Below are 144,179 nucleotides of genomic sequence, written 5' to 3' on the forward strand. Positions count from 1 at the left end.
TCTTCCCCGCCCCCGTCTGCCTTCTCTCCTGCTCTGGCCTCGTCCTGAAGCCAGCCAGGAGGGAGAGGGGGAGCTTTGAGAGGGACAAGGAGGGACCCCGAGTGTGTGGATGGTCATGAGACAGGTGGCTCATACTCAGTCCTCACGAGTGGACTCTGGGGTGTGTCCTGAGTCTGAGCCTGCAGTGACTAACAATGTCTGGGGGTAAAAGCTGCCTCTTTCTCCCGGTGACTCCCGTGGAAGGTCTAGCTGGAAAAAGTCACTGCGCCCTACCCTGTACCACCTGCTACGTGTGGTCATGAGGCCTGGATACCTGCCCCCTTGCTCTGTTGGGAGGTGTTGCTCAGCTCTGCACAGCACATTCCAGGTCCTTGTGCTCTCTGGGGCTACCCTTCTAATTCCTACATCAGACACTAGGGTACGGGGCCAGGGCCCCCTTCCTAACCAGGCCCCGAGGCTCTCCCACCTAATCTTCTCTGTGCCTTCCGCTTCTTGCCCACCAAGGAGGAGGTAGCGGGGGGTCCCGGGGAAGAACTGGGTACCAAGTAGCTCATGGCCTTAGAGCAGAGTTAGGACCCACCGCCCTGAGACATAGAGTGTGTGCAGGTGTGCGGAGCCTGGACCCCAGCCCCCGCCTAAGCTGTGCTCCCTCAGCCAGATCTAGACACCTTTTAGGGTGATGCCTGGAATATGGCCCCAGAAGAACTTGGTCCATTCGCTCATCCTCCATGTACTGAGCTTCAAGTAAATCCAGTCCCTGCCGTAATGGAGTCTCTATTCCAGCGTAGGGAGGTGAGCAGTAAACCAATGACTCGTGAAGTCCGAGCGTGGTAATTGCTCCGGAGAATGGCGCATGTCACAGCGAATACCGGCAATGCCATTTTTAGAACATTTGTTATTGAAGTAGAGTTGACATGCAATGTTCTAATCATTTCTCGTGTACAGTCGACTCCACAATTCTAGACATTATGCAGTGTTCAACAGCGTAAGGTGCCATCTGTCCCTATAAAACATGGTTGCGATATTGTTGACTGTATTCCTAGGCAGTACTTTATATCACTGTGTCGGACTTATTTTAGAACTAGAAGTATGTACCTCTTAATCCCCTTCCCCTATTTTGCTAGTCCCACCATAACCCCCCCAGCCTGGCATTCCTGGTTTGGCCTCGGTGTTTATAAGTCTATTTGTGTTGGTTTGTTATTCAGATCCCACATATAAGTGATACCCTCTGGCATTTATCTATTTCTGGATGACAAATTTCACTTAGCCTAGTACCCTGGAGGTGCATGCCTGTTGTCAACAAAGGCAAGAACTTAACCTTCTTTACTGCTGAGTAATGTTCCATGATACATATACTAATGCTTTTTAATCATTTATCAATGGTCACAGGTTGCTTCCCTAATTGGCTAACGTAAATAATGATGCAATAAACATATAGGGATGTACATGATTTTGAATTAATATTTTCGTTGTGTTTGGTAAATACACAGTAGTAAAATTACTGGATGGTATGGGATTTCTGTTTTTAATTTTTGGAGGGACCTCCATACTGTTTTCCATGGTGTCTGCACCACTTGATGTTCCCACCCACCGTGCACGAGGATTCCCTTTTCTCCACATTCTGGCCAACTCGTGTTAATTTCACACTTTTGATACCAGCCACTCTGACAGGGGGAAGGTGGTATCTCGTTGTACTTTTCAATTGCATTTCCCTGATGATGAGTGATGTTGAGTATCTTTTCATGTACCTGTTGGCCACTGGCATGTCTTCTTTAGAAAATGTCTATTTGGGTCCTCTGCTTGATTTTCCATCAGATCATTTATTGGTTGGTTGGTTGGTATTGAACTGTATCAGTTCTTGATAAATGTTTTAGATATTAGGCCCTCATGGGATATATCACTGGCAAACATCTCTCATTCATTGAGTTGATGGTTTCCTTCACTGTGCAAAAGCTTTTTATTTTGGTGTAGTCCCTAGCATTTATTTTTGCTTGAGGGTTTTTTAATTTTTATTTTGCCTGAGGAGGCTTGTCTAGGAAAATGTTGCGGGGCCGAAGTCTAAGAGATCACTGAGTATGTCTTGTAGGAGTTTTATGGTCTCAGGTCTGACATTCAGGTCTTTAGCCCATGGCGAGTTTATTGTTGTGTATGGTGTGAGAGTGTTTCCTTCTTTTGCGGGTGGCTGTCCAGTTTCCAATACCATTTATTGAAGAGCCTGTCTTTTCCCTGGTGTATGTTCTCACCCCCTTTGTCATAGGTTCACTGACCATGAGTGTGGGTTTAATTCTGGGCTCTGTTCTGTTCCATTGACGTATGCCTCTCCTTTTGTGCCAGTGGCATACTGTTTTGACTATGTTAGTTTTGCAGTAAACCTTGAAATCTGGGACTGTGACATGTCCAGCTTTCTTCTTCTTCTTCCTCCAAGTTACTCTGGCTCTTCGGGGTCCCTTGTGTTTCCATAGACATTTTAGGATTACTTATTCTGTAAGGAATGCTCTTGCTGTTGTGATACAGATGACTCGGAATCTGTAGGTCACTTTTGGTAGGATGGACCTTGGAACAGTATTCTTCCATTCTGTGAGCATGGAATATCTTTCCATTTGTTTGTGTCCTCTTCAGTTTCCTTTGTGTTTGTTTCATAGGCTTCAGAGTACATGTCTTTCACCTTCCTGGTTGAGTTGATGCCTAGGTATTTTATTCTCTTTGATGTGATGGACCTGGAATCATTTCCTTTATTTGTCTTTCTGCTACTTGGTGATTAGTATATAGAAATGCAGGAGATTTCTGTGTATGAATCTTGCATTTTGCCACTTTCTTGAATTCACATCTTCTAATGGTTCTTTGGAGGTGTCCTTAGGGTTTTCAAGGTATAGTATCATGTCACCTGCAAAAAGTGACCGTTTTCTTCCTCAGCAATCTGGAATCCTTTTAGTTCTTCTCCTTGCAGGATCGCTGTGGCTAGGACTTGTGATACTACCTTGGATCAAAGTGGTGAAAGTGAACATTGTCCTCTTGTTCTCAGTTTTTCACCACTGGGTATGATGTCCCTCTGTGTTTGTCACACATGCTTTTATTATGCTGGGGTATGGTTTTTTTTTTTTTTTTTTTAGTTTTTTTGAGTCTTCCTGATCAACTCACTTGGAGTGTTGGCATTGCTGTTTTGCATCTATTGAGATATTCACCTTATTGTTATCCTTCATTTTGTTAAAGTGGTATATTTATTAATTTTCTAATATCATCCTTGTATTTCTTGGAATAAACATGAATTGTTGGTGTTGAATGATTATTTAAGTATATTTCTGAATGTAGTTGGCTACTATTTTATGGAGGTACTTTATGTATGTTTATCTGGCTTATTTGCCTGTAGTTTCTTTTATTGTAATGACTGTGGTTTTGGTCTTGGGTAATTTCTCTTTTTAAGGATGTGTATGGAATATTTATTTTTTGGAAGCTTGAGAATAGAAAATAATGCTTCTTGAATTTCTCATTGCATTTGCTTTTTAACCCTTGTGTCCCTGGACTTTTATTTGTTGAGTTTTTTTGATTACCTATTCAATTTCATTATTAACATTTCTGTTCAAATTTTCCATTTATTTTTGGAAGGTATTTTTATAATCCTATAATCTCTTTTTATAATCATTTGTTTCCTTTTGTTATTGGATATTTTGGCATATATACATATTAATAGTCTCTTCTAATGGTTTCTATTTCTGTGGTGTCAAGTATTACTTTTGCTCTTTTGTTTCTGATTTAGTTCCTTTTTTTTTTTTTCTTCATGAATCTGGCTTAAAGTTTATCAGTTTATTTACCTTTTCAAATATCTAGCTTTGGTTTCATTGATTTTTTTTTTCCTTTTGTTTCTTTAGTTTCTTTCATTTATTTCAACTCGGAGCTTTATTATTTTTTTTCTACTAATGTGATTTATTCTTTTTCTGGTTCATTTAGTTGTAATATTAATTTTTTTGCGATTTTTGTTGATGTGTTCTTGTATTGCTTTTAATTTCCCTCTTAGAACCTCTTTTTGGTGTGACTGCAAAATTTTGGACCATTGTGTTTTCATTTTCATTTCTTTTTATGTGTTTCTGATTTCTGATGAATTTGTCATTGTCCTATTGGTTTGCTTAATAGCTTGTCATTTGCCCTTGACATGTTTGGTTTTTATTTTTTTCCTTGTAATTGACTACTAGCTTCATATTTAAGGTTTGAAAAGATGCATGCTACGGTTTTAGGCTTCTTACATTTCTTGAGGCTTGTGTTATGACTTCACATGTGATCTGTCTTGGAGAATGTTCCATGGGTACTTGAAAAGAATGTGTATTCTGTTTGGTGTTTTGATAGAATATTCTGTACATATCTGTTAATTTCATCTTTTTTTTGCCTCATGTTTTCATCCCATTTTACTTTTTATTATTATTATGTTATGTTAATTACCATACATTACATCATTAGTTTTTGATGTAGCATTGCATGATTCATTATTTGCATATAACACCCAGTGCTCCATGCAGAACGTGCCCTCTTTAATACCCATCACCATGCTAACCCATCCTCCGACCCCCCCTCCCCTCTGGAACCCTCAGTTTGTTTTTCAGAGTCCATAGTCTCTCAAGGTTCGTCTCCCCGTCTGATTTCCTCCCCTTCATTCTTCTCCTCCTGCTATCTTCTTCTTCTTCTTCTTCTTTTTAATATATAATGTATTATTTGTTTCAGAGGTACAGGTCTGTGATTCAACAGACTTACACAATTCACAGCGCTCGCCATAGCACATACCCTCCCCAATGTCTATCACCCAGTCACCTCATCCCTCCCACCCCCCCACTCCAGCAACCCTCAGTTTGTTTCCTGAGATAAAGAATTCCTCATATCAGTGAGGTCATATGATACATGTCTTTCTCTGATTGACTTGTTTTGCTCAGCATAACACCCTCCAGTTCCATCCATGTTGTTGCAAATGGCAAGATCTCATTCCTTTTGATGGCTGCATAATATTCCATTGTATATATATATATATATATATATATATATATATATATATATATATACCACATCTTCTTTATCCATTCATCTGTCAGTGGACATCTTGGCTCTTTCCACAGTTCGGCTATTGTGGACATTGCTGCTATAAACATCAGGGTGCACGTACCCCTTCGGATCCCTACTTTTGTATCTTTGGGGTAAATACCCAGTAGTGCAATTGCTGGATTGTATAAAACCATGAATTATTCCCCTAGCGCTGGAGTTCTGCCGTTCTCATTGATCGGTAAACTTGGTCTCGGCTGGCTGTTCTCGCGGATCTTCTGGGGAGGGGCCTGTTGCCGTGGTTTCCAAATGTCTCTGCCGGAGGCGGAAGTGCCCCGCCCTTGCCCCCTCCCGGCTACGTCATCTGCTCGGGTTTGCTCTCCGGGGCTTTTGTTCCCTGCGAGCTTCCCGTCCAGCTTTGGAGGCGGAGAGTGAAAATGGCGGCCTCCCAATCTCCGCCCCGGAGGAGCCGAGAACTCGGGGCCCGCTCCTCAGGGAGCCCCCAGAGAAAAGCCGCCAGTCACTCCCGTCTCCCCGGTCTCCGGCCGCACTCCGTGCTCACCCGGCCTGTGACCGAGCGTTTCTGTCTCTGTCACCCGACCCCGTGTGGAGTCTCCAAACCCAGCAGATCCCTGCGGTGCCCTCCCGCGCGGCTCCTCCCGGGGGAGGAAGGGGAGTCTCCCCGGATCTGCCGCTTGTGGGGTCCCTGCTGGAGGAGCAGTGGCCCGGCTGTGCCGCGGATCACGGTTTATGACAACCCCGAGCTGAGAGCCCGCGCCTGGGCTCCGCCTCTGCAGCCGGCTTCCCTGCTCCTTACCTGGGAGCCCTGCCACACTCAGGCACCCCCGGTCTTCCTGTGACCCCGAGGGTCCTGAGACCACAGTGTCCCGGAGGGTTCCACCCCCCGCTTAGCCACCGGAGTGACGTCCCTCGGCGGAGCAGACTTCTAAAAGTTCCGATTTTGTGCCCCGCGGCTCTATCACTTGCCAGAAGCGGCCGACGGAGGCCCCTCCCCCGCCGTCTATCCTCCCGAATATCGCCTCGGACTCACTTCTCCGCACGTCCTACCTTCCGGAAAGTGGTCGCTTTTTTGTTCAGAGTTGTCGCTCTTCTTTTCTTCGATCTCCTGTTGAGTTCGTAGGTGTTCAGAATGGTTTGATCCTTATCCAGCCGACTTCCTGGGACCAGACGAAATCCAGGTCTCCTACTCCTCCGCCATCTTGCTCTGCCCCCCCCACCCCCGTTAATTTCATCTTAATGTGTCTTTCAAAGATACTGTTTTATTTTTTTTTAATCTTAATATTTAATTCAGTGGCCCAAATATTCTGTCATGTCCATATACAATCAAGACAAATGTATCAATTAAAAAGATTTCCCATGTTCTCTTTGAGTCTATTTTTGAACTTTCTAACCCTACTCCATTAATCTATGTGTGGACTCTCTCCACAGTACCACACTCATGATTATTGTAGATTTATACTATATCTTGAAGTGAGGTAGTGACTATTTTTAATTATCAAACTTCCAAGGAAAGGTTAATATGAAAAAACAAAGTTAAAAGAAATTCCTAAACTATAGTATCTTTTCTCTTGTGAGTTAAATTTAAGAGAAATGTGGGCAGTATGGACACACGTACCTTTAAATACCATTGTGGCACTGCTTAGTACAGATTGAAGTTTTGTATCCTATATGTCAATCTTGAATGTTTGGTGTTTCTTAAAATTCTAGTATAGTTAACATATAGCATTTTATTAGTTTCAAGTGTACAACATAGTGCTTCAGCACTTCCATCACCTGATGCTCATCACAAGGGCCCTCCTTCATCCCCATCACCTGTTTCACCCATTCCCCCACCCGTCTCCCCTCTGGACTTAAGAGTCTGTTTCTTGGTTTGCCTCTCTCTTTCTCTTTTTTTCTCCCTTTGCTCATTTGTGTTATTAAATTCCACATATGAATGAAATCATACGGTATTTGTCTTTCTCTGACTTATTTTGCTTCGCTTAAATATTCTCTAGCTCCATCCAAGATATCATTTTTCTGGCTGAATAATATTCCATTTGTGTGTGTGTGTGTGTGTGTGTGTATACACTTACATCTTCTTTATTCATCTTTCAAGAGATACTTAGGCTACTTTCATAGTTTGGCTATTGCAAATAATGCTGCAATAGACGTAGAGGTGCATGTATCTCTTTGAAATAGTCTTTTTGTATTTTGGGGCTAAATACCCTGTAGTAGGATTACTGGGTCATAGGGTAGGTCTATTTTTAACTTTTTGAGGAATCTCCATACTGTTTTCCACACTGGCTTCACCAATTTGCATTCCCACCCACAGTGCAAGAGGGTTCTTTTTTCTGCACATCCTCACCAACACTTCTCGTTTCCCGTGTAACTGAGTTTAGCCATTTGGACAGGTGTGAGGTGATATCTCATTATGGTTTCAATTTGCATTTCCCCGATGATGAGTGATGTTGAGCATCTCTTCATGTGTCTGTTGGCCATCTGGATGTCTTCTTTGGAGAAATCTCTGTTCATGTCTTCTACCCACTTTTAAATTGGATTACTTGTTTTTTGCGTGTTGAGTTGTGTAAGTTCTTTCTATATTTTGGATACTAACCCTTTACTGGATATGTCATTAGCACATATCTTCTCCCATTCCGTAGGTTGTCTTTTAGTTTTCTTGGTGGTTTCCTTTGCTGTGCAGAAGCTTTTTATTTTGATGTAGTCTCAATAGTTTATTTTTGCTTTTATTTCCCTTGCTTTAGGAGACATACCTGGGAAAATGTTGCTATGGCCGATATCAGAGACATTACTGCCTGAGCTCTGTTCTAGGATTTTTATGGTCTCAGGTCTCACATTTAGGACTTTAATCCATTTTGAGTTTATTTTTGTGCATGGTGTAATAAAGTCCAGTTTCTTTTCTTTTCTTTTTTTTTTTTGCAGGTAGATGTCCAGTTTTTTCAACACCATTTATTGAAAAAAGTGTCTTTTTTTCCATTGGATATTCTTTCCTTCTTTGTTGAATATTAATTGGCTCTATAATTGTGGGTTTATTTCTGGGTTTTCTCCTCTGTTGCATTGACCTAATGGGTCTCTTTTAGTGCCAGTATCCTACTGTTTTGATTACTATGGCTTTGTAATAGAGCTCCAAGTCTGGAATTGTGATACTTCCAGCTTTGCTATTCTTTTTCAAAATTGCTTTGGCCATGTGGAGTCACTCATGGTTCCATATAAATTTTAGGATTGTAGGTTTTAGTTCTATGAAGAATGCTGTTGGTATTTTTTAGGGATTACGTTAAATGTGTAGATTGCTTTGGTTGTATGGATATTTTAACAATCTTTGTTCTTCCAATCCATGAGCATGAAATGTCTTTCCATTTGCTTGTGTCTTCAGTTTCCTTCATCAATGTTTATTGTTTTCAGAGTACAGGTCTTTCACCTCCTTGGTTAAATTTATTCCTAGATATTTTATTATTTTTGGTGTAATTGTAAATGGCATTATTAATTTCCATTTCTGTTGCTTCATTATTAGTGTATAGAAATGCAACAGATTTCTGTACATTGATTTTGTACCCCGTGACTTTACTGCATTCATTTATCAGTTCTCATAGCTTTTTGGTGGAGTCTTTAGGGTTTTCTGTATTTGCATCATGTCATCTGCAAATAGTGGCAGTTTTACTTCTTTCTTACCAGTCTGGACGCCTTCTATTTCTTTTTCTTGTGTGATTTTTGTGGCTAAGACTTCCATTACTAGGTTGAATAAAAGTGATGAGAATGGACATCCTTGTCTTGTTCCTGACCTTTGGGGAAAGCTCTGTGTTCCCCCACTGAATATAATGTTAGCTGTGGGTCTTTCCTATATGGACTTTATTATGTTGAGGTATATTCCCTCTAACCCTATTTTATTGAGGGCATTTTATCATGAATGGATGCTGTACTTTGTCAAATTCTTGTTTGGCATCTATTAATATGATCATATGGTTTTTATCCTTTGTCTTATTGGTGTGATGTATCACACTGATTGCTTCACAAATATTGAACCGCCCTTGCATCCCAGGAACAAATCCCACTTGATCTTGGTGAATGATTTCTTTAAATGCATTGTTGCATGCAGCTGGCTAGTATTTTGTTGAGGATTTTTACATATATGTTCATTGGAAATATTGGCCTGTAGTTTATTCTTTCTCACTCGTGCACTCTCTTTTTCTCTCTCTCTGTGGTGTTTTTATCTGGTTTTGGCATCAAGGTGATGCAGGTCTCCTAGAATGGATTTGGAATTTTTCCTTCTATATTTCAGAATAGTTTGAGAAGAATAGGTATTAATTCTTCTTTGAATGTTTGGTAGAATTCGCCTATGAAGTTTTCTGGTCCTGGAATGTTGTTCACTGGGAGTTATTTTATTACTTATTGAATCTCCTTGGTGATAATTTGTTCAAATTCTCTATTTCTTCCTGGTTCAGTTTTGTAGGTTATATGTTTCTAGGAATTTATCCATTTCTTCTTGGCTGTCTAATTTGTTGGCATCTAGTTTTTCATAATATTCCCTGAAAATTGTATTTCTGTGGTGTTGGTTATTCTTTCATTTGTGAATTTGTTTGAATTCTTTTTCTTTCTCTTTTTGATGAGTCTGGCTAGTAGTTTATCAATTTTATTAATCTTTTCCAAGAACCAGTTCCTGGTTTCATTGACGTGTTCTATTGTTTTTTAGTTTCTATGTCATTTATTTCTGCCTTAGTCTTTATCATTTCCTTCCTTCTGCTAGTTTTAGGTTTTGTTCTTTTTCTAGCTCTTTTAGATGTAAGTTAGGTTGTTCGAGATTTTTCCTGCTTCTTGAGATAGGTCTTAGAACTGTTTTTGCTATATCCCAAAGGTTTAGGACTGTTGTGTTTACATTTTTGTTTCTTTCCATGTACTTTTTTATTTCTTCTTTGATTTCTTGGTTGACCTACTCATTATTCCTATTCATTATTTAGTAGCATGTCATTTAACCATGTATTTGTGGTCTTTCTATATTTTTTTCTTGTGGATGATTTCTAGTTTCATAGCATTACAGTCAGAAAAGATGCATGGTATGACTTTGATCTTTTTGGTGAGGCTTGGTGAGGCACAAATATGTGATCTATTCTGGAGAATGTTCCATGTGCACTTGAAATGAATGTGTATTCCACTGTTTGAAGATGGAATGTTCTGAATATATCTGTTAAATCCATCTGGTCCAATGTGTCATTCAAAGCCAGTGTTTCCTTATTGATTTTCTGTTTGGATGATCTGCCAATTGATGTAAGTGGGGTGTTAAAGTCCTCTGCTGTTACTGAATCACTATTGATTAGTTCCTTTATGTTTATTATTAACTGTCTTATGTATTTGGGTGTTCCCATGGTGCATGCATAAATGTTTACAAGTGTTATATCTTCTTGTTGGATTATCCCCTTTATTCTTACCTCATGCCTATTTCTCTTGTTACAGTCTGTTTTAAGGTCTGTTTTGTCTGATATAAGTATTGCTACTCTGGGTTTCTCTTGACATCCAGTTGCATGATAGATGTTTCTCCATCCCCTCACTTTCAATCTGTTAAGTGTCTATAGGTCTGAGATGAGTCTCTTGTAGGCAGCATATGGAAGGGTCTTGTTTTTTTATCCACTCTGTCATTCTAGGTCTTTTGATTGGAGCATGTAGTCCATTTCCATTCAAAGTCATTATTGATAGGTATTTATTGTCTCTTTGTTACTTGTTTTGGTGGTGTTTTGTAGTTTTACTCTGATCCTTCTCTTGCTCTCTTTCATGGTTTGCTAGTTTTCTTTAGTGATATACTTGGATTCCTTTCTCTTTATTCTTTGCATGCCTATTAGTAGTTTGAGATTTGTGGTTACCATTAGGTTTGTATATGTCATCTGCATAGAGCAGTCCATATGAAGTTGATGGTTGCTTAACTTTGAACCCATTCTCTTTCCCACCCTCCCCCCCCAACATGTTAGGTATATAGTGTCATATTTTACATCTTTTTATTTTGTGAATCCCTTGACTAATTTTTTACAGAAATAATTATTTTTATTGCTTTTGTGTTTCCTACTTTTCGTACTGTCACTTACGGTCTTTTCTTTCCACTCGAGTTTCCTTTAATATTTCTTGCAGGGCTGGTTTAGTGGTCAAGAGTTTTTGTCTAGGAAACTCTTTATCTCTCCATCTATTCTGAATGACACCTTGCTGGATAGAGTTCTTGGCTGCAGAGTTTTTCCTTTTAGCACAGATACTCTTTGCTAATTGATTTTCTTCCTGAATGTTTTATCTATTAATGCAAATGGGCTGTAAGTTCCCCTACTTTTATTGTATTACCATCAATTTCTCCCTTTTTGTCTGTTAATATTTCCTTACGCATGCATTTGCTTTAATACTGAGTGAACTTCTAACTGTTATGCACTATTGTTAGATTGATTATTATTGTGTAATGCTCTTCTTTGTCTCTTGTTACACTTTGTGTTTTAAAGTCTGTTTTGTCTGATGTAAGTATTCCTACCCCAGCCTTTTTTTCCTTTCCTTTACATGGAAGATCTTATTCTATCTGCTTACTTTCAATCTGTATGTTTCTTGAGGTCTGAAGTGAGTCTCTTCTAGGCAGTATGTAGATGGGTCTTTTAGAAATCTATTCTGTCACCCTGTGTCTTTTGATTGGAGCATTTAAACCACTTAAATTTAAAGTTATTGCTCTGAGGGTCACTGGAGGGGAGGTGGGGGGATGGCGTAACTGTGGAGGGCGTTAAGGAGGGCACATGATGTCATGAGCACTGGGGGTGTTGTATACAACTAACTGAACTCTACCTTTGCAACTAATGATGCATCAAGTTAATTGAATTTAAATAAAAATAAAATTTTTAAAAAGTTATTGCTGATAGGTATGTACTTATTGCCATTTTGTTAATTGTTTTCTGGTTGTTTTTGTTACCCTTTGTTTCTGTTTCTTGCTCTCTTGTGATTTATGAGTTTCTTTAGTGTTATGCTTGAGTTTCTTTTTGTATTTTTTTCTTTAAGATTTTATTTATTTATTTGACAGAAAGAGACACAGTGAGAGAGGAACACAAGCAGGGGGAGTGGGAGAGGGAGAAGCAGGCTTCCCGCAGAGCAGGGAGCCCGATGTGGGGCTCGATCCCAGGACCCTGGGATCATGACCTGAGCCGCAGACAGATGCTTAATGACTGAGCGACCCAGGTGCCCCTCTTCTTGTATTTTATATACCTTTGGTTTTTGGTTTGGTTTGACGTCACCATGAGGTTCGTAGACAACATCCTAAGTCTGTAGTAGTCTATATGAAATTGATAATTACTGAAGTTCAAAAACATTCTAACAGAATTCCATTTTTATGCCCCTCTACATTTTATGTGTATGTTGTCATATTTTGCATCTTTTTATTTTGTAAGTCCCTTAACTAATTTTTTAGATATAATTGATTTTACCACTTTTGTCTTTTAGCCTTCATCTTAGCTTCATAAGTGATTGACCTACTACATTTACTATGTTTTTACTCATGAAATTTTTTCTTTTATAATTCTAATTAAGGCCTTTTCTTTCCACTTGAAGTCCTTTAACAGTTTTTTGTTAAAGGCTGGTTTGTTTGTTTGTTTGTTTATTTTTTGGTGTAAAAAGATGGTTTTATTAAAGCACGGGACAGGACCTGTGGGCAGAAAGAGCTACCTATGTAAGGCTGGTTTAATGGTGATAAACTCCTTTAACTTTTTGTTTGTCTGGGAAACTCTATCTCTCCTTCAATTCTGAATATAACTTTGCTCGGGATCATGTTTTTGGTTGTAGGTTTTTTCCTTTACGTTGGCTATATCATGCCATTCCTTTCTGGTCGTTGCTTTTTCTGCTGGAAAATCAGTTGATAGTGTAGCAGTTGATAGGGTTTCCTTTATACATAACTAATTGCTTTTCTCTTGCTGCTTTTAAAATTCTCCATCTTTAATCTTTGACATTTTAATTATTATACATTGTGGCCTAAACCTCTTTGCATTCATGTTGATTGGATCCCTCTGTGCTTCCTGAAGCTGGATGTCCGTTTCCTTCTCCACATTAGGGAAATTTTTGGCTCTTATTCCTTCAGATAGATTTTCTGTCCCCTTATTTCTCTCTTTCTTTTCCTTCTGGGACCCCAAAACATGCATATTCTCTTGATATTATCCACGAGATCCATTCATTTATCCTCATTTTTAAAATTCTTTTTTTTCTTTTTGCTGTATAACATGGGTGCTTTCCATTACCCTGTCTTCCAGATCACTGATTCTTTCTTCCACATTCTCTAATCTGTTGATTCCCTCTTGTGTATTTTTCATTTCAGTTATTCTTTGGTTCTGATTGTTTCTTGTTTCCATTTGCTGTCTCTTTGTTGAAGCTGTCACTGAGTTCATCCACCTTTGAGTCCAGTTGGGTGAGCATCTTTATGACTACTTCTTTGAATTCTTTATTGGGTAGGTTGCTTTTCTCTGTTGCATTTATTCCTTTCTGAGGTTTTATCTTGTTTTATTTGAAGCATATTCCTCGTTCTCCTTACTTGCTTGACTTTCTGTGTTTGTTCCTATGAATTATGTGGAATAGCTACTATTGCTAAAATTGAAGGAATGATTTGTGGATGGTTGTTCCGTTTGTAGATTTTGTATGTTTGGTGATTTTGACTGGCTGGCTGGAGCTGTGGTTGGCATTGGATGGGGGTGCCGGGGCATTCTGTGCTAGAGCCTACATGGTGTGATGGCTGGAGCTGACCTGGCAGTGGGCTGGGGTGATCTCTGGGCTCTCCACACAGAGTTCCTGGTTGGACAGCTGAAGCCAATTTGAATATGTTTTGGGCAGTCCCATGGCTCTCAGAAATCTGAAGCCTGAGTGGGTGCAACGTGGGTAGTCCCAGGGCTATCTCACAGAGGGCACCCTTTCAGGATCTATGAAGCTAAAGTGGGTGCCGGCCAGGGAGGTCCTGGCACCCTCTGTGCCGAGGATGCCCTGGGTGTACAGTTGAAGCAGAGTGGGTGCAAGCTTCGGTGTCCTGGGGTGCTCTGTGCAGGGGACACCCTTGTGGGGTGGCTGGGGTTGATGCAGGTACAGGCCGGGGTGTTGTGGTATGCTACATAAAGGGGGTGCCCTGGCAGGGTGATGTAGCCAAGGTGGGTGTGGGTGAGGGAATCCTGGTACAATCCTGGCCAGATTGCTGAAACTGAAGTGGGTGCAAGCTTGGGGGGTTCTGGAATGCTCTGTGAGTCATCTGAAGCCGAGCTGGCATGGGCTTGGGTGTTCCGGATTCCTTTGTGCCTCTGTCACTTGGGCGAGATGGCGGGAGCTGTAGTTAGTACTGACCACGGACATCCCGCTGTGGATCACTCTGGGGTGGTCTCGGTGGGATGGCTAGGGCTGGCGTGCCTAGAGGCCTGGGTCTCACTGAACTGATAGATCAGCTCCGGTGCCCAGACCTGCTCCAGCTCATGCTATCAAGGTGAAGGGGTAATGTAAACAGTGGTGCTTGCCAGTGCCTCTGGCCCACAGAGAGCGCCAGTAGCTTCCCTGCCATCTGGCAGAGTTCTAGAGCTGCATCTTTTCTAGTCTTTTTTTAAACCACATCTTCTTTCTGTGCCCCAGGGCATCTGGGGCTGATATGGCTAAGGGCCTGGGGCTTGCTGGCTGGGGCGTCTGGACCCGTTCCCATCTGCACTATCAAGGTGGAAGGGGTACATACACAGTGCTGCTCACTGGGGTCTTGGGGCCTGCCTTGGGGAAACAGCCGGGGCTGGTGTGGGCTAGGGTCCTGGGCTGGCCGGGGTGGCAGGCGGGGCGTGGGGGGTGGGGGGGGGCGGGAGGGTGCTAGAGCTCTGCTCCTGTCTGGGCCACCAGAGTGGAGGGGGGATGCAAGCTGTTGTACTCTCCAGCACCTCTGACCCCGGAGAGAGTCCCAGCAGCCCCCTTGCCATTTAGCAGATGCCCTAGGGCTGGTTCCTTTATATTCTGGTCATCCTTTTCAACTACAGCTTTTTTTTTTTTTGTCCCCAGGGCAGACAGATCTGCTCCGGGTCCCTGAGTCCTCCTCCCCACTGTGTTGGCAACACTGGGTGGGCTGTGTACCCCCCACTGTTCTCTCTGTGGTCCCCTGTCCCTTGGTGTGTGGAAGCTGTTCCACCAGCCCTCAGTTCTTCTCCAGGAGGACCTGCTACATGCAGGTGCAGATTCGGGGTGGCTTGTGAACCTGTGCTGTGTCCACGAAGGAGGTGAGTTCGCGGCCTTCTGAGCCGCCATCTCAGACCCCCCAACTTTGGAGCAGGAACTTTAGGGCTGGGGGTCAGGAGGGCTTCGCTTGAGGACAGACTGAAGACGTATGGGAAGGAAACCCGCAGGGACGTGGGGATAAGAGCAGGGGGAGAGAGCGGAGAGCAGAAGTGGCCCGGTGGCAGGAGGTCGGAGAGCTGGGAAGCTGTCGGGAGGCTGGTGAAGGGGCCAGATTTCCATGGAGCGGAGCCGAGAGACCCTGCTTCCCGAGGGTGACGATGGTGCCGTCTCCTGCCCATGGAGCGCCCGGGGGAGCCAGGTGACTGTGCGGGGCGGGACCTGTCCTGAGAGGTGTTGGAAGACGCGCCCACGGGGCACGCTCCGTGCTGGGAGCAGCCTCAGCTCTGTGCCCGGCGTGGGGAGGACCGAGGCTAGGCCCCCGGGGGCAGCTAACCCGGACGCCCTTGGCCGCGGCCAGCTCTCACGGTGGTGAGCACTGATGGGCCAGCCAGATCTAGACATTTGGCCTCACATTTGCAACTGGGTGCCTTTCACCCGGAGTAGTGGGCTGAGGCCCGGGGGATGAGTGTGCAAAGCCACTGCAGGGTTTCCAGCATGAGAGTGCCCGACCTTCTTCACAGTGGTGAGAATATTCTGGTAGGTATGTGGAGAGTGGGTCTGGGTGGCAAGGGGGCAGGGGAGACAAGAATTGGGAAGAAGGGGTCTTAATGTTCTAGAGGTTCTTTATAGGCCAGGGCCCGACAGGTATCGACATTGGGCTAGCTGCCCTGGACCCGGAACACTGGCAGTCTTTGTGGCGGGCACAGGATTTTACATGTCCTGGATGGCCGTGTGGCCAAACCCTCATCCAGCATCAGCCAAATTAAAAGTCCGATTTGATGTGACTTCAGAGGCGGGTCCTTACATGGGCTCCTGGCCACCCCCTGAGTTGGTCTTATTGATCCTCTCACAGGGAGGAGCAATTGCTGCCGGCCCCCCATTGCCGACCCTCTTCTAGATTTATCATCTTCCTCAAAATTGTGATCTGCCATTTACTTTCTGTTTAAAAACCTCCAGTATTTTTACTGGCCCCAGTATTGCCTCTTTGCAGGGACCCCACAACCCAATTCTTGAGAAAGCAGCCATGACAAAATGGAGGGGCCAGTGGTGAGGGCCCCAGTCCTGAGCTTCTCAAGCAGCGGCATCTGCCATCTGGCCTCTGTGTATCTCCTAGCTTGCTCCCCATGAGCTCAGTAACTCAGCCAGTCTAGGGGCACCTGGGTGGCTCAGTTGGTTGGGCACCCCACTCTTGATCTCAGGGCTTGATCTCAGGGTCATGAGTTCAAGTCCCGAGCTGGGCTCCATGCCCCGCTGGGCGTGGAACCCACTTAAAAAAAAAAATATTTCGGCTCCTCTAAACCCTCTGTGCTTGGAAGTTGCTCTGACACACCCCGCTTCCCTCTGTGCATGTTTCTTCTGACTTTTATGTTCTCTGCTCCTTGCTCTCTTTTCCCTGGACTAAGATCTTTGCAGTGCAGAAGCCAAGGGACATAATAGCTAAGGTGTAGCCCTGGACGTGAAGTAGGTGGTGGTAACCATCAGTTCTCTCCATATATTGTCTTCTTCAGCACCTACCTCAGCAAGAGCTAATTTAGCAATTGATGAATGGATGAATGAATGAATGAACGAATCAGACAAAGAGAAAAGTTGAACCTGACACAATCACCGCTCTTGAGGCATACCTGATTTGGGCCAAGGGAGAAAGACCGTGGACAAGCTAGCCAACTCCTCGAAATCCAACACCCCACAGAGGTCTGTCCGAGGGGAGCGTGGGCCTCACTTCTGTGAGAAGGGCTGGAGGGAGGTGTCGGCGTGTATGTGGAGCCAAGCATTCTGTCTTGGCCCGTGAAGCAGGGATGCCTGTAGGCCACTGCCTGGAGGGCTGGGAGCTTGCCGGCTGCTGGTTGGGAAGGGTCAGGGGTCTAGAGTCTGCGATGGGTGTGGGGTGAGATGGGGCATCTGGAGGTCACTGTGACCGGGTGGGCTTTGATTCCTAAGGCTGTCTGTCTTCATCATACAGGCAGTGTATGTGCTGGGGATGAGCTGGAGGTGGGGGTCCAAAGGCTTCTAGGAAGCGCGTCGGTAGAAGGTTAACTTTAGCTACGGAGTGGAGGGAGGGTTGGAGGGAGGCTGGGAGACCGTGGCTCCCGGGGGCCTGAGTCAGAGCAGGGGTTTGGGGGGGTGGGCAGGAGGTGATGAACGCGAGCTCTACCAAGAGGGCCGAATGGAGGGCTTGGCAACTGCCATGTGTGTGGTGTGAGGGAAGGAGAGAGCGGGGCGCAAGGCGTGCGTCTCCTGCAAACCCTGTCTTTCAGCCCCTGTTGTGTCCCAGCCTCTGGCGCTGGACATTCTACACAGGTATTTTATTGTACTGACAGCCTTGGAAGGTTGGGGAAAAGAGCGCCCGTTTCAATAGAGAAAGTGGCTGAGCGTCACGATAAAGGATTTAGCTGCGCAAGGTCGTGCGTGCCCCATGGGGGCATCGGACTGGCACCAGGGTCTGGCTGCCAAGTTCATGCGCTTCCCGCTGCACCCCAGCACCTCACCTTCCCCCAGCGGAGAGGGGGCGGACCCTCGCCAGTTCTGGTGTCACCAGCTGGAGGCGGGAACAGGGGAACAGCTCAAGTGCCTTCCACCCAGCTCTCCTTGTAGCTACTTTTCCTGCTTTGGCCAAGTGTTGCTGTGAACTTCCATCTTCTGCTTTACAACCGGAAAGAGACAGGGCCTCTCGGAATGTGCTCTTTTCCTCTGGGAGGACAGTGAGCCTCAGGAACGCTGGCTCTCAGGGCCGTGTGGGCAGAGCTTGGCGGGCGGTGGCAGGGGGTGCTGTACCCTGACCTGAGGCTGATCGGGGGGTGGGGGGTTGTGCTTGTCCCCCCAGGTTAGCAGAGAAGGCTTGGAAGGCAGCCCGGGGACAGTGCTGCCCGTTGAGGTGGACAAACAGCCCCGCAAGAAAGCCAGCTGTGACACTGTCCCCTGGCTTCTGCTAGGACCTCTAGAGCCTGGCTGCTTGATCCTTGATGCACGTATATCTTTGCAACGTAACTGGAGCTTGTGCCTGGATTCAAACGTTCCCTGCGTCCCCCCCTTAACCACGAGGCATTTCCTGCTCCCCGTCCAGAACGTGGCATCGGAAATCTGTATATTAAATTCGTGTTTGATGGATCAGGATCTTCCAAGGCCATTTGTCCTCTTTCCCCACCCCCATGACCACGGCCACCTGGTGAGCTGCTCAGTGTCACCAGGCCGCCTCTGGCAGCGGGGCTGGGGTGGGAGGGGGTGGGGAGGAGCAGAGCTGAGGATCCTGACCTTTCTGCATGACTGGGAACCAGGGAGGGTGGGGTAGGGAGGGTGGCGTGTGAAGACAAGGGCCTGATGGAGGCAGTGAGGTTTTGCAGAACCTGGGGCTGGTGGAGCCTTGCTGTGCTGCCCTTGGGCCAGTGGCAGCCTCCAGTCCCGCTCAGGCCCCCGCCCATGGCTCTGGGCCTCCAGAGTGCACATAGGCCACGCAGCTGAGCTTGGACTAGAAGAACATGCCTTTGCTCTGCATCTCCCTTGAAAGATTCAGATTCACCGCATTTTAGTGCGCGTTGCATTCGCAACTTGCAGTGCGCTTTGTCCTCGCCTTGTTAATGTGGTAGCATACATAGCAAACCCATGAGTCTCCCCCGGGGTGGACTGAATAGCGTTTCATGTGGTTAGAATTGTGTTTGCCATCTCCCACAATCTTTCCACGTGCACATTCGAAAGTTACTCGAACGAACGGTAATTACAGGTTTGGAAAGTGGAGTGTAGAGAGAGCAGTTGTGAAGGGACCCAGTGTTAGGTGCTGGCGGGGCTCACGGGGCTGGAGGGTGGCCGGGCTGGGACGTGAGAAGGGCAGGGCATTGGGTGAGTGGGATGTGCATTTCAATTGCGTACTTCCTGCCCCTCACTGAGCTCTCCTGGGGAACGGAAGAGAATCTGCTGGGCCACCTAATTAAACTTGTCTGGCTCTAATCTCATGCTGGATTTGTGCAAATAGAAGGCCTAGGAACTGCAAATGGCAGCCCCTTCACATGAAAGGTGTATTTGTGGTGGGCATTGTGAGAGTTGCAAGCTAAGTGGGGCTTTGCAAAGGACACCCAAGAAAGGGAGCTGTGTATGATTGGAAACAGAAAAGAATGTATTGCCTTCTACTCTTTAGGACCATAAAGGGTGCTGGGGGGGTGGTGCAGACACGGAGTCCAGACTCCAATCCTTCTGGCACAGAACTGCCCAGCGTTGTTGGTTTTCCCGAGGCCCTGAGCAGGGAGCCCTGGTCAACCGGCCTGCGTCCTGGGCCAGGGCCACCAGACAAGCCTTCAGGACAGGCCGATCTCGGGTCATCTTTCCCTCCAACACGAGTTACCCCTCGTCGTGACTATTGGTGCATGAAAGCAGTCTTGAATGCATGGGGGTCTCTTAAAGTGCAGAAACACAAGTTCTAATTCCTGTTTTTCCCTAGTCTTCCCCTGCCCTCAGTGAAGTCCTAGCATGGTGTTCATTCCTAAATTTTTACACAATAACCCACACCGTGGATAGTCATGTGCATGTTCTGAATGTTGTCCTGTAGCATAGTAAACAGAAGAAGGAATTTTGGAAGCAGTAGAGGGATTTGCCTTGGAGCAAGTGCTTTAACCTTTCTGAGTCTTAGTCTTCTCGTTTCTAGAATGGGGTAATGCCTATTGCACAGGACTGTGGTTTAACTCCACTATGGTACTGGGCCCCCACTAGCCCTCTCCAAATCTGAGGGGAGCCGTTAGTTAAAAACTAGGAGCAGGTGCTCAAAGAGAAAAACAGTCCCCCAGTTGGATTGGACGTCTTCCCAGAAACGTGCATGGTCCACCCAAGCCACCATATCACCCACTGCTCTGTCCAGATTGGCTTTGGAGTCTCCCATCAGGAGGGACTGACCTCTCCTTTCACGCAGGTCAGGGGCAGGGGTGCTGAGGGGAGTGCTGAGCGGCAACTTCAGGAGAACTGGGCTGGGGGAGCGGTGATGCCATCCATGACCTACTGAGCTATGAGCTTCTGGAAGGTTTACCTTCTGTTTTATCATCATTTTTGTCATTCCATTTATTTCCCTATTAGGATATATGGAAAACTTAAGCCGAGAAGGGCCTTGCAGTGGGGTAGCATGGAAATAGGGTGCCAAGAACTCTTTAAAAAGGTTAAAATGTCCTTCCTGAAATAGACGCCACCATTGAAAATACATCACCTGTGTGTTCAAACTGAAACTCTTCCACAACACAGTTGTAGATAAAGAAGGCTCTAAAGGGAATATCTGAAAATGACAATGTATTTGCATGCCTAGCATTTACAGAAGCATGCCTAGGTGAACTCACGGGGCTGCCTGTGCAGAGGGTCTAACTCAGTCCTGACAACCTGGCCGATGAGGCGGTGGTTCTCTCCATTCCGTAGTCTGCCCATCTCTGCACATAGGGGGTGTGCAGTGGGACTCCGCCTCCAGGGGCCATACTCCAACGCCAGGCCTGAGGGTTGCACAGAGCAAGGAATGCATTTTGTAAAAGGTTGCTTTGGAAATCTTAAAGCCAAGGGCGCCTGGGTGGCTCAGTCGGTGAAGCGTCCGACTCTTGATTCCGGCTCAGGTCATGATCTCAGGATCCTGGGATCGAGCCCCGCATTGGGCTCCGTGCTGGGTGTGGAGTCTGCTTAAGGTTCTCTCTCCCTCACCCTCTGCCTCTGCCCCTGCTTGCTCTCTCTCTTTCTCTAAAAATTAACAAATCTTTAAAACAGCATCTGAGGCTGAGGCACAAGTGCTGATGAGTATGTATGTTCAACTAACGAGAGACCCAGTGGCAGGTATTTTGTTGTGAATAAACTCAGCATTTGAGTTGCTGCTTCACCTCTCGCTTTCCCCAGCATTGCTTGATTCATCAGGATGTGTGAATCCTTTCTCTGCAGACGAAGGAACGAGCTGGGGGAGGAGTACACTAGGAGCACGAACCCACGGGGTGGCCTCCCTAGATCTCAGTCCCGCCCTCCTGCCTCATCCGGACTTGGAATGTGCGGCGTTCTCTGCCAACGACAGCTGAACATCACCGTTCATTCTGGGGCCGGAGAAGAGCTAAATCACCTCAATCCAGATCTCAGGTAAAGAGCTTAAGGTGAGGGGGGAGGGGCGGAAAGAAAACACCCGACAAATGATGTTAGTAAAAACAAAAACAAAACCCAAAAAACCAAGAAGCAAAATGAAAACCTGAAAAACAATGGAGGAAAAGAAAACCCCCTCTCTGATCTGGAAATTTCTTAGACACGGACATAGAACATGAATATGCTAGATCATTAGGCCATTTTGGATTTGTGACTACATACGAAATAGATTATTTTCACTTCCCAGTGGGTATAAAATAAGGGAAGTGAACCTACTTAGAGTGGGCATTAGTGGGATTCTAAGCTTGATTCGTGCCAGGAAGGGTGCAGGGAACAAGTCCACACACGAGAACTGGTCAGGTCACGAGATGATGCAGAAAGCCCTAAGCAGCTTAGGTTAATCACCGGTGGGAAATTATTAGGATAGTAAGGAATGACTAGTTGTCTTTGGCTTTTAATTCCAATTTTCACAGGAGTTAATGAGGGCTCTAACACGGTGGTAATGAACATGTGCATGTCCTATGTTCTTAACCACTGGATGTGGACAAGCCGCGGGACTCGAGAAAGGTGCCCTTGATTATTTAGCATCTGTGCTCCTGCAGGAGGTCAATTGCTTCATGACACAAAGACAAACCACCATAAAAAAAAAAACAAACGGAAATTTTAATTTTTTTTTCTCAGTGGCAGATTCACATCACTGTTCCGATATGGATTTCCAGTAAGTCTAAAATACTGCTTTTTGGAGTTGTAAAAATTCCATTACAGAAACACAGAGAACAGAGGATAAATAGAATCACATCAGTTTGTCAGATGGTTGTTCTAAACATTCTGTACCTTATTTTCCTGTAAGAAAAATTGGAGGAACCAAATTGGAAATTCCATCAGCATAGGACGAGGGTCCGGGGGGTGGGAGTGGGGGGAACAACCTAACAGGAAATGATGACATCAGTCATCTGGTTCACTGGCAGCCCTGGGTTCACGTCTCTGAGGAAGTTGGCCTGTTTGTGGGTACTTTGTATTATGTAGAAAACCTGTAATTTCAAAAAACCAAAGAAAATCTAAAACATATACTATATAAAAACAAGCCATTGCTTTTCAATGTTTTTTTCCCTTGAGACACGAACTGCTTTAAGTGAGAGAGGGGTCAAAAGCTTTAATGGACAACAATTTGTTATTCAACCGAAATATTTTATACAGACACTTGGCAGATTTGGTACATGGTTTAAAAGTGAAGTTTTACAAATTTTATCAAACTAAATTAATAGATGGACAGACTTTTCAAAAAAGTTTTAACTGCCAAATGGTCAAAACCTTAAATTGTTTTTAAATCTCAAGACTAGGGACCATAGGGAAAAAGCTACTCCTAACACATAACTGTTATTGTAACAAAGAGCAGGTTAACAGATGGCGTTAAAGAAAAATTAAAAAAAAAAATTTTTTTTTAAAGCTGTAAACACTGTTAAAAAGCTAGAGTTGTATTCCAACTTTAAAAGTATAACTGAAGTGGATGGTGATGTTCAAAACTAATGTTCTTACAGAAATAATGTTATAATGTTAACACAGTTTATAAAGCACTGTGAATGAACACGCTCAACAGTGTGTAGTTTCAATGAATTTAAAATCACACATGATCAAAATATTCACCAAGGACAGTCTTAAGGTGTCTAAAAAGATCTATACTAAAGGTTTGGACAGAGAAAGCAGGGATACGCTTGGTTTCTTAAAAGAGTCACAATACAGCAAATGCACATTATAGCTACAATTACACTAGTCACAATTTTTAATCTTACAGAATAAAGCTATAGTATGTGAAATTACAATATATTTATCTCCTTTAAAACCATTTTTAAAGAAGGGCACATCTGTCATTTTTTAGAAGTCAAAAAACCAGCAGAAAGATGTAACTGACAAATGCAGTCTTTAAAATATTTTGTGGCTAATTACATGCTAATTTTCAAAATACAACAGAATTTTTGGTCCATGAGGCCCATAAAAAACTAAATGCAGGTAAGGTATTCCCATCTGTCAAGAGAAATACAAAGTTCATGAAAAAATTTCAATACTTATTAAAACATCTGTTGCCAGAATGCTTTTTTGTGTGTGCGGTTAAACACTGAGAAGTACCTCTAATAAGTAATGGATAAGACAGAATAAACAAGGAAATTCGGATGCTTTAATAGGACCGCCTTGCAATCCTCTTTGGAAGGCCATCAGTAATAACACTGTCTTTGAATGTCAACTGACACAGTTCTTATTTCTTACATGAACATGTGTCAGGACTTCCGGCTTAATAATCCTGGGTTTTCTCCCTCTGGGCCGGGGAGGCGCGAACGCCGCCCACCAGCCCAGCCGGGCCGCTGCTAAGGAAGGTTTTATTGCCCCACGGCCACACTGCTCATTTACTTTCTCATCTGCGCTGCGTTTGTGTTGTATGAGCCGAGATGAGCAGTTTAGAGAGACCAGATGACTCTCAAGGCCTGGATGAGTTCCTGCCTGATCCTTGACCGAAAAAGTTGGGTCAGTCCCGGCCCTAGGGAGTTTCCCAGGCCGATCTGAAATAATGCGTGCTTCTCTAGCTTGGATTAACTCACTTTCTCTGATGCTAATGCACGTGTGTAGTTCATGGATTTTACACTTCGTTGTATTTGTGGGTGTATACCTAGGAACTAGCTCATCTTGAGTAAGTCAGTTGGATAGCAAAAATGAGAACGAAAACAAATATACCTTAGGGTCAGTGCCATTAAATCGGGGGAAAAACAGCTCGAGAGTTTTCAAAACACACACACACACACACACATACATATCCAGAGCCCTATCTAACCTATCACAAACTAAGAGCTACAACATAATCAAAGTATATTTGTTTCATAAATATATTACTGTCCATATACATGGATACATCCGTAAAAGACATGTTAAATAATTATCTGTATAATCAATACTACTTTAAGTTTTTTGTGTTTTAAAATTACACATTCTATTAAAATTATCAAAATAACTCTTTAAAAATACCAGGAATAAAACCACTGAAGAGTTGCTTTCCGTTCAAGTGGTTCTAAAACCTTCTCGTTGGTCACTGGGCTGCAGGCTTGGTCCTCCACAACTCAGACGTAGTTCGGTGAGGGGAAGGTCAGACCGACAGCATAACACCCTCTCCCGTTTTTAATACTTTTGACAAGTATGTAGGCGTGGATGTATATATACATATAAAAATGCTCTTTTTTTAAGTTATATTACATATTCTCATAAAGGAAATTTCATAAAAGCACAAAGTTCAAGTTTCTACCAGTATCACACATTTGATACTGGGGTGCGTTTCTTTCAAACGTTGAGGTCAACGACAAACTCTATCAGGATACAGAGATCGTAAACGGACGGAAAACAGACGTATCACGTGCAGGGAGGAAGCCGTGAGGGCCGGGACTCGGCCAGCTGGATGCTGCTCCCTCTCTACTGAGACACCGAGACCGGGAACTGGCTAATTACTGGGTAAAGTACAGCCAACTGTCAGGGGCCGAATGCTCCAATCGGAATTCTCTCTCTTCTAGCAGGTGAGCGCTCTGGGCATTTCTCTGCTAACACCTCCCTCTCCAGTTATCTGCTATCAAATCTGGTCGAAGATAGGATTAAGGTGAAAGTTTTGGCTGCAATGAAGGTTGGGATCAGCTATGGACTTAATTTAGTGATGGATCCTTTTACTTATTGCTTGAGAGAATTAAGAATTTGCTGTATCTAAAATCTTCCAAATCTCTCATTCTTAAGCTCCGAAAGCAACATGGGTGCTTGAAAAAAAAAAAAAAAGGGAGGGGGGAGGGGACACATTGTTCTCTTGACCTAAGAAAACTGGTACTTCTTCACTCCCAGGTCATTCTACTGAAGGCTTTCAGTGCGAGCAGTTTAGAGCTATTCACTTCAGGACAGGCAGTGGCGAGCTACACTCTTTCCATGGTTTAAAACCCACGAAGCAATGACAAATAGTTAGCTAAAAACACGAGCAGCTCAGACTGAAAGTACGATACACAAGTCACTGAAGATCTTCCTGAAATCGATTTAGTAAAGTGTGGCAGAGTCTTCAGATGGTGAAAATGCTAACATGAAGAAAATGGGAGCAAAACCTACAATTTAAAAAGGATTTCATACTAAAAAAAAAAAAAAAAAAAAAAAAAAAGGCTTAGAACAGGACTAAAACAAACGGTACTCCACATCTGTAACCCTATTTTTGGTACTGGTTTACTTCCACACTTAAACTTGTTCTACTGAGAGTGACGGACGAAATCAGGGAGAAGAGATTCACAAAGTGAGCAGGGTCGCACCCAGACATCACTCAGAATGGTTTGCGTGTCACCGTCTGCATGGTTTCTGGGTACAGAGGAGGGCCACACTCACCTCAACAACAACAGCAATAATTGTGTAGAACACCACTTTCCTGAATTAAGTTTGCTGAACACGGTTCAGATTATTGGATATGTCAATATGCACAATGCCTTTTAGAAGCATTTACTGTATACCCAAATCCTACTTCGTGCAACACACAGTGTCACACAAGTAGTGAAAATGTTATCCTAGTCAAAGGTGCTTGGACATTATTTTCAGGCAGCATTTTACCTTTATTTTTAAGTTCTCGCTAGATAAGTTTTAGGAGAAAGAAAATGCCAATAAATGTATTTAATGTATTTTAATATATTCTATAAAACTAAGACAGACACTTTTACTTACCTAAATTGTTACTTTTATCTTCTACCCTATCCTAGACCTCAATTTTACTTTAAAATTTTGTATTTAAATAAGGGATAAAATGTTGCCCAAAAGTCTAATCATAGTTACACATTTGTGTTTTCACTAGATCTACAAATCAAAATAGTTCTTATAGTTAAAAAGATACAATTTGTATCAACAGTAAAAGGTACTTTCTGGCTTTTCAGGGCTTTCCTTCAAACTGCAGCATGGAGAATGGTCGGAATACCCCGGGCATCGAGGCAGACGACAGACACAGATCAGGAGGGGGTCTGTCGCACGAAGTGAAATTCGGAGCCTGGAGGCAACAGTGAAGTCACGTGAGGTACCCGACTGCCCCTCAGTGCGAGGTCTGTCTGCTGAGGACAAAGATGAATTCGCATCTAGCAAAACCCATGACTCTGAAACCAGAAATATCCCTTACTAATACTAGAACAGACTTTAGTCTGTAGCTAAAACTACACTATTTGTGGCAAGAATCTGGCCTTAATAATATAACAGGCCCCCCAAAAAACTACCTTCAGGAAAATGGAAAATATACAGTATCTTACAAACATTTTTAAGTTACCACTTACAACACGTCCACCACCACCATTCCTATAGTGCAGTATCGATAAATTTTGCATATCCTCAACACATACACCCACCTCAGGCCAGCCTTGATAAATAGCAGGAAAGCTAAAGAGTATATTAAATATAAAAGTTGCATTGAGAATAATTAGATTCATTAAAAACAGGCAAGTACTGTGAAAGGGTTCTTTTATCCAGTATTGTGCCCCGAAACAAGAAGGACGAACACATTAAAAATACAGGTTAATGAGAATCTGGGAATTCAATTCCATTTTCTACCGTCTAGAAGCACATCATAGCTGGATAACAAAGCTCTAAACTGGAATAGTTACGGCTTTTGCCTTACTCGTTAAAAAAAAAAAAAAAAAAAAAGGAAACAATTTTTCCATTGATTGCATCTGCTTTCCTTTAAGTCAACCGTATTAAATTAATTAACAGAAAAAAAAAAATCCGAACAAAAATAAAACGATGAAAAGTGCCATATTGTAAATCATTCTAATATAGACTGTTACCCATTTCCATATAAACTGGTAACTTACATTTTGTTTAAAATATAAAGTCAGTGCTGTAGTATATCTTTGTTTCTATAAATAATGATTATAGCACAAAGGAGCCCACCTTCCCCAAATAAAAATAACTTAAAAAGCTGTAAAAGATTCCAACTAAGCTTGGCTTGCAAAAATAGTCGGCTAGGGTCTAGTGAAATGTTCGACATTCTGAAAGTATCGTAACTGCTTGCAGTTGATAGACAAACACCAAGTTAATAAAACACGAAACAAGGATAAAAAGTGCTGCATATAAACCCCTGATGCACCAAAGATTAATATCAAAGATCACAGAGACCTCTAATAAATCAAACTGGAACAATTTCCAGCCAAGGAGAGAGCTTTAAAAAGGGAAGGCTTAAAAAGAAGTTCGAGTGTAACGCAATCCCGTGACACTTGCACTACGTGGGGCTATGCATACAGGTTCCAGGATACAGTGTTTCACATAAATGGATACTCGATAACCTCCTTGCCGAGAAGGGATCACGTGTGCTACTGTAGCAAACCTCCCTCAGCCTTTGAGCTGAACACAGACTACTCGACACCACAAGGGCGCATCATCTTTCAGTAGCCCAGCTGTGCCTTCTCCACCAGGATGGCCGCGGCGAGCTGCTGGGCGTCGGTCACGTGAGGGTTCCTCTTCATGACCGTCCTCACGAGGTCCGGCGGGAAGATGTTGCACAAGTTGACGTAAACCTTCTCTCGGCTGTCGCGGTACCGCGGAGGCTCCGGGGCCGTCCCGCCGTACGGCACGCGCCACGCCGGCTCCGGCGGCTCGGCCGGGCCCCGGAAGGGGAAGCGCGCGGCGCCGTCGGGCAAGGAGTAGGTCTGCCGGTAGCCGTACGCGTCCGGGCCGAAGCCCTGCCGCTCCCAGCTTCCCAGCCCTTCGGGGCGCGGGTAAGGCTTTCTCGGCCGGGAAGGAGAGCCGTCGTACAGCCGGGAGTCCGACACGCTGTCTGTGCGCGTGGCCACGAGGGACCGGCCCAGGTGGGGCGCCTTCGCGGGCGCGGAACTCGGAGGGGAGGGGTACTCGCCGGCGCGGCTGGAGCGGGCGCCCACGGCCGGGTGCTGCAGGTGCACGGCCAGGTGCGGCAGCGGCGGCTTGTGATGGTACTTTGGTTCTTCGTGACTGTAGCTTTGCACTCTAGCTAGGGGGTCGTGGAAATTCTGCAGGAAGGGCTGGGAGTTAAGGCGGCTGTGCGGGCGCATGTGTTGGCACTTGAGACTCTCTTCCAGCTGCGGGTCGGGGGAACTGACGTAGGACCGGTCGCTGTACCCCACGTACGAGTCGCTGCTCCCGCAGCTCATGCTCCCTTCACTGCTGCAGTCGGAGGCCACGGAGCTGATCCTGTAATCCGTGTCCAGGGAGAAACGCCTTTCAGGACTGCGCGGGCCTGAGATACTCAGATTTGAATATGCATTCAACATGGAGTAGTACCCGATGTCAACAGGCGAGTCGCATTTGGGATACTGTTCATAAGGCATTGGCGTTCCATGATTTTTGGTTGCCATCACCATTGGAGGATATTGTCCCTGGGGTCTTTGATCCTGAGGTGGGAAGTGAACTCCAGATGGAAGGCCATTGCTTAGAGATGTAGTGCTTTGGGGTTTTGCAGTAGAAGTAGCCGGGATACTAACTAAAGAGGGTACAGACCTGGTTTCCAATTTGTTTTTGGTGGGAAGCTTTTCCTCTAGGTCTTGGTAGACTTGGGTCCGTATGCTCGGGTCCGACTGCCTCTTCGGAGCACCTCGTTTGACGTCGGAAGTGCTGTCCGCTTTCGTGCTGCAGGGAACGCTGTTGCTCTTCACCAGTCCGCCTTCGTTGGCGGTTTTGGCCGCGGTGTTTCTAGACATGGCACGAAGCTCATCGGCCACCGACCGCTGCGGCTGACTGCCCCTCTCGGGATGGTAATATTTGCACTTGTGTCCATAGGTACACTTCTTTCCTACGAAGAGGAACATTAATTAGGCAAAGCAGCATTCCACCAGGCCCTGGCAGCTCAGGGTTTTAACTTGTGAGAGGAACAAAGGCCGAAATGGAAGGTAAGCTAAGTCGCTCCTCTGTCCCTTCCTCTGGAGACCTGCTCCCCGGCAGTCCTCCCCGCTTCGGTCCTCTCTAGAGTGGCCGACACACTGGCTGGGTGATTAAGTCACCTCCAGAGGTTTGGGTTAATACCATACCCTGTGTCCTCAACTCCTCCCTGCCCATCCTCTTCCAGTCTGGCTTCGCAATCAGGACCTTCTGTTCTGAAGAGCAAAACGTACCGCGGTAATGTGCTAAACCCCTGCCCATCTGAGGTGTAGCTCGATGTCAGAACTCCACGTTTGTACCTGCCCGATTAAGCAGAGTTTTTGGAACCCATGTTTTAACTCTGGGAAATGCATTTGCATGGAACTCGACTAGGTAAAAATAATTAGTTTTTTTCCCCCACGGCTAAGATGTTTAATTACAATTCAAAGAACCACATACTATGCCATCCAAAATATAACATATTTATTTTTATTACCAAAAGTTTAACAACAGACTGTGTTCTGAAGGCATATGTTAAATAGTTACAAGGAAAGTTACCGTATGGACAAGGCTGCTTTTTGTGTTCAGGAACAATAGGTTTCTTCCTCAGAAAATTATCCAGGCTTGGGCCGTGTCTGCCAAGAGGGTCATCAGGGGGCATGAACCTGTCAGGGACAGAATACGAAGTGATGTAGGAGGCTGATCATTTAATTCTGAAGACAGAGGGTAGAGACTGATTCACTCGAAGGTCTTTAAAACATTTTTAATCAAGTATTTTGACTCAGCGTTTATGGGGTAAAAAAATCTCAGTACACAGAATTTTCTTAATGAACACAAAAGTAGAACGTGTCAAGCTGAACTTGTACTGGTTTTAAGTCAAGTAAGTTTTGAGCCTTGCATGTTCTCATGAATTCTTTCTTCCTGTCAGTCTTGGGATTTTTGTGAGGACTTCAGAAAACAACACAATGCCATTTTAGGGGGACTCCGTGAGCCTCGATCTTGTCAAGTATAGAGGCCGGGGAAGCGAGGAGCAGTGGACAGGAACACGGACAACGGACCAACCCCGCTCCCAGCCTGGGAACATGCATACCCCCTCCTCTCCTTTCTTCCTGACCGTGGGCCCTTCAGGTATTAATTTTTGCAGATTAATACACTTTCCTAATTAAGTGACTGAGTTCACGCTGCACAGTTGAGATTCCACATCGAACCCCACAGCCCACTCTCTTTGCGCCTCAGCAGAGAGATGGAAAAAATCTCCCGGATGCAAGAGTTCACGGCATGCATAGCACAACAGGAAGAAGTTACAACTGAAGAGCTCTGCTACTTGTTATGTCAATGCTGGAACTTGAAATGGGCCAAGCAGTTACCCATGAAATGTGAACAATGTTAAGGGAGTGTCAACGTGGCTAAGAACACTTAGCAAATACAGTGTTCACTATTTGTTAAAACAATGTGGCAACATTAAGAACAGAAGTGTCACTCAATCCTAGGATCTTAATACAACTATTTTCCATTCATGTGTTGCATTTTAGTCGTTTCTGTATGCATACACATTTCCCAACACAAATATAATTTTGTTTTGTCTTTCTAACAAATTTCCATGTTCCTCAATAGCCTTTATACTCATAATGCTGAAGAGCTGAAGAATATTCTGCTAGATGCAGAGCGGCTTAACTGATTTCTCTGTTGTACCTTCAGCTGCCTCTGAATTCTTGCAATTATAAAAAATACAGAAATGAACATATCTGGTCTTTTTCTCCTCAGACTATATATTCCCAGAAAGGAGATGATGGGCCTGAGAGGGTATACGTATTTCCAAGGCTTCTGTTAACCCACGCCAAACTGTGTGAGCAGTTTCACTGTATCTTTAACAGCACAGAGCACATGCAACAATATTTTTGTGAATTAAATGGGTGAAAAAATATGTTCTTTGTAAATTTAGTTCACATTTTTGATTATCAACAGGCGAACTTCCCCCCATTTTGGAAATACACTTATTTCTCAGGAGACCTGCTTTTTATTGTTCTCTGCCCATTTATCAACTTAATCATGACTGGAGTCTTACCATTGGTATAATATTTACAAAAATCACGTATTTTAAAAATAGATCTAAGTGATCAAGGCTCTAGGCAGATTCTGAAAGGCAGTGTTTTGGGGGGGTCGATATGTTCCAGAACCGTCCCTGTCCGTTCTGACAGATGTGCCATGTTCGCGTCCTACAGCGCAGGGGCCTGTCCCTCACCCACGGCTTCCTGAACCCCCCCCCCCCCGCTCTGGCCCGGGGATCAGAGAAGTAGGCTATGGGGCTGTGGGAAGAGACGTGACTTGGGTCTGGCCTGTGGCAGGCGCAGCGAGGGCTCTGCGTGCAGGGAAGCAGGACCCCCCCGCCCTGCCCCACCGCCCCGTCAGTGAATGGGTTCACTTACTTGTCATTGACAAAGGAGTACATTAACAATCGCTCATCTATGAACTTCTTCCACTCCGGTTTCTCGTTTGCCAGGTCCCTGTAGTTGTCATTGGACACAATGATCCCGTCTGACTCAAAAGCCAGCTTCACGATGAACCGGTCATCATAGCACACCACCCGCCTGCCCTGCACTCGTCGGGATGGTGTGAACACCAGGATTTTCTCCTTCTCTAATTTCCGCAGAATTTCTTGATCTGCAAGGACGATCGGGGCAGAATTTCACGAGTAAGTACAGACATAACACACGGGGCAACTTGCATACAACGTGAGCTTTTATGAGAGGAACTGATTTATGCCCTCATTTCATTAGGGATTATGATTTACAGTTTGTAGATAGAACACATTTTTAATTCCCAATATTTTTCCCTGAGGATTGCAATAATAACGGCTTTAATCATAGCCCCCAAAGTCATTAAAAACGGTTTAAAACTTTAACAGAATAAACATCCATTTGCTCAGTGATGTTTTTCATTACGCCGTTCTGACAATGCAGGTGTGTGGGGTTCAGGGGTGCCCGCGTCCTCCCCCCGCCAAAGCCCGTTTATTTTGTTCTTCTGTTTTCTGACGAGTGGAGGTGATGGGGGAGAGTTTGAGGAGCACTAGTAGGGCCCCTGAGGTGGAGGGGAAGAGTCTTACGATGCGGAAGCTTCACTGAGGACACAGTGGAGGAAGTACTGTCACTACAGACGTGACCTTCACCTGTTTCGGGTCCTTTCCTAGGAAACACGTGGCAACAAGTGCAGCATCCTCACAGGGTGGACTGCGTGAGGAAGGGCTCAGATGTGAGTAGAGGGGAAAGCTGCCCCAGACGGAGTAAGGCTAACTAGAGGAACGCTCCTTGTCTTCTGTGGGCATGTTCGTCAGCACTTTGTAACTCGGACTTGTTTAGAGGGGTTTTGGTTTGTTTTGTTTTTTTAGAGGTGCTGGCGTCCCTATTTTGATTAACGATAAAAGTTCTCTCTCCACCATCCCTTCTTCCTACTTGGGCTCTTCTACCTCCTGTCTTCCCACAATTGTACATTCTGGCCCAGAGTCAGGAGGTCATGATTGAAAAAAAAAAAAAAGGAAAGAAAAAAAGTCCACTTCTCCATGTTTATTAACTGCAATTACTAATTTTTAAAAAATCTCTGTCTTCAGGGGAGACCAGGTATGGCGTGCCAAGTATTCTCCTTAAGAAGGTGTCAGTCACCAGACAGACACGCAGACTAGGTGAGCAAGGGCTGTAATCGCCGCAACAGGGTACTGGGGATGAGCCAGGGTCCCTCGGAGGGAACAGCGAGGGATTAGGGGTCGGCTGGTTCCAAAGCTGGCGTACAGACTTCATGATGTGCCTGACATGATTTCATCAGGACCGGAGCATTGGTTTAGAAGAGCACCAGAGCGGAATTGCTGGAAATGTGGGTGTTAGAAGCAGCAAATCATGCAGAAACCTCAGGTTCTGGCATTTTCTATACCTGGCAGTCATCCCTTATTGAGCCTCTGAGGCAGTCAGGAGGCTAGAAGTCAGGGAGCTGTCACACATGTAAGCACTTAGCACAGAGCCTAGCAAGCTCTCAACACTGTTCAACTGAATTTTAACAGCTGTAACTGTTGATCTCTTAATTACAGAAAACCAGGACAAACTGAAAAGCTCAGTCTCAACTACAGGATTTGTCATGTTATAATTATTTTTGTGTGTTGCCCTGATAAATGAAATGTTGTCCCTGCTCTCAAAATGTTTCTCTCTCTTTCCATTAGCGCTCGGCCTAGGAAGCAAAGCAGGAGATACTCAGTAAATGTCTGTAGAATGAATGCATGGGGTACTTAGAGATGGATCTTCTTAGGTCTTCCAGGTTAGTGACTATGTTCATGAATAAGCCATGCTACTTTAATTGTGGAAGTGTTTACTCATACACGATACGCCACGAAGTGATTAGAGAAATAAGTGTGGTGGCCTAAGGGTCAACATCATCTTGCTTCATTTGCTTTTCCTAGAATAGCTAATGAGGTAAAAAGAATAGCCAATCTGGACAAATAATCCTAACTTAAATAGATACGGGTTCAGTATGGCTAGTAAGTTGAACTGCATCTCTAATTCCTAGCACAGCACCTGATACAGAGCTTTGTGCTTATAAAATCGGTGTTATCTCACTGGAAAAAGCGCTCATCTGAATCTCTATGGGAGAGCCTGAAAATGTGGGTCAAGTTTCCTTTTTTGTACAGTGAAAAAATAATGGACTATTCAATTTACCAGGTTTTATCTGGTTGAAGGTTTTAGTTAGAATTATTACCCAGGGGGAGAAAACACCTCCGGACCTTTGAGCAGCCCTAAAGGCAGGGGTTAGGGTGCTGCCTCCCTCACTTTTGAGCCCCCAGAACTTAACCACCGCATGGAAGCCACGTCTTGTGTTATGTGTATTCTATACTGTATTCTTATTATGAAGAAAATCATAAGCGAAAATGTTTACTATATGATAAAAAGTCCGTTTATAAGTGGACCCAGGCAGTTCAAACTTGTGTTGTTCGAGGGTCAAGTGGAGCTGAATGCAGTTTACAAAGTACACTGCATCCTGATGCATTCCAGAGCCCTGGCGTGCTGGTACTTTAAAAATTAAACTCAGACACACCTGCCATGCCCACGATCCTTTTCCCTTCTTGGGCTCCTGTTCCTTTCATGTTCAAGCTTTCCAGTCATTTACACGTTTAAATATTGTTTTCTCTTTTTCGATTTATTTTCCCCCTGATTATTAAAAATATTTTAAGTTCCTTAAGCAAAATTAAGAAAGTAAGGGAAAATACTCAGAAGTAGGGAGAAATAAAACCTCAAAGTCATGACACAGAGTCAATTACTGTGAACACTTCGGCATATTTCCTTCTAGTCATTTTTTGTGTATTCTGTTCTTGCCATCATTGGTCTAGGTATAAACTTCTATGGAAAAGGGCACTTCCTCAGATCATTAGAAATTCTGCCTAAATATTCTAATACATATTATAACTTCTTGAACCATTCTAGTGAATATAAATTTCAATAATAATGCACTGGATGTCTTTGTGGTTCTAAATCTTTGCCTGTAACACTGCTTATTTTCTGAGGAATTATGCTTAGAAGGGGAACTAGTAGATCCAAGAATATTAATATTTTAAGACCCAACTGTTCTTTAGAAAGGTTGTATCAATTCGTTTCCACAGCAGTGAAGGAAGAGGTCCCAGAGGCTTACCAGTTTTTCAATCTGCTAATTTGATGGGTGAAATACAAGAGTTGTTTAAATTTGTCATTTCTTGAGCTGCTAATGAGGCTGAATTTTTTTCTCTTATTGGGCACCTGCATTCTGTGAGCTGTCTATTCCTACCACATTACCATTTATATGCTGGGGAGAGCTCTGTTTGTTTTCCCAGCATCTACGAGCTCTTTAGATGTTAAGGACATGGATTCTTTATTTGTTGTATTTTTTTCCCCTTAGGCAAATAAAAAAGTTCTCATTTTAAAGAAAATTTTCCAAAATACAGAAGTTTAGATTTTCATGCAATGAAAATTATCTTTTCCTTTGTAATTTCCTCCAAAAATTTTAACTTTACTAAAGTTTTCCCCAGCCATTCAAAGACTAGTGTTTTTGACAATTCTTCAACCATCTGGAATTTACTGTTATATGGTGGAAGATAAGGATCTAAATATGTATATTTTTTCCAAAAGTTATCCAATGTCTTGGTGCTTCTGGTTGAATTCTGACACCTTCTTCCCTTTACAGTTTATATAGACTAGGGTCTGATTCCACAGCTCTGGACTTCACCATGTCTTGCCTATTTATTCCTACCCTGGCTCAAGTAATGACTTGATGATTAATCTTCCCTTCAGGTATGTGGTCTCTCTGTTTTTGATTTGAAAAGTATAGTTTTCTTCACACAAGTTCCTCAGTTTTTGTTAATGTTGGAGGTGGGCAGAGGGGCAGGAAGGGTTAACTTCAGCAAAATGTTCAGCAACAATTATTAACAGTTTTTGCCTGAAACTCATACATTTTTAAATTACATTTTAAATTAATGTAAAAATTATAAAATAACACAAAATACACTGTATTGAGACGGAGTCCCTTCCTTCTACTTGACCCCAGAGAGCAGAGCTCCAGGGTCCTGCAGGTCTGTTGTGAACTACATCACTGACTTCATATTGCAGAAAGAGAAACAGAGGTCCAAGCATGTTGCTCAAAGTCCAACGGCTAGTAAGTGGCAAAACCAGAATTTTAATCTAGGTCTCCTGACTCCTATGCATGTCCCAAAGTCAAAATTTTACAAAATTTGAAGTAAAAAGCTTCCAAATTACAAAAAGAAAACAACCCCAAACCATTGGTTTATGGAGCAAGGATTGCTGTTTGCTTATCATCAGAGTTGATGGACATCTTCATCAGTGCAACATCTGACAGCGTCTGATGACCTGCCCGGGTACGTCTGAAGCTATGACCAGACCGCTCCCAGGGCTTACCTGTGATTAGAGCATCAGGCCGGGACTGCTCTTTTCTCCAAGCCGGAACAAAAACTGTAACATCTTTGTGGCCTCTTTCCAAAAACCAATCCACTGCCAATTTGATTCCCCGGCAGGAAAATACTTCTTTGTTTCCATGGCTGAAATATGATTTTAGAACACGTAAGACACAACAAAATAAATTCAACTTAATTCAAATTTGTCAGCATAAATGACCACCTAATTACAATAGTGATGGACTTCAAATTTAAGATGGAGTTGTACAGCTCAGAGAAACACAGAGAACCTGGAAAGCTGAAAATCTGTGAGGAAACATGAAAATTGGGATCATTCTTATGGGGAGAATAAAGAAAAGTGAGTTTTTCCAGTGTCAAGTTGTAAAGGTTAACTAGTCTGAAAGTTTTAATCAGGATGGGGGAGAAAAGGAAGGGGTCTCCACCACAGCAAAAACTTCAGTCAAATGTGAAAGAAGTCACCTAGAAAAAAATCTGTAAACAGAAAATCATGTTCACAATGCTTAATTGCCTACAAGAAACACTTCCCATGTCCTTTAAAAAAGACACCTGCTTTTAACAATATTGTGTTGGACAAGGATTAATGATGACAAAAGGGCATTCAAAATTGGATTAAGCAGTCTTAGCGCCTACAAGAAAATGCTCAGATGAAAGTGTAGTCACTCAATAAATACTTAGCTAGCACCAGGCTCTGCCTATGCACTTTAACCTAGTAATTCAAAAATTAACACTGATTCTAATGTTTGTTTGTAAAAGAAACAGTCTCCTGCTTTGAATATAACAACTGTTTTTTTGTATTTTTTTTTGCAGCTTGAGCTCCATAATGGAGACAGATATTCTTCACTCCTCAGTGTGAAGGAAATAAGGTAAGTAAATGCTCTAATTTTTAGCACAAATCAAATATTAGGTGTATTAACATATTCTACTAGACCTCTTGGGAAGTACTAGAACCATCTAAATAATCATTTCAAGGACAAAACAGAAAGACCAACTTGCTTTGTAGATCCTAAAGCCTATAAATGCAAATCACACAGACTGTTCCTGTTCCATAGAATGGTCTGGGGCAAGGTGACAGGTGGACTCAGATGTAGTGGAAGTTTCAGAGGGAGGGATAAGGGAAGCAGGAGTTTGAGGTCCTGGTTCCTAGGTAACTCAGGCTACTCGATGGCCCTGCCAATGCCCCAGCAAACGACACACAGTGATGCTGAGTTTCATAGAAAATACTACAATCAGTCTTCCGAAAAACTATAGAAAAGACTGGTATCATCTCTTGAGAGAATATACATATTATTCCTAAATACAAACATTCACTGACACCTGACCATATTTTTATTTTGTATTAATGCTTTGAAATCTAAGTATATTGTGCTTTGCTAGTCGTTAATGACATGTGGTTTCCTGAGGCTTGAGCATTTAACTGTTTCTGGCTCTAAAGAGAGCACTGCATCAGCACTTTCTCCCTGGTGACTTCACTTGGGAAGGGAAATGGTCACATCTGACTCAGAAGATAAGATCTTCTATTTCTGCAAAGAATGTTCACAAGATGTGTGGCAACAGCAAATCATTTACAGTCATGGGACAAAGATTCTCTAGATGCTGAAACAGGTATTATCTCATCTGATACTGACAGTAAAGGTTGTTACTGCTCTCTCCTTGCCCCACAACCCCCCCCCCCCAGCTCCCATCCAACAATACCTCACATGGAGAAAGCCAGCAAGAGGATGAAAGGTGTCACAGTGTGAATGATACACAGACACATACAAAGAGCCTGGGTTTCTGAGCGGATGGATCCACACCTATCTCTGATCTTGTTATTTGAGAAAAAATACCTCCTCTCAATTTAAGAAACTGTAGGCAAGTTTTCTATCATTTGTAGCTAGACTAAAGAAAACGTGGAAAGCTCTATGAATATGTATTTTCATGTAAAAACGTTAGAAGGACAAAACTATCAAATAATAGTAAAAAGAGAGTTCACAAGGATGCTATGATAATTGTGAACTGAGTCTCCAAATGAGTAATGCAAAAGATGATTGGATTAGTAGAAAGAAAATATTAATTGAATGATGGAGCAGAAAATGTAGTAAGAATACAGACTAGAACAATCAATTACAAGCTTGATCTAATGGACATACACAGAAACCTGCACAAAATGAGAAAATCATTTCAAATACATGTGGAAGATTTATGAAACTGGCTATGTACTAGGCCCCAGAACAGATTACAACAGACAGCAAGAAACTGTATCATACAGACAATATTCTTGGACAATGTTATTACATTGAAGATATAAGGTTCTAGTTCAAAAATCTGTATTGCTTTACACTAGCAAACCAATTTAAAATTTTAACTAAAAAATCCCATTTGTAGGGGCACCTGGGTGGCTCAGTCAGTTAAGTGGCTGACTCTTGATTTCAGCTCAGGTCATGATCTCAGGGTCCTGGGATTGAGCCCCATGTCAGGTTCTGTCCTCAGCAGAGAGTCTGCTTCAGGATTTTCTCTCTCCCTCTGCCTCTCCTCCTTGTTCACACACACACTCTCTCTCTTTCTAAAATAAATCTTAAAAAAAAATCCCAGTTGTGAAAGTAACAAAAACTAAAATCTAAAGATGAAAAGATAGACAAGAGCTTTATGGAGCAAACCAAAATGGAAAGCCTGTATTGAAGGGCATAAGTGAGGACCTGAATGAAAGGAACAATAATATACCATTTTCATGGATGGCGAGACTCTATTTATGAAGATGGCAATTCTCAGATTAATCTGTAAGTCCACTGCAATTCCAATAAAAGTCCTCAAAGGGATTTTTAGGGAACCTGAGAGACTCATCCTAAAATTACTATGAGAAAACAAAAGACCAAGAATGGTTAAGCAATATTGAACAAAAGAGGAAGAACTTTCCTGTTGGCTGCAATACGTAGTATAAAACTACAGAAATCCAGTCAAGGTTATACTGGTACACACAAAGATTAAAAAACAAAATATATAACAAGAGTGAGCTGAAGGTAATACATGTGTATAAGTGACATTAGAAATTAATGAAGATGGACCATTTACCATGGTCCTAGGACAACTGATTATTTATATGGAAAGCAACTATTTTTATCTCCTACCATACACAAAAATAAATTGTAGATCAAAGATTTAAATATGAAAAATACTATAAAACTTGTAAAAGAAATTATAGGACATACATTAGGATGGGGAATTTTTTTTTTTTTAAAGATTTTATTTTAGAGTGTGTGCACATGTGTGGGCAGGGGGAGGGGTAGAGGGAGAGAAGAAAGGATCTTAACCAGTCTCTGTGCTGAGCAGAGCCTGAGACGGGGCTCAATCTCATGACCCTGAGATCATGACCTGAGCTGAAACCAAGAGTTGGAGGCTTAGCTGACTGAGCCACCCAGGTGCCCTGATGGGGAAATACTTCTTAAAGACGACACACAATCATGTGCTATCAAGGAGAAGATGAAAGATTTGCATACATAAAGCTTTATGCAGAAGAATAAACAAAAATGCCATAGATTGGGACAAGGTATTGCAATGTATAGGACCAAAGAAAAGGTAGTACTCAAGAGTATATAAAGTACTCCTATACATTGAGAAGGGTAACCACTTTTTTAAGGCAAAAGATATGAACAGTGAATTCACAGAAGAGGAAACCCAAATGACCAACGAACATATGAAAAGATGCTCAATAGTGAAGACATGCAAATTAAAGCCAAAAATGAGACATCACTTCACACCCATCAGATTGGAAAAAATAAAGTCTGCAAACACCAGATGTTGCCAAGGATGTGTGAAAGTAGGAACTCATACGTTACAGGTGGGAGTGTAAATTGGTGTAACTATTCAGGAGAACAATTTGGCAGTACTTTATAAAGTTGAAGGCGTGCTTTCTCTAAAACATAGTAATTCCATATCCAGGTATAGTAACACCCCACACTAATATGAAATCAGGTTCAATGCAATTAGCAATGGGCTCTCATGCTTGACCCAGGCTCAGGGCTCACATGGGGGTGGGAGAGGCAGGCAAGGGTGGGTGTGTAGAGGAGGTCTCTGAGTCTCTGACACTTTCCCAGACAATCTTTTCCTCCTGATCAGACCAAAGAAATGAGTGCTAACCACGAAATCCCTGGAATGGTTGTTGTTACCTTGGAAGTGCCTCCCAGCTACCAAGGCCCAGAATCATCCCCAGAAATATTAAAAGCCCAAGCAGATAAATGACCAGTGGTTCCAAACTGCAGCAGGGACGTCTACAGACTAGGAGAGCTTTAGGAGACTGAACTCAATCTCCCCTTACTGAGGCGTGTTGAAGGATGTGCATCATCATATGTGCTGGATACAATACTTGTAGGAGGTTCTGATAAAGAATTATAAAAACGGGACATCAGAGCAAGCACACTGTAGCTCCTGGTGCAAATGAACTATCAGTTGAGTATTTACTAAAATAAGTAGGATGATGTTTAAGAACTGAAGTTTTAATTCCATATAAATAGAGAAGAAAATTCATTATAGTTCCGTAGTCACTTATGGGCTATGTCTGCATGCAGTAGTAAAAATAGCTAATTCTATATTTATGAATTGGCATGTTCTTTTGGTCCTTGATTTCTTTTTTATTTCAACAATTTGGCAATAAAGATGGTATACCTCATGTGAGTCCTTCTGATGCTGAATTTGTTGGAAGATCTGTGGCCATCTTTGATTAGGTAAGAGACCCTGAATGTTTGATAAAACATGTCCTTTTGACTCAGTGGGATTGGGTTCCCAGGGAAAATTCCAAACTCTCACTGCAAATTCTGAGTTCCTGTATAACACAGGCTCAAAGTTGGCATGTGATTCACCACTGGCTTTAATGGTAGAAGAATACAAGAAGTCTACCAGCAGGTAACTTTCTCAAAAGGCTTATTTTACTCTGTTCATGTTTGGAATAAGCATGCTTGGGCGCCTGGGTGGCTCAGTTGGTTAAGCGACTGCCTTCGGCTCAGGTCATGATCCTGGAGTCCCGGGATCGAGTCCCGCATTGGGCTCCCTGCTCGGCAGGGAGTCTGCTTCTCCCTCTGACCCTCCTCCCTCTCATGCTCTCTGTATCTCATTCTCTGTCTCAAATAAATAAATACAAAATCTTTAAAAAAAAAAAAAAGGAATAAGCATGCTTATAAAAATCCTGCTTTGCAATAACCAGAGAAAGGCTCATTTGAAGTAGGCAAATTGATTTATTTATAGGGATTTTTAGAAATACCCTACTTAAAAGGATTATTTTTATCTCTGAATATCAGGAAATAAAAGAATGAACTGGGACAGTCAGAAAGAATGAATTAAACTCTAGGCTCCTTTCCCCTGGTTCTCAAGCCTTCTCGCTGTTGTTTCTTCTCCCCCTAACTTCCCTTTGCCTTCTTTGCCTGGGACTGAGAAGATACTTCCCAATGGCCTTAGGGTCTGAGAATAACTTCCCTGTGGAAGAGGGAGACTTGCTAGCCTTACTTGAATGTTTTGATTTGAGTTCTACCTGCAAGATCCCCTACATTCAACATGCAAAACATAGCTAGGGAAGCAGAAATGATGAAGAGGATGGAAAAAGGAGTCTTGAGAATTTGGATAAGAGACTGTCCTAGAATGAAGCATCCAGTTGGCAGATAGTTGCCCTGATAACTTGGAAGGAAGGGGAAACAAAAGGAGTCAGCCTACTAAAGAGTATATAGAGCCATACGAACCAACTTTTCATCTTAGGGTGAGGAAAATCAGCCTGATCCCTTGAGGGCTGTGAGGAGTCTGATGCCTTTTCCAAGTTAGCCAGGACTGCTTGGTGGATCAGATATGGAAAGAGTATATGTGCCTTGTTCCTAGCTGATATTCTCTATCTTAAGAGTTATTTTCCAGTACTCCGGAGAGATCTGCAAAGATGTACCAAGGTCCTCGATCACATGTCTTCAGTCCTACAGCCCTACGCATGAAGAGGGATACCGGCTGCTTGCGTGGAGGTTTGATCCAGGGAGGAGACATGATGGGGGCCAAGGCTGAGCCCCCTCACAGTGGAGTGCCATGGCCTCAGGCAGCTCTGACCATGCAGGGGGCAGATCAGAATAGACCCCTAATCCCCTTCACTGTTTTGGCAGCCTTGCTGTGGGTGGGATTCAAGCACAAGGAAGAGACGGGGTACTTGGATGGTAAGCATACACAGTTCCTCAGGGACTGGCTTTGGGAAAGAGGTTTTCCCAGAGTTTTGGGAAAAGATGGAGAAAGGTGAAGGCAAAAAGAAACTCAAGACTGCAATGTTACCAAGCCTTATAAAGGTGTCTTTTTCCTCCTACTTTAATCATTTCCTGTCTCCTACTTTAATCATTTCCTGTTGTTTCTTATGGATCCTAGAGCAATGTATTCTGCAATTTCTATTGTTTTTTCATGTTTCACCCAGGTACAGAAATACACACAAGTTGTGGGTATCTCCAGACAACCTTTCCCCTGTTCTTTCACCTGTGAGGTTCCTGAGTGGATCTGAGGTCACCTCTTGTCTCCCAGTGAGGGTTAATCTGTTGCAAAGAGACCTGCTGTATAAGCTACCATATTCTCTACTCCAGGTAGAGTATTTTTGAAACTTCTGGGAGACAAGGCATCTGAGTTAGTAAATGTGTGCTAGGGAGCTGCCAGGCTATGGGCCAAAGTTTGAAGAAGAGAGATTTCAGAACATCAGTGGCAACTAATAAACCACAAGGGAAACTAATTGTGGATTTATTAGTCATTGCAACTTTCCCAGCAGATTCTGTAATTCATTGTTCAGCCTGTACCAGACAGTAACATGAAATTAATTTGCAGACCAAGGGGCAGAAAGGGCTACTGAGTTGGCTGGGGTAACCCTGATACTTCTACGGAGGGACTCTAACTCACAGACAGAAGCAACTCCCTGTGAACTAGAAACTGGAAACCAGGGGAACTAAAATAAACACAGAGTATCTTGACCAACATATTCTTGGTAAGACTTTCACTATCCTAACTTTTCGTTCTGTAAATTCACTGTCTCTATCTAACCATATATATTTCTGTAACAAATTTGAAAAATACATGAATTCAACTTTTTTGTCAATTCCATTAGCACTCAAAATAACATGATTTGCTGTAACAACACAATATATACTTCTCAATGGAGAATTGCAGCTTACTTGCTTATTAACGTGGCATTAGGTTAGTCACCTATGATGGTTAATGGGGTATAAAGGCATATTTTGTAATACAGAGAAAAATTCAGGGAAGTACACATTTTCATGTAGTTCACGTCAAAACAGGACCTGGAAGAGGGGGAAAATGGGCCAGCCATTCCATCAGTCATATCTAGGAAAGAGAATTTCCTACACTTCCTTAAGTTATATATACACACATATCATTAACTGGGTTAACCAAAGGATGGGAAGGGTTACTTTAAAATTATAATTTATCATCCAGTGATAGACATGAGGAATACCTGAAAACATGGAGAAATCCGAAAATGGAACAAGGCATCTCTTACAGGGACTGCCTCTTTTCAATTTTAATGGCACTGAAAAAAAGGGAAGCCAAAGGAGTTTCTTTTTAACTCTCTTTGGTTTGAGTATTTGCTTTGAATTAACATACTGCCTGCCATGCTTCTAAAGAACGTTGGAGGTACCGGGAGGAAGATGTAAGTAGTAAAAGGATCCTGAGCATGCCTCCTTCCCGGGGCACACTGCGGCAACCCCTGCAGGTACCCAAGGGGTTTCACACCAAGATACTAATTAAAATGGCAAAAATTAAAGAGCATATTCAAAGCAGCAAGAGAAAAAAGAACTACATTCAAGGAAGACCCCATAAGGCTATCAGTTGATTTTTCAGCAGAAACTTTGCAGGCCAGAAGAGAGGGGCAGGATATACTCAAAGTGCTGAAAGGGGAACAACCTACAGTCAAGAATACTCTAGCTGGAAAGATTACCCTTCAGAACTGAAGGAAAAAGAGTTTGGCCCACAGTCTTACAAGAAATATTAAAGGGACTTCCTTAAGTGAAAAGAAAAGGCCCTAACTAGAAGAAAATGGAGAAAAAACTTCACTGGTAAAAGCAAACATAATGGTAGCAGATCAATCACTTATAAAGCTAGTACAAAGGTTAAAAGACAAAAGTAGTAAAATTCTATCTACAAAAACTAGACAAGGGGCTCAAAGATGTAAAATATAACAAACATAAAACATGGAGGGGAGTAAAAATATAATCTTTTAGAATGTGTTCAAACTTAAGTGACCATCAAATTCATATACACTGCTATATACTTAAACCTGTAATAAATAACACATAAGAGAAAGCCAAGCAAAACACTAAAAGTCTTCAATCACAAGGAAAGAGCAAGAGAAGAAACCACAGAAGTATAAAAACAACCAGAACACAATGACCAAAAGGGCAAATGGCAATAAGTACATACCTATCAATTACTTTAAATGTAAATGGACTAAATGCTCTAACCCAAAGACATAGTGCCACTGAATGATAAACTGATCTCTATGATCTTACAAGCAACTCACTTCAGACCTAAAGACACATACAGACTCGAAGGGATAGAAAAACATACACTATGCAAATGGAAGTGAAAAAAAAACTGGGATAACAATATTTATATCAAGATAGACTTTAAAACAAAGACTGTAACAAGAGACAAAGGACATTACATGATGATAAATCAATCCAACAAGAGGATATAACCATGGTAAATATCTATGTTCTCAACATAGGAGCGCCTAAATACGTAAATATTAAACATAAAGCAAATTGACAGTAATACAATAGGGGAATTTAACACCCCACTTACATAACCCAAACAGAAAATCAACAAACAGTGGCTTTGAAGGACACTTAGACCAGCTAGACCTAACAGATACAGATAGAACATTCCCTCCAAAAAGAGAATACACGTATTCTTTTTAAGCGCACATGGAACATTCTCCAGTATAGATTACACATGGGCCACAAAACAAGTCTCAACAAATTTAAGATTGAAATCAAGCATCTTTTTTGAGCACAAGGGTATGAAAAAAACTGGAAGAAACACAGGGAATAAAGTTCTGCATGTCTATACATTAATAATGAACTAGCAGAAAGAGAAATTAAGGAAACAATCCCATTTACAACTGCATCAAAAAGAATAAAATACCTTGGAAGAAATTCAATGAAAGAGGCGAAAAACCTGTACTCTGAAAACTGTAAGACACAGATAAAGGACTTGAATAAATATTGTTAAAATGTCCATACTACCCAAAGCAATCTTCAGATTCAAAGCAATCCCTATCAAAATACCAATATTATTTTTTTACAGAGCTAGAACAAGTAATTCTAAAGTTTGTACGGAACTACAAATGACCCCGAATAACCAAAGCAATGTTGAGAAAGAACAAACCAGCTGCAGGTGTCCCAATGCCAGATTTCAAGAGAGACTACAAAGATGTAGTAATCAAAACAGTATGGTACTGCCACAAAAACAGACTCAGATCAATGGAACTAAACTGAGAGCCCAGAAACAAACCCACATTTCTATGGTCAATTAATCTATGATGAAGGAGGCAAGAATATACAATGAGGAAAGGATAGTCTCTTCAATAAATGGTGCTGGGGAAACTGGACCATTCACTTTCTTACCCCATACACAAAAAACCCCAAGCCTCAAAATGGATTAAAGACCTAAATGTAAGTCCTGAAATCCTAAAACTACTAGAAGAAAACTTAGGCCGTGATCTCCTGGACATCCAACCTTAGCACTATTTTTCTGGATCTGTCTCCAAGGCAAGGGAAACAAAACCAAAATAAACAGCTGGGAATACATCAAACTAAAAAGCTTTTGCACAGCAAAGAAAACCATTAACAAGGGGCGCCTGGGTGGCTCAGTCGTTAAGTGTCTGCCTTCGGCTCAGGTCATGATCCCGGGGTCCTGGGATCAAGCCCCGCATCGGGCTCCCTACTCCGCGGGAAGCCTGCTTCTCCCTCTCCCACTCCTCCTGCTTGTGTTCCCTCTCTTGCTGTGTCTCTTTCTGTCAAATAAAAAAAAATCTTAAAAAAAAAGAAAAAAGAAAATCATTAACAAAATAAAAAGGCAAGCTACCTAACGGGTGAAGATATTTGCAAAATGATGTATCTGATAAAGAGTTACTATCCAAAATATATAAAGAACTCACACAACAAACAAAACAAAAACACAACTCAAAAAACCCACAAACAATCTGATTAAAAAATTGGCAGAGGATCTAAACACTTTTCTAAATAAGAAATAGATGGCCAAGAGATACATGAAAAGATGCCTAACATCACTAATCATCGGAGAAATGAAAATCAAAACCACAATATCACCTCCAGCAAGTCAGAATGGTTATTATCAAAAATGCAAGAAATAACAAATGTTAGTGAGGAAGTAGAGAAAAGAGAACCTTCGAGCCCTATTAGTAGGATTATAAATTGACTCAGCCACTACAGAAAACAGTATTGATGTTCCTCAAAAAGTTGAAAACAGGAATACTATACAGTCCAGTAATTCTACTTCTGGTATTTACTCAAAGAAAAAGAAGACACTAATTTGCAAAGATATATGTACCCCTGTGTTTACTGCAGCATTATTTACAATAGGGAAGCAACCTGTCTACCAGTAGAAGAATGGAGAAAGAAGATGTGGTATAGATAATGCAATGGAATATTACCTAGTCTTTAAAAGTATAAAATCTTGCCATTCACAAAAACATGGATGGACCTAGAGGGTATTCTTTTTTTTTTTTTTTTTAAGATTTTATTTATTTATTTGACAGAGAGAGACAGAGAGAGAGAGGGAACACAAGCAGGGGGAGTGGGAGAGGGAGAAGCAGGCTTCCTGCGGAACAGGGAGCCCGATGCGGGGCTCGATCCCAGGACCCTGGGATCATGACCTGAGCCGAAGGCAGACGCTTAACGACTGAGCCACCCAGGTGCCCTTCAGAGGGTATTCTGCTAAGTGAAATAAGTCAAAGACCAATACCACGTGGTTTCATTTATATAAGGAATCTAAAAAAGAAAACAAAATACCAAAACAAACATACAAATGGTAAGAATCAGACTCAAAAATACAGAGAACAAATTGGTGGCTGCCAGAGGGGAGGAGTATAGGGGAATAGGTGAAATAGGCGAAGGGGACTGAGAGGTACAAACCTCCAGTTATAAGTCACAGGGGTAGAAAGTACACCTTAGGGAAGATAGTCGATAATATTTTAATAACTTGTATGGTGACAGATGGTAAATGCATTTCACTGTAGTGAGCATTTTCTAATGCATATAATTGTTGAATCACTATGTTGTACACCTGAAACTAATACAGTATCTGTCAACTATACTTCAACAAAAATAAGATGGTGAACTTACAAAAAAAAAAAAAATACTTGGAAATCACTGATTTTTATTCTCGTTTTGACATTTATGTAGCAAGTATATTACTTATATGATCCAAGGAAAGCAATTCTTAAAACAATCTTTCCATAACTGATCTAAAATCTAATTATAAAAATAATACTTAGAATGTCATACTAGTAATACATTAGCACAGTTAATTATTATGGTAGTTGGCAGCGTCTGTAAGGGGCTCAGCAGCACGCCCAGCACAGAGTTATTAGTGCCTTTACTCTCTCATGACCCTGTAGTCCTAATTTGTGCAAGATGGAAACAACTCGCTTTGGAATGAAAATGAAACCAATAAAATAAATCTTTATTATCTTTAATCTCACCACTGATAGTAAATTGTGATTTTGAGAACAATATATTTGATGTCTGGAGATCACTAAACTGGAACCAAAAAGTAATCAAGGTAACCAGAGGACTGAAAAGAGAATTGCCTTTTTTATAACCTTGTATATATCATTTTTTATTTAACTCAAAAATGTGACCTATAAGTACGCTCTATTCTCCAAGGGTGATTATAAAACTCCAGTGGCTTTAATGGGCCATTATTACATCAAGCTACCCGGAACAACACAAGTTCCCAGGGTTGTCAGTCAAGTGGTTACAATGAAAAACTTAAGAGTCAAAGGTACCCCTTTGAACCAGAGAACCATATTTGAATCTTTTGCACCAACTCCTTCAAGTTTAGATTTAGCTTCGTTACGTTACAGGAAGTCGGGGTGCACTGGATGTTAATCACGGAGTAACTGTAACATGGTAAGAACACTAATAAAAATATTGAACACTAAATTATTAACAGACCCAGGCTTCAAATATTTCATAACTTGATATTTTTTTCAATTTTTAGGCCTGATCATACATAAACCATGTTGGACATATGAAAATATTTTAATTTTAAAGAACTCTTTAAAAAATGGCTTTAAGACCTTCTTCACTGATCATGTATTTTTTCAATGTTTTAGGATTGTTTAAAAGAAATTCTCACATCTATCCTATGTTCCTTAAATAGGGAGAAAGGAGTACAGCTGGATATAACCCTGAATATGGAAATAAGAGAAAATTTTACTTTCTATCATTGTAGTCTAAATTTTATATTGTATGATAATGTATAATGAATTTCATGTGCTGCCTTAAGGGAATCCAAAATTTTCTCTTACACTGCAGACTCAAACAATTGAATGAGGTCTAATAGCTGCTCAGGTTTAGGATCTCTGATCTTTTTTCCAATACACCAAGAGCACTCCGAAGCTAAACCCAGTTGTTATGGTACTTAACACTGAATGTACCACCAGAAACTAAATCTATGTTCCCTTATTGGTGATCATTTAATCAGGGTTCATCAAGTTGTGTTCAAAACTTCCACACTGTGGCTCAGAGACACTTCTAGACAGCAGGGAAGGGAATTTTTAAGTAGAAACAAAGCCCACCTGTAGCACTCAATTCAAACAGAATTCTGATTTTGTCTGTTTAAAAAATGTGCTTCCAAGATTTGCAGGATTATACTGCTTAAAGTCTGAAAAAATCTGAAAAATCACCGATTTACAATAATGAAACTGTATGAAACGTAAAATAGTTTACGATCACCCTCCACTTGGTTATGGATACAAGAGCGGTGGGGTCAAGAGAGTTTTGAGAATGGAAAACCGTAAGGGAGAAGGAAACGGGAAAGACTTGACCTTATAAGGTCCATAATTTGAAGCCAAAATTAATAATAGGAAGCACTTCTAGCTGATCTTGATCCAAGTGGGTCATGTTGAAGAGAACGTATCTGTTAAGTAGATATAAAAATGTCTTCAATTTCAGCAAAGGTAGAAAACATAGACCCTAATCACATTCTCCTATTTTATAACTGGGTAAACATTTCCCATTTCTTATAATTAGTAACACTACTTGGAGAATCTGTAGTTAACCTCATTCATAAGTAATGGGATTACTACTGTTGCTGATTCCTACGTTAAGGCTGAAACACACTTGAGGTAACAGGAAAGTTTACTGACTCCTGGCCTATTAAAATTCATGGTTGATGCCATCCAGAATTGTGAATTTAGGATTATAAAGAGATGCAGTGGGCTACTACTACTATTTGTCTTTGTCGCACTCCATACTGATATAATTAAAAACAGAAAACACTAGTCATGATTGTTTCTTTTTGTAATCTCTAAGGACTTGCTTTACAACAGTAAGAGAAATGGGACACCGCCAACTAACCTGTAAGTAATACCTAGGATACTCACCTAAGGGGAAATTAAGCTGTCCTTTAGTTAATGGTAAGCCCCAATTAAGCTGGGGCATAAAAAGCATTCCACTGAGAGGCTATCTAATAGAAATATAATGTGAACCACACACATAATTTTAAATAATCTAGCATAGTGCATTTTTAAAATCAAAAAGCAAAAAAAAAAAAAAAGTAAAAAGCAGTTGAAATTAATTTTGTTTGAAATTAATTTTAGTAATCTTTCATTTAACTCAATTTATCAAAAATTATCATTTTAAGACATAACCAAAAGAAGTTATTGATATATTTCACATACTTTTTCAAAATGTGGCATGTATTTTACATTTACAGAATATCTCAATTTGGACTAGATACACTACAAGAGCTCAAAACCACATGTGGTTAGTAGTCACCATGCTGGACCACAGAGGTCCACTGCACAGAATTTTGATTAATTTTTGTTGAGAACCAAAACCAAATTTGAATGAACGCTCTCTCTTCGTGTAAACCAAACATGTGTGGACTAGGTGTCCAGGAGGATTTTATTAACTATATATTGGGGCTGTACTTAAGTGTTAAACAGGCAATAGGACAGCAAATCCACCAAATAACTGGAGGCAAATTTTAGAGCCTAGCTAAGATGACCCTCAATACTCAAATTTACATTGAAACGAGTTCTCAAGTTCACAAAGCCTCACAAACCAGATTAGATACATGAAAGCCTTTGTGCGTTTCAAAATCAGAAGCTAAGTCCCATTATACAAATCGCTAAACTCTGCTCGTATTTTATAAATATCTGGGTTTACCCCACTAGTCTTTTTTTTTTTTTTTAAAGATTTTATTTATTTATTTGAGACAGAGAGAATGAGAGAGAGAGAGAGAGAGCACATGAGAGGGGGGAGGGTCAGAGGGAGAAGCAGACGCCCTGCCGAGCAGGGAGCCCGATGCGGGACTCGATCCCGGGACTCCAGGATCATGACCTGAGCCGAAGGCAGTCGCTTAACCAACTGAGCCACCCAGGCGCCCCCCCACTAGTCTTGATATAAAGAAAAGTTATCACAACTTACCCATTTTCTCTGCTCATACTCTAAAATCTAGGTCTGATTTCTGTTCAAACTTTTAGCCATTCACCTGGAGTGTTTGTGTACATCCCTGTTGACACTGAGATTTGTACTAACACCAGCTGGTTCCTATCACAAGCCTTTTTTGGGAGTGGAGGTAGAAACGGTTAATTTCTCCATTCCCTGCTGTTTGGTACACAAAAGCAATGAATATTTTTAGCTCATCTTTTTTTCCAGTTGCCCACAATTTAACCTTTGCATTTATTTTCAAATATAAGTAGGTCTCCTTGTCTGCAATCTTAGTGCTGAAATCCTTCTCTAAATTTCTTTACACAGTGAATTTTTTAAAAAAAGATTTTATTTATTTATTTGAGAGAGAGTGCACAAGCCAGGGGAGCAGCAGAGGGAGAAGCAGGCTCCCCGCTGAGCAGGGAGCTCCATCCCAGGACCCTGGGATCATGACCTGAGCCAAAGGCAGACGCTTACCTGACTAAGCCACCTAGGCGCCCCACAGGGAACTTTTTTAAGGGCATATTTGACAAGCCCCTCTTCCCCTGCTTGAATTCTTTTGGTGGCTCCTTATCATTATCAGAGAGGCAATACAAGCATGGATCCTACTAGCCAAAAGTGGTCCAGCTGACATTATTAGCAAAGAAAATATTTATCCTAATACTCTGCACAAACGTGCATGCAACAATAAAGCCCATCCACTAGTCAGGAGATTTGACCTAAATCCAGAAATCTTGGTTCCCTGACCAAGACAGAGGACTTGCCATGATTGGGGAAGGCGTGGGGAGGAGTTTGAATAATTCGTTCGTATCAGAAAGAGAAGAGTGGTGTGCCTAGTTTTTATTCTACTCGACAGGAGACTCTGGTACATCATCATGTAGGGGGAGTGATGAGGCTCTGGGTTTTTTCTTGTTGACTACTCATATAATGGGTAGAAGCTAAAGCAAAATACAGAGATACAGTTAATTTTAATGAAGTCAGGTGACCAGGTCATTGAAGCATACTGAAGAAATCCGGTACTAGAGTTGGGAAGATGGCAGAATAGGAGGATCCTGAGCTCAACTTGACCCACGGATACACTGACAGCTACATCCTTATAACAAATCCTGAAAATGACCTGAAGACTGGCCGAACAGACCTTTTACAGTTACTCATAAGAAAGACGCTTTACAGCAAAGGGAAGGAGGGGTGGAGCCCTGGTTGGGAGCCAAACCTCTGGCGGGAATAACCACAAATGGGAGGGACATCACAAGCAGGGAGAAGCAAGAGGATCAGAACCCACGGCAGGTGCCCATGGCACCAGGGACCTGCACTGGGAAGATGAGCCCACAGAACATCTGGCTTTGAAAACCAGTGGGGCTTAACTTCAGGAGCTTTAAAAATCATCAGGGCTCAACTCAGGGAACCAAAAAAATCAGTGGGTTTAATGCCAGGAGAGCCAGAGGGCAATAGGAAACTGAGCCCCTGCCCTTAAAGAGCCAGGGTAATAAATAACTCCACTGAGACACAGCATAGTAACAGCAGTTTGAAAGGTGCCTGGGGTGTACGCGTAAGAGGTTTACTGACTGATGTTAGAATGTGTGATGGAGGGAGGGGCAGAGAACCGCAAGAGATTTCCCCAAGAACAAAAGTGCTAGTGGGTGCCATTTCTCATCCCCATCCTCCCCCTCCCAGAGAGCCAGATGCTTGTAGCAGTCAGCCCTATCAACTCTCCCTCTACCTTGCTAGCACCACAAACCGTGCCCTGACATTCCCCTGCGGACCTGTCCCATCTAATCCACCCACCTTGCTGGGCATACATCCAAAGCAGCTCTTGCCCCACCATACCCTGCAGGCAACCCCAGAGGGACCGGCACAACTGCTAAGTGACTCCTGTCTGGGGAGGGAGAGATGCCCCTGCACACCAGCATGCCCACAGTTCCAGCAGCCCAGCCTCTTAGCTGGCTGCATAGGGAGTAAGCCCTGCCCTTTGGTGCACCTGCGGATGCGGCAGAGAGGCTAATGGCACACACCTAGTCTGACTGCCAGCCGCACTCACCAACAAGAGCCTCTCTGACACACACGGAGCAAGGCCTGAAGTGGTGCCTGCAGATGCGGCAGAGAAGCTAATGGCAGACACCTACTCTGACTGCTGGCCTGCCCAGAATCCAACCATGGCAGTTGTCTCAGGCCTCTCAACAGCCTGGGGACCAAACTCTACCCAGTAGGCCCACATCAGGCAAAGCGGGTCACTGCAGCTTGCTGGGCTGAAAGCAGGGGACACAAGGCACCGCAGGACCTCTTTTACACAAGACCACTACAAGACCAGAAGACATAGCTAACCTACCTAACACACAAAAACAAATACAGAGTTAGACAAAATGAGGAGACAGAAGAATAGGTCCTAAATGAAAGAACAAGGCAAAATCACAGTAGTAAAAGAGCTAAATGAAATGGAGATAAGCAATATGCCTAATAAAGAATTCAAAGTAATGATCCTAAAAGATACTCACTAACTTGAGAAGAGTGGATGATCTCAGAACTTATAGAAAGAGGTAGAAAATATAAAAAAGAACCTGTGAGAGCTGAAGAATTCAGTAATAGAACTAAACAATACACTAGAAGGAATAAATAGCAGATTAGAAGACACTGAAGAACAGATCACTGATCTGAAAGACAAGGTAATGGAAAGCAACCAAGCTGAATAGCAAAAAGAAAAAAATAATAAAAAAAATGAGAGTAGCTTAAGGGAATTCAGCAACATCACTAAGTGTAATAACATTTGCATTATAGGAGTCCCGGAAGGAGAAGAGAGAGAGCAGGGGGCAGAAAACTAATAAGAAAATAGCCGAAAATTTTCCTAACCTGGGGAAGGAAACAGACATCCAGATCCAGGAAGCACAGAGAGACCCCAACAAGATGAACCCACATTGGTCCACACTAAGACACATAATAATTAAAATGGCTAAAAGTGGTGATAAAGAGGGAATTTAAAAAGCAGCATGAGAAAAGTTACATACAGGGGGCATCCCATAAAGCTATCAGCTGATTTTTTAGCAGAAGCTACGCAGGCAAGATAAAGTTTTGGATAAAACTTTGCAGGAGTGGCATGATATATTCAAAGTGTGGGAAAGAAGAAAAAAAACCCTCTACAACCAAGAACACTCTACCCAGCAAGATTATCGTTCAGAATAGAAGGAGAGTTTCTCAGATAAAAATTAAAGTTCATCACCACTAAACGAGCCTTGCAAAAAAAATTAGAGGTAGTCCTTTAAGTGAAAAGGCCACAACTAGAAGAAAATTATGGAAGGAAACAACTTCACAGGTAAAAGCAAATATGTAGTACAGGCAGTAGATTAATCACTTATAAAGCCAGTATGGAGGTTTGAACACAAAAGTAGTAAAATCAATTATATTTACAAAAATTAGTCAAGGGATACACAAAATAAAAAAGATGTAGACTATGACATCTATATATAAAATATGGTGCTTTTAGAATATAAAATTTAGTGCTTTTAGAATATGTTCAAACTTAAGTGACCATCAACTTAATCTAGTCTGTTAATACACATAAGATGTTAAACATCAACCCAATGATAACCACAAATCAAAAACCTATAATAGATAACACAAAAACTAAAGAGAAAGGAATCGAAGCACAACACTAAAGAAAGTCATCAAACCACAATGGAAGAGAGCAAAAGAAGAAAGGAACAGAGAAGAACTAAAAAAACATCAACCCCCCCCCCGAAAACAATGAGGAAAATGGCAATAAGTACATACCTGTCAATAATTACTTTAAATATTAATAGACTAAATGCTCCAATCAAAAGACAGAGGGTGAGTGAATGATAAAAAGCAAGACCAATCTCTATGTTCCCTGTAAGAGACTCACCTGAAGACACATACAGACTGAAAGTGAAGGGGTAGAAAAACATACACCATGCAAATGGAAGCAAAAAAGAGCAGAATACACAATTTTTAAAGTGCACATGGAACGCTCTCTAGCACATATTACATGATAGGCCATAAAACAAGTCTCAGTAAATTTAAGAAGACTGAAATCATATCAAGCATCTTTTCTGACCACAACTGTATAAAACTAGAAATCAATTACAAGAAAAAATCTGGAAATAACAAGAATGCACAGAGACTTAAAAATGTGCTATTAAACAATGAATGGGTCAACTGAAATATTAAGGAGGAAATTAAAAAAATACAGGGAGACAAATGAAAATGAAAACAAATGGTCCAAAATCTTTGGGACACAGAAAAAGCAGTGGTAAAAGGAAAGTTTATAGTGATACAGGTCTATCTTAAGAAAAAGGAACATCTCAAATAAACAACCTAACTTTACATCTAAAGGAACTAGAATAAGAAGAACAAACAAAACCCGAGGCTAGAAAGAAGCAAAGAATAAAGATTATAGCAGATATAAATGAAACAGAGACCAAAAAAAAAAAAAAGAAAAAAAAAATCAATGAAACCAAGAGCTATTTCTTTGAAAAGATAAACAAAACTGATAAACCTTTAGGTACGCTGATCAAGAAAAAAAAAAAAGAGGACACGAATAAATAAAAAATGAAGAGAAGTAACAATGAACACCACAGAAAAGTACAGATTATAAAAGAATAGAATGAGAAAACTATATACCAACAAACTGGACAACCTAGAAGAAATGGATAAATTCCTAGAAACATAGAATCCTCCAAGACTGAATCAGGAAGAAATAGAAACATTGAACAGACTGATTACTAGCAATGAAATTGAATCAGTAATCAAAAAACTGCCAACAAACAAAAGTCCAGGACCAGATAAGTTTCACAAAAGCAGAAATAAGCTATTGTGAGTACATCAAAATAAGTTCTTGCATAAAGGAAACCAACGAAACAAAAAGGCAACCTACTGAATGGGAGAAGGTATTTACAAATCATTTAACTGATAAGGGGTTAGTATCCAAAAAATATAGAGAATTCATACAACTCCATACCAAAAAACCAAACTGGTGAGGATGTGGAGAAACGGGAACCCTCGTGCACTGTTGGTGGGAATGCAAACTGGTGCAGCCACGGTGGAAAACAGTGTGGAGGTTCCTCAAAAAGCCAACAATAGAGCTACTACATGATGAAGTAATTCCACTACTGAGTATTTACTCAAAGAAAAGGAAAACCCTAGTTCAAAAAGACATTTGCACCCCTATGTTTATTGCAGCATTATTTACAATAGCCAAGACATGGAAGCAAACTCAGTGTTCATCTATAGTTATATGGATAAAGAAGATAGAGTACACACACACACACAGAATATTAGTCATAGAAAAGAATGAGATCTTGCCATCTGCAACAATGTGGATGGACCTAGAGACTATCAGGCTTAAGTGAAATAAGTTAGGCAGAGAAAGACAAATATGTGGGATCTAAGAAACAAAACAAATGAACAAAGAACAAAAGAATAACCACACTTAAATACAGAGAACAACCTGGTGGTTGCCACTGGGGAAGTTGGTGTGGGGGGGTAGGGGGTGGGTGAAATAAATAAGGGGGCTTCAGAAGTACAAACTTCCAGACAAAAAAATCAGTAAGTCATGGAGATGAAAAATACAATATAGGGAATATAGTCAATATTATTGTAATAACATTTGGTGACTACACTTATCATGGTGAACAGTGAATAATGTCAAGTCAATATGGTGCACACCTGAAACTCCTGTAACACTGTCTCTGTGAATTATATTTCAATTAAAAAAAAAGTGTCGAGGACTCTCAGTAATCAAAGTGCACGGACACACAAGTCATCTTATCATCCTCCCATCCCTGTGGTGCTCAGGACTGCACTGTTAATGACATGACGAGTCATCGGAAACTTAAACCACATATGAATGAAAAGAGCACTGGATTTAAGGAAAAACATAAACTACTGGATACATGTGGACAGAGGCGAATTCGATACCCACTGCCGAGCTACCTTAAGTTGAATAGAATCACAGAGTGTGAAAAATTATAAAGCTACTTGGAGGAAATAACATCACAATAGTCTCAGAATTTCATTTCAGAAATGTGATAAATATTACTCATGCTTTATTTCTGTGTCTATATCTGGGACATACAGCACCTGGTTATATCTATATTATCCAGTATCTGTCCCTTTAAGGAAAGAGGCCTATTTGTCCAGTGACCAATTTGCAGGTTTTTTTGTTTTGTTGTTTTAAAGGAATTAAAATCAACTGCACTTTTTGTCAGGATTTATTAGTCCAGCTCCACTAAATATAAATTTCATTCTGGGACATATTTTACAAACCAAACACGTACTGAATGCTTAATATTTTATATGTAAATGTTTAGGGCTTTCCCTAAACTTAGTTTACCTTTCTGTTTTAATATACTGATGCCCTCCACACCTAGCAGTGAAATAGGTATCACAAATTATGCTGGACTTAAGTTCTGGGTCACTGTCAATTATTGGTGACTTGCTTATTCAACAAACGTACCCACAACTTCTGTCAATGTGGCACATTTTGAAAAGCATATTAATCGACGGGAAGTAAAGCATGCTGTCTCCACACCGCCACAGGATCCCTGCAATCCCGGGACCTTTGGTGTCTATCTCGCTTACATGGCTTGTCCCTGCGTGACTTTGAAGGCACCCGGATCTATGAGCCCAAGTCTCCTTTATGAAGCTGTAGAAATCATCACTGAAAACCACTGATGATATAAACTTGAAGCAAAAATTAAAATATTCCTATAAATCATACAAATAAAACAGACTGCGAAATTGCTATGCTTATTAAATACTGGGGAAAAAAAAAACAAAAACAAAAAACAAACCAAATCCTGGGATAACAAAGTATTCATTAGTTACTATATTCCGGATTGAAATACAAAATCTAACTCTAATGCAGTAACTGTAATTTACTGTGTGCCTAGGACATGCCAGGCACTGGGTATTAATTACCTTTAATTCTCATAACAAGCCTGTAAGATAAGAATTCCCCTTTTTACAATCTGAAAAGGAAGGCTGGAGAGTTTTAACAACTTACTTAGAATCACAAAGGTGGTAGGTACATAGAGAACTCATTTTTTTTTAAAAGTCTACTTTGGTAATTTTAATAAAAATGCCCCTGACTTCCTACTTTTAATTTCTGTCTAAAGAATCATTTTCTATCAGTTCTATAGCTGGCATTTAAATGAAACTAAAAATATATTCATCTTATATATGGACTACTTCTGCCTGAGAGATGAGAAAGAAAATAAAATAGTATTCTATTCTTAACTCACCCCCATATTTACTTGCTATTTTAAACGTGATGTGTACAAATTTATTATATAATAGGTTTGCCTAACTTAGCATGAGTGGGCAATTAATTTTAAAAGTAAAAGCATGTTCTATTTTATGAGACATGAAATGGGTGAAATCCGTCTGCATTTTTTGTTAAATTAAGATTTTGAATCTGAAGTAGATAGGTATTTTTAAATGACTTTTTCCCCCTACTCTATGTAGATCTTATACATGGCAGGATATAAAAGTTTACTATGAATTTTCATGAGCTCTGGCACTTTCAGAGTTATGGACGTGGTACAACATTTTATTGTGACTGACAGTATAATGCTGCTAGAATAAAAATTTCCTGTCAACTTGTTCTGTCCTGAAATGCCTGGAGCACTTCAGTTTAAGTGTCAGATTAAAATATATGATGGCGAGAAGAACAGGCTCTGCGCTGTCCCACCGGTCCAGCAGGGGAAACGGGGTGGCGCCACAGGAGTGTGGGGGCAGAAGTTTGTTTTCCTAATTACTTAAGAATAGACTGTTCGCTTGCCTTCCTGATGCCATCTATTTTTGTAGCACAGGTTTCCCGTGCCTGATTTTCACCATGTGTGGTAAGTAGAGTTTAGAGTCTGACGTAAATTTTCAATGATTTCCAGTGGAAATCTTCACTTCCATTGGGAACTAGGTGTTAGTCATGGGAGTGGAGGTGAGGCTGATCCTACTGTGACATCATTTATCTAAATGACATCCATCTTAGAAATTCATTTCTGTGGGCTCCGAGTTTTAGAAATCTCATGCCCTTTTCCCCTTCCAAGGTCTGTTTGTGCTTGTCTAAAGGTGCATTTACCTCCAACGCCAAATACTCCACTGGTGCCTTTCGTGGTACCCCCTTCAGAACTCGGCTTCCAAAGTTCAACTGTCCCACGGTTACTGCCTTCCTCTTCCCTCTCCTGTGGACACGCTTTCCCTGTCCCCTTGGCGTAGACAGGCTCATTCTTAAACCCCAAATTAAACAAAATCCTCCCTCCCCCAACACTTCTTCCTCCTCTTTCTTCCCTTCCTCTGTCAACTTTCTAGAATACCGGTCTAGCTCTATTTCTTTCTTTTCTTTTCTTCTTTTTTTTTAAGTAGGCTCCATGCCCAGTGTGAGGCTTGAACTCACAACCCTGAGATCAAGAGTTACACACTCCTCCAACTGAGCCAGCCAGGCGCCCCTCTTCCTGCATTCCTGGACATCCCTGTAACTGGGCTTCTACCTTTCAGGCCATATGGCATTCCTGAAGACAGTGACTTCCTGGCTGTCATGTCCTCTGATCTTTTTCCAGTACTGCACACAGGATATTCTCTCCTTAAAGCCTTCTCTTCTTCCAGTCCTGATGGCATTTGTAGGTCCTTGGTTTTTCTAGCACTAGACTTTTTTTTTTTTTTTAAAGATTTTATTTATTTATTTGAGAGAGAGAGAGAATGAGAGACAGACAGCATGAGAAGGAGGAAGGTCAGAGGGAGAAGCAGACTCCCTGCCGAGCAGGGAGCCCGATGCGGGACTCGATCCTGGGACTCCAGGATCATGACCTGAGCCGAAGGCAGTCGCTTAACCAACTGAGCCACCCAGGCGCCCTAGCACTAGACTTTTTTCTAACCCTCGTGTTTTTCACACTATTCTTTCCCCTCCCGACCTGTAAATATCCGCATTTCATGCTGAATGATTTCTGGCACTGGCTATGCATCAAACTACCTTGGCACTTAAGAAACAGATTATCGTTTGGGCTCTACCATAGCCCCACTGATTCAGATTCTCCGAGCGTAGAGAGAAGGTGTATTTTTTTAACACTCCCCCTGGTGATTCTGATCTCTGCCTACAGGTATAGCTGTTCCTCCAGATCCTATTACCTTCCCCCATTACTCTCTCTCCTGGAGATTTCATGATGATTTGGCCTTACAAGTTATCACTCTGCTGAGGTAATTGTTCACTAGTTCTGGATTACAAGGGGAAAAAAAATCATTCTGTGGCTAAGTTTGGGAAAGACTGAACAAGAGAGAGGTTATTTTACTGAAAGACTTCCTGAGGCCATACATACGCTTCGTACCTCTAGGACACTCGAGGCCCTCTTCACTCCATCAGAAAGAATTGCATGCATCCAAACTGATCTCCTACCTCCTATGATCCACTTTAAGTGTCACTGCCAGGTTATCAGTCTAAGGCACAACTCTACTCTTACATCCTCTCCTCGAAAGTCTTCAGTTACCTTTGGATCAGGGTCAAGTTTAAATTCTCTAGCTTGTCACTCAAGGCCTCAAAAGGCCTGGCTTGAACCTCTATCAACTTGTTTCTATCTCTCATTATCTGATAAAAAGTGTACAGACTTCGAAGTCAGACGTGCTTGGGTTTGAATTATGCTTTACCTTGGGTAAGCAATTAATACCCTGCAAGTCTCATATGTGTATAAATGAAAGAAAGATAATACTGTTTCCACCTGAAAAGGTTATTTTGAGGATTATAAGTTGGTCCTTCTCATACCCCGGGTACAAGTCCTTACTCTCATCTGCTAAAAACCAGTGGCTCTCAAGTTTTAGTACATATTCTTATTAGCTGGGGTACTTGTAACAAAAGGTGATGCAGGAGCTACCCCTTGACCTGGACTCGGTAAGTCTGTGTGTGGAGTTGGCAGGTCTCTAGAACTGCACTGTCCTGTATGGTGGCCACTAGCTACAGGTGGTTACTGGACACTGGAAGTGTGGCTCGTCTGAATGGAGATGTGCTGTAAGTAAGATATCCAATTTTAAGACTTAATATCAAAAGAATAATGCAAAATATCGCATTATCGATTACATGTTGAAATGATATTTTGGCTCTATGAGTCTAAATAGAATATGTCATTCATATCAATCTTACCTGTTTAATTTTTTAATGTAGGTACCAGAAAATTTAAAATGATGCATGTGCCTACATCATATTTCTGTTGAACAGCACTGCTCTAGATGCTTCCCCAGATGATAGGAGGCTTCCCATGATGATACCTGTGGTAGATATCCTCAGATCACTAAGAAACAATGTATGAAATTCTAAGCTCTCTGGAAGAATTGACACCTTTACATATATTTATATCCCCCACAGTGCTCTGAACATTGTGGGTCATTAACTTTATACTAATTGCATTTAGAGGCACTTAAAATGTTGTTATCAAAATTCGTAAAAAGAATTTCATTAGGAGTTTTGCTTTTTTTTTTTTTTATCCCCAGTTCCTGAGGAGTTATTTCTGAATTTACATTTCTTAAGTGAAACAAAAGGAATCTGAAACTCTAACTTTGATTTGTTCCCAAAGCAATAAAAATATTTCTCTAAAAGAACTGGCGATTTTCCCTGTGGTTATTTGACTTGACACAGAAATAGACTATTTATTTATCTGACTAGATTCCAAAATTGTTGAGTATCATCCTGCTCAAGTTCTTCATTTAAAACCAGCGGTTAACACTCCCCCAGGAACGTGCGCTAATGTTTATGCCACAGTAATTGAGCCAGAGGAGGGGACAAAAAGAGGCTGGTCTGGAGAAAGAGGGTCTCTTCTTAAGGACAAATGGGCCGAGAATGGCCGACCGCCCTGGGGGCAGATTGAAAGAAAACTAAGAGAGACATCATCAGAAACCCGTAAGCCAATGCTGGGACGCGGGGTCATCTTGACCTTCCCGACTGTCAGAAGAGAAGCGGCCGCGACTCGAGGAGGGCCCTCCCGGGACCCCAAGGAGGAGCGACGCTCGCCGCACTCACCTCATTGCCACATTGCTCCCGTCGATGACCACCGGCCTCAGATTCTCGCCCTCGTCCGCGGCGCTCTCCTGCGTCGGGGACTCAGACCGCTGAGACTCCAGGGACGACGAGTCCCGCGGGACGCTGGCAGTGGGACTCGCCGTCTGCTCGGCCTCGCTCTTATTCCCGAGCTTGACGAGCTCCCCCAGGATGTCGTTGATCAGAGCGTCGGTACCGAGCTTATTAAGCACGAGCTGAACCTGTTCTTCCGAGTAGCCTAACTTCAGCGCGAACTCCAGTTTTGTTTGGTATTCTCGCACCACATCAGGGGGCTTCTTCGCTTCCTTGGACGCCGTCTGGGACTCCTCGGGTTTAAAGTCCTGCAGAATGTCGCTGCGTTTGAGTCTGTGGGGCTCTAAGCGGGGAGACCTACACAGTTGTCTGTGAGTCTTGGTTAGTAAGCATGGCTCTACGGAAACGCCTCTCAGGTGTTCGGGCTCATTGTCAGAATGTGTGCTTTCTTCCGAGTCGCCCGAACTCGTGTTCTCTTCAGACACCTCTTTTTCTTCCCTCCCGGAACTGACTTTATCCATCGTTGGCTTCTCTACCATTGACCAAGGTACAGGTGTACTTAAGTGGGGGTCAGTACTCTCCACATAAAGGTGGCCCAGGTCGTGCCCCAGATGATCCTTCAAGCCCATGAAGCTGTTTCGTGTACTTGACTCCACTTTGCTATTTTTTCTGTATTCCTGAATGCAAAGCACCCCGTATTCCTAGAGGAAAAAAAGCGTAAAACATTTAGAATTTTGTATTTACTGGTTCATTCCTGTTCCAGTAAAGAAGGTGAAAGAATATCGCCCGACCACCGAATATTCAACTTTGTGGTTCCTCTACATCTTCTCAGCCCTCGTTAACACCTTTGCCCCAGATAGGATCATGCCCTGTTTTTCAGATGAAGAAGTTAGGAAGTAGAATGCCATGCAATTTTTCCGAGGCAACAAAGAAAATAACTAGTGGAACTGGATTTTTTTTTTTTTTAACCCAGTTTTGCATGACTCCCAAAGCCGTGCTTTCCCCATTCTATCATGAGGCTTCTCACCCTTTCATGGAAGAGATCTTTCCACTGTCAGAAAGGCCAATGTTTCCAGACTGACACCTACGTTATTACCAAAAAGCATGTTCTAGATAAACTGTGATAGGTTACATACATTTTCTCTAAAAGAATTCATAAACATTTGTAAAGATTATTTTGAAGGGAAAGCCATATGGAAAGAAAGGCAAACGTTAACTTACTATAATTGGAAAACTGACATTAATTTGGATCAAGCTTAACAACAATCTAAAGACATTCCAGATATAATTTAGGTGGAGTGCTAAAAGAGCACAGTTCTACAACAGCCAACAAAGAACTAAATAATCACAAAGTGAATTATATTCCATTGAGGAGATGCATAGTTTTGCCCTAACAATCTTCATGTTGTGGATACAGAGCACAGTAACAGAAGACAAATTTTAATGTTATGTTACCCTTACTAAGTGTCAGGGACACTACCATCTATTTCATTCCAGGCGGAAAAAGTGCTTTTATTCTCTGTACATTTATAGAAAGCAGAGAAATGGTACAGTTCACAGAAAATTAACAGCAAATAAAGTACGTTGAATACGTGTTACCTTAATTTCCTGAATTTAACGTAAGAAAATACTTCTGTATCACATCAGATAATTAGTTACCCATTATCTGCATTTGGTTAAAAAGTCATCTTTTCTCACACTTTGCTTCCCCCCGCCCCAAGGAATACTTTCACTGTTTAAAACACTTTTGCTGTTTTGCTAATTTTCCTTAAAGTCTACTGGGTATTCATTATTCTTTCTATACCAGGAACAGGTTAACAGAATAAAATTTTCTGCTCTTGTGCTTTAGCATAAGGACTATATTCACACCAGTGGCTTACTTATTAAGGCGACTCTGGTGTTCTATCCAGGGGTAACATTAGTCAGGCGGTGGTGGCTGGATTTGAGACTAGTCATAAAACACCTCTTTAAATCATCTAAAAAAGAAAATTGCAAAAACATTTTATTCTAAAGCTCTTCAACATCTTATTTACACTAGAAAGGAGCTATTATATAAATGTTAAGAGAAAATGCTAAGTGTTTTTCTAAGAAGTCACACATTTGAATGCATCCTTGGTGAACTTATTAGAGAGGGGAGTATTTCTATAATGAAATAAATTATATTCAGCATGGTAAATACTAAAGACTAGAACATGGAATCTTTAGCTTGATAACACCACATTTAAAATTTCGTCAGTGTAGAACTCCTACACATTCTACAGGAGTTTCTTCAGGTTTTATCCCTTGAGAAGACAGATAACACTGTTCTCTTAATGTAGCGTTCGTTTATTAGTTTTAAAGCAACATCAAGCTCTCCTGGCTCCAGAACTGCTCAACTGATAAAAAGAAATACTCCTTAGCAGATGCTCCATTAGGGAGCTGTATCCATTTCAATTTTTTTTTTCTATTAATACGGATATGCATGAGCCCAATTATTTAGAATTAAAGGCAGGGATTTTGAAAGCAAATCTTTACACTTTGTGATTTATTAACTACTGTAATATACTGACACCATAATGCAAGTAACAAATCACAACAGAATCCTAATGAAGGGATACAGTTAAAAGAAAAATCTGCACTGTGGCCTTCGCAGAGCTCCCACCAAAAGTATCTTGAACAAGGAAAACCTATTGGAAGCTGGGCTGCCTGGCAACCAGAAGCTGGTTGCTAAGCTGCACTCTTTTAACACGCCATCATGAATGCTAGCACAGTGAAAGAATAATTTGGTATGAACAAAAGCCTATAAAAGAGACTGGGACTTAAGTGCGTCTGGTTTACCCTCCGAGAACAATGCAGCTGCCAAACCAATCTGGAAGCTCCGACATCATTGTTCCGTAAACCCCACAATCTGCTCCGACTGCAGGAAGTGTATTTAATGGGCAACATTTCTGATCTCCCCTGAAAAGTTTGGGTTTTGCAGAAGTGCTGTTGTGAGATAATTCTTCAAGATAATGACTCACTGACCAAATCCCTGACTTCAACTAGGAAATATTATTTTAATATCGGGCTGAAGTGTTTTCCTTTCGGACTGTTTCAAACAAGATGAACACTGCATGAAAACACAGCCACTGGGGAACATGGAAATGAAATGTTATGTTTAGAGAATAAGGGAAATTATTCTTAATTTTCACAGTTTTCAAAGAAACAAAACCAAATACTATAAAGTTTTTAAACTAAAAATTACCCACCCTAAGCAAGTATCTAAATCTTTCTGTATCACTTCAGTCTCATATAAAAAAAGTGTTCACGGTACTATGTAAATCGGCTCTCCTATATAATTTTATTATATAGCTATAATGATAAAATAGGGAGGAAAAATTAGATTATCAACATTTGCTTTTTATAATATTAAACCAGAGAAATATATACATGAATATATTTAGTGAATACCACACACCTTTAACTTGTAATTTACAATTCATCTAATTATAGATACTATGTAAGTAAAAAGTTTACAATAATTGGGCTAACATGATTTTTAATACTGATCTGCCCTACTTTAAAAAAAATTAACATCTAATTTGGTTAGGCACAATATTTTTTCTTCTAAGATACTCTGGTTGAACTCTTTCCCCACACTGACAGGCCTCTCTTCATGTTCCATACTTCACTGGTTACTTGAGAGGAAGTTACCCAATGTCATCTTGTCCTCAACAAGCAGTTAAACAATTATTTTCGGCTCCTACCCATCAACAGACTAAATATGAAATAGTACAAATACAGGCAAAGGAGTTCAGTCACCAGGCCTAGATCTTCTCTGTTACATAATCCAAATCTGAAATAACCTTACTTGTAGTAACCAGATGGGAAACATTTGGTTTTTAAAACTAATCTGAAGTACTTCCTTACCCACTTGAAATTAGTAAAAGATTGCCCTGACTTAACATGACACTTAAATTTTTTTCCCCCACAATATCTTGAAATCACTCAATAAAAAATTAAATGCCAGTCTTAAGATTTAAGAGCTGAAAAAAAGTATTTTCATAGGCTGCAGTACTTGTTAAAGTAATGTCATGTGTAAAACTTACAAGGAATTGTTATAAGAAATCCTAGGACAAGTAATAGTACAGGATCTTTATTTTTGCTCAGTGCCTTAAAAATGATCAATATAATGTTGAAAAAGATAGCAGACTCCAATAACATCACCGATTTATTATTACAGGTAAGGTAGAAAATACTTTTCTCCCTAACTTCTAAATCATTTATTAGACTTTTAAGTTTTGCATTTACTCAAATGCAAATGTATGTAAGTCATCTTTAAATTAATCAACTATTAACTAATAAGGATAATTTTCCTCATTTCATGAAGCAGCAGCATAGACAAAATTTCACACACAAAACAGGTCAGTGTTTATACTCCCATAGTTATCAAAAAAACTATCAAACTGCAAAAAATATGGCTTAACTTTTAAGCTTTCTATCAGGAATCCATTGTAATTGGCCTTTACACACTATATTCATGAACACAGAAAGCACTGGGCAAAAATATAATGGTCTGAACACAGATTTCTACACTTAACAAAACTAAAGATTCCCTCCAGATACTGTACTGGAAACTAAAATGATTTTTTCTGGCTAAAGGCCTAAGAAGTTAAAAAGTCAAATAATATTTGTTGAAAAAGACCCAAATTCTCATGCTAATTTTGTAGATGATGAAGTGTAACTGATTATTTTAATTGTCAAAAAGAAACTTTGTATTAGCTGAAGGCAGGCTTAGGATATGGTTATCTACTAGAAATTTGTTGTAGATATACAAATTCCCCCATTTGGTGAGATCTCTGAAAGTTCTCATTAGATGACTTGGATAATCCTTCACCTCAAATCCAGTCGGGGAAAAATTTTTTTTTTATTTCTGAAGAGCCTCATATTAATTAGGAATATTAGACCACAAAGTTGTTACATCAATTTGTTTGTTTGTAATGTAAAGTTACAATGCCATAAAGTGGGTTCTGGTTGTTATCCAAATGGTAATACCGTGAGAACAATGAAAATAAAATAATGAATATGTAATAAATACCTACTGCTGTAGTCTCTGTGTATTTAATTGCCATTGTATTTCCGGGAGTGCGGCTGTCTGCATCCCTCTGGCTAACAAAGGAAGGATGTCCCTTTGAACAGATTGGTTGATGCTCTGGGGCAACAGATGTCCTGCTGGAACTGCAGGAGGCCAGCAACTGGTGGCCTGCCCATCTTCTGAGAACTTTCAATAGACTCGTGCATGTGTTCACACAATAGGGCATGTGGTAGAAATGAAAACCTCTTTTTAACCCTTTATGCTCGCTCTTTCCCTCCCAACTTATAGATGAAAGTCTTTGTCTCCTCCTCCTCTCCCCATTACGGAACTCCTGAAAGCAGTTCTTGGAATGACACCTTCAATCTAATATTTGAAACTAATGCAGGGGGAAAATTTTTTAAAAAGGTGGGAGAAATTAGAAACTCTACGTGACTATCGAAACTGCTGACAAAGCAGATGAATGCTTAATCATCATATTTACAACAAGCTGTCTGAAACATCTACCTGTGTATCAATCCATCTCCCCTCAAGCTGGATTTTTAAGACAATGGAAAAAAAAAAACCCTATCCAATCTTACTTCCAGTTCACAGTGCCTAAGTCTGACAGTGACACTTGAAGAAACACAAGAATGTGATAAGATAAAACCCAAATTCATTGTTTATCAAAACATCAGGACGTGTCCGAACTCATCCTTCAGTACCAAATGACCCCATGCCATGCCTAACGCCTTGCAAATGTTCGTGAGGCTGTAATTATTTATGTGACTCCAGACATAAGTCTACAGAGAGAATTTTCTTGTATTTTGGCGCCAGGTAATCATTTGTAGCCTTCCACTGGAGGGGTTTCCTGTCTTTTACAGAGTTCAAATTAATTCTCTCAAGATTTAGCAAAGTTTAACTTGCAAGGCGTGAAGTAGCACAGATACTCACGTTAGCAGGAAAATACAAAGACATTGGTTTCTGTAGCGGCCTCAGCAGTAGCTCCTTAACCCAGTTTTAGCTGCAGACTTGCAGGCAGGCAGGCAGAACAATGAATGGCTGAACAGATGGAAATGGCAGTGTCTTTGCTTAACCTATCACCGAGTGGAGTAACAGCCAATCCTGGGCCAGAGAGCTCACAATGAGTTGGCCGGGCCGGTGCAAGCCAACCTCAGCACCCGGGGTCAGGTTCACAGGTTTCTCAGATAAGCAAGTTGATGTCATTCTCGGGGCCTGCCCCGGGCCGCATGTCGTGTTAACGAGGGCTGCGCTCCAGCAACAGGCCGGACAAAGCCGACCCGCCGACCCCCGGCAGCTGCTCGTGGGAGCCCCGTCATCAGGCGGCAGGCTGCCAACAAGAAACACCTGGCTCGGGCAGCCCCCGGCTTTTCCTCCTTGCTTTTCATGCGCGGAACAAAGAAGCCAGTTCTAGTTTCAAGTCCTAAGAGTCGCACGTTTCCAAAAAGTTGAGGCTATCCTCCCGTTCTATTGGCTTTTGGGTTTTGAGAAATAAAGGACATGAGGTGTGTCAAAGTAGCAATTCGCTACCGCAGTAATCCCTTTTCTTTAGTAAATGAGTCCGTAGTGAAATGGGACAGAGGGCTATAGTAAAACTATTTCCCTGGAAGCACCGGGAAATCCAAAGTATTCTTAGGTATGGGTTAATTTGTTGCAAGGCAATAAAATGAAAAAAAAAAAAAAAAGAGAGAGAGAGGTAATGAAAGTAAGACCGCAAGAGACAAAGGTTTAGGAGCTTACAGTTTTAGAAAGTTCACTAAGAGCATAGCGTAGGAAGAGAAAACAAGTGTGGTCCAACTGTGTCCTCTAAACTGCATCGTTAGACAAAACTATTAAACTTCAACCTAAGCCACCAGCACAGGCCACCTTATAGTATGCCCAATAGCAATGTAAAATTCTTTTATGATGGATTCTAGTTACTCGTCATTAAATAAAGGCTTTCATTACGTTCTAATATACAACATATTACACCTGTTAAAAGCATTTGATTTTTTTCATAAAATTTGTTCAGATGTAATACTCAAATTTCAGCTCAGGGACAAGTTAACTTTACGAAGAAGTAGTATGGTGGTGTTTTTTGAGGAATATAAAAAAATCGGTCCCCTCGGGGAGGAAGCTGCTTACCTCCCGATTTATGTCCAAAGTTCCAGACCGCAGTATTTATAATGCTAAGGACTACTGGCTTTTGAGGGCTGCGTAAGTTCCATCTCTAGTGGCCTCTGATTATTACAAAAGTTCAACCAAAATTTAAACACCATCAGGTGTTGTGTAGGGATCTCCCTGCTCAAGGAAAAGGAAAAAGACATCTATAGCTGTCCTACGACGTACTTTGGAGAAAGATCGCCGCCCCCCACCCACCCACACGGGCGTGCATCCACTCTTCATTCCAGTGCCCAAGAGAAGGGCGAAGGCGAGAGCAGCTTTTACGACTTTCTGATACAGGCTGAATTACGCAGGGCCCAGGCTTTTCCAAGATACAAGATTTGGGTAAAGCACCCCAAACCATCTAAATCAATCTCTCTTTACATATATACAAATACCGAGGATACTCACGATTAGGGTCCCTTGTGACTACTTGGGGAACAGGAGTATCTGTTGGGACTCCTGGCCGGTGGGGACTTAATTGTGAGCACTCACGTGTAAATGAGATTTTCCCCGTTTACAACACAAGAGGAAGAAGGCCTACTCTACATAGTTGAAATTTTTCAGTTATCTCACGGAAGAAAACATTCCTTATGTGTACTAAAAGCCTAAAAAAAAAAAAAATCACTGTTACCAGAAATAAAATAAAAATACAGAGTATGCTTTAGATCACCATTGGTCTGTATTTTTCCTCCAAAGAGATTAATCTTTTATGAAAGTATATCATTCCCAAAATGTTAGAAAATTTCAAACCTGTGAAAATATTTTTTAACTGAATGTCATTATTATTAGGTTTGCATGTCACACTAATTTCTAAAGCAAAACTGTTCTTTTTCGACCAAGGGTTGCAGGAATGTTTCTGCCTTGGTTAAGCCTATGGTCTGATGTCAGAAGCCCGTTAAAGATAAAGCATATCTAATATTACAGTTTATTGCAAATTATAAGGTGAATTACCCAGAATTCAAATTTTATGTCTTAGGTAAACATATGAACATAGAAATGAAGAGAGTTAAAATTTATTTTTTTTAAGTGGTGTGGTGGTATTTCTTTTTGAAATTTTATGAGTAAAAGGAGTGAAGAATATAAGTCAAGGCCAGTCAGACAGTGAGTAAATGTACTTCTTTTGGTAAAACTGAGTTTGTTTTAGTAACATAAAAATAAAACATATACATTAATGCAAAGTGATCCCAACAACTAAAACCTAATAAAACTTAAGCAACGCACTGATGAGATCAGAGACGGTGAGGTCAGTATTTACGAATTCATATTAAAACTTTTTTGTGTATAAAAAGTAAACTCTTTAGTATGAATTGCAAGTCTTCTCTTTTGCCCTGGGTTTTCTTCCCTTGCTACTATAGTTACTACTTTATAGCTTTAATTCGGGAGGAGGAGGAGGTATCTTCTCACTAATTCCAGCCACCGGTGAACACAAAGGAAAGAAAACTACCCAAGGGCTCAGCAGGAAGCCTGATCTCTAGCACTGGATTAAGCTTTTCTGCAAACAGCAAATAAAGGCAGTGATCTGAAAAAGCTAATCAGATCCTGCTGTGGTATTTAGACTACCTTGGTTGCTAGTATTGGATAATGTTAAGCACATTAAAACATCTGTAGGTGAAAGGCCCGGCTGGCTTCCCCAGTCACAGGCCCTGGTCCACTTCCCACCCTGGGCTGGGTGGGCACTGCAGTAGAGGGCCGAGCTCGGTGGGCTCTGAGGACAGGAGAAAACCAGGCAGTGTAGCAGGGTTCTGGGCGCACACGGACATCCGTCAGTGCCAATGGGTGTGTCTAATGTCAGGAGCTTCAACCACATGAGAGGACCTTGTACGTCCGCTGAAATTTGAACGTGAACACGTGGGCTTTGCCTCTGCTGTTGGGAATCAATTCTCTTCATCGCGGGTGACCCAAGCCCACTTCCTGGTACCTTTCTCTTAATATGGATTTGTTCCCCCGTTAATATACAATCTCTCCCGATCCCAACAATAACACCATGGAAGCAAAATTGTTCTATCAAATTTCCCCAACTGTCCCCCAAAGGTTGAAAGGTTAAAATTTCAGCAAAACCCTTTATTATTTTTGAGAATTAAAAAAAAGAACCAACAAAAACCCCAATTTATACCCACAGTGTAAGAGAATGGAGCAAAATCAATCAGGTACTAACATGTGAACAAAAGTGCCCCCGGGCAGGTTTTATTTCTCTTTTACGACAGGGTGAGCTCCTCCAAGAGCCCTCAGCTCTTTGCAGTGTTCCTGTAACCCCCTCCACGGAGGCTGCTGTCAGCCGCGGTGGGCTGAGGGAGCTCCAGCCTCTCTGGCCTCAGAGGCTCCTCCTGCGGGTCTCCCGCTCTGGCTTCAGCTTCCCCACTAGAGTGGCCTCCCTTGGTGCAACCCGCCCTCCGGCCTCTGCCCCCCCACTGGAGGATGACTTATCTGGTGGGTGAGTCTGGGAAGAGGAATTTTGTAAGCAAAGCCCGGCCCCTTTCCTCTGCACTTTTCTCTTTGGGATCTGCCCAGGCTGCCTTGCTCCCCAGCACTGCCTGAGATTGGGTGGTTAAAGCTTTCTAATTTGGAGGGTTCAACATCATTAAGCTCTTTAAGCTGGGCTCTTAAGTCACATCCTGCAATAGTTCCATCAGAAAAGAGCTATTTTGATGTCCATCTGCCTGGCTCCTTTGTCTATTTCTCAGGTGGTTCAGAACTAAGGCAGGAAAAACACCCCCTCGAACAACATTCAACAAAAATTTTGCTATAAAGAATTATTACGGAAAAAAAAGTGATAAAAACACTTACATAAATTAACTCTGATCAGACCACTTTTAAAACACATATGAAGGGAAAGGTTAAAAAAATAAAGAAAAAAATTCCGTAACAAAGAGGGAAGATAATGTTCCTCAAAATAAAAATTCTATGGGTCTGACGATCTTTCAGTGCCACATCACTAAGAGCAAATAAACCTCAATTCTCTTTAGGGTTCAGAGACAAACAGTAAATAAATCCACAAAAAGTTATTTCTTCCCAGTGCTCTAAAAAGAAAAACTTTTCTGCAGTCATTTTGTGGTAACATAACCCACAGCATAAGACTTCAATTATTTCCCAGTATTAACTTCCCATTCAGTATTTTTAAAAGTTCATTAAACAACTAAGTCTTTAGAAAGATGATCTTCAATTCTCATTAAACTTGTAAATAATCAAGGAATTTTAGAAAAGCGCAGAGAATATTAAGGACATCCTAAATGCCAATGAAGCAGGTTACTAGAACAGCTCATATATAAGGGAGGAAGGGAAAGAAAATTCATGAGGGAAAAAGGCCATAAATGATTCTAAAAGAGGTTTAAAAAGCACATGATATCATCCATATTAATAAAATACAGTAAACTGAAACTGAGGAAAAGCTGACCAAAAGTGAGTAATTTTATATAAAATACAGACAAGACATTCTCTGAATTCTAACAACTTAATGAGACTTTGCCTCTTGTAGTAATGGTAATACTGCCAACCTCATCGTCGAAGCCAAGTCAGAACTTAACTCTTCTCTCCTGATGCTGCGGACCTTTATGTCCCACGGTCTGTGCCATTCCTCGCCTTCTACCTGGTGTGTGCTCGTTTGCGTCCATCATGCTCTCTCTGGGCTGTGCATCCCAGCTGAAAGCCGAGGTCGGGCATGGGGGCTTGTTCTTTAGGCATTAAATTAGTCTACTTAGCAAACTAATTCAAACACTGCTTGGTCAGGAGCGTTGTGAAAAGAGAGACTGGCAGAGTCAGGCTAGAAAGAGCATCAGATAGATTACAAGAAAGCTCTATCAGGAGGTCTGTCTAGAAGAGCGTGTCAGAGAGTACTCTGTAAAGGAACAGGAAAGAAAAGCATGATACGCAGCAAGCGATACAAAAGCAACTACAAACCGACTATAACCCAAAGTTCTTTGTTAATTAGGAGTTCTATCTAAATTCTCATTGATAATCAAGAGAGTGCCTTACCTACCAATTCTTTCTAAGATGGCAAAATGAACTGCTTCAGTTAATACTCCCAGAGGCCCTCACAGCGGTGATTTTAAATTCCTGCACACGACTGGATTTAGACAACTGTCCTGGTGTGCAAGAAACGGAAAACCACTAAGAGGCCAATACGATGTGTGGTGGTGTTAGACAATGCTGAGTGAAATCAGCACAGAGGTTTATAACAATTTCTCTTTATAGCGTTCTGTTCATATCAGAGGGCGACGTAATAATTTCAGTAGGAAATTTAGCTTTCTGAGCACTGAGGACAAGATTCCTTCCAAATACAAATCACCATATACTATCATAAGTTAAATTTAGAACGTGAATAATTCTAAACAAATGCCAACACCATTCGCTTGTAAACTCGAACAAGGCGGGATGCCTGGGTCTTGTTTCCTGATGTGTCTCCAGGACCCTGCAAAGTGCCTGCCACACAGCAGGTATTTAGCAGGTATGTGCTAAATCAGTGACGGCATGTCCATACCTGGGTCAAAATCCCTTTTCCAGATTTATTTGCTCTTCCCTTCACATAACTTACATCCTACCCAAACACGAGTATTTACAGCAGTGCTTTATTTGGTTGTCATCTGGGGAGATTTAAAATACACCAATGCCAGAGTCTCATACCTAGAGATGTTTATTTTTGGACTGGCCATAGGCCAAGTGAGTCTAATGTGTACCCAAGTTTAAGAAGACCAGTGACTTACAGGATCTTTCTTCTAAAATACCTTTTTCTCCACGGCTTCACTTATTAAAACCCTACCCACTATTACCGAAGATTCAGCGAAGACCCCTCCGTCAGGAAGCCTTCCCTGGAACACGGTTAAATTTGTCTTCGGATTATTGGAGTTTTGCACAGGGCCGGGCACAAGGCCAGGACTTGATAAATGTCTGAGTGGTGGGTAATTCTGGGAGCAGAGCACACAGAAAGGCAATAAATATTTATGGAGAGAATGATGTGTGGTTGGTCCTCATTATTTGCAGATTCTGTATTTGCAGATTGGCCTACTTGTAAAAATGCATTTGTAACCTCCAAACTAATACTTGCTTCAGAGTCATCCTGTGGACTGTGCAGAGAGGCGAAACATCGGAGTGGCCCGAGGACACATTCCAGCTGAGGCTGAACACAGTGAGCCTTCGCCTCCTTGCCGAAGCTCTCATACTGTAAACACGTGTCCTAAAAAGTACCATCTAGCGATACGTCTTCCGCATTTTGTGCTTTCTGCTGGCGCACGTGCTGTTTACCTGGCCCCCAAGCCCAGCCCTGAGATGCTGGCCAGTGTTGGTAAGTGCGAGAAGGCCGCGGGGTGCCTCACGGAGAGCAGACGCGTGCCAGGTGAGCCTTGCGGGCAGGAGATGGGGCGCTGCCGGCTGGGAGTTCGGCATCCATGCATCAACAGTACGACATAAGGTGTCTTTAAACAGCAACACGCGTACAACAAGGTCATGTGTTGATCGGGCCGTGAAAATGTCGACTCGAGGCTCACAGACACGGACTCCTGTACGTTCTCTGGGAGCCACGGGTCAGTATTTGCAGCAACTTCATAGAACAGAACTACAGTGAAAAACAAGAGTTGGGTGTCATTTCTCCCTCTCTTCAGAACTCTTAGAGAGCTTACTTGTAATTTTTAATACCAGTTTCACTCAGCATCGGGCACCTCCTAGGGGCCAGGGGCTGGGGATACAGCAGGAACGAAGCAAGTCCCTTTCTGTCACCAAGCTCACCGCGTACTGGGGCGGGGGGGAGACAGAATCTGAGCGACACATCCGTGTCAGGCGACGGTGAGTGCGACAAAGAAACTCTGGGTCAGGGGAGGCTTCTCTGATGAGGTGACGTGTGCGGAGACCTGGAGGAAGCAAAGGAGATGTGCACAGGAAGAGGGAGGACTACGTATGAAGCCCTGACAGGTGAGTGTGTCTGTGGAACAGCCACGTGGCCAGCCACGCTGGTGGCAAATGAGCAGGGGGAGCAGTGATAAGATGGAAGGCAGGAGGGCAGTCTCAGGAGAAGCCAGGTCATGTGGGCTCTGAAGGGCAATGCTTCTCAGACCTCACATAGCATTTGCACCGTGAAGATCTTGAAGATTCTCATTCAGGAAGTCCAGGCTGGGGTCCGAGATGCTGCATCCTAACAAGCTCACAGCTGACGCCACTGCTGTGGGCCCCGGGATCCTAAGTTGAGAAGCAAGACCGTAGGTCACACTAAGGCCTTGGCTTATAGTCTGAGATAGAAAACTTCGGGAGAGTTTGAGCGGACAGAGTGATAGGACCCTATGTTATACTAACGCCTTGTAAGCCTGGGTTTACGTCCACACTTCCAATTGTGTCCCACTGATCTTCTTCCAGGTCTCTGCCTGTATCGTATATTAAGACTGTAGACTTAGAATATATTGGGAACGCTGCATGTGCAAGTCTTCTTTCATTACATGTTTTCTCCTCGTTTTCATATTTTTATCCTGGCAATTTTTACACGTACATGCTTCCAAATACTTTAGAATTGTTTTGATGGATTTTAACCAAAAAGCTGTTGGGAGTTTGATGGAGGCTGTGCTCCCGTAATACTTGCTTAAAAAGCACTCTGATTTGTTCAACTGTTCCATCAAGAACAATTTGGTACACACACAAATATTACTCAGCCATAAGAAGGGATGAGATCGTGCCATTTGCAACAACATGGATGGACCTGGAGGGTACGATGCTAAGTGAAATAAGTCAGAGAAAGACAAATACCATATGATTTCACTCATGCAGAATCTAAAAAACAAACGAACAAAACCGAAACAGACTCACAAACAGGAAACAAACATAGTTTGTTTACCAGACGCAGGAGGGTTGCGGGGGTGGAATAGATAAAGGGGATTAAGAGGTACAAACTTCCAACTACAAAATGAATAAGCCACAGAGCTATAATGTTCAGAAGGGTAATATGGTCAAGAATACCGTACTAACTTTGTATGCTGACGGATAGTAACCAGACTTTTCGTGGGGATCATTTTGTAATGTATAAACATATTGTATCACTATTGATGTACACCTGAAATTCATAGGATATTGTTGTAAATTATACCTTAGTAAAAAAGAACTTATTGAAATTTTTTCTATCTTTCAATACAGTTCTCTAGATTTCTTCATGAGACATAAATTTCTTTTTTTTTTTTAAAGATTTTATTTATTTATTTGACAGAGAGAGACACAGCGAGAGAGGGAACACAAGCAGGGGGAGTGGGAGAGGGAGAAGCAGACTCCCCGCTGAGCAGGGAGCCCGATGAGGGACTCAATCCCGGGACTCCAGGATCATGACCTGAGCCGAAGGCAGTCACTTAACCAACTGAGCCACCCAGGCGCCCGAGACATAAATTTCTTACTAAGCTTGTCTTAAGATATTTTGCTTTTGTTCTTGCTGCTGTGAATGAAAGTTTTTTTTTTTTCTTCTCTCATTATATCTACTGACTGTTACTATTGGTGTCCAAAAAAAAAAAAATCACTATTTTATTCACATAAAGCTTTAGTGAACCAGGTATCTCCATGACTCTTCATGTCTCTAGCAGTGCTTCATGGAGGATCTGGGGATTTTCCTGTATATATAACAACAGAAAATCATCAGATGGCCTCTTCCTTACCAATTTTTATATCTCTTACTCCATACTTTTATCTAATTACACTGTATTAATGGCAAAAGATTTTGCGTTGCTCCCAATATTGATGGGAACGCCTCTAGGGTTTTATTATTAAGCATTATACGGATTGCCGGTCCGGCCGTACACACAGACATACAACATACATATACATCACCTCGGCCAAGTGCACCTCCCGGTACCTCACTTTTCTCAATTGTAAAAGAAAAAAAAAAAGAATATGATTGTTTCGAAACCGAGTGAGCTAATACATATACAACACCTGGAACAATGTCAGGCACACAGTAGGCACTCAGAAGTGTTAGCTGCATGTCACTTTGTGTCTATAAACATCTACACATAAACACCCACACTGTCAGAGCCTTTGAAAAGTCATTTATAGAAATACATCTTCCTCCTACATGAAAGAGTTAGGAAAAAAATAAGGAATGTGGATGGCAGTAAGATATTAAGATGATCATACTTTCTTCTTAAACTAACATTGTGAATTATACTAATAGACTGTCTAACATAGAAACATGACTACATTTTGAGAGGGTTATATATGCTGGTATTACCCCAAGAATTTTTATATCAATAATCCTAAGACTGGTTTATCACTCTCCTTAATGTATGTGCTTTGCCATATTTGGGCACCCCTATTTTGAGGTTAGAAAAGGGATATGGTATTCCACCCAAACTTTTTCTCAGTGACAAACCAATTGCTCAGTGTACCAAACAGAACTGGGCTAGCTAGACTGGGCCATGCTTTCCTATAAAGGCACCACGATTTCTAGAGATCTGATTTAGTGGTCTTCTGAAACTTTACTATAAATTCCAGGGAAGAGTTTACTCCAGCACGGGGTCCAAAGAAAAGAGGATGAGCAAGAGGAAGATGTTATAATTTATGAATATAAAAACCAACACCATACCATACCCTCTTCCAACAACTCAGTAAGCTGGACAAGGTATTTAATTGCTGTGTCTCAGTTTTATCCACTAGAAAACACACCACCAACAGTGTAGGGTTGTTATAAAGATTAAATGAGTTAATATACATGGTAACTTAGAACAGTGTTTGGCACATAGTAAATGCTAAATATTAAAGTTTACGGGAAAAGTGAAATTGTAAACAAAAAACAGAAAACCTGATTTTCATTATTTTATGTTCTCACTGATGTAATCCTAAAAGTTCTCTCTTTACTAATGACAAGAAAGAATATGGAGGCAAAGGCTATGTTGGTGTCCCACTAGCTCTTCTCACCACGTGTTTATACAACCAAAAACTCAAGCCATTTGTAGTTCAAATGCCCCATGCTATGCTTTTGTTCATAATCTTGCCATATGAATCTTGTTAAATTAATAATTTAGAGCGATGTTTCTCAGAGGGAATGGGAGGGGTAACCATTAGTTTGGAAAAGCCAAACATACTGAAGGTGTAAGGGCCACGAATACCTCGGCCAGTGAAGATCATCAGGAGATGGCGATGGAAAGCCGAGAAGAAACATGGGCATCAAAGTGGTTGGGAGCCAGTGACTCAGAAGAATAACACTGGTCTGACAGTGGGCAGGAGTAAAGGGACGAGGGACAAAATGCAAATATAATTAGGAAAAAAAGAAAAAAGAAACAGTTAAGAGACACCTGAAAGGAAGCAAGGATTTTTCTGGTAGAAAATGAGACAACTGAGGTGGTGGACTGTGAAAAAGTATTTTAAAATAAATGGCTCTAGACAAGGGGCAGGCACCCCCTCCCACCTCTCTCATAACATAATTTCATTAACATTTTAATTTCTAGCCACAGAACTCTCTCCTCAAGTAATAAATTGCTACACTTTTCTGAGTTAGCTTTCTCCTAAGATCTAAAAGTTATTAACTACTGAGAAATTAAAGCCATGATGATTTTTTTCCCTTAAATAATTGCTATTTAACAAAATCTTCTATGAAAAAAAGAGATTCTTATGACCGAGGGATTTTACCAAGAGTAGTATCATTAATTACAGAGTACCTCAGTTCTTAGGGCATTTTTATATATAAATGTTAGCTAGTTGATCACATTTCATTTTAAAACTGTGTACATTTAAGAAGTAATACTCTGGTGTCAGGCAGGAAAATAGCAGCATGTTCCACGATTACCCAACCAAACTGGACGAGAGGTTAAGCCAGTACGCCGTGAACTGATGTGCTCACTCAAGAACCGTGTATTTGAAAGCCTGCTATGTCAAAGGAATAATACTGAGGGAAGATGAGAGATGGTATAAACACGCAGACAGGTGCTACCCTAAGGAATAGAAAACTGCACCAGGGAAACCAGGTAAACGAACATCTAGAATGTATAGGGTACGTCACAATTAATGCTACCAACAGCAGTATCCGTCAGGACAAGAGACAAGGACACTGGCTATGATTTGAGGTTTGGAGAGGTGGCATATAAACTGAGTGGAGACCAACGGGGACAACACAGTCCCACCCAGACTACGGTGTATGCACCTGTGCTTGGGGGAAGATGGGGAGCAAGGTAAGGCAGGGCAAGAAAGGATTTTTGCCCAGAGAACAACAGGATCAAAGGCCCAGAGATGTGAGAGATAATAAAATATGCAGAACACTGTGCAATTAATACTGCTGTCGAAGAGGCTAGAAAGTCGGGATATAGCTAGTTCATGGAAAGTTCTGAACGCCAGCCATACCAGAGTTTCAACTCTGCTACTGGGAAACCACTGAAAGTTTTTCAGAAAAGGGAACGGTAGAGAGCACAGGTAGTAATGTCTCTGACACTGGCCATAGGAATATTTTTCTAGATAATGTCTCCTGAGGCAAAGGCAGCAAAAGCAAAAATAAACTATTGGGACTACATCAAAATGAAAAGCTTCTGCACAGCAAAGGAAACAATCAACAAAACTAAAAGACAACCTACTGAACATGAGAAGGTATTTGCAAATGACATATCTGATAAAGGTTTAGTATCCAACATCTATAAAGAACTTAGACAACTCAACAGCCCCAAACAAAATAATCCAACTAAAAAATGGGCAGAAGACATAAACAGACATTTCTCCAAAGACATGCAGAGAGCCAACAGACACGTGAAAAGATGCTCAACATCACATCATCAGGGAAATGCAAATGAAAACTACAATGAGATATCACCTCGCACCTGTCAGAATGGCTAAAATAAAAAACACAAGGAACAACGAGTGTTGGCGAGGATGTGGAGAAAGGGGAACCCTCGTGCACTGTTGGTGGGAAGAATGTTAAGCTGCTGCAGCTACCGTGGAAAACAGTCTGGAGGTTCCTCCAGAAGTGAAAAATAGAGCTACCCTACCATCCAGAAATTGCTCTACTGGGTATTTACACAAAGAATACAAAAACACTGATTCAAAGGGATACGTGCGCCCTATGTTTATTGCAGCTTTATTTACAACAGCCAAATTATGGAAGCAGCCCAAGTGTCCACTGATAGATGACTGGATAAAGAAGATGTGGTGTATACACAATGGAATATTACTCAGCAATAGAAAATAATGAAATCTTGCTATTTGCAACAACATGGATGGAGCTAGAGGGTATAACGCTAAGTGAAGTAAGGCAGTCAGAAAAAGACAAAACTGTATGATTTCACTCTTCTGTGGAATCTAAGAATCAAAACAAAGGGAAAAAGGAGAGACAAACCAAGAAACAGACTCTGAACTCTAGAGAACACACTGCTGGTCACCAGAGGGGAGCTGGGTAGGGGGAGGGGTGAAGCAGGTGATGGGGATGAAGGAGGGCACGTGTTGTGATGAGCCCCGGGTGACGGATGCAAGTGTTGAATCACTATATTGTACACCGGAAACAATATTACACTGTATGTTAACTACCCTGGAATTAAAATTTTAAAAAGGTAATGGCATATTTCTACCCACATTTTAGAAAGGTAATGGGAAACCCCCAAGAGTTTCTGGCAATGCCAATGACGTGTTTCTAACTACATTTTAGGATGATAACTCCAGCTGCATTAGTTTGGGAGGAGGGGCAAGAAACCAAAAGATGCATTAGGAAGGTATTTAATAGTTCAAACAAAAAGTGACTGGTATCTAAAGTTATAATGGGAAAAAAAAAAGGAAACAAATAGGATATATTATCTAAGATAAAGCCAATGGATCCAGACAAAAGATAAAGAAGTAGAATAAAAATATTTTTAAAAGTATTAAAGAAATTGATGGCATCAAATGACACAAATACACTGCAAAATGATCGAGAAGAAGACATTGGGTAAAGGCATCCAGTGGCCCCGGAGGGAGCTATCTCAGTGAGATGAAGAGAGGGATGGACAGCAGATGTTCTCAACCAAGTTTCTGGACCATACACCCTCTTCTTGGGCTCCTGAAGGCTACAGACCTCATTCCAAAGTAATGCTGTTAAATATGTAAAATAAAAACACAGACGGCATTACAAAGAAGCCTAATACAGTAAAATATAGTCATCGAGATAAGTAAAAATTGTGAATTTAGTGACATATTTTTTTTTTATGAACACAGGAAAAGAACAAGATAAAGGAGCCGCTCTAATAACTACCATGATTTTGAAGTAGCTAAAACTGAAAATGGTATTTTGGAGTATTTACTTCAACTGTGACACGACAGGAAAACATTTATGATTTCTGCAGGTGATAAAGTCATACAGGCTGTTATTGATACTGGATTTATTACATTCATAATTGAGGGAAATGCTCAACTTCAATGAGGACAGGAATATAAAGATGTAAGTTTTTTCCCTGTCCGACATCACAAAAGGCCCCCGTTCTACCCACAGGTCCTCTGGGGAACCACAAAATGCAGGTGACAAGTCCCAGCTCTGGAGCAAGTGTGTGAGGAAGAGGAAAGGATAGCTCATGTTTTCTTTTAATAAGTTAGACAGGAAAGATGTAAAATAAAGATGATTGGGGTGGGGGGTGTGTTAGGGAAGGATAAGGTTGTTTTTTAAGAAGTGTAAGCCAGGAGAATGGATTCGGTGGGGCAGAGAAAAGGTGTGCACATCTGTCTATGAACGAACTGAGTGTAAGTCTGTTAAAATCACCCCAACTCTGCACGCCTTCCCTGCCTCTATGCGACCCAGGGGGCCAGGAATGCCAGGAGTCAGGACCAGAAGTCAGGAAAAGCATCTCTGGCAGGAAACAGGGGTCGGTGGAGGGGGGCAGGGGGAGTCGTTTTCTTTGCTCTCCCACCTTCTCTTCTGATCCATCATCAATCTTTTGTCCCAGCCCTGGAGATACCTACAGGCTTAGCGCTGCCATTTAGTAATCCACTCTAAAGACTCCTCTCATAGCTCCTTCCAGACTCCCTCCACCCAAAATCAAAACTCCCAAAGAAAGATCAGTGAGCGTACTGGGATGCTTATGTGATTAAAATAATTATTAAACATCTGAGTGTGAAAGATTCTTGAGGAAGGGGTAAAGGTGCAATGAATATTATTAGGACAGCTTGTTACACCAAATGGCTACCTAGATAAAGAAACTGATGAAAGACTACTAAATATAGGAGTCTTAGCATACTGCTGGGCCCTGGACCTCCTTCCTTGTCCCTGCACCTTTCCTCCTCTGCGCTGGTGTGTGTGTGTGTGTGTGTGTGTGTGTGTATGCCATGTGCATGTGCACAGAGAAAAGGGGGTACAGAGAGGACTGACCTACTCCGTTTCCCACTCTTAGGAGAGATTCCTAACCTACTTCGTTTGGTAAACAAAGAGTTACTTTACTGGAAAGCACAGCTTTGGCAACTTTGGAACCAGTATGTCTAAGATAAATAAATAATCTTCTTATTGTATTTCCAGTGCTGATTATTTTTTCAGTGATCATACAAAAAGCAGAGTGAGAGGCTATCACAGTGGGAAGAAAATTAGTTCAGGATTTTGTTCAAATGTAAATCCAGGTGGAACTGTCCTGCTTAGAGGAGGTGCTGATCAACACGTAAGTACTCAAATCTACTGAAATGCACATAAAACTGAAGCGCTCGTTTGCTACCAAGGTGGGAAGTAAACACTTTGGATCTACCTGCTATTCGGAGGGATGCTCAGGCCCAGGACTCAGCACCCAGCAGCACACTTGCCAAACCGGCATTCTGGCTTCTGGCTGTCACCCCGGAGCTCCAAAGTGTTTCTCCACCTGCCATGGCTTCACTCAGGTGCTCTCGCAGCACGGGGCGGTCTCGAGGCTAAGCGGCACTTGCCAACCTGGCACCTGCTTCCCAGCCACGCAGGCCAGCACTAGAACTTCCTACCTCAACCCAAGTCACAACAGCGATTTTGTGACATTTTCCCTTACAAGCGGATTCCTAGTGTTTCTTCAAAATCATACTCTAAACATGCTCCCTGTACTCTGAATCTAGTCTCTGTGCGGACATTGGGACCAAGCAGCGGCTCTCTCTTCAATGCAATCAGAAGACCCCAGAGAACACGGAACAGTAGGGAGCTTACCAGGGAAATAAAAAGGCAGTCATTTGAAGCATTTTGTTCTCCTCCAGAAAAGAAGAGTAATTTGTTAACTTTCTCACAGGAATCACTAGAATTGCCACCATTCCCCGTATTTAAGAATGTGGAGTAATTTCTATGATTCTGCCTTTCCTCTTGGCCAGTTCATTCATCCCATCCATAAACAGGTCAGGAAAGAAAAGATAATTTTTATTTCCAAAGCTTTACAATCTTGAGGGGGACGGTGGGGAGGATTCGGAAGATGCTCCCTGTCGCACTATTCAACTGATAAAGAGCACAGCGAGGACCATGGAGAAACCACAGCCACTGGCTCAACTCCCACCCCCAGGATGTCCTAGCAAACACACAGGAGGGGAACACACCAGGCCCAGAGGTGTGCAGATCCAGGAGCAGAGAAGCCCCATTTAAGGAACTCAAATACTTCTAAAACAAACCGGGAAATCAGCTTATTTTGAAAGTTAACACCATCCTATCCTTACACAAAGATGACGGAAAGCCCCGACAATCCAAAGCATTAGATTTACTTCTCTCATCCATAGGCCTTAAATGATGATGATGGCATCAAACTCTAGGGTTTATATGAATTTAGGCAACAGCAGTGTTAATAAAAATGACCCTTATCTCAAATACAGAGTACTTCACCACAACACTGCCTGACTTCAAAGTTCAGAAACAGGTGGACATTTGCACTAGACCACCTTTTTTCAAGGCATTTAGTAAAAACCCAAACCTAGAGAATGGAAATATACTCTGGCCATGATACACAGAGAGTAGTTAGCAGCAGATAGCCAAAAACAAGTTTTAAAAACCAATTATCTATAAATTAAAACTCTCTCCCAAAGAACTGCATAGCTAAAGAAAAATAAAAAATAAAATTATAATCTAGGGGATGTGGCCAAACTGATACTCAAAGAAAAATTAATGGTATGACTGAATTTAATATTGGAAAGGTTAAAATGAGCAAGCAAACCAAATAAAGGTGAACAAAGGAATAAAATTTAAAGCAGGAATAAATAAACCAGGAAGCAAAAAAGAAAAAGTAGAACTGGTTAATAAAATGAGGAGCTGGTTCTGAATGCACGAATGAACGATGAATATCCTAAAACTGAGACCAAGAGGTGGGGAGTTCTGCAAATACATAACAAGACAAATGTAAAGTTCAATAAAATGGAAAGGATTCTCCCCATAAATCTTCATGCCAATAAATTAAGAATCCATAATTAAAGCTGACTTAAGAAAAGTTTACAAGTGTCGATACCATGGAAGAAATAAAACTGTGCAAGATTTATATCCTCTATTCCATTCCTGATAAAGGATGCTATACCTGTAGGTTCAATGGGTGTGTTCTAGCAAAACCCCAAAGCACCCAGCTTCACTTAGATTATTTCAGGGCACTGAAGAACATGGAAAGCATGTCAGTGGCTTAAGAGGCTACATAATTCTGTTGACGAAACCTAACAAAGACGGCACAGAACTAACCAAATATATGCCTAACCTTACTTACACTATCCACAAGAGCTCTACAAATAAGAAAGGTAAATTACGTAGTGTATTCAAATTGTAATAATACACATTAACCAGGTGGTTTTTAGTCTATGATAATAGATATTTCTAATATTGAACAACTTCTTTTTTTTAAAGATTTTATTTATTTGAGAGAGAGAGAGAGAGACAGATAATGAGTGGGGTCCAGGGGGAGGAGAGAGGGAGCAGACTCCCCACTGAGCAGGGAGCCCGACGCGGGGCTCGATCCCGGACCCCGAGATCATGACCTGAGCCGAAGGCAGATGCTTAACCGACTGAGCCACCCAGCACTCTTGTTAATTCAATTCACTCCATGTATTAATTAAAGGCTCATGAACTGGATTGGTTATGGAAGAGGAATGATAGAGCAATCAAGAACTTCTAGATTTTTGATTTGAACAGCTGAGAAGAAGATAACACTTACTGAAGTGGGGAAGGCTTGGAAAGACACAGATTTGGAAGGATAAAAATTGTTCTAGATAATTTTCATTTCAGATACCAATAGCTAGACAAATGGGGCTGTCCCAAGGCAGCCGCACAGAAGAGAGAGAGAACGTTGGTTGTCATTGGCATGATGATGGTATTTTAAAATACAATAATGGATGGATGGAAGACTAGAAAAAAGAAGAGGCTCCAGGACCAAAATTTCAGGAACCTGATGATAGAAAGAGACTACCTAGATTTGTGAATACCCTATTTTCATGTAGCACATATTGCCATACTTGGTCATCTTTTTAAACATGCTAAATTAGAACTTCAGTACAAAATCTATCTAATAAAAACCTCACGACATCACAAGGTGGTTTTCCTGCTAACCACTGAAAACTTCAGGTTTAGTAGCACTGTCATTTTGGGGATTTCTAAATTATTTGAATCTTTTCTGAGGGGAAGTAGTTTTCAAACAGTGCTCTGAAAAATACCTACGAGGCTGAATATGGAGGACACTGGGACCCTGCTTCTAAGATTTCATTTGAATAAAAAGTTCTATTCCAGGAGTAAAAATTGTTTCATTTACTTTTACTCATATTTTACAAATATGATGTAACAGTGGGCAATAGTGAAAAGAATAGGTCTTGAAGTGTATATCACTGAGACAAGGACAGAATCATTAAGTACACTGAAAGCAGTAATAGTTCAGCCTTGCTGAAATTTAAGATTTATTTAAACTGACTGCACGCTCAATTAAAAAGGAAGAGAATATGAATTAAACACTAAAAAATATTTTTGAAGATGTGCCTAAAAGATACTTAGGGATTTAAAACTTTAATGGAATCCTCCCATAAGATATAAATCTATTTCCAAGTTTCTCACATTTAACTTTTGTAGTTATTTGCTGGAATATGTGTGTGAGTGTGTGTGTGTGTGTGTGTGTGTGTATGTAGGGGACAGCTATGTATGAAAACAACAGCCGGGGCGCCTGGGTGGCTCAGTCGTTAAGCGTCTGCCTTCGGCTCAGGTCATGATCCTGGGGTCCTGGGATTGAGCCCCGCATTGGGCTCCTTGCTCCGCGGGAAGCCTGCTTCTCCCTCTCCCATTCCCCCTGCTTGTGTTCCCTCTCTCACTGTGTCTCTGTCAAATAAATAAATAAAATCTTAAAAAAAAAAAAAAGAAAACAATAGCCACTGACATTCAAAAAGTGAAATACCAGAAAGGAAGTCCCATTAAAATCAGAAATAAGCCCAAGTGCCTACTATCAATCAACACTGTTCTCTAACTTCAACTAATGCAGTAAGAAAGAAAAAAGAATTGAAATATTGAAAAAAATTGAATTATTACATCACAAATTATTACATCAATTATTACATTACCATTCTGAAAATCAACAGACTCAACTGAAAAGGTGATGGAACTAAGTCCTACAATTTAACAGTACATAAAAGAGTTCAGTAAGGTAGCTAGATGGTTACTTAAAAATGAGTAACTTTCCTTTATACCAGCTATGACCGGGTATAAAATATAGGTATACCAAATCACAGAATATTAATAAGGGGAAATCTCACTCATAATAAATAATGGTAGCTAGCATCTCTCAAGGACTTATGCTTCAATACACATCACCTGTTAATCTCCACCCCATAATATTAGATGATGGTACCATGATTACTGGTCCTACTATCACAGTTTTACAAAAAAACTGAGGCTTAGGGGAATTATAAGAAAACTGTCCAAGATTACATAGCCAGTAAGTGTCAGAAAAGGAACTCAAACTTAGTCTGACTCTACAGAATGAGCTTCTTAGCACTGTTATGCCCAATCTTGTCTATCAAATTAACAAAGATAGGCCGTGTGGGAAAATGCGACAGGTGCAAAGAATGGACTCAACTCATGCAGTGTCAATAAGAATATAAATTGGTGTAACTTTTCTAGAAAGCAATTTTCATGACCATATCTAGGAATTTGTTAAAAATAGAATCAATGTGGGGCGCCTGGGTGGCTCAGTTGGTTGAGCGACTGCCTTCGGCCCAGGTCATGATCCTGGAGTCCCGGGATCGAGTCCCACGTCCGGCTCCCTGCTCAGCGGGGCGTCTGCTTCTCCCTCTGACCCTCTTCCCTCTTGTGCTAACTCTCATTCTCTCTCACTCAAATAAATAAATAAAATTAAAAAAAAATAGAATCAATGTGTAAAATGATCAATATACATGGACACTTATCACACTGTTGTTTATAACAATAAAAAAGACTGGTCACACTCTAAATATTCAACGATATGAACTTGATTAAATTGCAGGAGTTGAATACGATGAATGCCATTCAGCCAATTAAAAATAAGCACTTTAAAGGATATTTAATGACACAGGAAAACATACTGAATGAAGAGCCATAAATAAAACTACATATGCGTACACATTTTTTAAAGGATGTGTTTAGGGGCGCCTGGGTGGCTCAGTTGTTAAGCGTCTGCCTTCGGCTCAGGTCATGATCCCGGAGTCCTGGGATTGAGCCCCGCATCGGGCTCCCTGCTCGGCGGGAGGCCTGCTTCTCCCTCTCCCACTCCCCCTGCTTGTGTTCCTGCTCTCGCTATCTCTCTCTCTGTCAAATAAATAAATAAAATCTTAAAAAAAAAAAAAAAAAGGATGTGTTTATATTGACTAGAAGATTTTAAAAATGAAAACACTGATACCAAAACGATCTCTAGGTGAGAATTATAGATGATTTTCAGTATCATTTTCGATGTTTTCTGGATTCTAAAAATGTGATAAAGTGAATGTATTAAGTAAACTCAAAATTTAATTTTAAAAGATAAAATGAAGTAGTCATAATTATAGAAATGTAGTTTAGAAAACATTTCCCCCACTTAAAACTGTTTTTTTCCCTATGCACGTTATTGCCAATTTTAACATACTTTTATGCCCATGACTTTTATGTTGCTTAAGGTACTTTTCTATCTCAGCAACAACAGAAATAATACCTAGTTTATCAAAATAGATGATTTACTGCACATCTTAAGCCTTTAAAATCTGTACCAATCATTTAAAATTACAGCAAAATTCCAGAAAGTATCTAATACATAAGATCACCATCCCAGTGAGGCAATTAACAAAAATGACAACGCAAAGGTAAAACAAAAAATGTCTAAGTCGACAACAAGGAGAAAGCCTCAACTATATGGGAAACCGGCTCCCTGTGAGTATACAATAAAAATCAGCTTATAAAGTAAAAGCCAAGATCTGAAACAGACTAAGTCACAGAATAAGGATAAAAATAAGCCCACATAATTTTGAATAGTAAATGAGTACAGATGACTAAGAACGAAGAACAAAAACTAATTTTAGCTTCACCCTAAAAAACATGAAGTGATAGATTTGAAAGCCCTTTGGAAAAATCTACAATATAAACGGACATATTAAAAGCAATAACAATAAACTTGATCTCACAGAATTTTTATATCTGGTAATCCCAATTACTCAGGACACGAATTAGAGCCTCTGAATAAGTAGACAGAAAAGCAAAACAGACAAAGCCTCTGTCCAATCAGATCAGTGGATACCGCTAACTCATTTTATAATAACATCGAGCGCCTCCCATGCGCCAGGCACTTCTACACTCATTATCTTGATTCGGTAAAAACAACCCTGCAAAAGTACACAGTGTGTGATGGGTGAGAAGTCAAAGAGAAACTGAGGCTTGCCTCAGGTCACAGGCAGGAAGGGGCACAGCGGAGGTGCAAATCCCCATCCACCTGCTTGCAGAGCTCCCGCTGGCTTTCCCTGTGCAGCCTCATCTCTCAGTTCTCCAACCTAGACTACCTGAGCATCGTAGAGACCTTGAATCGCTGCCTAGACACTTTTATTTTAGACATATTAGCTGTTGTCATTCAGTTTCACAGTGCACAGCAGCTTAGAAGGAAGGAGTGACAACATCAGCAAGGAACAGCTAACAGCAAGGAGAAAAGACCAAAAAATTCATTGATATAAATCAATGTAAATCATTAGGTCCTGCTGCCCCCGCCATCTTAAAAAAAAAAAAAGCATAATAAGTATTGCTCTTTAGTTTAAGATAAACCAGAAATCTCGATAACCTTGGCCAAGTTAATTAACATCACTAGGCATCAGTTCCATCACCTGGAAGGCAGGCAAAACAACAGTATAAATCATACAGAATTGTTGCAAACTATATCAGATAATGTAAGCAAAGCACTTAATACTGTGCCTGACATAGAGCTAGTGCCCAATAAATGTTAGCTATTATTATATTGACAACCAGTGACATTATAAGCTGCCTATTATTTGAAGGTAGAAAAATATAAAAATTCACACGCAAAATTTTCCATTTAAAATAGTTAAGATGGGGCGCTGTCTGGCTCAGTACATAGAGCATATGACTCTTAATCTGAGGGTCCTGAGTTCAAGCCCTATGTCGGGAATGGAGCCTACATAAAACAACAACAACAACAAAGAAAAACAAAGAAAAATAAATAGTTGAAATGTCCTGCACTTGAAAGACTTTATACGTTCTAGAAAATTCACTTCTATAATATCCTTCCCCTGCTAAGTGGGATAGATAAGGTTAAATGTATTTTTAGGAGGCAAATGTGTATGGCCCCTCAAGAAATCGCATTACACATTCTAGGGCACCTAAGTGGATAGGTCGGTTAAGCGTCTGCCTTCGGCTCAGGTCATGATCCTGGGGTCCTGGGATCGAGTCCCGCATCGGGTTCCCTGCTCAGCGGGAAGCCTGCTTCTCCCTCTCCTGCTCCCCCTGCTTGTGTTCTCTCTCAAATAAATACATACAATCTTAAAAAAAAAAAAAAAAAAAAAAATCACATCATACATTCTAAGCAAGCTTTTAAAGTTTGGTTACCAATTGTGGTATTTGCTCTGAATTAAATATTGTGACCACCTCTCAGCCATCTACAGGCTTTTGTTCATCCTACCCACATTAGCAGATTCATTTTAAGTACTATGTGGCCTTTAACAATAAATCACATTCATCAAGAGTCTACTATGTGCCAAGTGTCATACAAGATTTGGTCGACAACAATGTAGACCACCGAGTCCCTGCCCTCAGGGAACCTAAAACAAGACCAAAAAAAAAAAAATCCTAGGCATAGTAAAGGTACTGTTACCAAGCTTTTGTATTATCAGTAAATCCTTACGACAAATCTATGCTCTGGGGAGTATCTTCTGTTTTACAGATGGAGAGCAGAGACACAGAAAGCAGAAAATAAAGAAGAAAACAGTTCACCACCACCAAATAGTCAAGGCTCAGGGAGGAAATATATCGTATTTTGAAAACACAAGGGAATAAGCAAATAATTTTGCCTGAAGCTGGGAGACTATAAAACGCTTGTGTTTTTACTTAAAAACCCAAGTAAAAATTCTGTAAAGTATACATATGGGAATAAAATACAGGAGAGAGTATTTATCCAAATATTTACATTAGTTATTTCTGGGTAAGGAGATTCCAGGTGGCTTTCATTTTCTCTTTGCTTTTTCTTAATCAACTTGTACTACTTTAACAATTTAAAGTATAAGAAGAAAGAAGTCAGCATTAAAATTAGATATTAATGTTCATCTAACAAACTGTCAAAAATTTAAGAAGTCAACAGTGCATTCACACATAGGATGACAACATCAGCAAGGAACAGCTAACAGCAAGGAGAAAAGACCAAAAAATTCATTGATATAAATCAATGTAAATCATTAGGTCCTGCTGCCCCCGCCATCTTCAAAAAAAAAGCATAATAAGTATTGCTCTTTAGTTTAAGATAAACCAGAAATCTCGATAACCTTGGCCAAGTTAATTAACATCACTAGGCATCAGTTCCATCACCTGGAAGACAGGCAAAACAACAGTATAAATCATACAGAATTGTTGCAAAACTGTATCAGATAATGTAAGCAAAGCACAGATGTCTCTCGCTTTTTGCTAATAGGTGTACATATCCACACAACTTTTCTGGAAGGCCTTTTGGCCATCAAAAACCGTAAAGCTCATTCTCTTTGATCATGACTTCTATGAATCTTAAGAACACAGATGCAGAAAACATTTTTTTTCTTACTGGGATATTCAACTAATGTATTATGATATTAAAATATTGGGGAAAAAACAGATGTCTAACTGAAATAGAATAATGATTAAATAAAGTGACATGTTCTTAGGAAGAAAATACTTAAAAAAATAAAAAATAAAGAAAAAATATTTCAAAGATTTATTTTAGAGAGACAGAGAGAGAGAGGGCGCAAGCCGGGGAAGGGGCAGAGGGAGAGAATCTCAAGCAGACTCCCCATTGAGCGCAGAACCTGACCCAGGGCTCGGTCCCAGAACCCTGAGCTCATGATCTGAACTGAAATCAAGAGTTGGACACTCCACCAACTGAGCCACCCAGGCGTCCTGTCCTGAAATATTTTTAATATCATGAGAAAATCCTTAGTGTATGCTAACTGAGGATAGAAATGTGGGATGCAAGGCTCTGTAAACAGTATCATTCTAACTATACAAGAAAAAGATCTATTGTTTGATAAACTCCCATGAATAAGGAGGTGGTAAGCATTACACGCATTAATACAGGTATGGCACCTAGAACAATGACGGGCACAATTAAGTGTTATCTACTGTTACCAATCTTAAAAGTACAAGAGTAAACTAAGTAAGGTCTAAGTTGAGGCCTCAACAATGTGATGTGAGCCAGGCAAAAGGTAAAGGGGATTAGGGGAAAATGTTCCCGGCAAACAGCACAACCTTGGGATTTTTCTACTTTTTCCCTATCCACCCTTAGGGATTTGATAATTATCTTAAAGGCAGAACACTTTGTATTTTCAGACATCTGCTTGTGGGCTAGTTCACGGAGCATTAAGAATTACTGTCAGTGTTGTGATATAGAACAATGTACACTATCCTTTAGGGGGGATTATCTTCTATTTTAAGCAAGTGAAACAATCCTTTGCCAATGTATAGAAAAATTAAAGAGAGAAATCCATCAAAACGTTGTTAGTTATCTCGGGGTTACAGGGGTTTTAAAAATTGTTTACATTTCTCTACCTTTTCTAAGAGTTCCACAATTAAGTACATTACATTACTACAGTTGGAGATAAATGTTGGAAAAATCAATAAAAGCCACTACTCATAAAAAACCTTTGAGGTTTCCGCCACAAAAAAAAAGTTCCCTTTAGTAGAACTACATTGCTGTTTAAACATATGGCATACCACACTAAAACTATCTTCAGGCTTATCTTCTTATGGACCTAAGCAACCTGCTGAAAAGACAAGGTCCTTGCCTTCCAACAATTTGGTCAGACAGGATTTCATGTTGTCCTGTCACTGGAGTACTTTGTTGAGAAAAGGTTAACATACCTCTCTTGTCTTCCAGACCCATAACGCTAATTATCACGCATCTCCTAATTTCCAAATGATGTGTGTCAACATACGTACACACAAGGACACGCTTTTTAGGGAACAAAGTAAAAACTGAATCACAGGGAGGCAGACCTGCCCGATGGGTAAGGGCATGGCTTTTAAAGTCAGACACTCCCTTCTGCAACTTTCTAGATGTGGAACTTAAAGCTATTTAAACTCCTGTGTCTGGGTTTCCTCCTCTACAGAACAAGGGTAATAAAAGCAGTGCATGAGCATGGTGCCTGGCATCTCAGTGCCCAGTATATAACAGCTATCATTATGTCAGCCATAAAAACTGTAGAAAAGATAGGGACCTGATAACCTCCACATTACAGATCTGAAAGTCATCTTTATGCCATCAAGTACCAAAATTACTACGTGCCAGACAGGGTGTACTTTTCACATGCTATCTGATTTAAATAGCTCAAGAATCCTATAAAGTTTTCTTTTTCAAGATCCTGGAGACATATTCTGGGATGAAATAGAGTACAAAAATCATCTTCTCAATTCATCATTTCTCTGAACTGTCACTAGGGAAACAGCAGTAATAATTAGAACATGTTTTTTGGTAAATCTTAAAATCCAAGCCTTGTGAAGTCATGAGATTTTCTACGTTGTAGGTCCATGAGGAATGTTAGCACTTAAAAATACAAGTTTTTCTTTTTTTTTAAACAACATTTGGTAGATTTGAGATGAAACCCCAGAATCTTAGTATTTTTAACTTGGTTTTACTTCATTTTAAATTTGGAAACCTGATTTAATACATTTTTGTGATTCCCTGACCTTCTCTCAGTATTTCTCTTTCCAATAAAAACTATATCCCGAAACCATGTTTGCCACTTCAATCACTCACTACTCCTATCACCTACTTAATGTTCCAGACACACTGGCCCACCCACTCCCTGCTTTCCTTGACTCACGGCATAATTCCCTTGGAAATGACTCCTATCCAGCTCTACCAGCTTGCATCTTACCTTTCAGACCTGGCATGCAGCCTTCCCTACTACAGTATCTGCATTTCTTATTCTTTGCTTGTCCCACTTAGTACAGTTCACCTAGCATTATGTTCTATCTGTTCATAATCTCTGTTCTTTTAGAGGTCAGGGGCCTTATGCAGCACCTAGATCGATACTAAATTAATTATCTGCTGAGGGAATAAAAGCTTACCAGGCTCAAGTAAGCAACAACTGCAGATTAGTTTACAATCCTAAATTCTAATATTAAAAGGATAAAAACAGTCTCTTAGTATCTTACATCCGTTTCTTTAAAACTGCTACCAAATCAGCATGAGAGAATTCTTCCAAATTTGTCTACAAAAACAGTGAAAAGCCCAGAAAGAGTATAAAAAGATATAAAAGGGCATAAAATGGTATTAAAAGTTATAAAATGATAGCAACACTTTCACATCTGTTACAGTAATTAAAATTAATGTAAAAACCATCCTGGTCTGCTAGAACGAAAACAAGGTAACCCAGTTGTAGAATGAGGAAAATATTTTAAAAATAGAATTTCCATGAAGCACCTGGGGTCCAATTTGGCAAATGTAATCCATGAAAACATAGCTCTAGAGAAGCCAGTGATAGAAAATAGGATGTTTTTATTAGTCTTGTAATTAAAACAAATATGTAGTAAAAGGAAGTGACTAATAAAAACTCCCATCGGCATACAAACATTCCAAGTTTCTGTTTCCTATTCTTCAATATTTTCCATTATAATAAACTAGTTTCATTAGACATTCATTATCAAATGCAGTTTAAAAAATACCGGCCTTTTTGTTGTTGTTTCGTTAAAAAGTTCATTTTACTTTGCTTGTAATGTTTGAGTACTTTAGTGATGACCAGATAGATGCTTGAGGTAGAATTTAAACGTACTTTGAAAGTAAAACCCATTCTTAAACTAAGTAAAAATACTCAAACATCTTGAATTATAGATGCACAGTTACTAGATCATTCTGATATTTAAGGGTACCTTCAAATAGACAGGTTTAGGTAACTTAAAAAAAGAATGCCAAATTGGAAGAAAACAAGTGAACAGAGGGGTAAGATGGTAAGATAATTTTACAAATATTTGGTGAAGATATGTTTATAGTAAGACACTGGATGACACCATTAAAGCAACTGCTATTAAAAGTAATTTATATGTGAGTGATTAAATAAATGGAAGTCATACCTTCTACAACCTAAATATATTAAGACTTAAAAAATATATATATATAGTATGCTGTGCTGACTTCTTGCGGTTCTTGGAAAAGCCCAAAAAGTGTTTGAGACATATCCACTGCTTTCCGTTTATGATAGTCACTAGAAAAATTAAACGAGGAAATGAGTAAAGAATTGATGAACTTTGCCAAATTTCTAAATATACTAGCCCCAAGTGTCTCTGGAACTATTCTAAGATGGTTTAAAAAAAAAAAAAAAATCTGAATCAATAAGCGCCTCACCGGCCTGGGGATACTCCAAGAGTCCTGCAACCAATAGGAAAACTCTCCCTAAATCTGGGTTCGTATTTCATCTCTTTATCGCCAAACACAGAGCACAGACCAGTATTGTTAACGGTCACCCAAATGGCAAGACTCCCAGCGAGAGTAATCAGGACTTGGGAGCGAAGGCTGCTTCTGGAGGATTTTCAGGGGTGAAGGGGGAGACAGTTTCGGGAGGGACGGCGGGGCTCGCGTCTCCAAGTTCGATGTGGAACACGTCGGTGTAGGGGGCTGAAAATGGGCAGCAGCAGCCGATCCACCACGAACGCGGAGCGAAAACGGGGAGCGCGCCCGACCTGCGGGGCGCGGGGCGCGGGGCGCGGGGCGCGGGCGCGGGCGCGACGAGGACGCGAGAGGGCTTTCCGCCGGGGTCCGCCAGTGGCTCGGGCTGGACGCCAGCCGCCGAGGATGCCTCACCCCGCGAGCGCGCGGCGTCCGGAGCCGCAGAGGCAGCGCTGTGGGTCCGTTTCCGTCCGGGGCGCCCGGGCTCGCCTCCATCTTCGGCGGCCGTGCCCCGGGGCGGGCGGGAGCGGACCGCTGCCCTAGGCCGCGGGGCCCGGGTCGCCGGCCTCCGCCAGCCCGAGATCCCGGCGAGCCGGGCCCTCCGCTCGGCCCCGCCGGAGCCCCGGGGGCCCCGACACGCCCGGGGCCTGGAGCTCGCCCCGCGCCGCCGCGCCGGCCCCCGGCCCCCGGCCTGTCCGCCAGGCGCTCGGGCGCGGCCTCCGGCCCCGCCGCCCTACCCCCTCCCCGCCACCTCGCGCGGCTCCCTCAGGGCCCCCCGCCCCCCGCGCAGCCGCGGCCGCCCCCCCCGCCGCCCGAGGGACAAACCTGGGGGCCGCTACCCGGCATGGCCGGCCCCGCGAGGAAGCGGCGAGCCGGCGGCGGGGCCCGCAGCGACGGCGGCCAGGCCGGCCCTGCCCGCGCCCGCGCGCCCGCGCGCCCGCCCTCCCCTCCCCGCGGGCCGCGGCCCCGGCGCCCCCTCCCCCGGCTTGCACAACTCGCGCCCGGCCGCGCGCGCACGCGGAATTGTTGCTCAACCTACTTGCGGTCTCTTGCGAGCGGCCATCACAACATGCCCTGGAAGCCGGGGCGGCCCCGGGGCCCCGCGGCGGGCGCCGCCTCTCGCCTCCGCCCTGGGCCGCCGCGGCCGCCGCTAGGGCGCGGGGCGAGCGGGAGGCCCCCCCATGCCCGCCCGCCCGCCCGCCGGGGCCTCGGCTCGCCCGCCGCCCGCGCCGCTGCTCCGCGGGCCGGAGCGAACGCGGCTCTCCCGCCGGCCGCCTCGCCCCTCGGCCGCCCGCCGCCGCCGCCGCCGCGCCGCGCCGCGCCGCTTCCTCCTCCCCTTCCCTCTTGGCCTCTCCTCCTTCGCCTCCTCGGGAGCCGAGGTTGGCAAACCAGCACCTGCTGCTGGAGATGACCGAGAACTGAAACAGGAAACCCCGAGCCAAGGGGAAAACCCGGGAGGCGTGGAGAAGGGGTGAGGGGAGCCGCTGGGACCTGTCGGGCTCCGCCGACGCTCCCGCGCCTCCTCCCCGCGCCCCGCTTGCCCGGCGCGGGGTCCCGGCCTGCGGCCCCCGCTCCCCCAGCCCCGTCCGGGAGGGCGCCTCTCCGCTCGGCCACAGCGCGGACCATTCCCTGGGCGGCCTAGGGAACCGAGAGGCTGCCTGCTCAGGGCGAGTTTCCCGCGGCTGTTGGCTTATTGTCAATATTCTGTAGTGAGGAAAAACCACACCCTGAGCAAGACCAATAAGGGAACTTACACAAATGGAGCTGTTGGGATTTCACCCAGGGGAAGGACTCCTCTCGGCAAGGAAACTGGCCTTACTGCAAATGGCAAGATGTCAAAATCGAGGTCAAGCCCAGGATGAACCCCGATCTCTTTCTAGAGGTTGAGAGGGGACAGCCCTCTGCGCTGAGTTGCAAGTGTAAAAAGCACCGAGAACGGAGAGCTTTTTTTTTTTTTTTTTTTCCCCTTCTTTCAATTGTCCAACACCCGGTACAATTTAGGTCAACGTTTCAGTAATGTTCAAATAATCGTATTCACCTGCCTGTCGCTTTATCACCAGGTGCCTCACTCCTAGCCTTGGGCAGGATGCATCTGCTTTTGGAGTGAAAGGGAAGGGAATTCATGTGGCTTGTGCCCCTAGCATGTGCCCCACCACATTAGGTGGCCTGCTTTAAATGCATTATCTCATTTTTGTGTCACCACAGCCCTGTGAGCTAGGTGTTATAAACCCCTTTATCCCTCAGCAAATGGAGGTTAGAAAAAATTTCTGAAATGACACAGTTTGAATATGAAGAATACAGGTCTGTCTACCTCCAAAGTACATACTTGTTTCACTGGACCAGAGTTCATGCCTTTGGTGGCAACTTTTCACCTTTAATACAATTATTTCTTGCCTCTCTGAATTATTTTCAATAGAGCATATATGGTTTAAGCCTGGATCTGTTGAATTTGCTTGGGCTACTTAGTGGTAGTGAGAGCCATAATGCTGACTGGGCCTAAAGTTGTATAGTTTCCAGTTCTCTAAAAAAATTTTTTAAATTGAAAAAAAAAAAAAAAAAGTCTGCCTTTATGGCTCAGTTGAGCAGCACAGATGTCCCCACTTCTTTGGCCAATATTTGCAGCCCTTTTGCTACTGATGACGGGGTCCCAGATGAGAGCATCCTGCTGGCTGGTATCCATGGGCATTCTCAATACTGGAAGATGAAAGGGGTGCATCTTGCTGAGCCTGCTTTCCACTTCAGCAGGCCAGTCTTGGGCCCTATTAAGTGAAATAGCAGACTGGTAGGCTTCCTTGGGGCCATGAGAGCTCTCTGGTCCACTTTTCTGGTATCATCTTTAAGACCCTTAGGATGTCTGGCAACCTGCTCTCTGCAGCCAGTTTCCATTGGCACGATGGGAGGGATGCTCTGGGAAATCCTCCCCTGTTAACTGAGCCAAACCCTCAGAAATCTCTTGAGCAGTATTAGGGAGTGGAAGGAACCTAAAAAGAGGCTGGCTGGCTGACAATAAGTTACAGCATCTATGGCATGATTTTAGTGATGCCAGGAGATCCCCTAGTCCACAATATATCACCCACACAGTCTACCTTAGTTCCCTCATTGACTCAACCGAATTCCATTCAGTATGGATTAAGTGTGGTTATAGACCAAGCCACTACATTAGGTACTTTGGAGCTAAGAGACATGGATAATTATTGTAATTGCCAACATTGTGTGAATGCTTACCATTCTAAGCACTTTGCATGTGCTCTCTCATCTAATGCCCACAAAACCCCTGTGAGGTATTGAATATCTATCACTACTCCCATTTCACAGATGAGAAAACTCAGACCAAGATTACAGTCAGTAAGTAACAGTGCATGGATGAGCACAGAGTCAGGCTTGCTCTAGCATCAGGCCCCATTACGTGACTACAATACTGTAACTGCCTTCAGTTACCTTACTATGTATTTGGGGAGATAAAAACGTACAAAAGTTCAAAGCAAACTAGGAAGAGACCTGAGGAGTGTTAAGTATGTGTCATGGGTAATAAACGCAATGAAGTTTCAGAGGACAGAAGAGTTGTCTTAAGTTGAAGTGGTGGAGAAGACACACACAGAAGATGACCTGCAAATGAGAGAGAGAGAGACAGGGACAGAGACAGAGAGAGAGAGAGGGAGATTGAGCTCAGTGTAGCCTATACACAGTGGGGAATTGTGAAGGGTTTTGAATGCAGGGTGACATGGAGAACATCCTATTTTAGGAAAATTAATATTGTGATGGTTACTGGATGGTTTTGCAAGGGGAAGGACTGGAACAGGGAAACATGTCTGACGTCCATTATGGCGGAACAGACGTGAACTATTGAAGTAAATAGCGAGGGAGGAGAGGAAGGGACAGTTTAGTGAGATATAAGGACCTGAAAAGCACCGAGTGATTGCATACACTTGACGAAGATGGACTTAAAAAGGGGAGAAGTCCAAAATAACTTCACGAGTGTGAATATGAAACCTATAGTGATGCTAACTGGAGAAAAAGGGGGAAGTTTAGGGGTAGAGGAACTACTTTTTTGAACAAATGTTTAGAATAGTTTGGTTTTAGGCATGTATTTGTGGTAATGGTGGGATATGCATGTGGAAATGTTTTATAGTATTATCTAGAAAAGACAAAGAGTTGGGTAAATGAGACTTTTATGTTACTGAGATGGTATGAAAACTTTAAATGTTCACTGTTATAGTAATAACCAAGCATGGGTGTTCATCTTAAGTAAACCAGAATGAAAGAAAACCTGTCACGGAAATAAAATGCTTCTATGGCTCTGAGACAAACGAGCATTAGGGAAATCGTCTTTTCTTGACTCCAAGTTGTATTTACTTAAAAGAAAAAGAGAATAAACAGGAAAGAAATTCCAAGGAGTTCAGAAAACGTAAGACTGATGAGAGAAAACTTGGAGATCATTTCATCTGATCCCACTTCTCATTTTGCAGGTGGTGAAACTGAAGATCAAATTTTGAATGTCTGACAATAAAACTTCAAAATAGGCATTAGGCACAAATGGCACGTTTGCTGTTACCAGTTCCGGAGAGACAACCAATCTGTATTTTAGTTATAAAATCAAGGCTGGACCTTGAATTGTGACTCTGAATTGCACATAATTAAAGAATTTGAGTGCTTGTGGCTACATAGTAGGGAAAGCCCTGGAACAGCCTCACTAGTTAAAAGCAAATGCTTTGAAAAGAATAGATTGGGGCTGGGGGCAGGGATGGGCGGTGGGGGGAGGGTAGAGAGATTGGTTGCAAGAGCTGCACTTCTCTCTAATATATAGCTCCCAGGTAAACTGCTTCACACCTACATTCACATTTGAACCTCAAAAGGCAAGAGTTTCAGATGGCCATCACATCCCACCTGGCTGCCTCAGCCGGGACCTCCCAATGGCCAGCCACCTTCTCTAAGACCTTTGGAGACTTCAGAAGTGATGACCCATAAGTCACCGTCAGATTCAAAAGTGGCACAACCCCCCTGGCAACTGCTTCTACTCTACCCAGAGGTCTCCTAGTGGTGTCCTTGGGTGTTTCCTCATTGAAAATGTGTGTACCCAGAGGATACACTTGAGGATGTGAGAGAACTATTTCTCCTGCCTCCACCATTTCTACCAAAACACTTACCTTAGTTGAGACAAAGTCAAGAGTCCCTTCTATGTGCTTCATCTCCAGCTCTTCGGCCAGCACTTGATTTCCTTCAGTTGACGAGCCTTCGCACCCATAGCCAGATGACTACTATGATTTTTCATTCAGTTTCTTTTATGTCTTCCAGAGAAGTGCTGGTTAATTCCCACCATCTAGGAAATGTCAAGTTTTCTTACTAGCATTACCCTACACAACCTTTTCCTAAGCCCATGATCTGTGTAAGACAGACACGGAGGGATAAAACACATCCTTGCTCATGTCCTTCAGTGACTGCTTAGAGTTGCTTTCTAACGCTGAGTTCTCAGGGAAAGGAAACTAGAGGACACAAGATATGTGCTGTTGGCCAATCCCAGGACTTCTTCCTTTCAATGAGTTACCACAAGAGTCCATATTAGCAGCATGACTCTTTTTTCTCCCCCTAGCATTTGTGGGAGGTCACCAGAGAGCAGAACAGCAAGGTTTTCAATGTGCTGCGTCATACAGGCATGTGCTTGGTTTTCTAGCTGAACCAGACAGTGTGGCTGCCCTCACTTACTACATGGGGTCAACATAGGAATTTTGAGAGCAATAAACGCTTCGTGTGGAATTTAAAAATGTTCCTAAAGTGGTGCTTGGCTGTTTTCACAAGGGCCATATGTTTCATTGTAGCTCACCTTGCTCAGCAATGTAAAACGGTTTTTTGTTTTAAGATGGAATTTCAAGCACACCAAAAACATCCTCATCACCTCTGCAAGCATCTGTTGTTTTAAAAGGAAATCGGGGGACGCCTGGGTGGCTCAGTCGGTTAAGCGTCTGCCTTCGGCTCAGGTCATGATCCCAGGGTCCTGGGATCGAGTCCCGCATCGGGCTCCCTGCTCCGCGGGGAGCCTGCTTCTCCCTCTGCCTCTCTCTCTCTCTCTGTCTCTCATGAATAAATAAATAAAATCTTTAAAAAATAAAAAATAAAAGGAAATCGGTATACAGAATTACAAATGTATACCACTAAGCTAGCTGGAGAGGGGGTTATGGAATTTTCAGGTTAGAGTGCATCCTATGTGAAAAGGTGCTCTCAGGAGAATATTAATTGCAGCATTATTTGCAAAGGCAAAAAAAAAAAAGGAATAAACCTAAATATCTATTAATAGGAAACTACAGAAATTGTGGTATCTGCATACATTAGAATGTCATTCACCTATTATAGAGAGTGAAGTGGCTTTATGTGTATGGAATTGTTCTTGAAGAAGTCAGGTAAATACCAGTGTATCTAGTATGCAACCATGTGTGTGAAAGACAAAGAAAAGCTCTGCATGGGCTTATATGTGCCCTGTATTATCTCTGGAAGGATACACGAGACACTGGTAATACTGATTATCCTGGGCAGGTGGACTGAACGATTATCAGGAAGGAAGAGTGCAAAAGACATTCACTTTTTATTCTATAACCATTTATAGCTTTTGTATTTTAATTAATTATTATTATTTTTTTAGATTTTCTTTTTAAGCCATCTCGACACCAGACGTGGGGCTTGAACCCCCAACCCTGAGATCAAGAGTTGTATGATCTACTGACTGAGCCAGCCAGGTGCCCTAGCTTTTTGACTTTTAAATTAGGGACTTGAATTAGCTATTCAAAAACATATTTCTAAAGCCCACATTTACCTGTGACATGCGCTACTGTCCCCCCTTTCTATTTGATTTTATAAATAAGCAGATACTATTTTTGGAAATGGTTCCCCGGCCACAAGGAAGAGGAAGTTGCGGGAGTCCTGTGAGTTGCATGTGTGCGCTCTGGGGCTTCCCAGGCAAGGGAAAGATACCTATGGTCAGGTGGAAGGAGCGGTCCCTAAACTGCTAAAGGATTCCCAGCCAACTTTAGTGGGATTAGGCAGTGTTTTTACAACTTCATTGACAAAGGCTCCAAGCTCAGATTCTATGAGAATTTTTGATGGGACTGCTTTACCTAAAGCGAACGTTCTGGGAAGCTCTCACGAGCAGATACAGGAGAAGTCCATGTAAGCCGCTGGCCGCACAGAAAGTCAGCAGGAGGCCCGGGGCAGATGATGCTCATCACCGATAATTATATTTATTTGTTTTATTGTGTCTCCCCACATCAGACTGTAAGTGCTACGAAGGCGGGAGCTCCGCCCTGCTCCCTGAAGCATCCGCAGTTCTTTGGTGCCCAGCGTGTAGACAACACTCGGTTTGGCTCCGTCCTGGGGGGACCATAGCAGTCCCCATGACTCTCCAGCTTGTGGCTGCCTATTTAGGCATTGATCTGTTAGAGGGCAGTACTGATATGGCTAGGGGAACCAGGGTTCAGGTTCCTGAAAGCATGGGCCAAGCAGAATTCAGATCTCAGAAGAATGGGGGCATTAGAAGAATACTTAGAAGGACAAGGCAAGGAGCCAACTATGGAATAGCAGAACAAGGGAGGGGCTTGGTTTAAAAAAAATAATAATAAAGGGAGAAAAGAAGGAAAAAAGGAAAACAACCAATCACAAACAAATTAAAACAAGACAGTTGTCACAAACAACTAAGCACAACAATAAAGGAGAAGACATAGCCCCGTAATTAGGGCTGCAGTTTACAGGGAGAACAGGGTTCTCAGCAGAGCATGTTTGCTGCTGAGTCACTGTACCACTGGAGCTGGGCGACTGGGTTGGAAAGTCACCTTGATTTAGGGTCTATCTAGGCTGGCTTCAGAGTCTAGGAGAGGGGACAGGTAAGTGAGCCTCAGGGCTAAGGTCAGAGGGATGCAGGGAAAACAGCCAACCTACATGGTTCCAGGTATTCACTTCTAACCTTCAGAGTGGAAGTCACAGGGAAATTTCCACTGCCAGCTGTAGACATTCCAGGGGATCTTCAGTCAAAGAGCATCCAGGAGCCAGAAATGAAGGGTCCAGCCAGGCGGAAAACATTAAGCACATCTCCACGCGTCCCCTAAGTGAGTGCTACAGGACTAGGACAGAGGCTAAAGAGAGAAATATAATGCAACTATTTGATGGCCTTTAATGATTTTGGTAGGTCACAGATCACCATCAAGACTTCAGGGGAGGCGAGCTCTGATCGTATAGAAACTGTCTTCTGTCTTATCCATCCTGTGGTCAGTCCAGAGCATACAGGTTTAAACTTATAGGCAGAGGTGGAGTCAGGCTAGACCTTGGCATAGAGATCAGCCATTTATCGACTCCTATGTCTCATGGCCCTTCATTTGGGTCAAAACATTTACCTTATTTTGGGGTGCCTGGGTGGCTCAGTTGGTTAAGTGTCTGCCTTTGGCTCAGGTCATGATCTCAGGGTCCTGGGACAGAGCCCTACAATGGGCTCCCTGCTCAGAAGGGAGTCTGCTTCTTCCTCTCCTTCTGTCCCTCTCCCCTGCTGGTATGTGCTCTCTCTCTAATAAATAAGTAAAATCTTAAAAAAAAAAAAAAAAAAAACCCAACATTCACCTTATTTGAAACAACTTTAATATTCCCCTGAAATGTTTTTCCAGCTTTTGAATTTTACACACAGAATTCTGGATTACTGAGAGGGCTAGGCCTTCTGGGTCATCTTTATAAGCATCTGTTTTAAAAAGTGAGCATTATCTGTCTTTGGTGGTCCCCACGTTTTTTTTTTTTTAAAGATTTTATTTATTTATTTGAGAGAGAGCACATGAGAGTGGGGAGGGTCAGAGAGAGAAGCAGACTCCCTGCTGAGCAGGGAACCCGATGTGGGACTCGATCCCGGGACTCCAGGATCATGACCTGAGCCGAAGGCAGTCGCTTAACCAACTGAGCCACCCAGGCGCCTGGTCCCCATGTTTTAATGGAGAACTTGCTAGAGGAATTCAGGAATGTATTTTATTTTGGTTAATGGAAGTGGTTTTCACTGACTTTAATGTCTAGGACCTTGTAGTATTCTAATGTATTATTTTAAATTATCATAAGAATACATGTTCATGGTAGAAAGTTTTTATAACATGTAAAAATATACAAATCATTTCTTATCCTATCACCCAGAGATAACCCTTACAATTAAAATTTTTTTTTTTATTCTGTATCTATATTCCACTACATTTCTTGATTTAATTCAATCAAACATGTGTTTGTTGAGTTCCAGCACTGGACTTTGGATCATAAAATAAAAGACATGGCCCATATCCTAAATAAACGAAAAATTTAAAGGAAAGATAAGACAAATATTTGAAAAAAAAATCCAGAAAGAAACCCACTAAATTAAATATAATCAAGTGCTAAACTTGCCTGAGTTAGGGACTCATTCAATGAGCTGCGATCCCCAGGATGCAGATCTCAAAATAATTCTCTGTCCACCTTAGGGATTCAGTCATGGAACAAGTGCTTCTTGGGCACCTGTTGTGTTCTAGGCACCGCTGGGATGTCCCCCTACTTCCTAAAGCAGACTTAGAGAATTCCTAAGCTGAAGGCCATTGCTGCTTCCTTCAGTCCCTTCTGTACCCTGCAAACCCCATGTCTCCTCCCACTCTCCCCTGCACATTCTCCACCTGCCACAATGGCCTTCTTGCTCTTCTGGTTATCCCCTCTCTCTGGAACTTTCTTCCCCAAATATCCACAAGGCTTGCTCCTTAATGTCCTTTGGACTTCTGCTCAAATGTCACCTCATTAGAGAATCCATCTCTCAACACTCAATCCGAACATCACACATAGCCTCCCTTCATATGTATTCTGGTCACTATCTATCCCCTGACCCAGACTTTTTTTTTTTTTTTAGCATTTATAATCACCTAAGATAGATGTAGATACAGATATAGACAGATGGACACCAGAGATATTGGTATATATAGATATAGATCTCTATTTCCAGATAGGATGCATACATACCTAAGTGGAAATTTGTTTATCTGAAGATGAAAATTCTGGAAAGTTTACTTGAGAAAGGTAAAAGGAGAACAGATGTGACATCACTATAGAGATATATCCTAGGAAACCCAGATAGGAGGTAGATCTGTAGATGAGGCTTTCTTCAGGAGTCCCCAAATGGGCACAAAAATGAGACAAAGTAATGAAAGAAATCTTAGCCATCCCAAGTACCTGCTGCACATCATAATCAGCCAGAAGCCGACTGTCTAATCGAGTTGTAATTTATATCATGGGCTCTGTTTTCCCTTGGTTTCTGTGATGCCAGCTTCCCTGCTACCTCTTCTGTCTACTCCTACAAAGAATTCCTCTCTGACCCGGTATGTTTCGGCTCCACACACATGTCCTGGCTTTCCTCACCCATTCCTGTGGCATTAAGTACTACCTAAATTCTGATGATTGTCAGATCCGTCTCTGCAGCAGATAGTACCTGGCACTGAGTAGGTGCACAATAAAAGCACCTTTGTTCATTCAAAATGAATAAATGGCCTCCTTCCATGTCAGCCATTGCTGTAGGTGCTGGAAAAGTTTCCTGCTCTGATAGAGCTTATATTTAAAAACATACAATTACGCAAATAGATGAAAGCCACAAATAAATGAACACAATCATTTCACATACTAGTCAGTGCTCTGAAGACACCGGAGCGGGGTACTAGCGGGTCTGCGGAGGTTGCGGGCAGGGACCAGGGCAGCCTTCTTTGAAACTGCATTTGAGCTGAAATGATGCTGCGGAGGCAGCCCAGGCTGAGCGCATTCCAGGTAGAGGCCAGAGCAAGTGCAGGAGGCCTGAGGCACTGTAAGCTGCATGGGTCAAGGAAGAGAACGAGGAGACTGTAGCGCGGATAGAGGCTGGCCCCAGTGGGTGGTCTCTTGCTCTCCAGTTTGCCCCAGACCTCACGTCCTCCCATTATCTTATCCCTGGCCTGCCTCTCATATTTACTGTACCTGCCTGGCTCTCGTAGGTACTTGAATTTGTCACCCTTCCTTGCTCTTGGTAAATGACCTTGGCAGTTACCAGAAGGTTCCATGCTATGGTTTATTCCCGGGCCTTCATATAGAGTGCGCTCTCTGCCAGCAACATCTTTCCCCTAATACTTTGAGAACAAAGATTCAGTGCAGCAATTCATTTCATTCTAGAAACGCTTCTTTGATCTTGTCTCTCTGGGTTAGATGTCCTCTCTCTATTCTCCCAGAGTCCTGTGTGATAACCAAGGCACAGAGAAGTTGCGTAATTTCCCCCAAATCATGTGCTAGAGCCAGGATTTGATCTCAGGCTCTTAGCCAGGGTGCCCTGGGCCCTGCCTCTTAAGGCTGTTGAGAGAACTAAAAGGGCTGATGCGTTCTAAGTACTGAACCTAAGGCCTGGCCTTTGGCAAATACTCAGTAGTTGTCAGCTCTAATTACAGACACAATCTCTGCCCCTGAGAGGCTTATGGTCAAATGACGGGGCTAAAAGTCTAGTAAATATATGAATAAGTTGGAGAAAACACTTGGAATACCTCGAAGGATCTTGATCATAGTTTTAACTGCTTCTCTCATTTGCATTCCTTTTTGTAAGGTAACTGCCACTTAATAGTCATGATGGTGATGCTCTTTGAAAAAGAAAATATTAAAAGGAGGAGCAGGTCTTGTGGAAAAATGATATAATTCAGTTTTAGATATGGTGAATTTGTCTTCTGGAAAGGCTTCTGGAACGTCTAACCAGAGGTGACCAATAGGCTGGACAAACGGCTGCATAATTCACTCTGCTACTTAAGCATCACCCGTGATTCCTCCCTCCCTCACTTCCACCTCTAATTCAGCAGTCAGGCCTGGTTGGTTCTACTTTCAAAATATATCTGTTACTCTGCCCTCTTTTCTCCTCTAGCACCACCCTGATCCAAACCACCACCATCTCTCTGTGCTTTGCATTCTTCATCTGTAAAATGGAGATATGAATACTGTTTCCCTTATGGGGTTGCTGTGAGCCTTAAATAGGATAATTTCTGTGAAGCACTCAAAATGCTGCCTAGCATATAGAGGAAGGAGAGACCAAAGACATAGAAAGAGGACCAAGATTGTATGGGACCAAGGAATCCACAGAACAAAATTTCTAAAAGAAAAGTAGTTATCAGAGATTAAGAAGATTGGGAACTTCCAAACATGTGATGTCCTGTTCTATTAGGACATGTTTACATAAAAGTGGTAAAATAGAAAGTTAAACAAGTTTGTTCCAGGCAATCAGTTCATCGGAATAGCATTTACAACTATCTACAGAAAGGTTGAGTCAATTAGGGTCTCCTGGTTAGAAGGAATAAGAATCAGCTAGAATCTGGTTGACTCAGGTCACCTCTGCTGAGTCAAAACTCTCGTGTCAGACCACCTCACAGGCTGCTGACCAGTCTGTGGATTGGCTTCCTTTGGGGTCAGCTGCCCACTGCTGTCCAATCAGTAGAAGCCAGAGAGGGTTGGCCAAGGGTTGCCCTGTCAGCAGGGGCTCAAGATGGAGCAAGTTCCCTTGGGAGTGGCTCTGGGCTCCGCATGTGGTGGGAACCACAGAAGACATGTACAGTGGAGAGATACAGCTCCATCGAGGAAGAGTATGAGGTTTGGAGCCTGGTGTTTGAGTCTCAGAAATCTAGTCCCACTTACCGGCTCTGTGCTCTGGGCAAGTTAGTAAATTTCTTTCATGCTAACTTTCTCCTTTATTAAGTGGATGTGCTTATAACTTCAGAGCTGTTTGCTTTGGAAAGCTCTTTGTGAGCTGTACCATCTTGAATCACCCAGGTCCCAAGTCACCTTTTTTGCTTGTTAGGAGACATGGTTTTATTTATTTATTTACTTTTTAAGATTTTACTTATTTGTTTGAGAGAGAGACAGAGAGAGCAGGATCGGGGGAGGGGCAGCAGGAGAGGGAGAAGCAGACGCCCTGCTGAGTGCAGAGCCCTCCGTGGGACTCAATCCCAGGACCCTGAGATCATGACCTGAGCCAAAGGCAGACACTTAACCGACTGAGCCACCCAGGTGCCCCTGTAGGAGATATGGTTTTAATTGAATTGTTAAGTTCATTGCTGAAAACTTTGTTAAGATACTACTTAAAGTGGCACGACTCTCTAGGGGTAGGACCCACAAAGATTTTCTCTTCTTTCAGAGGTACCGGAAGAAGAAATTCCTTAATGCTAATGAGAGACAGTGTGGCTAACTCCAGTAACGATGGTCTACACATGCACAATTTATTGCCATTTACCTCCTAAGAGGTAGGAGGAAATGGGATAGAAGAGCTAATCAAGGCTCCTCTTCAAAGCAGCAGACTAACAGACTCTAAGAAGGAAGTAGAAAGAGAATGAGTACAATGAGGGAAAGCCCAATGGAACAAGAAAGTTGACCTAGGACCTCAAGGCTCTTCTCAGTGGATGGGAACGGCTCCCAGTCAAGCACTCTGAGTGGGCCACTCAAGGTGGAGGGAGAACAGGCTGGAAGCCATAGTATGGGTGTGAAGACTCTAGGATGGGTGAGAGGGAACAGTTAAACGCTGATTCACATCACATGACCAACATAGTCATTGCCACCTGGAAGGTGCATTCTGGAATTGAGAGTGAGAATGCCCCAAACTGACAGCAAACGTGTTCCCAAGGCTGTCAGCTGCCTTATGGTCCTTATGCTTTGGTGTTTCCTTCTCTCTTGATCTAGAAGAATGTTGCTTCTCCTTCTTCTCAAACTACAATGTATAGCTGGAGGAATGTGTTCAATATTTTAAAAAGGAAGTACAGTGAAAGAGCCAGGAGTTTGCTCTCAAAGAATAGAGATAGAATTTATGAAAGAACATTTGGTATCTGACATAATTTCTAGTGGGGCTTGAAAACCAGGCTTGGAGGCTACAGAGCCAGGCACCATGCCCAACGTCACACCGCGGAAGGATTCCAGGGAAGTCCCAATGTCTCTGTTGGTGGGTACAGACCCCACAGCTTGTCCCACCATCACCCCAGTACAGGCACTAGAAGGGGCCACTGGAGTGGCTGTGCCTCTGGAAGACAGAATGCAGCTTCTGGCTCTGCTATTATTTTTGGCAGAATGGACTCTATGAGGTCTCTCGTTCTTTGGTCCCCAGCTGCTGGTTTGCAATCTGACATGAGTGCATCCAGTCAGAGTTCAGACCATGTGCCAGTGTTGTAGCTGCAAAGGAGGCTGGGCGAGCCAGTGCCTGGAATGTTCGGCTTCTTCAGCGAGAGCTGGGCTCTGCCTCTTACGGTTTCTCAAGCCTGGCCAAGAGCTTTAGAGGCTGGGGAGCCGCAAACATTAAAACTGTATATGAGGTATGTCTTCTAAGAATGCTTGATTTGGGTGACCAAACCCTTGATTTAGTTAATACAAGATATTTTACCTTACAACTCCCAATCTTCTAGACATCTTCTTTTAGCTCCTAGTCCTTGTGGGCAACTCCTGAGAAGCCCCCAAGAAAGTGAAAGCAATACTGATTCATTCCTTTTACCTATGCAATTTTTTTCCCCTGTGGAATATCATGTAAATAGTTTTTTACTTCAAAATTGGGAACATCTACTAGCATTATAAGTCAAGATGTGTTTTTTTGTTGCACAAAGATAAATGTTCATATATTGAATAAATGATCACTCGTAGACATAATGAATAGGTTGAAGGAAAAGCTTGCGCATTATATTTTTGTGTGTAAGATATGCATCACCTGGTGATGATAATAATAATGAGAGAGTAGCACATTAAAAATTTGATTTATACTTAGGGCGCCTGGGTGGCTCAGTTGGTTAAGCGACTGCCTTCGGCTCAGGTCATGATCCCGGAGTCCCGGGATTGAGTCCCACATCGGGCTCCCTGCTCGGCGGGGAGTCTGCTTCTCCCTCTAACCCTTCCCCCTCTTGCGCTCTCTCTCTCACTCTCTCTCTCTCTCTAATAAATAAATTTAAAAAAATCTTTAAAAAAATTTGATTTATACTTAGATATTTTTTTTAAATTTCTGCCCAGACCTCTGATGGTATATACATGCAGAAGGACACTTCAATCTCTCTTTATCACCAGTGGAGTATTTTTGTGGTCCAACACCTAGACTGTAAATAATAAGCTCGCTTATTAAAGCTATCTAATAGTCACTTCACAAGTGATTAGCAATGCCACTCCGGACTGAGACACATGCCACAGCTTAACATTTCTATACCCACGGCCCCTGTGCATTCTCTGTCAACTCTCAGTGTAGCTAATTTGGAAGGTAGGCAGTTGATAAGCCAGATGGGAATTAGACTGTCCTCAAAAGCCGGGGAGATTTTTGTCCATATGTTTCTGGTTGTTCCATAGTGAGACCATATTTTCCCAAGTGATGTTAATGAAGGGCTGAGTGGCCTTTCGTTGGTGCTTACTCAGTCTCTGTGTTTCCTGTGACTCATTATTGTTTTCCAGCTAGATGCTGCAGCCAGCCTCACTTTCAATGTGTCATTTTCATTCATTTGGAAACTAAAGAGCTGTGCTTTGCACCACGTCCTTAATGTCAGCAAAGCCAGCTCTGTTGGATTAAAATGCAAGATGTATCTGCAGCTCGTGCGAAGTGCTGCAGGCCAAGCAGCCACCCGAGTGTGTCGGAGGCCCCCGTCAGAAGGGCTCGAGGGCTGGTACCCGGGGCTGGTAACATCTCAAGGCCAGCCACGGCCAGAAAGCTGCCTTTATTCTGTGCCTGGGAAGTACAGAATGTGGCATGTGAGGGAGGCGTGGGCTGGGAGAAATTGCCCTAAAGGGTGACATGATATTTACCCCTAAGATCCCTATGGAATGGGCACCTTGTAAGAGGCGAATGAGTTGATACATATAAAGCACTTAGCACAATGCTTAGTTTAACTATTTATACATGTTGTCTCATTTAATCTTTACAACAACTCTATTCAGATGGGAAAACTAGGTCCCGAGATGTTAAGTAACTTCCTCAGAGTCACACAGCTCCGTTAATGGCTTGGAGCCAGAATTCAAACCTGGTTCTGCCTCACATCCAGAACTCTTAACCTTCACCAATTAACTCAAATTCAACATCCAGAATTATATTCTGTTGGTAACAGGCGGGAGGGAAAAGTGTGAATGAAAGAGAACTGCCCTACTGTGACACTCAGGGAAAGAAAGGGACCCCTGCTAACCAGACGGGAATTTCCTGAATGTTCTGGCCCTTGGAGTGACGGCCAGAAGCCACTTAAAACTCTGATGAGGGATTCTGTTGACTTTCATGTTCTTCAGTGTATTTACACTTCCCCAAATTACTTCACTACATAAATAAACCCACAGGTGTGGGAAAACAGAGTGTGAGATAATCGAGAAAGGAAACAAAGAATTTAAAAAGTCAAGATATGCCAATCCCCGGGGGTAGTTATAATAGTCATGGTGCCCCAGTAGACGTCCAATAAACATTTGGCTAATGAAAGAACGGAGAGATTGGCTCAGAATGTTTTAGATGTAGAGCGCAGGTGACATGCGAAGAGAATTAAGGTCTTTCTGACCATAAAAAAAAAAAAATGTATGCATGTATAATTTTAACAGGTGTTTTGAAAAAAACCTGGATCCTTCCAAGAAGAGACGTGGCTGAATAAAGCAGGAATTATTGCGTGTGAATTCTAGGAGGTCTCAGAGGCTCCAGATAATACAGCCCCAGGCAGCTCATGCTTGCCCCGACACACCTGCTTTCAACCATACTCACTTCTAAGGGTTGAATCTTCTCTAGGAAGTCATGCTGCAGGGAAGCTAAGGATGCTGCAGACCCTAGGGTGCTGTCCCCCAGAGTCCTCTAGAGTCTGCCGGTAATAAGAAGAGAAGGGTGCCTCGGGGCAGCTGGTTGGTCAGTTATTAACTTGGTGGATACACAGGACGCCTCCCAAAGACCCCACTCTCCTAATTTCAGCCAGATTTCATTTCTCTGACTTCAAAAATTAGATAGTTGTGTTTCCTTAAGTTTTCCCTTGGCATGTATGTGCTATATCATTGCGACTCTCACAGGATTCCACTGCATAAGCTCGTTCCCTTGTCTGTCTCTTTTCTAGAGGCTTAGGACTGCCTGGTGTTCACTAAGAAATCTCCGCTGCCTAGCACGGTGCTTCGCATGGAGTAGGCACCTGACAGACGATTGTTGAATGACTGAAGTTAAGCCATAAATGGAAAGGCAATTTTAAAGAGAGCATGGGAGGAAGAGGAGTTCTAATTGCAGTTAGTACAGTATGAGTCATCCAAAATCCCTTGCATTTGAATTGCACTGAACTGTAAGGAATTATGACATTCATATTTTATACCACTATTAGGTTCAGCTAAAAACCCACTGGTTGTGCATTTACTATATGCTGGGCCCAGTGATAAATTAGACATGATTCTTGCTCTTAAGAAACTGCCCGTCAAGTGGGGTGAAGTGAAACTGAAATACAGAACTGTACCCCAATGTGACCTGATCAATGGTAGACATACTTACTATGCGTCAGAATCTGTTCCAAGTACTCGTATTTCTTTACCTTGTTTAACGACCATATGAGATAGATACTATTATTGCCCCCTTTTACAGATCAGGAAACTAAGACCCAGAAAGGTTAAATAAACTGTCCAAGATCTCAGTTGCTAAGTGGTAGGGCCAGGAGATGAACTCCGATTAATTAGAATTCAGAGACTCAGCTAGAAACCATTGCCTTATACCTTTCCAGTACAGAAGAGAGAGGGATTACTTTGGGAAAGGAGAGGAAGGAGAAGGGAGGAGGGAAGCCAGCAGGCATCAGGGAGGTGGTGTTCCTTAAGGGATGATTTGAATGACAGGAGTATGGCAGATGAACAGGTTGGCAAAGGAAGGGTAAATGGAAGTGTCTGCAAAGGGCACAGAAGAGGTAGACAGGGATGGTATCATGGGAATCAGAATAATCTCAAAAGTTGGTAGCCTCTGGCAGAATCTGCACCTTTGTTAAACCGCATCTCCCTCAAAAGCCCTTATGAACTTGGGAGCTGGGGTTGCAAAAGGAATGTCTCATCACCTGCTGCTTCTTGATGTGCACATGTCTGGTAATGTCTGCAGAGTCCCCCAGCCCAGAGAGACCACAGCTGGAAGCTGAGAGAGTTGCAAAGAGCTTGCAATTTTTGCCAAAGAAATCGTGGAGTTGTCGAAGAGCTAAAGATAACTTAGCCTGAGTTGATTCCTACCTTAGCTCGTAAGCTCCATGACTGGTTCTGTCTCATTCACAGTCTCCAATACATAACACGATATTTGGCACATAGTGGGCTCTCAATACATTTTGTTGAGTGAATGAATAAAAGAATAGGACAGAATTTCCTACTAGAGAAGGCTTATGCTTAAAGAAAATAGAAGAAAAACAGAAGAGATGGAGAAGGTGGCTTACAAGCTCAAGAGATAGCGAGTAAGGGCTAGAATAGCCATATTACTTGGGAATGGCTCAATAGAGCTTTTACCGTGAACTGGGCTCAGAGGACCCAAAGAAGTCAGCCATTGGGCTGCAATATGTTAAGGAGGAAGGCTATACAGCTTCTCTCAGAGTAGCTAAAACTGTCTGAGTCCTGTTTTGTTTCTTTTTTCCTTTATTTTATCTATTTTTAAAGATTTAATTTTTTAAACTTTTTTTAGAGGGATGGGTAGGAAGGGGGAGAGGGAGAGGGAGAGAGAGAATCTTAAGCAGGCCTTTATGCCCAGCATGGAGCCCAATGCAGGGCTTGATCTCACAACCCTGAGATCATGACCTGAGCCGACATCAAGAGTCAGACGCTTAACTGATGGAGCCACCCAGGCGCCCCTAAAGATTTAATTTTTTTTAAGTAATTTCTCACCCAGTGTGGGGCTTGAACTCACTACCATGAGATCAAGAGTCACATGCTCTATCGACTGAGCCAGCCAGGTGCCCCTCTTTTCCCTTTATTTTAAAGAAATATTACACATGAAACTTTCCGATAGGGATGGTCATTAATGATCCCAGTGATTTTTTTTTATAGCAAATCAAATAGGGACTTTAATATGACTGTTTCTTCCAGGTTTTGTTGATAAACATCTCATTTGACAGTCTGAAGTGATTCAACAATCTAACATAGTACATAGAAGATCAGAGGGATTGTGTATCATAGGAGATCATTTCTAAATAATTCCACTCTCCCAGAGGTTCTTGATTGGAGCTGGGGGTAGGAGGTACACAAAGCTGAGATTGCCTTCTCTGTTCAGGGCTTGATATATCAGTGGTCTCTGTGTCTGGCTGAGATTGATACGTGCTTTGAAAGTAAAAACAGCAGAGTCCAGATTGTCATACTATTATTAATATAAAAGCTCGTTCAGTACACTCTTGGATGATCATTTCTACCTCTACATGGAAATGAATCAGAGAATCATGAGTACAGCCTCTATGAGACATGAGATAGGGGAGAATTTGTTCTTCTTCTCCATCCAACTGTTTAATTTTTTAAAAAAATTAAAAATCTAGGGGCGCCTGGGTGGCTCAGTTGTTAAGCATCTGCCTTAGGCTCAGGTCATGATCCCATGGTCTTGGGATTGAGTCCCGCCTTGGGCTCCTTGCTTCATGGGAAGCCTGCTTCTCCCTCTCCTACTCCCCCTGCTTGTGTTCTCTCTCTCACTGTGTCTGTCTCTGTCAAATAAATAAATAAAATCTTAAAAAAAACTTAAAAAAAATTAAAACTCTAATAGAACCATCAGAAGCATATTTAATCAGCTACGTCGGTTGCAAGACAGATCTCAGGGTTCTATTTATTTTCTAATGACACACACCCCAAAATCTTATTTTTCACTCATTAAGATAGAAAAACAATTAACATAATTTTAAATTACTTAGTAACAATCCCATGGCATCGGTTCTTCCTAGCGGAAGTCCATAGCTCTTCCTAGCAGAAGTCCTGCCTGCCCGCCAGGACATTTCCTCACAGCATCACTTACAGACCCACATCGCTGGGTGCAAATTTTCCTTCTTTCCCAACTTGTACAAAATTAGTTGGTTATAGTTTCTTACCTGGTAGCTCATATATTTGAAAATGTTATCAAAGTGAAAACACCCCCTTTCCCTCCTTTTTTTAACCTGGCAAAACTATCAGCTGCTATCTTTTTAAATTTCTTTCTTCTCCTTCCTTCCTTTCCCATTGCAACCTCTTCCATATCAGAATTCCTGGAGAATGATCAGGAATCATCAGGGTCCTGGAGAAACTCTCACAACGTTGGGCTCAAACTATAGAATACGGTCTTCTCCTTCTTCTCTTTCACCATTAAAAAAAAAAAAATCAGTGATATTGCCCAACTCTGGTAGAGTTTGACATCCAAAAGCAATGCTAAAATTTTCCCAAGAATGTGCTTTGGATGCACTCTAACATTCCTTAATTCATTTGTTTATTTGTTCCTTCACTCAACAATTAATACAGGTCAGATATTATGCAAGGGACTAAGGGACCACTTAGTGGGAAGACAAACATTAAAAGCAAATGATTACAGTGATATATAATAAGGTTAGTAAAAAGCACTGTAGGACTTCCAAGAATGACATGGTAAGCTCTGGTCTGAGAAGTTACAAAAAGCTTTCTAGAAAAGGAAGCATTTATATTTGAAGACTGAATTAGAGGTCACTTGGTAAACAGTGCAGGAAAGAACTTTCTAGAAAGGGGGGATATAGAGGCAGGAAATCATGGCACACTGGGGGAAATGCAAGTATATAATGATGGTTAAGATGAAAAGTGGGTATAGAGGGGGTGAGAATAAGAGGCTGGAAAGGGTAGTTGGAGCAGTGTCCAAAAGGATTTTGTTGGCCATGTTTGCCACAGGGAGTTTGGATTTCATCTTGATGGCCACAGGCGAACCACTGAAGATACTTAAGCAGGGGAGAAGCACTATAAAAATTTCATTTTAGAGAGATGAATCTGGCTTCAGTGAGGATAGATTAGAAGGAGATAAGACTGAAAACTTTCCAGTTTCCCTTGGCATAGCTGCCTAAAGACTGGTGTGTGTGTGTGGCGGGGTAGGGGGGTGGGTTTAGAAGTATCTCTTACCCAAGTGCTAGGTAGCGAATGCTGGAAGATAAATACCAGGATTATGTCTGGGAGAGATGCTGGGGTTGAGTTGGAGTGGAGTGTCCAGTGGGTACCATCAAGGCTGGGGTCAGGGACCCAGAAGAGACAAGAGTAAAGAGCACCAGATTAGAATACAGGGAGCAGGAGGTAGCCCGCATAATTCCAAGAATGGAAGCCAGTACTCCATAAGGAATGTTAGTACTGCAGTGGGACTGTTATGTGGTGGGACTTCTATATTTTCACACATTTCTTAAGCACAGCTACATATTTTCACACATTTCTGTGGGCAGAATGGGTTCGTTGGAAGTAGCCAGGATGAGACAGTCCAGAAGCATGGAGATTCGCTGGAACTCAGTTATAATTGTCCAGTCAAGAAACACTACAGAATAAGAGAGTGTGGCACAGTTGATGAAGAGGGAGGTGGATTGTAGAGCTTTACAGTTGTTTTCCTGGGGTATTTTCCAGGATAAATTAACAGCAAAATATATCTCCAGATAACAAGTCACATTAATGGTAAGTTGTTATTTTATGTTAAACTTTGGAGTTTAATTTTGGAGACTATCAAAGACAATATTTTTAGCTCTTGCATAATTAGTACTGAGCTACTCTTTCTGGCAATAGAATCAAAGGCCAGTTGTTTATGAATCCATCCCCTGGTTCATAATAAAACATTATTAATCGCATGAGGGAGGATACTTGTCTTCTCGTTATATATGAGAGAGGACACCCTCCTGATCATCTAAAGTAATTTCAAATTATGAACGTGGGGCCAGAACACATACCGCTAGAGATTATTGGCTGACTTGTCAGGAGACCACTCGTGTCCACCCTCATTTGGCGTGAACACACGTAGCCAGAGTTCCTGCATGTGGCCCAGAGCCACTTCCTGACTCCACAGGGAAGGGCAGTGGCAAGGCGTTAAATGTCGTAAGCAGCTGTAGTGAATGTATGCACTGTACTCTCTCCCTGCTGGAGAGAGTGGTTCTAGTGAACCATTATCTGGTTCCAAAATCCAGACGTGACCACCTCTCCTTACCTTCGCCGGCCAGGTATCCAGGGGTTTCTGTGTGTCCTGGAGTGAGGTGTGGGGTCGCCTGATTGGCACCAAATGTCTTGGTGTGCACAAGAGGGGGCCCTCTCCTGCCACGTGCTGGCGATGGCTGGGGGCGCGCTAATATTCCTTTGTTTCAGGGAACAGCCTGCCACAGCTTTAGAGCTCCTGCCCGGTGCCCCACACAGTGGTTCTCCCGGGTAACGCCGGCTGATCTAGGACCTTCTTGGGAATGAGGTCCAGGCATCCAATCCCCACACACAACTGTCTCGTCCTCCCTTTTCCTAGTTCCAGTCACCTCACCTCCCTCCTTTCACTCGCTTTTCCAGATAATAGTGCTCTGCTCTCCCTTCTACAGGTGGCCACTCTAACCACCCATTTCCCCCTGCAAATGTGACTCCCCGAAATCCTCACATCTTCCTTTCACGGTGGCCTAACCCAAACCCTGCCGTCCCGCCCTGGTCTGAGGGCTGTCGCACTAAATCTCTAGCTTTCCCCTTTCTTCAGGGGGGTCTTCAGGGAGAACGAGACGGAAAACAATACAGACTTATTCTCAAGCAGGTATTCAGTCCACAATCGTAAATGTTTCTTTTCTGATTTTTTTTTTTTAATGAGATGAGAATGTAACATTGTCCGTGGTGGTGTAGGAACTAAATGGCTCTGTGACAAAGAATAGTCACCCTAAACCTCAATGGTAGGAGGTGTGTTCGGATGAATTGTAAGACCAGGTTCAGTGTGAGAAGAGCTTAGCGTATATGAAATCTTCAGAATTTGAAACCTACAAAGTCACTTCAGATTTATAAAGCTGGAAGAAATAGGTCTTCCAGACTTTAATTTTGTGCTTCCAGTTCCTTTTGTTGAAAGCTATACAGCCAAAGACTGTCCATAAATACGTCTTTGTAATTAGTTATACAAACCAAGCATAGACTCTCCTACCTTGATTTATTATGTTTATTTTATGAAATAAATATATTTTTAGTTAAATATAAGGTATTTCTTGAGTGCCCACTAGTGTTAGCTTGAGTCCTTCAGGTTGCAAAGGAAAGACACATTCCAAGGGCCCTACGTTTGTTTAAGGAGCTACCGGTAATTCTGCAGTAGCCCTTGGCTCCCTTGCCCCAGCCTCCCCCCATTGTGGGCGGGTTTCACCTCTAACTTCCCCAGTGAGAGGACTTGGGGCAAGGGACTGGGGGTTGATCATGGTGCTTCCAGGTCAGCTTAGCACATCATGGCATGTTCCATTTTACCTTGCTAACCGAGCCAGGCTGGGTCTTGCTCTGTAACTGTCCTCATGAACCCTGCAGAGAGGGTGACGCAGTAAACAGTCCAGCAATAGGAGGTAGGCAGGGCAAATGGAACAGGGATTTAGAAGGTCTTCTAGTTAAAAACAAGATTCCTATAGAAATAGGAACATTCTTCCCTTTCAGTTTAATAAACTCCTATTAATTATTATTATTATTATTTAGAAAGAGCGAGAGTGTGTATGTGCATGGGAGCAGGGAAGGGGCAGAGGGAGAGGGAGAGAGAATCTTAAGCAGGCTCCATGCTCAGCGTGGAGCCTGATGCAGGGCACCATCTCACGACCCTGAGATCATGACCTGAGCCGAAACCAAGAGCTGGATGCCTAACTGACTGAGCCACCCAGGAGCCTCTAAACTCCTATTTTAAATGGTGCAATAATATGCACAAACAGGTTTGGGAACCACTACCCCATTATGACAAGGGTTAAGAAGACGGGACTCGTTTTCTTTTACACAATTCATTAGCCTACTTATTTAAAAATTTTTTTCTTTGCTCTGTTTTTCACAGTTAAATAACTTTATTTTTATGTAAAATGTAAATTGGCCATTTTATATAAAATACAAATTATAGACTATGAAATCTATTTGTCAGTATGTAAAAATATATTTACTTACTAATATAACAAAATATGAGAGACTGAATATACGGACAATGAATGGCCAGACCATCTATAAAAATAGAACGCTGACCCACAACCTGCAGCAACCTGCTCAGAGAAGCAACCCACTTATCTACAAAATCAGCCCAGGAAGCCAGCCTGCTGTAAGTCAGACTCACAGGAGGCCAGATTGCTATCTCTAGATCCGCGAAGCGAAACAATAACTTCTGTAACAATCACTCTAAAATAGGGGGGACTTGATTAATAACTAACAGCTTCCCTGATTTTTGTCCCCTGCTTCCAACTTGGCACCAACCAAGAAAGCCAAATGTTCACTCCTAACCCATCACATAGGACGCTCCCCTCTGCTTAGCCTGTCTACCGTTACCCCATGCCAACAGCCTCCGATCAGGACACACCTGAAGCCTTCCCTGTTTCCCACTATAAAGCTTCCCCACTCCCTCTGCCTGCCTTTGACTCTGCCAAAATGCTCATCTTGGTGGCTGTCTCCCTTGCTGGAGCAAGCTCTGAATAAGTAGGCTTTGCTTTTCTACTTTGGTTGGTCTTTGCTTCCAGAGATATAATATATAAATAAATTTGTATAAAATATAAGTGGCTAGCACATGCTCTCCCTAAAGAATTCAAGCAACATATAAAAACAAAAGAAGGGGGGCACCCGGCTGGCTCCGTCGGTGGACCATGCAACTCTTGATCTCAGGGTTGTAAGTTCAAGCTCAAAAAACAAAACAAAACAAAAAAAAAATCTTTAAAAAAAAAAGAGGGGTGCCTGGATGGGTCAGTCAGTTGGTTTCAGCTCTGGATGTGATCTCAGGGTTGTGGGATTGAGCCTGCCTGGCTCCACTATCAGTGGGGAGTCTGCTTCTCTCCTTCTCCCTTTGTGCCCCTCCCGTCTGCTCACGCACATGGGCATGCACTGACACACACTTTCTCTCTCAAATAAATAAACCAAAAAAAAAGGAAGTCAAGTTCATCTAAAATTCTAATACTCTGAGATAACCATTCCCTTTGGTGATCATTGTTTTTATGTGTTATTTTAGGAATATATATAAAAATAAAAGTTAAAAATTTATGTATGATTTTACATGAACAGTATTATATCATATATTGCTTTTATCATGGACACTTATCATCCCACCCTGTCTAGACTTTAGTATCCCATTTCTCATCACTGACCATTCCAAGTGACCCATGTTAATCCCTAGCAAACGTCTATTTACATATTTATCAACATTCATATAATTCTATATAGGTATATCATATCTCTCAATGTATCTGTAACATATAGATTTTTTAGGTAATTTTTTTAATGGGAACAAATTATATTGTACACATTCTTTTTCTGTTTCTAGTTTTTTGTGTTTCTGTTTTTTTTTCTTCTGTTTTTAGTTTTTTGTGTTTCTGGCTTTTCTCCTTCCAAAGTTGCCTATGGGATCCTTCCAGATTATCTTGTACTGCTCTACTTCATACTTTTTCATGGCTGTGTGGTATTCCACAGCCTACCACACCGTATTCAGCCATCCACCCTCCCTGGTGGATTTCCACTTTGTTTTCAGTTCTTGGCATCCTTTTATATTGGCACTTTTATTCCCAAAGGATAAATTCCTAGAAATGGAACTGATGAGCTGAAGAGTATGCATAATTTTCATTTTGAAAGATATTGCCAGATTGCTTTCCAGGAATAACAAAAAAAAGGCTGCAACACTTCAAATTTCACCTGCCATATATTTTAGTCGTTTTCCCTTCTACCTTCCCAAATGCAAGAGAATTGAGAAATAAGTGGAAAATTTATACTAAACTCATTACCAGAGACTACCCTTCTGCAATATTTGGTGATATTAATAGGTTAAAATAATGCTCTGTAGAGAAGTAGCGTATGCCATGTGGAAATAATCCTTTTGGTCCAAGCCATCTTCTGGAGCCAATTTTGACATGATAGGCTTCAGAGAGAATTCTCGCATCTGTTCGAGGCTAGGCACCTGAGCAGTCTACGCATCCCGGCAGCACAGACACAAGGCCTATCATGCCTATCTCATGGGAGAGCAGAATCAGGCTTGGATAAATGATCCTGGGAGATGAGTGACAGTCCCTTTAACATGGCTTTAAATTAGATAAACTCTTTCTTTTCTCTGTCATTTTCTTCTGTAAGAAAATTAAAAAGGCTGCAATTCTTGCAAATGAGAGAATTTTTTCCCCCTAGAATCTGGATTGGTCAATGGCATAATATACTAAAACACACAAGGCATCCGGTCACACTATAGGAGAGACACCTCTGTCATTTGTGGGCCTGCTCCTGGGGACCTCTCGAGCTTGGCAGGAGATGACCATGAGTGGAGTGTCACGAAGCCCAGGGCTGCACAGATCTTTGATTGCTGGCTAAGAATGGGAATCAGAACTGGCTAGACTTGGCTCATCGCTGCTGAGGGACATAAGGCAGAGCACGAATGAACAGTTCACTGAGGCGAAGACCAGGGACCAGTGGATGTCGAGCAGGCACCCAGGGGTCCCTTTACCATGAACCAGCCATTGGAGAAGAACCATAAAAGTACAAACCGAGGCAGCAGCGGAGACAGGAGTTACACGTTGTCATGAGAAGGCTGAGGCTCTACGCCCAAAACGAAGTTTTGCAAGGAAAGGAAATCCGTGGATAACACTATTGGTTGAATGCATCGTGTAGGGGTGGGGGGAGAGGGATTCTTGCTTAAACACATTCTTCAGGCAAAGTAAGTAGAAAATTAATTGGTGAAATTTCCCTTAGTTTAGGGGAATCATGGACATGATCTAGGCCCTAATAATTAATCAGGTTCTTTTTAGAAAGTTGGATCTAATCAAGATGGCATCCTGCTTTCTTTTAGGGAACTGAGCACAGGCATGTAAGCATCTTGCCTTAGTCCCTCCTTTGTCGAAAAATGACTCATTTTTAGTCGAGGAAAGAAGCAGATCATACATTCTTGTGGGGCCCTGGGGTTCACAGCACCCGCAGGCTGCTTACTAAGATTCTGGTTTCCAAGTGATTCCTATTCAAAGCAAAAGAATAGCTGAATCTAATATACATACATACATACCTAGGTTTGTATACCTATGGAACACCAAACGAAAAACCAAACCCAAACCCCGTTTGGGATAATTCCTGCCAGAGCTCATTACTCCTGGAAACTTAAATACGGAGGTGGAAGACCTGCTCACCAGTAGAATTTTTTACATCAAAATTTGAAAACATATTAATGATACCAGTTACAGCAAGTTGAGGGAGTTTGGTGGGTCTTTATGTGGCTCCTTCTTAGGACAGCGGTTACAAGTTTCAAAACCCCCTTGTTAAAGTCAGTCCGAGGACAGCAGGTCCAGGCTCCTCTCTGAAAGAAAGCTGGCGCCTCCCTTCCCCTCCTGCTGCATACTGATTCTCTTGCTCCCACCCATTGATCTGTACAGTAGAGACCACGGATTCTAGAAGGACATCACAGATGGACATCATAACACGGTGTGAGAAACAAATCCCATTCCAAATGTGCAAGTATGTGCAACTAGAATAGGAAGTTTGTGGTCCAGGGAAGGAATTGTGTTTATCGGATCTCCTGAATTATCGGGGTTAAAGGCTTTAGCTGGGAGTCGGGGGTGGGGTGGGGGAGGGGCTGTTAAAACCGGAAGAAATAGGGGAGCCATTGGACAAGATTAAGTAATCAGAAGCAGTATTGTTAAAGCAAAAAAAAAAAAAAAAAAGACAGAACAAATAAATATAGCTATTATGAAAAGGGGTAAGAAAATTGAAAGTGACTGGAAAACTAGGCAAAATATAGGTTTCTGAATACTGTTCAAAATATTCAAATGTAAAAATTAAATAGTAAGGAAGCCAAAAGAGATGAAGTATGATTAAGGTAAAGGAAGGCTTGATAGGCAAGAAGATATTTTAAAGATAAATAACATAATATGTTAGAAGGCGGCAGTTAAGCCACGAGATTATAAAATTTAAAAAGTTAAAATCTGTGGAGTTAAAAATGAAAGTAAAAATGGATGAGAGATATCAACTCTAGGGCTAACATCTCCATACCTCCATACCTCCAAAGCTTCCAAGATGAGGCTACTTACTTCCAAGGTGAGTCCCAGACTGCTGATGGCCAAGTGCCAGGATGTAGAGCCTCCTGCCTGCCCCTGCCCCTGCTGGTTCCCCCCATGTCCCCTTGTCCACTTGGTTAGATGCTCTCTGTGCTGTGGGACGGCTGTGCCCCCCTACCCCAGACAGCAGAGACATGCGGCCCAGCCTGGTGCACCATCAGCCAGCCTTGGATGCTGAACGATGCTGTCCAAGTTCGAGCTGGAGGACAGGCTCCCAAGATACCAAGAAAGTGCATCATGCTTTAAAATGTTCCAGGTTTAAAAAAAGACCCAATAGACAGTTGTGTTTGGGTTTTTAATTCACCTTAACGGTTTGTGTGTTGCACTCCGAAGTTGTCTCACCCAGTTGCTGAAACCTAGAGGTGACGCTGAGTGCATTCTCAGTATGTTCTTCTGTCGTGGAACAGAGAAGACAGTGTTGAAAAAATCCTGGGAATTCCAGGTTCCCAGTGTCTGTGGGAGGTCTGACACAGACCTCCTTGAGAAAGGCAGCTGGAATTCAGCGTGGGGTAGGAAATAGAGCCTACAATTACGCTCTTTAGCTGGTATTTCTCACTTGCTCAACTCCGGACACGTGTTTCACTCAACAGTCTTTAATTTCTAATGCAGTGACCTACATTTAAATAACTTCCAGTAATAAAGAGAGGTTTGCCTGATTCAAATCTCGATAGAATTGAGAGAATTGACTTACAGTTTTCATTGCTTCATGGAAATGTGCCAAATCATGTCACTTCGTCTGTGCATGTTGCTGTACTCAGGCAGCTTTACATATGCTGTATGTGTAAAAATATTTTCTGGTCTTTTTTTTTCTTTTCTGGAACCACATCTATAGCCAAAATTTTAGCATTATGTGTATTGTTTTAGGAGTTTTTCAAGGGATTATTTAAAGATGCATTCATGTAGGGATTATCTTTTTTCTCCTCACATTTGCAATACCTTCTGCTTCACCTTCATTCTCAGTTGGCGGTCTTGCTTCCTACTTCATTGGGAAACTGAGGCAAATCGGAGAGAACACAAGCTCCCGCCAGCATGTCGGCTCCCTTGGGTTCATCTATGCCCATAAACTCTGCCTTCTTTTATGACCCCCAGTGACCCTGTCATGCTCCCAGCCCCTTCACTAGGGCATGAGAGCCATGCCCCTCTTGCCTACTCAAGGACATTTCTCTAGCAGTTATACCCTTCTTGTCTCTCCACTAGAGCATTCCCATCCACCTACAAAACCCCACAGCTTCCACGCCTTTTCCCTGCTGCCCCACAGCCCATTCTTAGTTCAGCAGGTAGGGTGATCCTGTTAAAACCCGAGTCACTTTTGTTAGGAATCACCTGACAAATTCCTTCTCAGTCAGAGAGGAAAGGACAAAACTTATAAGATGACCAACAAGGCCCAAGATAGCTTTTTCTCAACCCACGTCTTCCCTTTTTGACTGATTTGCTCTGATTCAGCTATATTGAGCTCTTTGCTATTTCTTGATCATGCCAAGAGTGTTCCCAATTTCGGGCTTTTACATTTGCTTCCTTCTGCCTAGAATGTTCTTCTCCAGGCATCCTGCTTCCTCACTTTCTGCAGGACTCTGCTCCAATATCACTTTCTTAGTGAGTTCTACCTTGACCACCTTATTTAAAATTGCATGCCTTATCCCTACACCTTATCCCCCCACTCAGGGCTCATCACCCTCCAATATGCCTTGTAAGTTATTTATTTACTTTGTTATATTCTGTTTTTCTTCTACCAGTATGTGTTTCACAGAGGCAGGAATGTATGTATATTCACTGCTCTGGAAAGGGCCTCACACACAGTAGCCCCTTAGTTAGTATTTGTCATTTGAATGAATGAAGAAATAAATCTGTATGAGCAGGGACCTTGTTGGCTCATCCACTGCTCTGCCTCCAGCTCAAAATAATTTTTCAATAATTATTTGCTGAATGAATGGATAAATGAATTCAGATGGAAACAAAACACTAAGAAGAGCATGGTACCATCTCATGGTCCGGGGCCACCCAGCCTTGCCCCAGAGCCTCTGCCAATTCTCCACTTTTACCTGCATTTGGCTCAGAAATGGTCCTAGATGAAAATGTGATTAATTTATGGTCTTTGGCCTCAGCTGATCCCTACATACTTCCAAATGATGGGGTGAGCCTGGGGAGGGGGAGGGTTGTGGGTTGGGGAGTGCAGTGGGGAAAGGTTGGGATTATCATCGAAAGGCCAGCAATTCTGCCCTGGCTTTTTATTTGTTGGATCCAGTTTATTAATTCATCCAAGAAATATTCATAAAATTTCATCTATGCGCGGGCTGCTAGAGATACAATTCATTCATTCATACTTTCATGCAACAATGCTGAATGTTGCCCCCTGTTCTTGCAGTTCCGAGTTGTTTCTGCTTAGGGGTAAGTGTCCGGAATCAGGGAGTAGAGATGTGGCCTTAGGGGATGGTTAGGAGGCTACTTAAACGCCCTCTGGGAAGAAGACAACTGAGAGGGGCTCATTCAACTCGAGACTGGGGTCCACTGGGAGCCCTGCAGGAGCCCAAAGGAACAAGCAAAGCCCCAAACAGTCCTGGGGGTTAAGGCTTCCTTAAGTGAGGAAGTCAGGTGACTCTTCCTTAAGGAGAGTCACCTGACTCTCCTTTGATGAGAAGAGCGTCAGAACTCGAATTCATCTGGCAGCTATTTCCTTCCTTATCCTTTGTTGCCATATCTTATCTGACCTAAAAAACTGGAAGATTATTTGACATCATTCTACTACCTTAAGAATCTCTGTCTTTAGCATTTATTTTGTTTCTGGTAGTGAGATTCATACTTACAGCCAGAAGTCGATTATGAACAAGAATCTTAAACATGCGGTAGCTCACACCTAACAAGCGCGCTTTGTACGTAGATACCCACTAGCCATTTATTCCATTCATTGTGTGTTTTTGCAGAGCAGGGAGAGAGTCTTTCTTTTCCTTCCTGCAGGCACCATCCCTATCTTTCTCAAAATTCAGCTTTCCTCTGTTTCCTAGAAGCCTGTACAAAAAGGTTGGCAAACATCAATCACATGGTAGGAGGCAGACTCTCTCTCTTCCCTGGTGTGAATGGAAGTGAGAGGGGGAAGACATGGCTTATTCTTTCCCAAAGTCTGAGTGTGAAAGGAAGCCAGGGATTGAGGTGAAAGCCAGAGAGGGACGGTGAGTTAAGGACGGACCTTTTAAAGAGGATGAAGTGACTTCACCAGCATCCGTGCCCGAGGGGAGTCAGTGGAGTGTGTCACAAAATAAAATTCAATCGAGTAAATCTGAAGATCTAATTGGCTTTGTTAAATGATTCAAGAACTGGACAGCATCCCATCTTGCACGTAGAGGGGAGGTCCGCTGAGCGATACAAGAGAGCGTTTTTAAAGGCAGGGAGAAGGCCTTAAAAAAAAAGAAGAAAGGAATTTATTGGCAAGGAATGCATTGTTTAGGCAAGGTTGCCCTCCTAAGGGGAACAGAAGGGTCTATCAGTAAATTTCCTAGTACTGAAGAGGAAATTCCATGCTGACTGGTTAAAGGTTACGTTGGGGGGGGGGGGGCGGGTGGTGGTTTAAAACTGCAGTTAGGTTAGGTATTAAGTCTTGGTTTCCTGACTTGGGGCCTTAACCTAAGTGATGTCATTTTGGACATGCCACTGGTTTTGTTTTTGTTTTTGTTTTTTAAACAAGAGGAAATGATTCCAAATATATAGAAGAGAGAGGAAACCATTACATAATGAACAAAGGAATGAATGAATGTGCTGAGGAGGTGGCGGGTGTTGGGGGGCTTGAAGAGAATGGTGAAGGATGAGAAGAGCCCTTAAAGCCATGGACCAAGGGCTGAGCAGTGACAGGAGAGCATGCTGAGCTGTTGGCGGAGGCCCTTTCAGGGAGAGTGAATCTCCTCACAGGGACTGGGAGTAGAAACAGTCCTTGTGAAGGCTTACCCCAGCACCAGGCACATGGAGGCGCGGGATGGCCATTGTTATCACTAAATCCATGAATCACTCTGGGAGAAACTATAGATTTTTTAAAAATTTCATTCTGATATAATTTCATGTTGACATGGTACCGCCCTGCCTTTATTAGTTATTTTATATTTCTCTGTGCATGTGTATAGTTTTTTTTCCCCCGACATGTTTTAGAGTAAGTTGAAGATACAATGATCCTTTACCTCTAAATACTTGGGTGTGTATTTCCTAAAAATAAGAACATTGCTACCACATAACCACAGAGCAATTATCAAAATTAGGAAATCAACAGCCATCTAATACTATTATCTAACCTACGGAACTTATTCAAATTTACTTTGGTAAAAATTTAAAAACTGAATTATTATACCTGTCATCTTTGAAAAGACTAGGAGAGATTCTTTTTTTAAACTAAGATTATATATTCTCAGTAAATCAGTGCAAGGATCATAAAAAAGCATAAGGCATGTTTTTTTTTTTTTAAAGAAAAATAAATGAAGCTTTTGACAACTCTTTATTAAGAAAAAAGTAGATTGATTTAAAATTGTTTGCAATGGCTACAGGAAAAGGCTCAGTCTATTCAAATAAGATTGCTAATGGGGTTTTCGGTAATGGCAAAAAAAAAAAAAGATGCCTGGGTCATTGTTTTTACAGTAATTTGCCACAGAACTCAGGATGATTTTAGAAAATTACTAATGGAGGTGTAGAAATAGTGACTATCACATTTCTCAGAGCTGCTTGTAAAATGTGGACTTTTTATTTATAGTGTGCAAAAATGTCAAGATGTGTCCACATAGAAATAAATTGCTGAGACCACTGTCCCACTCAGTAGGCAGGATTGCAGGGTCAGGGAGAAGGCAAGAGGGCCTGTCTCTCCAACGCTGAGGTTATGAAACTAAAACTGCTGGACAAACAGCAGAAAGGACAGCAGGGAGAGTGGGCAGCCCTTTTAACTGAGTTGCGACTGAGTACTGCCCCTTCTTGGACAGTTTCTCCTAAACCCTGAGACAGTCCTGGCTAGTGCTGTTCACTTAACTCAGTCCAAGGAAGTGTATACAAACTCTGTTTTTTAATTCTTTTCTTTTTTTAAAGATTTTATTTATTCATTTGAGAGAGAGAGGGACAGAGAGAGCACAAGGGGGGTGGGGGGAGCAGAGGGAGAAACAGGCTTCCCGCTGAGCAGGGAGCCCGATGTGGGGCTTGATCTCAGGACCCTGGGATCATGACCTGAGCCGAAGTCAGATGCTTAACCAACTGAGCCACCCAGGCACCCCTTTTACTTCTTTTCTTATCCACTTCTTTAAATTACAGAGGCCGCACATAAAAAATTCTATTAAACGGAATCTTGGGGGGGCTGCCTGGGTGGCTCATCTGCCTTCGGCTCAGGTCATGATCCCAGGATCCTGGGATCTGGTCCTGCATTGGGCTCCCTGCTCAGCAGGAGCCTGCTTCTCCCTCTGCCTCTGCCTCTCCCCCCTGCTTGTGCTCTCTCTTTCTCTGTCAAATAAGTAAGTAAGTAAGTAAGTAAGTAAGTAAGTAAGTAAGTAAGTAAGTAAGTAAATAAATAAATAAATAAACTGAATCTTAGGAAGCTTTCACTTTCGTAGGTCAAAATGGTGGAAGAGCAGCTATTTCAAATAGTCCAATCTAATAAAGGAGGTGTAACCTAATCACAGATTCCAACAATAGAAAACATACAGAGCAAAATGTTAGAAGCTCTCCGTCCTTATTCACTCCCATTATCCTTCCCAGAAGTAACCTCTGAACACCCCTTAAGAATAAGGAGGATAAAAATCCTATAGGGGGAACGAGACAGGGAAACTGAAGGAACCCCATAAAAAATCTTGTTTTCCCCCCCTTTGCTCTGGCTTCTATTCTTAAGAGGGCCTGCACCCCCATCCCACTCTACACATGTCTCGTCATGCAAATAGCATGTGTCCTCCTCGTAATGGACAAAGAGATGATGATGTCCTTGGAGACTTCCAGCACAATAGATAACATCCAAGGAATGAGGTCATCATAAATGTTCTCCAAGACCACTGACTGCAAACACCTTGACATCAAGACCCTTGACTTCAGGGAATGCATGACTTATGAAGGACACCTAAGCCCTGTCCTTGTTATGACCAGTTCCTGGATACCTAAAAGGACACGTGCACCAGACCCCGAAACCCCATGCAAAGACAAGACTCATGCTCTTTTCCTTTGAGTCCCCCAGACGTTCTGTCCATATCTCTCTCACTATATATATCCTCAATAAACTCTGCTTTCCCTTAAAAAAAAAACATAAAATTTTGAAGCTCATCCTCCTGTCTTCTAAACATTTACATGATAAATATATATATATTTTAATATGTAAATGGGCTCATTCTATATGCATTGCTTTACAACCTGCACTATGCATGTGAGATTTTTGCGTGTCAGAAAATTTGGTCTGCCTCATTCTGGTAATGCATGAGTATTCCATATGACTGTTGCATGGTTTATTTAACCATTCTCTTATTAATTCCCTTATTAATATGTAGTTCCATTTTTAAATGTTTTGGATAGTCCTGAATGAAGATTCTAATGCATATCTATTTGTACACACGGACAAAATTTCTGCAAAATAAATTCCTCGGAATATAATAGCTGGACCAGAGGTACACACATTTAAAACTTCATTAAGTACTGTCCAATTCCCTACTAAAGGGTTTACCAATTTATGTACTAACAGTGCCTACTTTCTTGCATCCTTGCTTATAGTAGGCATTATAAGTCTTTTAAATTCTTATTAATCTGATGGAAGAAATATAGTATTACATTAATATTTATTTCCTTGATTCCTAGTGAGGTTAGACAACTTTTGATGGATTTTCATTGGCCATTTATAATTCTGCCAATTACCTTTTATAATCTTTAATTTGCATGTAGATTGGATATTAATTCCCTATTTGTTTTGTGTTCTATTATTTTCTACCACTATTGTCTTTTTACTTTATTTATGGTCAATTTCATCGTTAAGACGTTTTTAAGCTTTATTTAATTCAATCAATCCTACTTTCCCATTTTGAATTCTGGTGTTTTATAACCTAAGAAGGTGTTTTCAATTTTAAGATTACAAATCTGATTTTTTTTTGTTTTTTTATTCTAATTTTTAAATTTGTTTTTTACCTTTAGCTCTCTATTACATTTGCTGTGAGTTTTTGTGTATAATATGAAACAAGCGTCTAGTTTTATTTTATTTTTTCCAAGTATAGATATTTATTCTCATGTCCTTTGTTCAATGAAGATATTCTCTCCTGATTCTGATGCTATTTGTATGGGATAATACTGAAGTTCTATTTATATGTGAGTCTGTTTCTGGACTTTTTATTCTGTTTTATTTATCTATATATTTCTACATCCATAGCACATTAATGTAACTACTATAGCTTCAAAGTATTTCAGAGGATATCTGGGAGAACCTTATCCTATTAAATTCTTTTTTTTTTAATCTTGGCTATTATCATGTATTTTCTTTATCATATGAAATTTAGCATTAAGCTTAAGATTCACGAAATTCTTGTTGTAGCTTTATCCTTTATCTTGAATTTATGGATTAATGGGAAAGATGGATATTTTTTCAATTTTGAGTTTTTCCAACCAAACTTACAATGTTTGTATTTAGTTTGGTCTTTAAAAAAAATCCTTCTTTCTTATTATTTCTTCATTATTTTCTTTTGTTTTTCTTGACAGGTTTTCTCATAGCTGTTTTGTTGTTTTGATTCTACTGTGAATGGAATAGTTTTTCATTATGCTTTGAAATTACTAAGGAATTAAAAATGAAATTGTTTTTTGTATATTGATCTTATGTCTACCCTCCTACTAAAATTCCTATTAGTTCTAATAGGTTTCAGCTGACTCTAATTTTTTAGTGAGACAGTCATTGACAAATGGGAAGTTTGTCTTTTCTTTTCCAAAATTTATACTTCTTATTTCTTTTTTTTGGAATATTATTATTTATTATTATTTATTTATTTGAGAGAGAGAGAGAGAGAGAGAGAGAGAGCACTAGTGGGGGGAGGGGCAGAGGGAGAAGCAGACTCCCCACTGAGCAAGGAGCCCGATGCGGGGCTCTATCCCAGGACCCTGGGATCATGACCTGAGCCAAAGGCAGATACTTAACCGACTGAGCCACCCAGGTGCCCCTTTTTTGGTTTGACAAACATTTCTAGGCTAATGTATAGAAGTAGTATTAAAAATTCTTGTTTTATGTCTGAATTTAATTGGAATGCTTCTAATGTTTCTCAGTTAAGTATGATGTTTGCTGGGTGTTGCAGGAACATACTCTTTATCAAATAAAGGACATTTTCTTCCAGTTTTATCCTAGCATTCTATCTGTTTTTTTAAAGTCACATTTAAAAAATTGCTACACGACGTACATACACTAACATACATAAATCTTAAGGGTTTAGTTCATTGAGTTTCGACAACTGCATTCACCCATTTAACCAATGCCCAAAATAAGATACAGGAAGTTGCCGTAACCTCAGAAAATTCCGTCATCACCCTTTCCAGTCAATTCCACTCTTTCCCAGAGGTGTTTGCTTTCTGACTTTGATCCCAATTGATTGGTTTTACGTGCCTTAGACATCATTTAAATGGAAACACAAGGTATGTGTTCTGTTGTGTCTGGTTTCTTTCACTCAGCGTCGTGACTGTGAGATTCATGCACGTTGTTAAGGTTTCCATAAACATTCTGTGTGTATGAAAACATATATTTCGCTTCTCTTTGGTAAATACCTAGGAGTGGAATTACTGGTTCAGAGGTAAATAGGTATTTACCTTTCTAAGAAACCGCCAAAGAGTTCTCCAAAGTAGTTGTACCATTTTGCATACTGACCAGCAATGAATGAGTGTTCTAGTTGCTTTTCATCCTCACCAATATTTGGTGTAGCCAGTCTTTTTTTTTTTTTTTTTAAATTTTATTTATTTATTTGAGAGAGAGAGAATGAGAGACAGCATCACAGGGAGGAGGGTCAGAGGGAGAAGCAGACTCCCCGCCGAGCAGGGAGCCCGATGTGGGACTTGATCCCGGGACTCCAGGATCATGACCTGAGCCGAAGGCAGTCGCTTAACCAACTGAGCCACCCAGGCGCCCCGGTGTAGCCAATCTTTAAGTGTAGATGAAACGTTGTCTCATTGTTGTTTTAATTAGAATTTCCTTGATGACATTGAGCACTTTTTCATGGGCTTATTGGCCATTCGTGTATCTCCTTTCCTTAAGTGATTATTTAAATCATCTGCCCATTTTTTAGTTGGTTATCCTTTTGTTGTTGATTTTGGGGGATATTTTTATATTTTGGATACAAATATACTCTGTCTATATATGATACCAGGAATATATTTTTCCCTTCATCTGTGATTTACATATTTATTTTTTAATGATGCTTTTTAAAAGAGTAGAAAATTTGGGGCACCTGGGTGGCTCAGTTGGCTAAGCGACTGCCTTCGGCTCAGGTCATGATCCTGGAGTTCTGGGATCGAGTCCTGCATCGGGCTCCCTGCTCGGCAGGGAATCTGCTTCTCCCTCAGACCCTCCCCCCTCTCCTGCTCTCTCTCTCTCAAATAAATAAATAAATAAAATCTAAAAAAAAAAAAAAAAGAGTAGAAAATTTAAGTTTTGATGAAATCCAATTTACTCATATTTTATTAATGCATTTTTTTGTCCCTTTCAAGAAATGTTAGCTTACTCCTAAGGTCACAAAAGACATTTTCCTATTTTTTTTAAAGAAGTTTTACAGTTCTGGCCTTTATTGGTACATGCATGATTCATCTGAAATTAATTTTTTTAGTTAAGATTTAAAAAAAAAAAAAAACACCCTTTCTCTCCCCCAAAGACTGTGAAATCCTGCATTTTAACTAATGACTTGAGACTTCTTGGTGAATTAGGCCATAGATGGAAATGTTCTGGGAGCAAGTGTTCTGTTGGCTAAGGCCACCACTTTGCCTTCTATGGCTCAAGAGTCTCTTGAGTTACACTCTTTGCTACACTGTCAGGGTACCCAGAGCTCCACACATGCCGTAACATAGGAACAGAATGATGATATTATTGACAATAATGGGAAAATGGGAAAACAAGGGGGACTAGGTTTAAGGATGTTTAAAATAAATTTAAATGTTGGACAAATACCCAAGGCAACATGTCCTCTTTGGCAGGAAATTAAGTAAGCGTAGAGAGGTACAACCTCCAAGACCAAATTTAGTAAGAAAACAAGCCTTGAGTATAAGCTGGGCAGTTCACTCACTTTACAAATCAATAAACACATTCTTTGAATCACTGAATTAATATCCGTTATATGTCTATGTTCTCTTAACAAAGTTGACTACACGTCTACTATTGTCTACTATGTGAAAATCTGTAAAAACATTCCCTTCCTTTTTCTCTATTTCTGACTTCAGATTCCCGATCATAAGATGAGATTGACATTTGTGTCCTAGAATTAGGTAGCTTTTGGCAGGGCTCATAAGACATGATCTGGTTAGAATCCAAGACAAAGAGCCACCTGGGACAAGGAGGTAAAATCCAGGACAGTTCAGGCCAATACAAGACACTAGTTATCTTATAAACAAGTGACATTTTAAAAAGATGGAGAATTTAATTTTAATGCCAATGCTATATTCATTATGACTAGTCTCCCTCTCTTTTTCTCTGGGTATCTTTAGGAGACAAGTATTCTTTGTAGAATATTGCTCAGTTTACCAGAACTAACATTTTGATGTGGTAAATAAAAGATAATGTTATCTTATGATAACATTCACTCTCTCTTTTTTTCTGACCTTTTTAAAGAGCAGTTTTAGGTTCATAGCCAAACTGAGCAGAAAGTACAGAAATTTCCCATAACCCCCTGACCCTACACACGCACAGCCTTCCCTGTTATTGATATCCCCCACCTGAATGGTACATTTGTTATCACTGATGAACCTATATTGACACACAGTTATCACCCAAAGTCCATAGTTTACATTAGGGCTCACTCTTGGTGTTGCACATTCTATGAGTTTAGAAAAATATGTGATATATTATCGAATGTTGTATTATCATACAGAATCATTGCACTGCCCCGTAAGTCCTTGGTGCTCTGCTAATTCATCCCTTTCCTCCCTACCCTCAAGCCCTGGCACACACTGATCTTTTTTCTGTCCCAACAGTTTTGCGTTTTCCAGAATGTCGTATAGTTAGAATCACACAATAGGTCACCTTTTCAGATTGGTTTCTTTCAATTAGTAATATGCATTTCAGATTCCCCCATGTCTTTTCATGATCGATAGCTCATTCCTTTTAGCTCTGAATAGTATTTCCTTGTCTGCATGTACCACCATTCATCTATCCATTCACCTACTGAAATACATCTTGGTTGCCTCCAAGTCTTGGCAATTATGAATAAAACCATTATATTCTCTTTGTAAAGTAATAAATGTTTGTGGGTTATGTGTATAAACCCCTGGATATGGTTCTTTTCTCTCCTTTATTTATAGTCATATCCTCTCTCTCCTGGGCTCCAGACTCGTCTTTTCAAAGGCCTACTTGATATCGCCACTTGGATGTCCAATAATCCATTCAAGTCAATGTGCTCAAAACTGAACTCCTCTTTCTTCCCTCCTGCAGCCTCAAGTCGGCTCTGTTTGTAGCCTACCCTGTCTCTGTCTCAGCGGATGTTAACTTCATCTTTCCAGTTGCTCAGGCACCAAACACTGGAATTCTTGAATACCTCTCTTTCTCTCATATTCCTTGTCTAATCCATCAGGAAATCATGCAGAATATCCAATATGTTGTATATTTCCCTATGCTCTCCCATCTGACCCCTCCTCACCCCTGCCAGAGCTACCATCTGCTTTAAACCACCCCCACGTCTCACCTGGACTGCTGGTCTCAGTGCTGAGTCTTCTGTCACTTTTATTATTATGATTTTAGTTTGAAATGATCACGGAGTTACAGAAAAGGTGCAGGTTCAGTACAAAGAACTTATTTTTCCTGAACCACTTGAGCACAATTACTGACCTGATGCCTCATCACCCCCCTGCCCCATACCTTAGTGTGTATTTCCTGCAAACAAGGACATTATCCTAAGTAACAAAAATGCAACCAAAAAATCAGGAAATTAACAATGAAATGTCTCTATTACTTAATCCTCAGACCACATTTAAGTTCCACCAGTCTGGTCACAATAACACCTTTTATAGCAAAAGGATCCAGTTTTATACCCTGAGTTGCACTTAGTCGTCGTGTCTCTTCAGACAACTTTAGTTTGGAACATTTCCCCAGTACTTCCTTGACTTTCAAGACGTTGATGTTTTTGAAGATCACAGACCAGCTATTTTGTAAAATGTTTCCCAGTATGGGTCTGTCTCATGTTTCCTCATAAATAGATTCAAATTATGCAGCTTTGCAGGGGTATTACAGAAGTGAGCTGTGTTGTTCTCACTGCATCCTACCAGGTGGGGCATAACTTCACTTTGTTCTATTACTGATGAGGTTCAGTTTGATAACTTAGCATCCGCCAGACTTCTCCACTATGCAGTTCCTATTGTGTCCTTTGTAATTAATGAGCATTTTGCACGGAGGTACTTGGAAACTATGTAAGTATTCCATTCCTCATCACTCTTAAAATTCATCTACTTTTTTGTATCAGCATGGACTCAGTTCCCAAGTGTCTTTAATTTTTTACTTTATTTTTTTTATTAACATTTATTATTTGTCTCAGGGGTATAATTTTTAACTTTAAAAAATTTTACATTTTATTTATTCCACTATTTCATCCCTATTTTACATATTGCCATCGCCACTTATTTTAATGCTCAAATTGTCCCTAATTTGGTTAGTGGGAACTCTTTGCAGCTGGCTTCTATATCTTTTTGCCATGTGCCCATCATTTTTTTTTTTTTTAATGTTCTCTTGTTTTTTGGCACAAGATGTTCCAGGCTCACCTTATACTTTCTCTTTCTGGCCCTTGGAATCAGACAGTTTTCCCAAAAATTCTGGTTGTTTTTTGTAGATAATCCCCCTCTGCTAGACACCCTTCTCTCCTACTCATGGCCCTGACTTCCCTTACCAGGCTGCCTGCCTGGGGGATCCTGCTTCCTCTGTTTGGTCTCTGGCGTCCTGTGTCAGCTGCCCCCCACCCCAGACACCCTCCTAGCCTGTTCAGGCAGAGGCCTTTGAAAAACCAAAATCAGATCATATCACTTCTCTGGCTCAAAATCCAAAAATGGCTCCGTTTCACTCAGAGTAAAAGCCAGAGTCCATAGCATATAGTACAAGCTTCAGCGCGATGCAGCTCAGCTCCCTTCTACCCCCCGTCCCGTTCCCATGCCCATCTCCCCGGCTCCTTCTCCTTCCTCGCTCACTGCTCTGTGCACATACCAGGTCATCTCCTGCTGGAGCACTTTTGCTCTTCCTTCTGGGAAGCTTCTTCTTCCAGAAAACCTGTGGCCATCTGCCCCATTACCTTCAAGTCTTTGCTGAAATCTCACAGTTCCAATGAGACCTACCCTGAACCACCTGCTTAAAACCCGGCAAACCTCCCTATGCTTAGGTCGATGTTTGGAAGCAGATGCCCACGGGACACAGGCTGAAAGGAAGCACGGAACCAAAGGGATCTGAGCGGCGCCTGCTGAAGAAAATGAGAGGAATTTAAATTTTGCTCAGGCAGCTCCCAACAAAGTGGCGGGGGCCCTGGGGAGCAGGTGAGAACAGCAGGGAGATGGTGCACCCAAGACCCAGAGGTGATCCAGGAGCACTGAAAGAATGGGCGTCTCACGCTTGGGTGTAAGCTGTTCCGTGGACATAGCAGCAAAGTGGCTACGTTGTTGGGGGGTGCACCAGGAGGATGGAGAATTCAGCGGGGAGAGCCCACTGATGTGAAAGTTGTCAGTGAAAACATACACACCTCTGGGAAACCTTGGGGAGGACAGTGATCTTCTCACAGCATATGGAATGGCAGACCAAGCTGCTGCCACAAGTCTTTCAAGGGAAGGGTGATCCACGAAGTCTGGGGGCTTTCGGGACTCTTAGCTGCAGGTGATACATGAGGATGCAAGAGTCCTCCCAAAGTCCATCACTCTGATCTGACCCAGATGAATATCTATTACGTGCTCAGAGTTTGCCATTCAAAGAATTTCATCTCAAACTGCCAAATGTGCTCTGGGAATGCAAAGAGTCTGGACTGAGATGGAGAAATCTCCTTGAATTGGGAGGATAGGCAGTGGGCTGGGCAGAGCACAGAACCATGGGGTCAGTACACTCTCACGTATCATGTATCATGCACTTAGGTATCATTGTATGTTAAAACAGAGACGCCACGGAATAGACTGCAACACTGGCTCTCATTTTTCAGAAACAGAGGAATTTCGCACTCAAGGTAACCTGCTTATATTGTGCCTTCAGCCCCTGGGACTTGTTTATTCTCCTCTGCCACCGGATTAGCCTACTTTATGAGTTAGAAAAGCACTGGAGGAAGGTAAGAACACTCAAGTGTCCTTTCCCGATCACTGTTGACCTTGGGTAAATTACCATACTCATCAGTTTTCTCACTTACAAAGTAAGGAAGTTGACTGGACGACTTAGGCTGCTTTTGGCATTCAGAAATGCCCTCAAACTTCATCTGTCCTTCCTTCTTTCAACATTTTTTTTCTGTAGGAATGTTCTATTCCGTCTTCTCTACCATTTGCCTTCTGTATCCTCTGAGTTTCCATTGTCTTAGAGCTTTAACCTTCACCTGGTGCACTGTGATGGCCCCACCTCTCTCTACCTTCTGACAGTTCTTAAGTTTTAGTTTCTACCTCTGCTGTCAATTGTTCAGTCTGTCGGTTTCCATGTAATTCCCTATACCTGAAAGGAACCTGATTGGCACAGTTCATCTTTTTGGAACAGTTCACCCAGTCATTGACTGTTGGCCAGTCAATAGAAGAGGGACCCTAAGATTAGCAACCCATCCTGATACAACCAGTTATAATCAGTGAGCCAAAAGGTTCTATATTAGAAAAGACAGCTGCTGTTCCTTAGCAGGGCTGTCGGGAAGTCATATTCCCTTAGAAGTAAATTGGCAAGAATCATTAAAAAAAAAAAAAAAGTCAGATTTAACCAAAACCTCTTCTAACTCTCATCAGTTCTACGATAGGTAAGACACTGTGTCTCATACCCAGGTTCACTATAATTATCATTTTCACACTTAGGACCTTATTTCCAGTATGTTAATATGATTTATAATATTCATCCATGTAAAGAAATTCTAGAAAGTGCACACAACATAAAGTTTTTGGGTTGTTGAACATTTGAGGCTCAGTAAAGATACAAGTTAATTTTCTATTCATTTCCTTTCACTCGATTCAACAGATATTTATTGAATACCAGTCCTGACTGGGCACTGTTCTAAGTAACGACGATATAGCAGGGAACAGAACAAATACAATCCCTGCCAATATGGAGCTAACATTCTGGAGAAATCTAAGTAAGTTTTTGTTTGCTTGTTTCTTTTTCTGTTTCTTTTTTTTATTTTCAGCATAGAGACTCATATATCCCCTACCTATGAGTCAGATCTCAACATTTTGCTACACTTGTTTCAGTTTTGTTTTTTTAAAGAAAAAAACATTGCATATCGAGTCATAACTCTATGTAGCCTCCAGTTCATCCCCTTGTCATCCCCCCCTCCCCAGAGGGCTATGAACAGAATTCGTGCTATCAAAAGTCCTATGTGGAAGCCCTACCTCCCAATGTGATTGTATTTGGAGACAGGGCCTACAGGAGCTACTAAAGTCAGGCGAGGTCATTAGAATGGAGCCCTAACCCAATCCAGGGCTGGTGTCTTCATAGGCGAGGAAGAGATATCAGAGTTCTCCCTTTGCCATGTGAGGACAGTGAGGGGGTGGCCATCTGCAAACCAGGAAGAAGGCCCTCACCAGCCAGAACCTTAATCTTGGACTTCCCAGCGCCCAGAACTGTGAGAACTTTCTGTTGTTTAATCCACCTAGTTATGGTAGCCTGTTGTAGCAGTCTGAGCAGAGTAAGACACAGAACTATGATTCTGAATTTGGTGTTTATCAACCTGAAGCAGGATTTATACTTTTACTACATTTATATGAATCCATGAACAAGAACTATGTAGTTGGGTGTCTTTTTTTTTTTTTTTTTTGCAGTGTTAAAAACTTTATATAAATAGTATCATGCTCTACATACATTGCATATTCTAAAGAAGTGGTCTATTTTCATTACAGCACCTTTGAAAATCTGATGAATGTTATAGTCAATTATCCTACAGAAAAATGTGTAATATTTTATACATAATTTAAGACAGCTCATAAACTGTGAAGCTCAAGCATAAACCCCCAGATTAAGAATTTATGCTCTAGTTATAATTTACCCGTCAGAATATTCATCCCATAATATTGCGTAAGGCCCAAAGTCACGTAGAAAGGGAATAAATGATGATCCCTTCTTACTGAAACTGGAAAGTGGACTTACATTTTGGAGAGATATTTAATAATAAACATTAGGAATAAAAATAGTTTTCCTTTGGTCACCAGAAAAATTATCTACATATTCCATTTTTTCAAGTTTTCTTTTTTTTTAAGATTTTATTTATTTATTTGAGACAGAGACAGAGCAAGCATGAGTGGGGGGAGGGGCAGAGGGAGAGGGAGAAGCAGATTCCCTGCTGAGCAGGGACCCTCCCCCGCCACCCCCCAACTTGGGGCTCTATCCCAGGACCCTGGGATCATGACCTGAGCCGAAGGCAGACACTTAAACACTGAGCCACCCAGGTGTCCCATTTTTTTGAGTTTTCTAAATAATTGAGGTCCAGCAACAGAGAATCACACGGTAGTGAAACTGGCTTGGTACAAAGGAGTTAATAAAAAAGTCTTCCATTTGACCTGACAGGAAGGGTTTGAACTATTACAAATGAATAGGACAAAAAAAATAATGTTCCTGTAATTTAGTACCTCGATTGCTACAGTTAAATATCAAGTCTTATCTTGTTCCCCTATAAAATGTGAGGACACTCATCTACCTCCTTGGGAAACTGGAAAGATGGGGATTTTTTTCAAAAACCTGGTGTGAAGTTTCTTGGAAAGGCTGTCTAGCATAAGGATAGAATTATTTTTTGGCATGCTGGCAGGTGCCTCTGTGAAAGACATTCAAGGCCAAATGAACATTTACAGATGAATTACCACCTGCCATGAACACAGAAAGAAATATTGATATTAAATAGAGCCATTTGAGAACTCAAGTAGGGAGAAAGAGGGTGGAGCCAGTGAGATCTGATGAGCCTAGCCAACTTAGGGAAAGTCAAGGTTAACCTGTCCTGCAAACAGTAAGGCAGGTCTAGAATCCAGCAGGGTATTCTCTGGAAATCACATTCTTGTTTCTGTTCAAATCTAGTGTTGCCTATCTTCATCCAGGAGTACTGGGAGCTATGAGGAAGACACATTCTGAGATTAACTCTGGAGCAAATACTTCCCAGGCAGAAAGGAAAAGAAAAAGGCTTAACTATCGTAAAGATGAGAAATAGAAAATAACATATATAAGAGATAGAGACAGAAGTCTGTGGACAGGAAGACTCAGTGCTAACAAAGATCATTTTCAGAGAGGTAAAATAACGGAGAGATGGAAGGAGAGAAGCTGAGGAAACCGAGTTGCTACTATATGTAGGGAGATGGGCGTCCTATACATTATTCTGATAGGTGCTGGCGAGGTGGACAGAACAGAACTGAGGACCAGCATGCACCTTTGAGTCCATATACATCTCTCTCTCTCCCTCTCTGCAGGGCGGCGGGGGTGTGTGAGAGAGATCAATCTCTGGTGGGATATAAGAGAAGAAGTAATATTAAGAGGACTTGGAAGGAGAGAGAGAAAGAATGAAGAATAGAATAAGCATCCTGACCAACTGCCCATATGGCCTGACTTGTCCTGAAAACTGTGGTAGGCTGAAAACTGACTCCTCAAAAGATATCCATTATATATAGACAGAGAGAGAGAGAGCTAGAGTCAGAGAGTGAGAGCAGGAGAGATTATCCTGGATTCACCCTAAATGCAAACAAATGTATCCATATAAGAGGCGGGCAGAGGGAGATTTGATGTACACACAGGAGAGAAAGAGCGAATGTGGTCATGGAAGCAGAGATGGCAGTGACGTGGCCACAAGCCACGGAATGTTAGCAGCCACCAGAAGCTGGAAGACGCCAGGACTGGGTGCTCCCCCCTAGAGCCTGGAGCAAGCATGGCCCCACCAGCACCTTGATTTCTACCCACTGAAGCTGAGTTTGGACTTCTGCCCTCCAGAACTGGGAGAAAACAAATTTCAGATTTTGTAACCCACCCAGTTTGCGTTAATTTGTTACAGTGGCCATAGCGAACTAATACAGGGACACCCCCCAAAAAAATCAGCAGCAGAGAGTCACACAACAGGGAGAGCAGAGATTACAAATGAGCTGACTCTTTGAACGAGGGTTTGAGAGTCACAGAATCCTGATAGCCTGCACATTATCCTTTTTGACATCTGAGTAATGTCACCTTGTGAGTTTCCCAAAGTAAGAAGGTATATGAGAAAAGAATTAAGTATTTATCCTGCCTTTTCAGTATTTTAGAATAGCCAATTGATTGGGAAAAACTTTTTTTAAAAAATGCAGGGAGAAGGAATTATAGAATTAGGAAATCACCAATTTTCAACCCCTAATGAAAAAAATTAAGGTAAGGCTCAGGTAGAGATGACTGGTAGTTGTTAAAACGATGAGATCAGTGATTCTCAAAGTTGGCTGCTCCCTGCAATCATTGAGGGATTTCGAAAACTGTGACATCTATATCCAGCCACTGGGGATTCTGATAACACTGGTCTGGAACGGATTCCCAGGCGGCTTCTTTTTTTCTTTTTTTAAAGATTTTATTTACTTATTTGAGAAAGGGAGCGAGCATAAGCAGGGGGAGTGGAAGAGGGAGAGGAAGAAGCAGGCTCCCCACTGAGCAGGGAGCCCGATGCAGGGCTCAACCCCAGGACCCTGGGATCATGACCTGAGCCGAAGGCAGACGCTTAACTGACTGAGCCCCCCAGGCGCCCCCCCTCCCAGGTGATTTCTAATGAGCAGTCCGGGTTACAAACCACTGCTGCCAAAATATCACACCACAGATTTGACTGATATTGATTGACTGATTCATTCATTCAAGTTAATGGCACAAAGGGAAAAGTACCTTACGATGGAGAGATCTGGCTGTCAGTACCTCAACCCAGTGATCAAATTTGGCCCCCCTGTACTGAGAACTACCAGATACTGTGCACCTTTTGATGTGATATGATACACGATCATATCATGATGGGTATAAAATTGAAAATGTCCTTAACTATGTGAAATTCCACATAAAATGAAAACTTGTAACTGTGATAAGTGCTTCAAAGGAGCGACCCACATCCCCAGATGACAGGAGAGGGTCTAGCAGGGCCAGACCTCGGGGGAGGACGCAGCGTCTGGGGTGACACTGGTGACCATGAAATTCATACAACTCTTCAAGTCTCTCCTGCTGGCTGTCCCTCTCCAGCCTCACTTCGGCCACATCCTCTGGCTAGTTCCAGGTGGGTCCACAGGAGCGTGGGAAGCGTGTATCACAGGCTTTCGGCGAGTGTCTCGCAGGCTCTTCCTTCGCTGCTTCCCATTGGATGTGATGGAGCCCGCCAAGGTGCCCACTTTCCCCCAGAGGGCACTGTGACCAGAATGTCTTCCCCAGACACCGCCCCTGGCGAGCCCGCTCCTGAGTCATCACGGGGCTGTGTCTTCCCAGGGGAAGTGTGCCAGCCTGGGAGAGACACCAGGGCTAGCCTCACGCACTCTTGTGTCTGAATTCTTCTCCTGCCACAAAGAGCTCTCTAATGTTGAGCATTATATAAGCTCTCTGAGCCTCGATTTTTGTCATCTACAAAATGGGAACATTACTACTTCCCAGTGTAATTGTGAGAACAAAATAAGATAACGGGTACGGAGTAGGTACTTGGCGAACGGTACTCTAGGCTCTAACCATTTTCCCATGAAACTGGTGGGAAGAATGACCTGCCAATGTGGTCGTCTGCCTTGTGCCCTTCGAATGTATAGAAATGCTGTTGCTATCCGGTTTTCTTTGATTACTTCTCCACGAGGGCGTCTCCAAAGTCTAAAACGTCAATTGCTAGGATGAGAAAGTAACACCAGTGTCTACACAAAGGATGCATCCTCATCCCTGGGTTCTACCCTCACGCCAAGCTTCAGATGGAATTTCTCCCGCTCATAGAAAGGGCCTCATTTCATATCCACTTCTTTCACGAATAATCATTTATCAGGCACATCCGGGCATCACTTTACCTGTTGGAGGAATTGCAGTGGATATACCCAGTGGAGGTGACCTCTAGGAAACTCAAATGCAACTAGATATGTAGTATAATTCCAGATAAGTCCTGTGGAAAAAATAACATGTAGCCATTGGATAGAGAGTGAAGAAGGGCAGGAAGGATTTTCTTCAGCCAGAATGGCCAGGGAAATTTTTTTCTGTCAAGGAGAGACATTTCAACTGAAGAGACTAAATGGAGAATGGAGTCCCACAAAGACTGGGGGCGGGGAAGAGCTTTCCAAATGGAGGCAACAGCTGGTGCAAAGACGGAGGCTACCCTCAGCTGGGGAGGTTTGTGCAATTGAAAGGAGGCCAGCGTGACTGGAGCTGAGTGGTGAGAGAAGAGGTCAGAGAAAGAGGCAGGGGTCAGATCATTCAGGGACAGGGTGAGGAGCTGGATTTTACTCTACTGGAATGGGCAGCCCCTGGGGGACTTTCAGCTGGACAACAAATGCTCTGATGTTCACCTTAGAAAAAGCCCTGTGATCGCTGTGTGGGTAAGGACCGGGGGGTGGGGGGCGGGGTGGAGTGAGGCTGACGGGGTGGAGGGGTTATCATATCATTCCGGAGAGATGATGGCAGCTCGGATTAGGGCAACAATAATGGACATGGGAGGGACTGGGAGGATGTGTGATATGCTTTAGAGCTGAATGTCACAACACAT

General features: G+C 42.0%; 1 protein-coding gene across 5 annotated transcripts; it reads right to left on the reverse strand.

Annotated features, from left to right (window-relative positions):
• Positions 1-22,093: 22,093 nt before the first annotated feature.
• ZC3H12C (zinc finger CCCH-type containing 12C) lies at positions 22,094-96,281 on the reverse strand. 5 transcript variants are annotated; one of them, XM_054512317.2, is made up of 7 exons: positions 96,117-96,268; positions 63,859-63,954; positions 61,928-62,679; positions 36,228-36,367; positions 31,734-31,968; positions 29,866-29,972; positions 22,094-29,242 (listed from the first exon to the last, which is right to left on the reverse strand). In XM_054512317.2, exons 3-7 carry the CDS (start codon positions 62,605-62,607, stop codon positions 27,861-27,863), a joined length of 2,544 nt encoding a protein of 847 aa, XP_054368292.1. In that variant the 5' UTR covers positions 62,608-62,679; positions 63,859-63,954; positions 96,117-96,268; the 3' UTR covers positions 22,094-27,860. The 5 variants fall into 5 exon arrangements, with proteins under 5 accessions (XP_054368292.1, XP_064433555.1, XP_045751048.1 ...); XM_064577485.1 differs by lacking the exon at positions 96,117-96,268 and adding an exon at positions 95,036-95,751; XM_045895092.3 differs by lacking the exon at positions 63,859-63,954 and having other exon boundaries at positions 96,117-96,281.
• Between the last annotated feature and the right edge of the window lie 47,898 nt (positions 96,282-144,179).

This window comes from Mirounga angustirostris, unplaced genomic scaffold (genome assembly GCF_029215605.1).
Source record: "Mirounga angustirostris isolate CCGP_5_RB_7025 unplaced genomic scaffold, mMirAng1.0.hap1 SCAF_13, whole genome shotgun sequence".
Taxonomy (NCBI): Eukaryota; Metazoa; Chordata; class Mammalia; order Carnivora; family Phocidae; genus Mirounga; species Mirounga angustirostris.

Excerpts from the sequence above, each read along its gene's own strand:
- ZC3H12C (XM_045895092.3), bottom strand. The coding sequence starts at position 96,140 with ATGGCCGCTCGCAAGAGACCGCAA. Across the intron at positions 62,680-96,116 it reads CCGCTCGCAAGAGACCGCAA|GAATACGGGGTGCTTTGCAT; the intron begins GTAGGTTGAGCA and ends TTTTTCCTCTAG. Across the intron at positions 29,973-31,733 it reads TACTCCTTTGTCAATGACAA|GTTCATGCCCCCTGATGACC; the intron begins GTAAGTGAACCC and ends TGTCCCTGACAG.